General features: G+C 54.8%; 2 protein-coding genes across 2 annotated transcripts in view; one reads left to right on the top strand and one right to left on the bottom strand.

Moving 5' to 3' along the window:
- Positions 1-10956: 10956 nt before the first annotated feature.
- On the bottom strand, positions 10957-96273 carry MRC1 (mannose receptor C-type 1). The gene is made up of 31 exons (XM_054171156.1): positions 96203-96273; positions 90472-90873; positions 87176-87349; positions 80415-80579; positions 77690-77803; positions 69516-69662; positions 64606-64788; positions 59574-59731; positions 57028-57141; positions 55347-55462; positions 54900-55048; positions 52220-52419; positions 51617-51741; positions 49813-49900; positions 46718-46862; positions 46024-46065; positions 45748-45911; positions 43749-43816; positions 41855-41955; positions 39834-39976; positions 37396-37510; positions 36054-36217; positions 32266-32368; positions 29295-29524; positions 27764-27929; positions 25642-25791; positions 19188-19304; positions 15575-15742; positions 14556-14561; positions 11599-11652; positions 10957-11246 (listed from the first exon to the last, which is right to left on the bottom strand). Exons 1-31 carry the CDS (start codon positions 96258-96260, stop codon positions 10996-10998), a joined length of 4380 nt encoding a protein of 1459 aa, XP_054027131.1. The 5' UTR covers positions 96261-96273; the 3' UTR covers positions 10957-10995.
- A 15294-nt stretch (positions 96274-111567) lies between these two features.
- MRPL3 (mitochondrial ribosomal protein L3) overlaps positions 111568-123279 on the top strand; it is a 16674-nt gene continuing 4962 nt past the window's right edge. Inside the window, exons 1-7 of the mRNA XM_054171339.1 lie at positions 111568-111674; positions 113350-113528; positions 115643-115734; positions 117373-117471; positions 120309-120408; positions 121359-121419; positions 123096-123204. Of these exons, the coding sequence (XP_054027314.1) occupies positions 111598-111674; positions 113350-113528; positions 115643-115734; positions 117373-117471; positions 120309-120408; positions 121359-121419; positions 123096-123204 (717 nt within the window). The 5' untranslated portion in view covers positions 111568-111597. The remainder of the gene's footprint in view (positions 111675-113349; positions 113529-115642; positions 115735-117372; positions 117472-120308; positions 120409-121358; positions 121420-123095; positions 123205-123279) is intronic.

Raw genomic sequence — 123279 nt, 5'->3', positions numbered from 1 at the left:
CACACACTGAGCCTGCACACACACACTGAGCCTGCACACACACACACTGAGCCTGCACACACACACTGAGCCTGCACACACACACTGAGCCTGCACACACACACTGAGCCTGCACACACACACACTGAGCCTGCACACACACTGAGCCTGCACACACACTGAGCCTGCACACACACACTGAGCCTGCACACACACACACTGAGCCTGCACACACACACTGAGCCTGCACACACACACTGAGCCTGCACACACACACACTGAGCCTGCACACACACACACTGAGCCTGCACACACACTGAGCCTGCACACACACACACTGAGCCTGCACACACACACACTGAGCCTGCACACACACACTGAGCCTGCACACACACACACTGAGCCTGCACACACACACACTGAGCCTGCACACACACTGAGCCTGCACACACACACACTGAGCCTGCACACACACACTGAGCCTGCACACACACACACTGAGCCTGCACACACACACACTGAGCCTGCACACACACTGAGCCTGCACACACACACTGAGCCTGCACACACACACTGAGCCTGCACACACACACTGAGCCTGCACACACACACTGAGCCTGCACACACACACTGAGCCTGCACACACACACTGAGCCTGCACACACACACTGAGCCTGCACACACACACTGAGCCTGCACACACACACTGAGCCTGCACACACACACTGAGCCTGCACACACACACACTGAGCCTGCACACACACACACTGAGCCTGCACACACACACACTGAGCCTGCACACACACACTGAGCCTGCACACACACACACTGAGCCTGCACACACACACACTGAGCCTGCACACACACACACTGAGCCTGCACACACACTGAGCCTGCACACACACACACTGAGCCTGCACACACACACTGAGCCTGCACACACACACTGAGCCTGCACACACACACTGAGCCTGCACACACACTGAGCCTGCACACACACACTGAGCCTGCACACACACTGAGCCTGCACACACACACTGAGCCTGCACACACACACTGAGCCTGCACACACACACACTGAGCCTGCACACACACACACTGAGCCTGCACACACACTGAGCCTGCACACACACACACTGAGCCTGCACACACACACTGAGCCTGCACACACACACTGAGCCTGCACACACACACTGAGCCTGCACACACACACACTGAGCCTGCACACACACTGAGCCTGCACACACACACTGAGCCTGCACACACACACTGAGCCTGCACAAACACACTGAGCCTGCACACACACACTGAGCCTGCACACACACTGAGCCTGCACACACACTGAGCCTGCACACACACACTGAGCCTGCACACACACACTGAGCCTGCACACACACACCTGAGCCTGCACACACACTGAGCCTGCAACACACACACTGAGCCTGCACACACACACACTGAGCCTGCACACACACACTGAGCCTGCACACACACTGAGCCTGCACACACACACACTGAGCCTGCACACACACACTGAGCCTGCACACACACACTGAGCCTGCACACACACACTGAGCCTGCACACACACACTGAGCCTGCACACACACTGAGCCTGCACACACACACACTGAGCCTGCACACACACTGAGCCTGCACACACACACTGAGCCTGCACACACACACTGAGCCTGCACACACACACTGAGCCTGCACACACACACACTGAGCCTGCACACACACACTGAGCCTGCACACACACACACTGAGCCTGCACACACACACACTGAGCCTGCACACACACACTGAGCCTGCACACACACACTGAGCCTGCACACACACACTGAGCCTGCACACACACACTGAGCCTGCACACACACACACTGAGCCTGCACACACACACACTGAGCCTGCACACACACACACTGAGCCTGCACACACACACTGAGCCTGCACACACACACACTGAGCCTGCACACACACACTGAGCCTGCACACACACACTGAGCCTGCACACACACTGAGCCTGCACACACACTGAGCCTGCACACACACACTGAGCCTGCACACACACACTGAGCCTGCACACACACACACTGAGCCTGCACACACACTGAGCCTGCACACACACACTGAGCCTGCACACACACACACTGAGCCTGCACACACACTGAGCCTGTACACACACTGAGCCTGCACACACACACACTGAGCCTGCACACACACACTGAGCCTGCACACACACACACTGAGCCTGCACACACACACACTGACCCTGCACACACACACTGAGCCTGCACACACACTGAGTCTGCACACACACACACTGAGCCTGCACACACACACACTGAGCCTGCACACACACTGAGCCTGCACACACACACACTGAGCCTGCACACACACACACTGAGCCTGCACACACACACTGAGCCTGCACACACACTGAGACTGCACACACACTGAGCCTGCACACACACACACTGAGCCTGCACACACACTGAGCCTGCACACACACACTGAGCCTGCACACACACACTGAGCCTGCACACACACACACTGAGCCTGCACACACACTGAGCCTGCACACACACACTGAGCCTGCACACACACACACTGAGCCTGCACACACACACACTGAGCCTGCACACACACACACTGAGCCTGCACACACACACTGAGCCTGCACACACACACACTGAGCCTGCACACACACACACTGACCCTGCACACACACACTGAGCCTGCACACACACTGAGTCTGCACACACACACACTGAGCCTGCACACACACACACTGAGCCTGCACACACACTGAGCCTGCACACACACACACTGAGCCTGCACACACACACACTGAGCCTGCACACACACACTGAGCCTGCACACACACTGAGACTGCACACACACTGAGCCTGCACACACACACACTGAGCCTGCACACACACTGAGCCTGCACACACACACTGAGCCTGCACACACACACTGAGCCTGCACACACACACACTGAGCCTGCACACACACCTGAGCCTGCACACACACACTGAGCCTGCACACACACACACTGAGCCTGCACACACACACACTGAGCCTGCACACACACACACTGAGCCTGCACACACACACTGAGCCTGCACACACACACTGAGCCTGCACACACACACACTGAGCCTGCACACACACACTGAGCCTGCACACCACACTGAGCCTGCACACACCACACACTGAGCCTGCAACACACACACTGAGCCTGCACACACACACACTGAGCCTGCACACACACACTGAGCCTGCACACACACACACTGAGCCTGCACACACACTGAGCCTGCACACACACACACTGAGCCTGCACACACACACTGAGCCTGCACACACACACAGAGCCTGCACACACACACTGAGCCTGCACACACACACTGAGCCTGCACACACACACTGAGCCTGCACACACACACTGAGCCTGCACACACACACACTGAGCCTGCACACACACACTGAGCCTGCACACACACACACTGAGCCTGCACACACACACACTGAGCCTGCACACACACACTGAGCCTGCACACACACACTGAGCCTGCACACACACACTGAGCCTGCACACACACACACTGAGCCTGCACACACACACACTGAGCCTGCACACACACACTGAGCCTGCACACACACACACTGAGCCTGCACACACACACACTGAGCCTGCACACACACACTGAGCCTGCACACACACACTGAGCCTGCACACACACACTGAGCCTGCACACACACTGAGCCTGCACACACACACACTGAGCCTGCACACACACACTGAGCCTGCACACACACACTGAGCCTGCACACACACACACTGAGCCTGCACACACACACTGAGCCTGCACACACACTGAGCCTGCACACACACACACTGAGCCTGCACACACACACACTGAGCCTGCACACACACTGAGCCTGCACACACACACACTGAGCCTGCACACACACACTGAGCCTGCACACACACACTGAGCCTGCACACACACACTGAGCCTGCACACACACACTGAGCCTGCACACACACACTGAGCCTGCACACACACTGAGCCTGCACACACACTGAGCCTGCACACACACACACTGAGCCTGCACACACACACTGAGCCTGCACACACACACTGAGCCTGCACACACACACTGAGCCTGCACACACACACTGAGCCTGCACACACACACTGAGCCTGCACACACACACACTGAGCCTGCACACACACTGAGCCTGCACACACACACTGAGCCTGCACACACACACACTGAGCCTGCACACACACACACTGAGCCTGCACACACACACTGAGCCTGCACACACACTGAGCCTGCACACACACACTGAGCCTGCACACACACACACTGAGCCTGCACACACACACACTGAGCCTGCACACACACACTGAGCCTGCACACACACTGAGCCTGCACACACACACACTGAGCCTGCACACACACACTGAGCCTGCACACACACACTGAGCCTGCACACACACTGAGCCTGCACACACACACACTGAGCCTGCACACACACACTGAGCCTGCACACACACACACTGAGCCTGCACACACACACTGAGCCTGCACACACACACTGAGCCTGCAACACACACACTGAGCCTGCACACACACTGAGCCTGCACACACACACTGAGCCTGCACACACACACTGAGCCTGCACACACACTGAGCCTGCACACACACACTGAGCCTGCCACACACACACTGAGCCTGCACACACACTGAGCCTGCACACACACACTGAGCCTGCACACACACTGAGCCTGCACACACACACACTGAGCCTGCACACACACACTGAGCCTGCACACACACACTGAGCCTGCACACACACTGAGCCTGCACACACACACACTGAGCCTGCACACACACTGAGCCTGCACACACACACACTGAGCCTGCACACACACACTGAGCCTGCACACACACACTGAGCCTGCACACACACACACTGAGCCTGCACACACACTGAGCCTGCACACACACACACTGAGCCTGCACACACACTGAGCCTGCACACACACTGAGCCTGCACACACACACTGAGCCTGCACACACACACACTGAGCCTGCACACACACTGAGCCTGCACACACACACACTGAGCCTGCACACACACACTGAGCCTGCACACACACACTGAGCCTGCACACACACACTGAGCCTGCCACACCGAGCTGCACACACACTGAGCCTGCACACACACACTGAGCCTGCACACACACACTGAGCCTGCACACACACACTGAGCCTGCACACACACACACTGAGCCTGCACACACACACTGAGCCTGCACAACACACACTGAGCCTGCACACACACTGAGCCTGCACACACACACTGAGCCTGCACACACACACTGAGCCTGCACACACACACTGAGCCTGCACACACACACTGAGCCTGCACACACACACACTGAGCCTGCACACACACACTGAGCCTGCACACACACACACTGAGCCTGCACACACACACTGAGCCTGCACACACACACTGAGCCTGCACACACACTGAGCCTGCACACACACACTGAGCCTGCACACACACACTGAGCCTGCACACACACACTGAGCCTGCACACACACACTGAGCCTGCACACACACACTGAGCCTGCACACACACACTGAGCCTGCACACACACACACTGAGCCTGCACACACAACACTGAGCCTGCACACACACTGAGCCTGCACACACACACTGAGCCTGCACACCACACACTGAGCCTGCACACACACACTGAGCCTGCACACACACACTGAGCCTGCACACACACACTGAGCCTGCACACACACACACTGAGCCTGCACACACACACTGAGCCTGCACACACACACTGAGCCTGCACACACACACACTGAGCCTGCACACACACACTGAGCCTGCACAACACACACTGAGCCTGCACACACACTGAGCCTGCACACACACACTGAGCCTGCACACACACACTGAGCCTGCACACACACACACTGAGCCTGCACACACACTGAGCCTGCACACACACACTGAGCCTGCACACACACACACTGAGCCTGCACACACACACTGAGCCTGCACACACACACACTGAGCCTGCACACACACTGAGCCTGCACACACACACTGAGCCTGCACACACACACACTGAGCCTGCACACACACACTGAGCCTGCACACACACTGAGCCTGCACACACACACTGAGCCTGCACACACACACACTGAGCCTGCACACACACACACTGAGCCTGCACACACACTGAGCCTGCACACACACACACTGAGCCTGCACACACACACTGAGCCTGCACACACACTGAGCCTGCACACACACACTGAGCCTGCACACACACACTGAGCCTGCACACACACTCAGCTGCCACACACACACTGAGCCTGCACCACACACACTGAGCCTGCACACACACACACTGAGCCGGCACACACACACTGAGCCTGCACACACACACTGAGCCTGCACACACACACACTGAGCCTGCACACACACTGAGCCTGCACACACACACACTGAGCCTGCACACACACACTGAGCCTGCACACACACACTGAGCCTGCACACACACCACTGAGCCTGCACCACACACTGAGCCTGCACACACACACTGAGCCTGCACACACACACTGAGCCTGCACACACACACACTGAGCCTGCACACACACACTGAGCCTGCACACACACACTGAGCCTGCACACACACACTGAGCCTGCACACACACTGAGCCTGCACACACACTGAGCCTGCACACACACACTGAGCCTGCACACACACACACTGAACCTGCACGCACACACTGAGCCTGCACACACACACTGAGCCTGCACACACACACACTGAGCCTGCACACACACACTGAGCCTGCACACACACACACTGAGCCTGCACACACACTGAGCCTGCACACACACACTGAGCCCGCACACACACTGAGCCTGCACACACACTGAGCCTGCACACACACACTGAGCCTGCACACACACACACTGAGCCTGCACACACACACTGAGCCTGCACACACACACACTGAGCCTGCACACACACTGAGCCTGCACACACACTGAGCCTGCACACACACACACTGAGCCTGCACACACACACTGAGCCTGCACACACACTGAGCCTGCACACACACACACTGAGCCTGCACACACACTGAGCCTGCACACACACACTGAGCCTGCACACACACACTGAGCCTGCACACACACACACTGAGCCTGCACACACACTGAGCCTGCACACACACACACTGAGCCTGCACACACACTGAGCCTGCACACACACACACTGAGCCTGCACACACACACACTGAGCCTGCACACACACACACTGAGCCTGCACACACACACACTGAGCCTGCACACACACTGAGCCTGCACACACACACTGAGCCTGCACACACACACTGAGCCTGCACACACACACACTGAGCCTGCACACACACTGAGCCTGCACACACACACTGAGCCTGCACACACACACACTGAGCCTGCACACACACTGAGCCTGCACACACACACTGAGCCTGCACACACACACACTGAGCCTGCACACACACTGAGCCTGCACACACACACTGAGCCTGCACACACACACACTGAGCCTGCACACACACACACTGAGCCTGCACACACACTGAGCCTGCACACACACACTGAGCCTGCACACACACACACTGAGCCTGCACACACACTGAGCCTGCACACACACTGAGCCTGCACACACACACACTGAGCCTGCACACACACACACTGAGCCTGCACACACACTGAGCCTGCACACACACACACTGAGCCTGCACACACACACACTGAGCCTGCACACACACACTGAGCCTGCACACACACACTGAGCCTGCACACACACACACTGAGCCTGCACACACACACACTGAGCCTGCACACACACTGAGCCTGCACACACACACACTGAGCCTGCACACACACACACTGAGCCTGCACACACACTGAGCGGCACACACACTGAGCCTGCACACACACACTGAGCCTGCACACACACACTGAGCCTGCACACACACTGAGCCTGCACACACACACACTGAGCCTGCACACACACACACTGAGCCTGCACACACACACACTGAGCCTGCACACACACACACTGAGCCTGCACACACACACTGAGCCTGCACACACACACACTGAGCCTGCACACACACTGAGCCTGCACACACACTGAGCCTGCACACACACACACTGAGCCTGCACACACACACTGAGCCTGCACACACACACACTGAGCCTGCACACACACACACTGAGCCTGCACACACACACTGAGCCTGCACACACACACACTGAGCCTGCACACACACACTGAGCCTGCACACACACACACTGAGCCTGCACACACACACACTGAGCCTGCACACACACACTGAGCCTGCACACACACACTGAGCCTGCACACACACACACTGAGCCTGCACACACACACTGAGCCTGCACACACACACTGAGCCTGCACACACACACACTGAGCCTGCACACACACACTGAGCCTGCACACACACTGAGCCTGCACACACACACACTGAGCCTGCACACACACACTGAGCCTGCACACACACTGAGCCTGCACACACACACTGAGCCTGCACACACACACTGAGCCTTCACACACACACAGAGCCTGCACACACACACTGAGCCTGCACACACACTGAGCCTGCACACACACTGAGCCTGCACACACACACACTGAGCCTGCACACACACACACTGAGCCTGCACACACACACTGAGCCTGCACACACACACTGAGCCTGCACACACACTGAGCCTGCACACACACTGAGCCTGCACACACACTGAGCCTGCACACACACTGAGCCTGCACACACACTGAGCCTGCACACACACTGAGCCTGCACACACACACTGAGCCTGCACACACACACTGAGCCTGCACACACACTGAGCCTGCACACACACACACTGAGCCTGCACACACACTGAGCCTGCACACACACACTGAGCCTGCACACACACTGAGCCTGCACACACACTGAGCCTGCACACACACACTGAGCCTGCACACACACACTGAGCCTGCACACACACTGAGCCTGCACACACACACTGAGCCTGCACACACACACACTGAGCCTGCACACACACTGAGCCTGCACACACACACTGAGCCTGCACACACACACTGAGCCTGCACACACACTGAGCCTGCACACACACTGAGCCTGCACACACACTGAGCCTGCACACACACACTGAGCCTGCACACACACTGAGCCTGCACACACACTGAGCCTGCACACACACACACTGAGCCTGCCACACACACTGAGCCTGCACACACACACTGAGCCTGCACACACACTGAGCCTGCACACACACTGAGCCTGCACACACACACACTGAGCCTGCACACACACTGAGCCTGCACACACACTGAGCCTGCACACACACACACTGAGCCTGCACACACACACTGAGCCTGCACACACACACTGAGCCTGCACACACACTGAGCCTGCACACACACTGAGCCCGCACACACACTGAGCCTGTACACACACTGAGCCTGCACACACACACTGAGCCTGTACACACACACACTGAGCCTGCACACACACTGAGCCTGCACACACACACACTGAGCCTGCACACACACACTGAGCCTGCACACACACACACTGAGCCTGCACACACACTGAGCCTGCACACACACTGAGCCTGCACACACACACACTGAGCCTGCACACACACTGAGCCTGCACACACACACTGAGCCTGCACACACACACACTGAGCCTGCACACACACTGAGCCTGCACACACACACTGAGCCTGCACACACACTGAGCCTGCACACACACACACTGAGCCTGCACACACACACTGAGCCTGCACACACACTGAGCCTGCACACACACACTGAGGCTGCACACACACTGAGCCTGCACACACACACTGAGCCTGCACACACACACTGAGCCTGCACACACACACACTGAGCCTGCACACACACTGAGCCTGCACACACACACTGAGCCTGCACACATACACACTGAGCCTGCACACACACTGAGCCTGCACACACACTGAGACTGCACACACACTGAGACTGCACACACACACTGAGCCTGCACACACACACTGAGCCTGCACACACACACACTGAGCCTGCACACACACACACTGAGCCTGCACACACACACACTGAGCCTGCACACACACACTGAGCCTGCACACACACACACTGAGCCTGCACACACACACACTGAGCCTGCACACACACACTGAGCCTGCACACACACACACTGAGCCTGCACACACACACACTGAGCCTGCACACACACACTGAGCCTGCACACACACACACTGAGCCTGCACACACACTGAGCCTGCACACACACACTGAGCCTGCACACACACACTGAGCCTGCACACACACTGAGCCTGTACACACACACTGAGCCTGCCTGCTGCAGCAGCTGCACAGCAGAAACCCAGCTTTGGCTTCATTCTGGTTGCATAATTTTATTAAAACAAGGCACAGTTCCTTTCTGGCATTCCAGTTTGCATCCCAGTGTGCATCCCAGTTCACATCCCAGTTTGCATCCCAGTGTGCATCCCAGTTCACATCCCAGTTTGCATCTCAATTCACATCCCAGTTCACATCCCAGTTTGTATTCCAGTTTGATCCCAGTTCACATCCCAGTTTGCATTCCAGTTTGCATCCCAATTCACATCCCAGTGTGCATCCCAGTGTGCATCCCAGTGAGCATCCCAGCTCATATCCCAGTGGACATTCCAGTTCACATCCCAGTTTACATCTCAGTTTGCATCCCAGTTCACATCCCAGTTTGCATCCCACTTCATATCCCAGTTTACATCTCAGTTTGCATCCCAGTTCATATCCCAGTGTGCATTTCAGTTTGCATCCCAGCTCCCATCCCAGCTGACATCCCCCTTCCTCCTCTCCCGTTAGAGGGTGGCATGCTCGTTGCGCTCGATGTTGGACACGAGGTCCTTGGTGTCGCTGGTGCCAGGAGCTGGCTCCCCGTTGAAGTAGAGGTTGTTCTCAAAGCTGTCACTGGAGGGCAGGTGAGCCTTCCTCCTCCTGTAGAAGAGGTAGGCTGCCAGGCTGCTGCCGGCCAGGAGGAAGACGACAACAATGACTACGACTCCCGTTTTACCGTGCTCCAGGGCACGGGACCTCTCGTCCTCTGTCATGGCTGGAAACAAAGACAAAGCCGTCAGGAGGGCACCAGGGGAGCTTGGGCACACAAGCTCTTCAGAAACCATGTCCTGGTTTTGTCAACATGATGAGAGGCAAAGGTAGCAACAGAACATTCATTGATTTCAATATGCTAAGGGACTTAGGGTTGCCTCACACCTGGGCAGGGAACGGTACTCCACCACGGTACTCCACCACAGATTCCACCAGGGAACGACAAGCTCCTAGGAAACATGCCTGGAGCTTGGGTAGAGCAGGAGGTGGCAGAGCCATTGACCAGGTCATGGTTCCTTCTCTCTACCATCTGACCTGGGGCTGGGGTTTCCCTGCTGGAAGGACATCATCCTTACCCTTGGGAGGCATTTCAGTCGGTGGCATCTCGGCTGCCGGCGACGTCTCCACCGCTGCCGTTTCAAACATGGAGAAAGAATTCTGTTATTGCCTTGTTCTGCTATTTAAGGCTGCAGGGTTTATTTCTACCTTTGGAGCAGCAGACTGAAAACCATATCCAGAGGAGTCTATGTTGAGACAACACACCAGAAAACAGTGACAGCCTGTGGGCTTCATCCACGCGGAGGTACCGGCACCTACCAAAGGGCACAGCACACTCCGTGCTGTTCCGGCCTCATATGTAGCATCAGGTGGGAAGGGATGCTCAAAGGGCACCTTGCCCAACCCCACTGCAGTCAGCAGGGACACCTCCAGCTAGAGCAGGATGCTCAGGGCCACAGCAAGGCTGATCTTCAATATCTCCAGGCATGGAGCCTCAACCACCTCCCTGGGCAACCTGTGCCAGTGTTCCAGCACCCTCCTGGTGCAGAACTTGTTCCTCACATCCAATCTCAGTCTGCTCTGCTCTAGTTTGAAGCCATTGCCCCTGGGCCTGTCCCTGCAGGCCTTTGCAAACAGTCTCTCTGCAGCCTTCTTGTAGCTCCCTTCAGGTACTGGAAGGTGGTTATTAGGTCTCCCTGGAGCCCTCTCTTCTTCAGGCTGCACACCCCCAGCTCTCTCAGCCTGTCCTCATAGCAGAGGTACCCAAGCCCTCTGATCATCTTCATGGCATACTCTGGACCTGCTCCAGCAGGTCCATGTCTCTCCTGTGTTGTTATCTACATAAACTAGCAGAAGAGAAGGAACTTCAAAAAGCTGCATGGAGACAGAGCCTGGCATCAGTATAAAAGCAGAAGGAAATGCACCCAGCATCTTCAGGACAGAGATGATCAAGAGTAATTCTCAATGCAATCAGGAATTCTTGCAGCAGTTGTTCTACAGATTGATTGATTGTGGGACAAAGGTCATGGGAGACCTACCCAGGCAATGAAGTCACTCATGAACTCCAGGATATCTGAGCATGTCTCAAAACCAAACTGAACTGCTTGTTGACCAGTTAGATTTTAATATCTGGACCATGAAATCTGACTCTGAAGACCAAGGTCCCCATCCTGATCAATACCTTTATTGATGATCTGGAGGAGGGCATTGAGTCCATCATCAGTAAGTTTGCAGATGACACCAAGCTGGGGGCAGGAGTTGATCTGTTAGAGGTCAGCAGAGCGCTGCAGAGAGACCTTGCCAGGCTGGACAGATGGGCAGAGGCCAAGGGCAGGAGACTGAACACATCCAAGTGCCAGGTTCTGCACATTGGCCACAGCAACCCCAGGCAGTGCTGCAGGCTGGGGTCAGAGTGGCTGAGAGCAGCCAGGCAGAGAGGGACCTCGGGGTGACAGCAGCTGAACAGGAGCCAGCAGTGTGCCCAGGGGGCCAAGAAGGCCAAGGGCAGCCTGGCCTGCATCAGGAAGAGTGTGGCCAGCAGGAGCAGGGAGGTCATTGTGCCCTGTGCTCAGCACTGGTTAGGCCACACCTTGAGTCCTGTGTCCAGTTCTGGGCTCCTCAGTTTAGGAAAGATGTTGAGCTGCTGGAAGGTGTCCAGAGAAGGTCAACAAAGCTGGGGAGGGGTCTGGAGCACAGCCCTGTGAGGAGAGGCTGAGGGAGCTGGGGTTGCTTAGCCTGGAGAAGAGGAGGCTCGGGGCAGACCTTCTTGCTGTCTACAGCTGTCTAAAGGGAGGTTGTAGCCAGGTGGGGGTTGGTCTCTCCTCCCAGGCACCCAGCAGCAGAACAAGAGGACACAGTCTCAAGCTGCACCAGGGGAGGTTTAGGCTTGAGGTGAGGAGAAAGTTCTTCCAGCAAGACAGAATGGCCATTGGGATGTGCTGCCCAGGGAGGTGGTGGAGTCACCATCCCTGGAGGTGTTTAGGAAGAGCCTGGATGAGGCACTTGGTGCCATGGTTGAGTTGATCAGATGGTGCTGGGTGATAGGTTGGACTGGATGATCTCTGAGGTCTTTTCTAACCTGGTTAATTCAATTCAATTCAATTCCATTCAATTCAATTCAATTCTATTCTATTCTATTCTACTCTATTCTATTCTATTTTGCTATCAGGACATAAGGTCAGTCTGTAGAGAAATCTTGACTCAATGCCTCATGTTTCATTCTGGAGCATCTTTTGCATGAGGAAAGGCTGAGAGCCCTGGAACTGTTCAGAGCTGAATAAAAGGTTCCCAGGAGACCTTATCAATGTGTAGAGTATCTGACATGGGAGTGTGAAGTGACAGAGCTCTTCTCAGCGCTGCCCAGTGACAGCCCCAGAGGCAGTGGGCACAAGCTGCAGCACAGGAGGCTCCCTCTGAACCTCAGGAAACACTTTGGTGCTGTGCAGGCCACTGAGGAGTGCCATAGCTGCTAGGCAAGAGGGAAGGGTGGCCTTTGATCCCAACACTTGTGACCTTCATCTGGGACAGTTCTGGATGGAGAATGAAAGTAAAGTGCCTCCTTGCTTGGCAGGCAGAACGTGACAGGACAGGTGAGGGGCCTGCGAGTGGATTGCTGCAGCGTGTCCTGGAGGAGCTGCAGGGATCAGGGCAGGCATCTGAGTGAGGAAGAATAATTCTGCAGGCCAGCAGATTTCTAAACAGGGAGCAGCATTGCTCTGCTCCCCAGGCTGGCAGAGGAAGTGGGCATGGGTCAGACACTGGATGTGTCTCACTCTTCCGAGTAAACATTAGTAAGGGTTTGGATTTTGCAACACATGCTGCAGGAAACAGGAAGAGAGGAGCACTGGGTGTCCTCACAGCCAAATCTGCACACTCAGTTCCTTCAGGAAGGTTCAGCACGTTCACATCATGCTCTTTGCTTTGCTGCTCATTCATCTGCCCTCTCCAGTCAGAGAGAGCAGAGGGGAAAGGGCCACAACTGCTCAGGAATTCACAGCTCAGGAATGCTCCAGCCCTGCTCAGAAGATGCCAGCACCTGGGACTGCCAGGGGGAAATAAGCAAAGGGCAGAGCAGAGGGAAGACCCTGGGGCATAGCTGAGAGCATTCTGCCTGTGCAAGGCACAGCACTGACACACTGCTTACTCAGCCACCCGAGGTACAGCATGCACCAACTCCAGAGTGGCCATCAGGGAGTTAGGAGAGGAGCACAGGTGTTGTTTAAAGCCATCCTGAAGGGACTTGAGCACAAGCCAGACCTTGTACCTCCTGACATGAGAGAGTGCTGGGCTGCAGCAAGAGAAGTGTGGCCAGCAGGGCCAGGGAGGGGATTCTGCCCCTCTGCTCCACTCTGCTGAGACCACAGCTGGAGCTCTGGGGCCAGTTCTGGAGCCTCTGTGCCAGGAAGGCTCTGGAGGTGCTGGAAGGTGTCCAGAGAAGGGCCACAAGGGTGAGCAGAGGGCTGGAGCTGCTCTGCTCTGGAGACAGACTGAGAGAGTTGGGGTTGTGCAGGCTGGAGAGGAGAAGGCTCCCAGAAGACCTAATTGTGGCCTTGCAGGATCTGCAGGGGGCTCCAAGAAAGCTGGGGAGGGACTTCTGAGGGTGTCAGGGAGTGATAGGACTTGGGGGGGGGGAGGGGGAGGGGGGGAATGGAGCAGAACTAGAAGTGGGGAGATTGAGATTGGCTGTGAGGAAGAAGTTGTTGCCCATGAGGGTGGTGAGAGCCTGGCACAGGCTGCCCAGGGAGGTGGTGGAAGCCTCTTGCCTGGAGGTGTTTACAGCCAGGCTGGAGGTGGCTGTGAGCAACCTGCTGTGGTGTGAGGTGTCCCTGGCCATGGCAGGGGGGTTGGAACTGGCTGAGCCTTGAGGTCCCTTCCAGCCCTGCCAGCTCTGTGATTCCTTCTGTTGGCATCCAGATGTGAAACCCTCAGCATTTAGAGCACCCAGCCTCAAGCCCTCCTAAAGCCTGACATGGGAGCTTCCAACAGTTACACAGCTACCAACAGCAGCCCCAAAGAGCTCCACACCCCCAGCCAGCTGCTCAGCACAGCACTTACTTTTGGGCATTTTACAGATATAGCCTCTGTATGAAGAGCAGTATTTGTTATTCCAGAAGCCAGAGTCTGCATACATCTCCACACAGTGCTCACTCTCATGTGGGGAAGGTTCTCCCACGTCCCAGTTGACAAAATCCACCACGGTGTTGTCCAGCCACAGCCATTCTCCTACATTGGAGAAAAAACATTGGGTATGAAAAAACAAGGCCAGGAAAATGCTCAGGGGGTTGGAGCAGCTCTGTTATGAGGACAGGCTGAGGGAGCTGGGGGTGTGCAGCCTGGAGAAGAGAAGGCTCCAGGGAGACCTAAGAGCAGCCTGCCAGGACCTCAAGGGGGCTGCAGAGAGACTGTTTGCAAAGGCCTGCAGGGACAGGACCAGGGGCAATGGCTTCAGACTAGAGCAGAGCAGATTGAGATTGGATGTGAGGAACAAGTTCTGCACCAGGAGGGTGGTGGAACACTGGCACAGGTTGCCCAGGGAGGTGGTTGAGGCTCCATGGCTGGAGATATTCCAGGTGAGGCTGGACAGGGCTCTGGGCAACCTGATCTAGCTGGGGATGTCCCTGCTGAGTGCAGAGGGGTTGGACAGGATCTTTGGAAATCCCTTCCAAGCCAGCCCAGTCTGTGATGCTGGGATTTCCTTATTGATCTCTGCTCCAAATTTATTGGCTGCCTGAGAAATCTACATTGAGCCAGTGCTGGATGCAGGCCCCCAGACTGTTCAGAGCCTGACACATCCTGCTGCCCTGCAGATGGTGTGTGAATGATACAGAAACAGAATCTCCATGGCTGGAAAGGACCTTCAAGTTCATAGCACCACAGAGACACAGAATGTTAAGGGTTAGAAGGGACCTCCAGAGATCATTCAGTCCAACCCCCTGCCAGAGCAGCAGCACCCAGGGCAGGGCACACAGAACACATCCAGGTGGGGATGGAAAGGCTCCAGAGCAGGAGACTCCACAACCTCTCTGGGCAGCCTGCTCCAGGCCTCCAGCACCCTCACACCACAGAATTTTCTCCTCATCTTGAGGTGGAACCTCCTGGGCTCAAGTTTGTCTCCATTGTTCCTTATCTTTTTATTGTGCACCACCTAAAAGAGCTCGGCCCCCTCCCCTTGCCCCCCAGCCCTCAGCTATTGATAGACATTGATCAGAGCCCTCTCAGCCTTCTCCTCTCCAGACTAAACAGCCCCAGGGCTCTCAGTCTTTCTTCACAGCAGAGCTGTCCCAGCCCCTTCATCATCCTCACAGCTCTCTATTGGACTATCTCCAGCAGATCTCTGTCATTCTTCAATTGGGTAGCCCCAAACTGGACACAATACTCCAGGTGTGGTCTCAGCAGGGCAGAGATAGAGGAGAACCTCCCTAGCCCTGCTGGCCACACTTTTCTTGCTGCACCCCAGGATGCCATTGGCCCCTCGAGGGCGCATTGCTGTCCCATGCAGAATTTTTTGTCCACCAGGACTCCAAGGTCTTTCTCTTTGGAGCTGCTTCCAAGCCCAAGCATCATCTAAACCCAGCAGGGCCACTACTACAGCACAGTTCAGAGAAGAGCAACCAGGCTGGAGAGAGGCCTTGAGCACAGCCCTGTGAGGAGAGGCTGAGGGAGCTGGGGTTGTTTAGCCTGCAGAAGAGGAGACTCAGGGGTGACCTTATTGCTCTCTACAGCTACCTGAAGGGAGGTTGTAGCCAGGTGGGGGTTGGTCTCTTCTCCCAGGCACCCAGCACTAGAACAAGAGGACACAGTCTCAAGCTGTGCCAGGGGAGGTTTAGGCTGGAGGTGAGGAGAAAGTTCTTCACTGAGAGAGTTGTTAGCTGTTGGAATGTGCTGCCCAGGGAGGTGGTGGAGTCACTGCCCCTCGAGGTGTTCAAGAGGGGATTGGATGTGGCACTTGGAGCCATGGTTTAGTAGTCAGGGGGTGTTGGGTGACAGCTTGGACTTGGTGATCTCGAAGGTCTTTTCCAACCTTATTGATTCTCTGGCTCTGTGATTCTGTGACAGCCTTGAGCAGCATACTGACAACATCCCTTTCTGGGAAGCTGCTGTGGCTTGTGATGCCACAAAAGGGAAGGAGGTTTCCAGCCCCAGCTGCCCCAGGCGGGCAGTGCTGCGCTCTGCAGCGCAGGGTGCCTGACGTCAAGCCAGGACTCAACTTCCCCCCACCCTTTTCTCAGGAATTGGTAGGGAGGTTTTGCAGGGCTCATTTCAAAGCCCCCCCCTCCCCCCTTCCTTCCCCAAAGTCTTTCAAACCCCAGCTTTACCCTTTCCCCCCTCACTACCCCCCACCCCCACCCCACCCCAGTGTCTCCTCCTTTCCACTGCCTCTCCACACATGATTTTCCTTTTTAAAGCTCTGCCTCAACACCCTTGTGACCACTGTGGCTCAGCTCTGCTGGGGACTTTCTGTCTCTTCCTTCCTGTTCCCTTTTTCCCTTTCTGTCTTTTAATAGTGCTGTTTATTTAGAGTGATTGTGCCCCTTGTGACTCCCTGCTTGAGCACGTTCTTCGGCTCAGCATCACAGCTCTGCTTTGCTTCCTTGGAAGATTTGGGTTGGTTTTGGGGGGGTTTTGTTGTTGCTGCTGCTGTTCTTGGTGGGCTTGGTTTGTTTTGTTGTTTGGGGGGTGAGGGGGGGGGTGTTCAGTCTGGTGGTTGGCTGCTGGGTTTTTCTAAGCAACTCTCACTCTACAACAGTCTTCACTCTCAGTGCAGCCTGAGGCGTGAGGTGGTAGAGAGCAGCCCTGTGGGAAAGGACTTGAGGATGCTGGTGGGGGAGAAGCTGGACAGGAGCAGGATATGGAGCATGCAGCACAGAAGGCCAAGGGCAGCCTGGGCTGCATCCAAAGCAGCTTGGACAGAGACAGAGAGAGGGGATCCTGCCCCTCTGCTCTGGGGAGACCTCACCTGCAGGGCTATGTCCAGCTCTGGAGCACTCAACACAGGATGGACCTGGACCTGATGCAGCAGGTCAAGAGGAGAGCCATGAAGATGATCTGAGGGCACTGAGTACCTCTGCTATGAGGACAGGGTGAGGGAGCTGGGGGTGTTCAGCCTGGAGCAGAGAAGTCTCCAGGGAGACCTAAGAGCAGCCTGCCAGGACCTGAAGGGGGCTACAAGAAGGCTGCAGAGAGGTTTGCAAAGGCCTGCAGGGACAGGACCAGGGGCAATGGCTTCAGACTAGAGCAGAGCAGATTGAGACTGGATGTGAGGAACAAGTTCTGCACCAGGAGGGTGCTGGAACACTGGCACAGGTTGCCCAGGGAGGTGGTTGAGGCTCCATGGCTGTAGATATTCAAGGTGAGGCTGGACAGGGCTCTGAGCAACCTGATCCAGTGCAGGATGTCCCTGCTGAGTGCAGGGGGTTGGACTGGGTGAGCTTTGGAGGTCCCTTCCAACCCAGCCCATTCTGTGATGCTATCAACTTTCTGTGTCTGATCTTTGTCATGTATTAATGGTTAATACTTGATGAGAGCTGCCCAGCTTCCCCATGATGGCAGCAGACAGCCTTTTCTCATGTCACTGCTCATGTATTCATGTGCCATTTTCAACACCCATCTCAGGCAGCTAGTGACAGTAATTCACTGAACAAGAAGATGTTAAGTGCAAAGCAATTACCATCCACATTTCTGTACATTCCTGTCCAAAAAGCTGACACTTTCCCCTCCAGTGGCTCCACAGCACGAGCCAGGAAGTTAGCTTCAGCTGAGTCTTCCACTGATACCAAAGAGGCACCTGGAAGATAAAGAGAGGGAAAAAAATCTCTTAGAGACATAAGTTTGACAGTGGAAAACATCCTCAGGTTCCTGTCAGATGTGAGCCCTGGCTTTGTCCCTGTGCCCAGTTCTAAACAGAGTTGGAGATTCCAAAGAGAAGCTGGCTCTGGATATTATCTTGGGAAGCACTCTAGCACTGTGGCTGATGTATCTGTTAGAGGGTAGGAGAGAGACCTTGCCAGGCTGGACAGATGGGCAGAGGCCAAGGGCAGGAGATTGAACACATCCAAGTGCCAGGTGCTGCACATTGGCCACAGCAACCCCAGGCAGAGCTGCAGGCTGGGGTCAGAATGGTTGAGAGCAGCCAGGCAGAGAGGGACCTGGGATTTTAGTTGTCAGGAGGTGTTGGGTGACAGGTTGGGCTTGATGACCTCTGAGGTCTTTTCCAACCTTGCTGATTCTGTGATCCTCTCCCCTCAGAGTGGGATGCCATCTGAGGATACTTCCATGGATTGAATGAGTCCTCACCCCCCTTTGGTGAGTGTGCCTTGGGTACTCTGGAGTGGGAGGTTTCCCCTTGCTGATGCATGCTTGCACATCTTGGGTCAGCTTTCTGGACAGAACAGTCCTTAAAGCCTAGGGTGAAAGCTGAACTGGCTGTGGAGGACTGAGTGCCCTGCTGACAGCCAGCCTTGCAATGTCAGTGTGCTGGAAGGGGTGCTGAGCAGGACTGGGTACAAGAAACCCACATCTCTGAGTAGCTGTTGCTGTCTGTTGTGTGGCTGTCTCCATCATGCCAGGTCTTGATTAGTTACAGACTGCATCAGGTTGGAAGGGACCCTCGAAGGTCATCTTATCCAACCCCCCTGCAGGCAGCAGGGACACCTCCAACCAAAGCAGACTGTCCAGGGCCACAGCAAGGCTGAGCTTGAATGTCTCCAGGGACAAAGCCTCAACCACCTCCCAGGACAGCCTGTTCCAGTGTCTCTCCACCCTCACTGTGCAGAGCTTCCTCCTGGTGTCCAACCTAACTCTGTCCTGCTCCAGTTTCAAAGCATTGCCTCTCGTCCTATCCCCACAGCCCCTTCTGAACAGTCCCTCCCCAGCCTGTCTCTAGGTCCCCTGCTGCTCTAAGGTCTCCCTGGAGCCTTCTCCTCACCAGGCTCAACAGCCTCAATTCTTCCAGCCTGTTCTTCATAGCAGAGGTGCTCCAGCCCTCTGAGCATCTTCGTGGTCCTCCTGGACCCACTTCATCAGGTCCATGCCTGCCTTGTGCTGCAGACCCCAGAGCTGCAGCCCAGAGCTGGGCACAGCATGACAGGTAAGGTCTCAGCAGAGCAGAGCAGAGCAGAGGGGCAGGATCCCCTCTCTCTTGAGCTGCTACACTCTCCTACATTCTCTTTGTAGCCATGAGGGAAAGCAAGCTCACCCTGGCCATCTGCTGCCCAGCCAGCACAGTGCCCTGTTAGTCACTCACACAACACTGGGCATTGTGCCAGGATTCACTGCAGGGTGCTCTGGCAAAGTCAAGAAGCATGGAGGCAGCAGACAGAAGGAGCTCCAGGACTTCACAGAGCGTGGCATTCAGCACGGGAGGAGGTGAGCTTCAGCTGTCCGGAGCGTGGGGCTGGGGCCCAGCGGGCAGGCAGGGAGCAGGCCTGGGCTTGGCACTCCACTGCTTTGGCTGCTGAACTTCTGACTGTACTTGTTCTCAGGTGAGGAGAGCACAGTGACAGGGAAGGAAAATCTAAGTCACTTGAATCTCTGCCCTGCTGAGACCACAGCTGCAATCCTGTGCCCAGCTCTGGGCTCCCCAGTTCCAGAGAGACAGAGACCTGCTGGGGAGAGTCCAAGGGAGAGCCAGGAGGATGCTTAGGGGACTTGAGCATCTCCCCTGGGAAGAGAGACTGAGAGCCCTGGGGCTGATTAGTCTGGAGAAGAGAAGGCTGAGAGGGATCTGATCAATGCCTATCAATAGCTGAGGGCTGGGGGTCAGGGTGAAGGGGCCAGGCTCTGTAGGTGGTGCACAATAAAAAGATAAAGAACAATGGAGACAAACTTGAACCCAGGAGGTTCCAGCTCAACATGAGGAGAAACTTCTGTGGTGTGAGGGTGCTGGAGGCCTGGAGCAGGCTGCCCAGGGAGGTTGTGGAGTCTCCTGCTCTGCAGACTTTCAGCCCCACCTGGATGTGTTCTGTGTGCCCTGCCCTGGGTGATGCTGCTCTGGCAGGGGGTTGGACTGGATGATCTCTGGAGGTCCCTTCCAACCTCTCACATTCTGTGATTCTAGGAACCACTGCTGGGCTCCTGACAAACTCTGCTGTGGTTCAGAACTCTGCTATGGCTAAAATGCTACTGGAAAACATCCAACTGCAAGCAACCCCCAGAGTGCAAGCAGGGCCAGCAGGAGAGAGGAGAACATGGACCCTTCCTCTTTTTTCACTGCAGTGTTTATGTTTTTCTGTTTGTTCCTTTTTTGCTGACTGGGATCAGATGTTTGGTTGCTGTCACAAAAAGCTTCATTGCACATCCACAGAGGAGCACAGAGAGACAACTGCAGATGGGGAATCCCTTCCATGGCTACTCACAAGTCCATCACAGTGGCATCAGCCCATCAAAGGCCACTCTCTGTGAGCCCAGAGGAGAGAAGAGGCACAACAGAATCACAGAAGGCTAGGGGTTGGAAGGGGCCTCCAGAGATCCTAGAGTTCAATGCCCCTGTGCAGCACAACAGGCCAGTCAGTCTCACCTCTGAGCCTGGAAAGATCATGGAGCAGATCCTCCTGGAGGCACTACTGACTCAGAAGAATAGTGGAGAGGTGATTGGGAACAGTCAGCATGGCTTCACCAAGGGCAAATCCTGCCTGACCAACCTGGTGGCCCTCTCTGAGCAGGTGACAACATCAATAGCTGAGGGGAGAGCAACTGATGTGGTTTGCCTGGCCCTGAGCAAAGCCTTCGACACTGTCCTGCACCACAGCCTGGTCTCCAGGCTGGTGACACAGGGGTGTGATGGGTGACCACCAGATGGGTACAGAACTGGCTTGATGGCTGCACCCAAAGAGTGGCTGTCCATGGATCCATGTCCTAGTGGAGGCCAGGGACAAGCAGAGTCCCTCAGGGATGAGTCCTGGAGCCAGGCTTGTTCAACATCTCTGTGGGTGCCATGGACAGTGGCACTGAGTGCAGCCTCAGCAGGTTTGCTGATGACACCAAGCTGTGTGGTGCTGCTGACAGCTGGAGGGAAGGATCCATCCAGAGGGACCTGGACAGGCTGCAGAGCTGGGCACAAGCCAACCTCAGCAGGTTCAACAAGACCAAGGGCAGGGTCCTGCAGCTGGGTGGAGGCAATCCCAGGCACAAATGCAGGCTGGGCAGGGACTGGCTGGAAAGCAGCCCTGAGGAGAGAGCCTTGGGGGTGCTGGGGGAGGAGAAGCTCAACAGGAGCTCTCAGTGTGCACTTGCAGCCCAGAGAGCCAAGCAGAGCCTGGGCTGCAGCAAGAGAAGTGTGGCCAGCAGGGCCAGGGAGGGGATTCTCCCCCTCTGCTCAGCTCTGCTGAGACCACACCTGGAGTACTGCCTCCAGTTCTGGAGCCCCTATTGCAAGAGGGACCTGGAGGTGCTGGAAGGTGTCCAGAGCAGGGCCAGGAGGATGAGCAGAGGGCTGGAGCTGCTCTCCTGTGAGCACAGACTGAAGGAGTTGGGGCTGTTCAATCTGGAGAAGAGAAGGCTCCCAGGTGACCTCATTGTGGCCTTCCAGTATCTGAAGGGGGCTCCAAAAAGGCTGGGGAGGGACTGCTCAGGATCTCAGGGAGTGATAGGACTAGGGGGAATGGAATGAAGCTGGAGGGAGATTGAGGCTGGAGGGGAGGAGGAAGTTCTTCCCCATGAGAGTGGTGAAGCCCTGGAATGGGTTGTCCAGGGAGGTGGTTGGGGCCCTGTCCCTGGAGGTGTTTAAGCCCAGGCTGGATGAGGCTCTGGCCAGGCTGATCTAGTGTGGGGTGTCCCTGCCCATGGCAGGGGGGTTGGAACTGGATGATCCTTGTGGTCCCTTCCAACCCTGACTGCTACTATGATACTATGATACAACCACTGGGACAGCAGGGGAAGAACCCAAAGGATGGGCTCACAAGATGGGACATGCTACTCAGCCCCCTCCAAGCCTGGCACAGGATATTCTCAGCACTGAAGTCCAGGCATGAAGCCCATTAAGATGAGTGGCCAAAAGAGCACCTTTCAGACAGAGCAGTTCCACCCTAGGGGGCTGGGATCCAGGATGGGATAAAGCAAAGCATTTCCAAACTCATGCCAACAAAAGAAATGAGAAGAGTGGATGGCAAAGGGTCACACTGCAACAACTGCCACAGCCTTAGGGGCTGAGCTTCAGCCAGAGTGCTCTGTTATGGAGACCCCTCTGCAATGAAAAGTAAATGATGAAGTATCTTCAGCCCAGTGCTGGGCAGATGTTGATGTGGAGAACATAGAAGGTTTAAAAAACAAACCAAAGCCTGACCCTTCCCTCTAAACCACTCCTGTCTAGAGTGGCAACAAGGAATCACAGAATGGTTTGGGTTGGAAGGGACCTCCAAAGCTCACCCAGTCCAAGCCCTCTGCACTCAGCAGGGACATCCTCCACTGGATCAGGTTGCCCAGAGCCCTGTCCAGCCTCACCTTGAGTATCCCCAGCCATGGAGCCTCAACCACCTCCCTGGGCAACCTGTGCCAGTGTTCCACCACCCTCCTGGTGCAGAACTTGTTCCTCACATCCAATCTCAATCTCCTCCCATTTCAAACCATTGTCCCTCATCCTATCACTACAGACCTTTGGAAGCAGTCTCTCTGCAGCCTTCTTCTAGCCCCTTTGAGGTACCGGAAGGCTGCTGTTAGGTCAGGAGGACCCAAGAATGAACCTGAGTGCCAGCAGAGAGAGCAAGCTTCAGGTTACTCAGCTCTTGGTGTCTATTTGCCATGGCTTTCACTGGTAGGTTGATCACCAGTGAAGCCCTCAGCAAGCCAGGCAGTGAAGTTTCATATGCTGTAGACACAGAAATGCAGCAGAATGAATCTTACATCACTTTCCCAGAGAAAGGAGTTGCAAGAATGCAAAATCAACAACAACTCCACTTCACCAACTTACCCAGCCTAGAGAGCTGCAAGTGTCACTCCAGTGGCACAGAGCTGCAGTAACCAACAGGCAAAGAAGAGGAGAAATGCAAATAGATTCAATAAGAGTTAGTGGCTGCTGTGCATCAGGATGGCTACCTCCCAGCAGGGCCCAAGGATGAAGTCTTGGTGCAGCAAGAAAAGTGATGCACCTAGGGCTGGGGAGGTTCTGCTGCCCCTCTGCTCTGCCCTGCTGAGACCACAGCTGCAATCCTGTGTCCAGCTCTGGGCTCCCCAGCTCCAGAGAGACAGAGACCTGCTGGGGAGAGTCCAACAGAGAGGATGCTGAAGGGACTGAAACAGCTCTGCTGTGAAGAGAGACTGAGAGCCCTGGGGCTGTTTAGTCTGGAGAGGAGAAGGCTGAGAGGGATCTGATCAATGTCTACCAATAGCTGAGGGCTGGGGGTCAGGATGAAGGGGCCAGGCTCTTTTGGGTGGTGCCCAGGAATCAGACAAGGAACAAGAGGGAACAACATGAGGAGAAACTTCTTTGGTGCTGGAGGCCTGGAGCAGGCTGCCCTGAGAGGTTGTGGAGTCTCCTGCTCTGGAGACTTTACAACCCCAACTGGATGCATTCCTGTGCAGACTACCTTAGGTGATGCTGCTTTGGCAGTGGGGCTTGGAGTGGATGATCTCTGGAGGTCCTTTCCAACCTCTCCTGTACTCTGATCCTGTGATCCCCACTGCAGGCCACACAGCTCCCCCAGTGTGACTCTCCCACACACCATGAGAGACACTGTGTGTGCCACTGCTGGACAGCCCTTTGTGATCTCCTCTTCAGGCCACACAGCTCCCCCAGTGTGACTCTCCCACACTCCATGAGAGACACTGTGTGTGCCACTGCTGGACAGCCCTTTGTGATCTCCTCTTCAGGCCACACAGCTCCCCCAGTGTGACTCTCCCACACTCCATGAGAGACACTGTGTGTGCCACTGGTGGACAGCCCTTTGTGATCTCCTCTTCAGGCCACACAGCTCCCCCAGTGTTTCCCCCACCATGAAAGACTGAGTGCCACTGCTGGCCAGCTATTTTCCACCTCCTCCCACATGAAGGCAGTAAAAGGGATTCAGCTGCCCTGTCCAGCACTCAGACCATCCTTGAGATCACAGAAACACAGAGCAGATGCTCAGCTTTCCACAAGGGCGAAAACCAAGGCAGAAAGAAGTGCTCTTTGACTGAAGGAGGACACTCACCTAGTCTGAGACATTCTAAAGATGCCTGGGCCCAGTTTTTTGTAGATGAAGATTTAATGTAGTAGCAGTGACCTCGGAAGGGGATCCAAGCCAGGCGTCCTGAGTCAGGGCACTTGCCAGGGAGCTGAGGGGGATCAGTGGGAGCCTCAACTGTTTAAGAAGGTTTAAAAAGGAGAAAGCATCAAATGCAAAGAAACAGCTTCTTGTACACTCTGTTGTCATGAAGAGATTAACAGCATGCTGGAAAACTCAGTCAGGATCACCTATCCTGCTTACAACAAGGAAATAATGGGGAAGAGTCCTACATAGAATCAGAGAACTGTCAGGGTTGGAAGGGGCCTCAAGGCTCAGCCAGTTCCAACCCTCTGCCATGGCCAGGGACACCTCACACCACAGCAGGTTGCTCACAGCCACATCCAGCCTGGCTGCAAACACCTTCAGGCAGGAGGCTTCCACCACCTCCCTGGGCAGCCTGTGCCAGGCTCTCACCACCCTCATGGGCAACAACTTCTTCCTCACAGCCAATCTCAATCTCCCCACTTCTAGTTTTGCTCCATCCCCCCCAGTCCTATCCCTCCCTGACACCCTCAAAGTCCCTCCCCAGCCTTCTTGTATCTCTCTTCAGATACTGGAAGGCCACAAGAAGGCTCCCAGAAGCCTTCTCCTCTCCAGCCTGCACAACCCCAACTCTCTCAGGCTGTCTCCACAGCAGAGCAGCTCCAGCCCTCTGCTCCTCCTCCTGGCCCTTCTCTGGACACCTTCCAGCACCTCCAGATCCTTCCTGGCACAGAGGCTCCAGAACTGGCCCCAGAGCTGCAGCTGTGGTCTCAGCAGAGTGGAGCAGAGGGGCAGAATCCCCTCCCTGGCCCTGCTGGCTACATCTATGAACAGAAAATACCCCAGCTGTGGTGTCAAGAAATCCAATTCCCCAAGAATCCAGGAGCACTTTCACCTGAAATGCAGCTCAGCTCTTTCCTCACTAATGTGCTGTCACACCTGGCTGCCTTGTTGGCTTAGGGCCATAGGAACTTGGTCATGGAATGCAGCAGGAGTTTCAGGTGAAAAACAGAAGAGAAGGCAACCTGAAGAACTCCCCCAAAACATTTCCACACCACCTGTTTGTTATTCAGTTCCAAAAGAACAGCCTGGAAAGCTGCTGTAAGTAAGCCTTGGTCATTCAGCATCCCCTCCTCAATGCCATCCCTGTGTGACAGCTGCTGAGTGTTCACTGCTGATGCCACCATCAGCTTTGCTGTTGCCTGCTCACTCGCAGCAGAATAAATAGCAGAGTATAATCCCATGCAATTGTTTTGGTTGGAAAAGACATTTAAGGTCATCAACTCCAACCATTCTGTAACCAAGGCTGCTGCTAACCCATGGCCCTGAGCACCACATCTCTGCCTCTTTGAAACACCTCCAGGGATGAGGATTCGACCACCTCCCTGGGGACAGCCCTTGAGAATCCTTTCAGCAAAGAAATTCCCTTGAATGGCCAACCTAAACCACCCTGGGGCAATTTGAAGCCATTTCCTCTGGTCCCACGACTTGTTACTAGGGAGAAGAGGCCAACCCCCACCTTGCTGCAGCTCCTTTTGGAGTGAGTCTAAGCCTTGCAGAACTTATCTGCCATGATAACTGTGAAGTGATTGCTGTGCACAGGCACAGTGGCAATTGCTGTGTGCTGGTCCTCATCTCCAAAGGCTTTTGAGGACAGGACCAGGGGCAATGGCTTCAAACTAGAGCAGAGCAGATTGAGATTGGATGTGAGGAACAAGCTCTGCACCAGGAGGGTGGTGGAACACTGGCACAGGTTGCCCAGGGAGGTGGCTGAGGCTCCATGGCTGGAGCTATTCAAAGTGAGGCTGGACAGGGCTCTGGGCAGCCTGATCCAGTGGAGGATGCTCCTGCTGAATGGGGGTTGGACCTTTGGAGGTCCCTTCCAAGCCAAACCATCCTATGATGCTATGATTTTACAGCAGCCCCACTCTAGCCAAGTAAATGTGAAAGATTTCAACTCTTGAAGCAGAAGCCAGCATCTGAGCATGCAGCAGCAGAGCAGCCTGCAAGGTGAAGGCTGCAGGGACAAGAACTCCAGCTGCAGTGGGCAGACTCAGGCTCTTACCATCAGCTTTTTTGCAAACAGAGAAGTAGTTTTCCTTGCAGGATGCTGTCTTCCAGGCTCCAGAGACATCTAGATAGACACAGCCTATCTTCTGCCTTGGCTCCCCTTCAGCCCATTTGGTGTACTTCATTCTCCAGTTGTCCACCCATTCGTAGCGCCCCTTGGTCTGAGAACAAAGCACAGCAGCACCAGCCATGGCATGGCTCAGCTTGGCAGGGCCCTCACAGACCATCTGCTCCAACCCCCTGCCACGGGCAGGGATGCCTCTCAGCTACACTCAGCTGCTCAAGGCCTCATCCAGCCTGGCCTTGAACACCTCCAGGCAGGAGGCAGCCACAGCCTCCCTGGGCAGCCAGCTCCAGAGTCTCATCACCCTTGTACTGAAGAACTTCTCCCTCAGCTCCAGTCTAACCCTGCTCAGCCTCAGCTTCAAACCCTTCCCCCTTGGCCTGGCTCCAGACACCCTCAGGAAATGTCCCTCTGCAGCCTTTCTGCAGGATCCCTTCAGGTAGTGGAAGGCAGCTAGAAGGTTCCCCCAGAGTCTTCTCCTCTCCAGGCTGCACAGCCCCAGCTCCCTCAGCCTAGCCCCACAGCAGAGCTGCTCCAGCCCTTGTGGATCATCTTTCTGTCCTCCTCTGGGCTTGCCCCAGGATTACTATGATTTTGTTATGCCTAAGGAGTAGGACAAGGAGGCATTCCTCAGTAGTTTGAAGGCACATGAACACCTGGTGAGCTGCAGGAAGTGTGGATCTTCTCCCAAACACACCACCTGCACAAAGAGATGTGTCAGGATGCTGGCCTCAGATATTGCTGTGCAGCACCTGCAGCTTGTGCAGATATTGTGAGTGCAGTGTCACAGAAAAGGGCAGACAAAGAGAGTAACTGCTGCAATTCAGTGAGAATGACTTCAGAGGATGGATTCCTCTCTGTAAATCTTACAGTACATAAAAGTCTTTAGGACCAAGATATGGGCTCCTCAGCTCAAGAAGGACCTCAGGGAACTGCTTGAGAGAGTCCAGCACAGAGCCACAGAGCTGCTGCAGGCAGTGGAACATCTCCCTGGGAGGCCAGGCTGAGGGAGCTGGGGCTTGGAGCAGAGGAGCCTGAGGGCTGCCCTCATTGCTGGGGATGAAGATGTGCAGGGCTGGAGCCAGGCTCTGCTCAGGGATGGCCAAGGACAGCACAAGGGGCACTGGGGGCAAGCTGGAGCAGAGGAGGTGCCAGGGGAACAGGAGGGAAAACTCTGTCCCTGTGAGGGTGCTGGAGCCTGGAGCAGGCTGCCCAGAGAGGTTGTGGAGTCTCCTGCTCTGGAGCCTTTCCATCCCCCCCTGGATGTGTTCTGTGTGCCCTGCCCTGGGTGCTCCTGCTCTGGCAGGGGGTTGGACTGGATGATCTCTGGAGGTCCCTTCCAGCCCCCAAAGTTGTGATTCTGTGAAGATACAAACTAAGAAGCTGAAGTCAAGAGAGCTGACAGACCCTTGAGCTGTCCATGTTAGCAGCAACTCCTGCTCAGCTGCCTTGATGTTCTTACCAGGTTACTGTTCAGCCCAATCCACACAGGCACTCTGTGCTTCAGCATCTTTAGCCACAGGAATGAGTGGCTGTAAGGGTCTAGGATGCTGGCAAGGTCAAACTGATCCTGTCTGCAGTTCTGTCTTGCATCCTCCCAGCCCATTTTGGTGTGGATGAACAAATAACTGCTGTTGCCATAACGGAGAGTGCTGGATGGCACCGAGCTCGGAGAAGGCTGAAACTCAGCTTCTGCAAAATAGAGGGTGAAAAGGATAACAAACAGAGAGAGTCACTGACTTGTTCCAAAAGGGGGTTGTGAGCTCACTGTGTTGCAAGCAGAATTAAACTAAAAGCCTCTTCTCTTGAGTTCATGCTCCCTGCCTGTGGGTCAGTGTGGAGTAGATGCAGTGTTCTTGAAACCAGCACCAGCAGGAAAAGTCAATCCCAAAGGTGTGGAAAGGAAAAGGGCTGTTCAAAACCTCCCCTGGCAAGAAGGAGCATTCTCTGCAATGCTTCCTACAGGGAGGACCTGGACCTGATGGAGAGGGTCCAGAGGAGGGCCACAAAAAATGCTCAGGGGGTTGGAGCAGCTCTGCTATGAGGACAGGCTGAGGGAGCAGCAGGAGGACCCACTGTAGTTCAAGCATCTTGTGGGGCTTGGGGTGGCCTGCTGAGGGACCTGGGGGTGTGCAGCCTGGAGGAGAGAAGGCTCCAGGGAGACCTAAGAGCAGCCTGCCAGGACCTGAAGGGGCTACAAGAAGGCTGCAGAGAGACTGTTTGCAAAGGCCTGAAGGGACAGGACCAGGGGCAATGGCTTCAGACTAGAGCAGAGCAGATTGAGATTGGATGTGAGGAACAAGTTCTGCACCAGGAGGCTCTGCAGAGGGACTTGGACAGGTTGGATTCATGGCCAAAGTTAACAGGAGGAGCTTCAACAAGGCCAAGGGCCAGGTCCTGCACTTGGGGCACATCAACCCCAAGCAAGGCTGCAGGCTTGGGGCAGTGTGGCTGAAAGCTGCTGGCAGAAAGGGACCTGGGGGTGCTGATGGCCAAGCAGCTGAAGAGGAGCCAGCAGTGTGCCCAGGGGGCCAAGAAAGCCAAAGGCCTCCTGGCTGGGATCAGCAATGCTGTGTCCAGCAGCAGCAGGGAGGGGATTGTCCCCTGGGACTCAGCTCTGGGCAGGCCACAGCTGGAGTATTGTGTCCAGGGTTGGGCAGCTCAATGCCAGAGAGATGTGGAGGTGCTGGAGCCAGGGCAGAGGAGGGCAAGGAAGCTGGGAAGGGCCTGGAGAAGAAATCTTGTGAGGAGTGACTGAAGGAGCTGGGGATGGTTAGTGTGAAAGAGAGGAGGCTGAGGGGAGACCTCCTGGCTGTCTACAGCTCCCTGCAAGGAGGTTGTGGAGAGCTTGGTGCTGGTCTCTTCTCCCAGGTAATGAGTGACAGAACAAGAGGGAATGGCCTCAAGCTGCAGCAGGGCAGGGGTAGACTGGACAGTAGGAAACATTTGTTCCCAGCCAGAGTGGTCAGAGATTGGCAGAGGCTGCCCAGGGAGATGGTGGAGCCCCCAAGCCTGGCTGTGTTTCCAGGTGGTTTGGATGTGGTGCTTGGGGCTATGGTTTAGGGGTGACCCTTGCAGAGCAGGGTCAGTGGTTGGACTTGGTGACCCTGAGGGTCTTTCCCAGCCTGAATGATTCTGTGATTGTGTGATTCCAGCCAGCTCACACTCCAGGCACAGGTCAGCATTTTCCAGACCATGCTGTGAGAGCCAAGGTGTTCAGACAATGACAGGCAACTCATCAGGAGCAAAGATGTCAAGGGTCACACTAAGCACAGAGATACCATCACAAATCCCAGCATCAGAGTTGCTGGGAAGGGTCACCTGAGAGCAGTGACTCTAACTGGGCCTCTGACACATCTGACCCAAACAAACATTTGTGATGTGTCTGTGTTGGAAGTGGGATGGTGTTCAAATCTGTCTTAGTTTAGAGCCAGGCAGAAGCTCCTTCACCTCTTCCAGAAGGGGCAAAAGAGAATCACTCACCCACAGGAGGGGAAGTTTAGCTGGAAAGGCCACTCACAACCACACAGCAGTACAAAGCAGCTCAAACACACAGAATCCATAGGCTGGGCTTAACACAGAGCCACATTAAGCCAAAGCTTCACCCAAACCTCCCTTTAAACCAGGCCAACCAGCCCAGGCCTTCATGCCCCCTCCAGATCCCCCCCAGCCTCTCTATCTTCCATACCACACTATTGTGACACAGCATAAAATTTGGCTTGGCAGCTCCAGGTCCCAATTAGGCAGCTCCAGGTCCCAATTAGACAGCTCCAGGCCCAATTAAGCAGCTCCAGGTCCCAATTAGGCAGCTCCAGGTCCCAATTAGACAGATTCAGGTCCCAATTAGGCAGCTCCAGGTCCCAATTAGACAGATTCAGGTCCCAATTAGGCAGCTCCAGGTCCCAATTAGGCAGCTCCAGGTCCCAATTAGGCAGCTCCAGGCCCAATTAGGCAGCTCCAGGTCCCAATTAGACAGCTCCAGGCCCAATTAGGCAGCTCCAGGTCCCAATTAGACAGCTCCAGGCCCAATTAGGCAGCTCCAAGCCCCAATTAGGCAGCTCCAGGTCCCAATTAGGCAGCTCCAGGCCCAATTAGGCAGCTCCAGGTCCCAATTAGACAGCTCCAAGACCAATTGGCAGCTTTGCCAAGGCTGACACCAGGCCTCCCCCAGCCTGGGTGTCCTCCCAGGGGGAGAGAGGGAGGTGAAAAGGGAAAAAACCTGGAAGTGCAGCCAGGTTTATAGGGATGCAGGGCTCCTGGGAATGAAATACTCCTCCTGGTCCACCTCCTGCACACTCTGGATCTCCTGCAGGTCTGCAGCTTTGTGGTTCTTAAAGGCAACTCAGCCTCCAACCACCACAAAACCTGAACACCCCAGCAGCTCCCTGGAGAGCTGTAAGGTCTGCTGGTGTTTTAACTAAGGAGACAAGTACCTGCATTGATCTGGCAAATGTATCCTCTGCTGCTCCCACAAGTCTCATCAGCCCACTTCCCTGCTTCCTTCACAGGCCTGCTCCTCATGACAACACAATCAGCCTGGAGGCAAAACCAGAGCAGATCAGTTACAAAGAGCTGGCAGAAACAAATAGCAAGACCTTTGTCTTCCTTTGACCTCTCCAGACACAAGTTAGTGCTGCAGTTTGACTCTTGTGCCCTCCTAACATTGAAGGGTGTAAGTGGGGTGGTGTGGAGGTTCTGTTCCCCTTGCACATCACAAGCTTCTTGTCACTCATTGCTCTCTCTTGCACAACATTAGGCTGGAGCAAGCAGACCAGAGAACTGTCAGTGTTTTCATATCTCCAGGAACACAGAAGGAGAGAAGGAAAGCCCCAGCCAACTTAAAGAGAAGTGAAATCAACTGCTGTGGAAAAGACTGGGGGGACTTCACCCCAGAAATAAACCTGAATGAGCACTGCAGCAGTCCTGACACATCAGAGTGCTTGCTGCAAGCTGTGGTACCACAAACAGCACAACCAGAGCTGCTGCTGCCCAAAGGCACACACTGATCTCTCAGTGACATTACAGCTTCTCTGATATGGGCATGGCAGATAGAGAGCTTCTGGTGGCCTGCCAGGATCTGCAGGGGGCTACAAGAAAGCTGGGGAGGGACTTTGGAGGGTGTCAGGGAGGGATAGGACTGGGGGGGATGGAGCAGAACTAGAAGTGGGGAGATTGAGATTGGCTGTGAGGAAGAAGTTGTTGCCCAGGAGGGTGGTGAGAGCCTGGCAGAGGTTGCCCAGGGAGGTGGTGGAAGCCTCCTGCCTGGAGGTGTTTGCAGCCAGGCTGGAGGTGGCTGTGAGCAACCTGCTGTGGTGTGAGGTGTCCCTGGCCATGGCAGGGGGCTCAGAACTGGCTGATCCTTGAGGTCCATTCTAGCCCTGACAATGCTCTGATTCTAGGATTCTATAACCTATGCCAGCATGGTTTAGGGCAGTGAACACCCATGATGTCACTTGGTCACTTATTTGAGAGTGACAGGATGAAAAGCAATGGCTCTGAGCTGGAAGAAGGCAGATTGGGACAGGAGATTAGGAAGAAATTCTTTCCAGGGAGGGTGGTGAGAGACTGGCACAGGTTGCCCAGGGAGGTTGTAGATGCCCCTCACTGGAGGTGTTCAAGGCCAGGCTGGATTAAGCCTTGAGCAACCTGCTGTAGTGTGAGGTGTCCCTGCCCAGGGCAGGGAGGTTGGGACTGGATGATCCTTGAGGTCCCTTCTGGTTCAAACCATGCTGTGAATCTGTCTGGCTTGGCTGTTCAGCAGGAGATGTGCAGAGCAAAGCTTCATTTGTGAGTGAAATGCAGACAGATTGAAGCCTTTCAAAGTGAACAGCTGTAGGATGGTTTCTACCAGCCATGATAACTTATTTTTTGCTATGGTCAAGTCAACTGAAAAGCAACAGGGAAATGTTCAAGATGGGGACCTTGTGAGTGCTCACTGAAGGTTTCACAGGAACTCTTCTGCTTTCCAGGGGGAAAGATATCCCCAGAGGGAACATTTGAAAGATGCTTTCTCTTTTGAACTCTCAATTCTCCTAGGGAAAAAGGGTATCACAAATGCTGGAGCCAGGGCAGAGGAGGGCAAGGAAGCTGGGAAGGGCCTGGAGAAGAAATCTTGTGAGGAGTGACTGAAGGAGCTGGGGATGGTTAGTGTGAAAGAGAGGAGGCTGAGGGGAGACCTCCTGGCTGTCTACAGCTCCCTGAAAGGAGGTTGTGGAGAGCTTGGTGCTGGTCTCTTCTCCCAGGTAATTAGTGACAGAACAAGAGGGAATGGCCTCAAGCTGCAGCAGGGCAGGGTTAGGCTGGACAGTAGGAAACATTTGTTCCCAGCCAGAGTGGTCAGAGATTGGCAGAGGCTGCCCAGGGAGGTGGTGGAGCCCCCAAGCCTGGCTGTGTTTCCAGGTGGTTTGGCTGTGGTGCTTGGGGCTATGGTTTAGGGGTGAGCCTTGCAGAGCAGGGTCAGTGGTTGGACTTGGTGACCCCAGGGGCTTTTGGACAGATGGGCAGAGGCCAAGGGCATGAAATTTAACACATCCAAGTGCCGGGTTCACATTGGCCACAGCAACCCCAGGCAGTGCTACAGGCTGGGGTCAGAGTGGCTGAGAGCAGCCAGGCAGAGAGGGACCTGGGGGTGCTGGTTGATGGTAGGCTGAACATGAGCCTGCAGTGTGCCCAGGCAACCAAGAAGGCCAAGGGCATCCTGGCCTGCATCAGGAACAGTGTGGCCAGCAGGAGCAGGGAGGTCATTCTGCCCCTGTACACTGCACTGGTTAGGCCACACCTCGAGTCCTGTGTCCAGTTCTGGGCTCCTCAGTTTAGGAAGGAGGCTGACTTGCTGGAAGGTGTCCAGAGAAGGGCAACAAAGTTGGTGAGGGGTTTGGAACACAGCCCTGGGAGGAGAGGCTGAGGGAGCTGGGGTTGCTTAGCCTGCAGAAGAGGAGGCTCAGGAGCGACCTTATTGCTGTCTACAACTACCTGAAGGGAGGTTGTAGTCAGGCAGAGGTTGGTCTCTTCTCCCAGGCAAGCAGCACTAGAACAAGAGGACACAGTCTCAGGCTGTGCCAGGGGAGGTTTAGGCTGGAGGTTAGGAGGAAGTTTTACACAGAGAGAGTGATTGCCCATTGGGATGGGCTGCCTGGGGAGGTGGTGGAGTCACCATCCCTGGAGGTGTTCAGGAGGAGACTTGATAGGGTGCTTGGTGCCATGGGTTAGTTGATTAGGTGGTGTTGGATGATAGGTTGGACATGATGATCTTGAAGGTCTCTTCCAACCTGGTTAATTCTATTCTATTCTATTCTATTCTATTCTATTCTATTCTAAAATCAGATTTCTGCATTGCAAAAGCCACTGAAGAGAACTCGAGCTGTTTCTAGCTGTAGCTGCATGGCACAGAAGTATCTGAGGAACTCTGTGAGCTATCAGAGCAGTTTGTATGAGAGAGAAATAAGGGAAGTGCTTTTCTTTTTTCCTCTGTAAAACCTGAATGGTTGGCTTTTTATAGCAGCACATCCTTCCCTCCTGTGTGCCTGGCAGGATGTGCTTCTGTGTTAAAGGTGGCTGCTGGAGGGGAAGGTTTGTAAGTGCCCCTCACGAGCTGTGTGCCCACAGAGAAACCTGCTGGGACTGGGAGGAGCTGCTCTTGCAGTCTGCTTTTGTGGTAAGGAACACCACTGGCCTCTTCTGAGCAAGGAATTCCCCTCTCCTCCTCAGAGCAAGGAATCCCACCGTCCTCTTCCCCACAGGCTGTGAGAGAAGGTGTAATGAACACAGCAGTGTAGCCTCCATGGGCACAGAGAACAGCATTCTGAAGGCAGGCTCCACAGCTCCTGCCAACAGCTAAGGCACCAACTGCCTGAGTGCCCAAAGCATCCTCCCTGCTTGGCTTCCTCTGTGACATGCACAGAAGTGTGAAAGCAGTAACACCAACAAATGCATCAATCATAGAATCACACAGCTGCCAGGGCTGGAAGGGACCTCAAGGCTCAGCCACTTCCAACCCCCCTGCCATGGCCAGGGACACCTCACACTGCAGCAGGTTGCTCACAGCCACCTCCAGCCTGGCTGCAAACACCTCCAGGCAGGAGGCTTCCACCACCTCCCTGGGCAACCTCTGCCAGGCTCTCACCACCCTCATGGGGAACAACTCCTTCCTCACATCCAATCTGAGTCTACCCATGCAAATCTGAACTATGGTTTCAGTGAGCAATTTGTGACTGCTACTTACCTGCCCATCATATAAATTCCCATGACCTGATGGGAAGCCTTTGGCCCAGTTTGTAAAGTAAACTCCTGTTCCATCTGTCCAGAGGAACCTCAGCTCATGGTTTATGTCATTAAGTCCAATCCATGCATCAGTAGCAAAATCTTTCATGTGGAAGGTGAGGAAAGCTGGAGGAGAAAAGGGCAAAGAAGAAGAGGAACAGTTTGGCTGGAGGCTGAGCCATGTCTGCTCTTGCTGAGCCTGGCAACATTACCTATCTCTATCTGCAACACAGAACACCTCACTTTTGACAAGACAAGCAGCTAAGATGAAAATCTTCATCAATGATCTGCAGGAGGGCATTGAGGCACCCTCAGTAGGTTTGCAGGTGACACCAGGCTGGGTGGCTGTGTCCAGCTGCTAGAGGCTGGGGAAACTTCACAGCAGGACCTGGACAAGTGAGAGCCATGGGCCAAGGCTCATTGGAGGAAGTTCAACAAGGCCAAGGGCCTTCATGAAAAGTTCTTCTCCAGCCTTCCTGCAGCTTCCTGTCAAGTATTGGAAGGCAGCTCTATTGTCCTCCCAGAGTCTTCTCCTCCCCAGGCTGAACACCCCCAGCTCCCTCAGCCTGTGCTCACAGCAGAGCTGCTCCAGCCCTTGGATCATCTGTGGCCTCCTCTGGACTCACTCCACAGCTCTGCGTCCTTCTCATGCTGGGGACACCAGAACTGGAGGCAGGATTGGAGGTGAGGTCTCAGCAGAGCAGAGCCCAGGGGCAGAATCCCCTCTGCTGCCCTGCTGCCCACACTGCTCTGGCTGCAGCCCAGCACACAGCTGCCTGCTGGGCTGCATGAGGACACTGCTGGCTCCTGGGGAGCTGCTCAGCACCCAACACCCCCAAGTCTCTTTCTTCAGGGCTGCTCTCAACCCACTCTGCCCCCAACCTGGATTTGTGCCTGTTCCTCTAGTGAGGATGGCAGAGCTCTGTGGTGAGTTGTGGGCCAGTGTCTGATCAATTCAACCTCTGCCCCAAGCTGCCCAAAGGCAGCGAGTTCTGACCTAAAGCTGTTCTGCTGGAGCTAGTAGGAAAGCCATGCAGTGAGTTAATGCCACCTAGTGAGAGTACTTCACTTGCTATGGAACTTGCTGGGTCCAGCCAGCATCATGTGTAAGCAGAGAAAGCCCTGCTTTGGCTGCCAGGACAACACGACTGTGTGTGTCTAAGCAACACTGACAATTGCTAGGTTCAGGAGAGGCTTTGATGGCAAATTTCAAGACATTCAATGTCTTGGAACAAAACCCAGAGGTGCCACAAATGCAGCAAAGGTGAAATGTTGGCTCAGTGCTAGAGGGCTGCACACAGTACCTTGCACTTGCTCATTGGGGATGCTGGCCAGGTTGCCTCCCAGGTTCATGCAGGCTGTGCGTGCAGCGTGCCAGGTGACACGGTCATCCTCTGCAGAGCCAAAGAGTTTGTAGCACTGCAACAGGAACAAATTGCCTCTGTGTTACCTGTACCTCAGTGTCCCTCACAGGTTGAAAAACAATGCTTTAAGCAAAACAGGGTGGAGAAAAGACAGCCAAAGAATGCATTTACCTGAAAAACCCCCACCCAACATTCAGCTAAAAATGAGCTACAAAGGGTCCCTGTTCTATATACAACTGAGGGTCCCAAGGTTTAAATGACCTTTGATGCTGGTCCCTGTTCTATACAGGATTGAAGGTCTCAAGGTTTCAATGAGACTTTGATGCTGGTCCCTGTTCTATACAGGATTGAAGGTCCCAAGGTTTAAATGAGCTTTAATGCTGGTCATAGCTCTATATACAACTGAGGGTCCCAAGGTTTAAATGACCTTTGATGCTGGTCATAGCTCTATATGAAATTGAAGGTCCCAAGGTTTCAATGAGACTTTGATGCTGGTCCCTGTTCTATACAGGATTGAAGCCCAAGGTTTAAATGACCTTTGATGCTGGTCCCTGTTCTATACAGGATTGAAGGTCCCAAGGTTTCAATGAGCTTTTGATGCTGGTCCCTGTTCTATACAGGATTGAAGGTCCCAAGGTTTCAATGAGACTTTGATGCTGGTCCCTGTTCTGTACAGGATTGAAGGTCCCAAGGTTTCATGAGACTTTGATGCTGGTCCCTGTTCTATACAGGATTGAAGGTCCCAAGGTTTCAATGAGACTTTGATGCTGGTCCCTGTTCTATACAGGATTGAAGCCCAAGGTTTAAATGACCTTTGATGCTGGTCCCTGTTCTGCACAGGATTGAAGGTCTCAAGGTTTCAATGAGACTTTGATGCTGGTCCCTGTTCTATACAGGATTGAAGGTCCCAAGGTTTCAATGAGACTTTGATGCTGGTCCCTGTTCTATACAGGATTGAAGGTCCCAAGGTTTCAATGAGACTTTGATGCTGGTCCCTGTTCTATACAGGATTGAAGCCCAAGGTTTAAATGACCTTTGATGCTGGTCCCTGTTCTATACAGGATTGAAGGTCCCAAGGTTTCAATGAGATTTTGATGCTGGTCCCTGTTCTATACAGGATTGAAGGTCCCAAGGTTTCAATGAGACTTTGATGCTGGTCCCTGTTCTGTACAGGATTGAAGGTCCCAAGGTTTCAATGAGACTTTGATGCTGGTCCCTGTTCTATACAGGATTGAAGCCCAAGGTTTAAATGACCTTTGATGCTGGTCCCTGTTCTATACAGGATTGAAGGTCCCAAGGTTTCAATGAGACTTTGATGCTGGTCCCTGTTCTGTACAGGATTGAAGGTCCCAAGGTTTCAATGAGACTTTGATGCTGGTCCCTGTTCTATACAGGATTGAAGCCCAAGGTTTAAATGACCTTTGATGCTGGTCCCTCTTCTATACAGGATTGAAGGTCCCAAGGTTTCAATGAGACTTTGATGCTGGTCCCTGTTCTATACAGGATTGAAGGTCCCAAGGTTTCAATGAGATTTTGATGCTGGTCCCTGTTCTATACAGGATTGAAGGTCCCAAGGTTTCAATGAGACTTTGATGCTGGTCCCTGTTCTATATGGGATTGAAGGTCCCAAGGTTTAAATGACCTTTGATGCTGGTCCCTGTTCTATACAGGATTGAAGGTCCCAAGGTTTCAATGAGACTTTGATGCTGGTCCCTGTTCTATACAGGATTGAAACCCAAGGTTTAAATGACCTTTGATGCTGGTCCCTGTTCTGTACAGGATTGAATGTCACAAGAGAGTGTTTTGCTCAACAAGACATAATCTAGATTTAATCTGAAATGCCTAGAAAATGAGCAAAACCTGACTTTTAGCAGTCAGCTGACAGTGGCAGGTCACAGAATCATGGCAGCATAGAAAGGTCTGGGTTGGAAGGGACCTCCAAGGGTCATCCAGTCCAACCCATACCTGACTGGTCTCAGCCTGCCTGTTTCTTGGTTTGACTGCACCACACAAGCCATGCCAGCAAAGTGAAGGAAGACAGTGTGGCTAAAGCCCACCAAGACCAAAGCACTGGCATTTCAGGAGCTCTGTCTCAACTCTTGAGGAAATGCACATGGAAAGGTTTGTAGAGAGGACTAGAGAATGACTTTTGTCAAGTGCAACTGGCTATGCTCATCTGCCACTTCATGAGAGGCTCAGGAAAGCACCTTTCCTGCAAAAAAGGGGATGGGAAACAGCAAAGCAGGCAGGTGTCAGGCAGCTCTCTGTAAAAAACACCAATGTTTTACTTGATGAAGAAATAATCTTGTGCAATAATCCCCTCGGTGAGCAGTTCCCTGCTGGCTGCTTTGCCCACCAGCCCCCATGCACTCTGGTACCTTATTGTGAAAGGAAAGCCAAGCTGGATGACATCCTCTGGGGCTTGAAGATGTTGTTGGAGCAGCAGTGGAATTGATGGAGCTGTTGTGCCTTTCACATATGTAGGGATTGGGATAACCACAGTTTATGTCATTCCAATACCCTGGATGTAAGATAAATGGGGAACTGCATGACACCACATCCAGAGCTGGCTACATGCAAATCATTTGTACTTGTTCTTACACAAAGTGTCGGTGCAAGACACAATCTAAGCCTCAGGGTCTCTCAGCTCACCATCATCCTATCTCTATCTCTACCTCTACCTCTATCTCTATCTCTATATCTCTATCTCTATATCTCTATCTCTGTATCTCTATCTCTGTATCTCTATCTCTATCATAGAGTCACAGAATTGTCAGGGCTGGAAGGGACCTCAAGGCTCAGCCAGTTCCAACCCCCTGCCATGGCCAGGGACACCTCACACTACAGCAGGTTGCTCACAGCCACCTCCAGCCTGGCTGCAAACACCTCCAGGCAGGAGGCTTCCACCACCTCCCTGGGCAACCTGTGCCAGGCTCTCACCACCCTCATGGGCAACAACTTCTTCCTCACAGCCAATCTCAAACTCCCCACTTCTAGTTCTGCTCCATCCCCCCAGTCCTATCACTCCCTGACACCCTCAAAAGTCCCTCCCCAGCTTTCTTGGAGCCCCCTGCAGATCCTGGAAGGCCACAAGAAGGTCTCCTGGGAGCCTTCTCCTCGCCAGCCTGCACAACCCCAACTCTCTCAGGCTGTCCTTATAGCAGAGCAGCTCCAGGCCTCTGCTCATCCTTTTGGCCCTTCTCTGGACACCTTCCAGCACCTCCAGAGCCTTCCTGGCACAGAGGCTCCAGAACTGGCCCCAGAGCTCCAGCTGTGGTCTCAGCAGAGTGGAGCAGAGGGGCAGAATCCCCTCCCTGGCCCTGCTGGCCACACTTCTCTTGCTGCAGCCCAGGCTCTGCTTGGCTCTCTGGACTGCAAGGTCTCACTGCTGGCTCCTCTTGAGCTTCTCCTGCCCCAGCACCCACAAGGCCTTTTCTTCAGGGCTGCTCTCCAGCCAGTCCCTGCCCAGCCTTTGTTGGTGCTTGGGATTGCCCTGAGCCAGCTGCAGGACCTTGCCCTGGGTCTTGTTAAACCTCATCTATATCTATATCTATATCTATATCTATATCTATATCTATATCTATATCTATATCTATATCTATATCTATATCTATATCTATATCTATATCTATACGTCTATATCTATAATCTGTATTCTATCTAGGAGAAGTGTGTCACTCTGTATACACTGCAGATACAGAATGGGAAAGGCCTGTCTCACAGCTCCTTCCCCAGAGCCCTCTCACAGCTCCTTCCCCAGACCCCTCACACAGCTCCTTCCCCAGACCCCTCTCACAGCTCCTTCCCCAGACCCCTCACACAGCTCCTTCCCCAGACCCCTCACACAGCTCCTTCCCCAGACCCCTCACACAGCTCCTTCCCCAGACCCCTCTCACAGCTCCTTCCCCAGACCCCTCACACAGCTCCTTCCCCAGACCCCTCTCACAGCTCCTTCCCCAGACCCCTCTCACAGCTCCTTCCCCAGACCCCTCTCACAGCTCCTTCCCCAGACCCCTCACACAGCTCCTTCCCCAGACCCCTCTCACAGCTCCTTCCCCAGACCCCTCTCACAGCTCCTTCCCCAGACCCCTCACACAGCTCCTTCCCCAGACCCCTCTCACAGCTCCTTCCCCAGACCCCTCTCACAGCTCCTTCCCCAGACCCCTCTCACAGCTGCTTCCCCAGACCCCTCTCACAGCTCTCCCATGCTAAGCTCAAGGTGGCCATAAGAGCCCAAACCTCTCAAGCTGAGTATAACACTGGGTCTACTTGTATAGCATTCTGCAAAAGCAGAAGGGAGAGGGGGGGAAAGGGGTGCCTGGCAGAAGGAAAAAGCCAATGAAAGTTGTGAAACAACCCCCCAGGGAGTGAAGCTGAGGAGCAGAGCTGTGAGACTCACCTAAATTCTTGTACATGACCACACAGTTCTCGTCGTTGTTCGCGAAGTTGGGTTCGTGGGGTGCCCAGGCCAGGTAACTCACTGGGCTGCCATCCATCCAGCTGGGGAAAGCAAGGCAGGAGAACACTGCTTTAACAGCTGGGGGGGGGTTGAAGTTCCCTCCCCTTTGCCAGAGCAGCTCAGTCAGAAGCAAATGCAGCTGTATTTACAAGCAAGAGCTCCACTCTACAGCGGAGTGCAATGAGTGTGAGCAACATAGGCAGGAGGTACAATATACAGAGGTTGGACAGCACAAGGACCCCCTGGCCAAGGACCAGGGCAAGCTGCCAGCTTCTCCCTCCCTGCCCACCCTTACCCCCCTGTACAAAAGGGACAAGAGAAAGGAGCAGAGAAGTTAGACTTAGCCAAGGCCAGCCAGAGCAGGTTAGATCTCCTGAGCAAAGCAAAGCAGCCAGAGAAGAGAAGAGAGAAGGAAGAATCACTATGGCACAGCTCCTCTTACTCCAGACATTGACCCAAGGAGTTTGTTTAGAACAATCTTTTGTTTTCCTTTTTACACCCAAGAGTGATTTATTCATACTTTTCTACTCCTCTGCTCAAAGTCTGTAACTGAATTTGAAAGGCATTGCCTGAAACCACCACAACAGGCAGGGGGAAGAGCTTCCAGCTTACAGACAGCAGCTCTGCAGTAGGCTTGGCATGGCCACTCACAGTCTAAAGGGGAGGGACAAGAGGTTAGCCCAGTTTGCCTCCCTGCTCAGTGCAAAGATGCAGGGCAAGTGCTGCAGTGGTGTCTGCTCTGCAGCTGAGCACTGTGCTGACACTGCTGCAGCGCACAGGACACTGCTCAGGCACTGGAGGCAGCGTGAAAGCCTGCAGTCCCTCCAGCATCAGAGAAGCCAGGTGCTCACTGTTAGCCCAGCTCACACACAGAATCACAGGCTGTTAGGGGTTGAAAGGGACATCCAGAGACCATCCAGCCCAGCCCCCTGCCAGAGCAGGAGCACCCAGGGCAGGGCACACAGAACACATCCAGGGGGGTTGGAAAGGCTCCAGAGCAGGAGACTCCACAACCTCTCTGGGCAGCCTGCTCCAGGCTCCAGCACCCTCACAGGGACAAAGTTTTCCCTCCTGTTCCCCTGGCACCATCTCTGCTCCAGCTTTCTCCCAGTGCCCCTTGTGCTGTCCTTGGCCATCCCTGAGCAGAGCCTGGCTCCAGCCCTGCACATCTTTATCCCCAGCAATGAGGGCAGCCCTCAGGCTCCTCTGCTCCCAGCTCCAAGCCCCAGCTCCCTCAGCCTGGCCTCCCAGGGAGATGTTCCACTGCCTGCAGCAGCTCTGTGCCTCTGGGATGGACTCTCTCAGGCAGTTCACTGAGGTCCTTCTTGACCTGAGGGGCCCAGGACTGGACACAATATTCCAGATGTGGCCTCAGCAGGGCAGAGTAGAAGGGGAGGAAACCTCTCTGACCTACTCACCACAGCCCTTCTAATGCACCCCAGGATGCCCTTGGACTTCTTGGCCTCAAGGGCACATTGCTGGCTCATGGTCATCCTTCTGCCCACCAGGATCACCAGGTCCCTCTCCTCTGCACTGCTCTCCAACAGCTCAGTCCCTATCCTCTCCTGCTCCATGGGGATGTTCTTTCCCAGATGCCAGACCCTCCCCTTGCCCTTGTTGAATTCCATTCCATTTCTCCCTGCCCAGCTCTCAGCCTGTCCAGGTCTCTGTGAATGGCAGCACAGCCTGAGGGGCTGTCAGCCATGGCTGCTAGCTGCTGGCAGTGGCTCTGTGCCCTCAGCCAGGTAGTTGATGAAGCTGTTGATCAGTTGTGTGCTCTGCTGAGAGCAGATTGCTTCATTTGATGGCACAGTGCAGGTTTGATGGCTCCTACCTTGCTCGTTGGTCAACACTCAGCTGTAAGCCAATGAAGTAGGAGTCCTCTTTGCCATTTTTCAAGATCTAGAACACAAAGGTCAAGCTTGGCTCACATGAGTCTGTTATGGTAAGAAGAAGTGACACACACCAGGCTGACACAGGCTGGGAGCTGCTCAGCTCCCTGCCTACATCAGGCAAGGGAAGGCAGCTCACACCTGACTGTCCACAGTCAGGCTTCATCCATGGCCAAAATATCACTGCAGCCACACCTCACAGTCTGGCAAGTCAGACATCTCTCTTGCACAGACTCTGCAATGAATGCCAGGTAACAAATCACAGAATCATGGAATCATAGAACCAACAAGGTTGGAAAAGACCTCAGAGGTCATCAAGTCCAACCTCTCACCCAACACCTCCTGACAACTCAACCATGGCTCCAAGTGCCACATCCAATCCCCTCTTGAACACCTCCAGTGCTGTTGACTCCACCACCTCCCTGGGCAGCACATCCCAATGGGCAATCTCTCTTGCTGGGAAGAACTTTCTCCTCACCTCCAGCCTAAACCTCCCCTGGCACAGCTTGAGACTGTGTCCTCTTGTTCTGCTGCTGGCTGCCTGGGAGAAGAGACCAACCCCCACCTGGCTACAACCTCCCTTCAGGGAGTTGGAGAGAGCAAGAAGGTCTCCCCTGAGCCTCCTCTTCTCCAGGCTAAGCAACCCCAGCTCCCTCAGCCTCTCCTCACAGGGCTGTGCTCCAGACCCCTCCCCAGCTTTGTTGCCCTTCTCTGGACACCTTCCAGCAGCTCAACCTCCTTCCTAGACTGAGGGGCCCAGACCTGGACACAGGACTCAAGGTGTGGCCTAAGCAGTGCTGAGCACAGGGCACAATGACCTCCCTGCTCCTGCTGGCCACACTCTTCCTGATGCAGGCCAGGATGCCCTTGGCCTTCTTGGCCCCCTGGGCACACTGCTGGCTCATGTTCAGCTGCTGTCAACCACTACCCCCAGGTCCCTTTCTGCCTGGCTGCTCTCAGCCACTCTGACCCCAGCAAGGGGTCCCTGCAAGGGACAAGGCTTCCTGCACTTTGGGTATAATTGATCATAGAATGGCTCAGGTGGGAAAGGACCTCAGAGATCATCTACTCCAACCTCCTGCCATGGGCAGGGACATCTCTAACTCAATTTGTTTGCTGAAGGCCTCATCCAGCCTGGCCTTGAACAACTCCATTGAGGGGACATCCACAACCTGTTCCACAGTCTCCCCATCCTTGTACTGAAGAACTTCTTCCTCAGATCCAGTCTAAACCTACTCTCCCTCACCCTCAAACCATTGATCCAGCCTGTTCAGGCCCCTCTATAAAGCCTTCTTACCCTCCAGAAGATCAACATTTCCATCCAGCTTTCTGTTGCCCATAAACTCAATCCCCTTGTACAGACCATTGATAAAGATATCAAACAGAACTGGCCAGCACTGAGCCCTGGGGAACACCATTTGTGCCTGGCCACCAACTGGATTTGACTCCATTCCCCACCACTGCTTGGGCACAGCCATCAGCCAGTTCCTAAGCCAGGGAATCCTCCCCCCATCTAAGCCATAAGCAGCCAGTTTCTCCAGGAGGATGTGGGGGACAGTGTCAAAGGCTTTACTAAAGTCCAAGTGAACACCTCCACAGCCTTTCCCTCACTCACTAAACGGTTCACCTTCTTGTAGAAGACTAGCTTGGTCAAGCAGGACCTGCCCTTCATGAACCCATGCTGTCTGGGCCTCATCACCTGGTTGTCCTGGACCTCCAGAGGACCTGCTCTGTGACCTTCCCTGGCACCAAGGCCAGACTGACAGGGCTGCAGTTCCCCAGGTCCTCCTTCCAGCCTCCCCTGCAGACAGCCCTCACCTTTGCTCATGCAGCTGCACTTTGACTGTCAGAAAAGCTGCAGGGGGCAGGTGCTTGTGAAGGGCTTTGTGCCCATGCTGCCCTGTCCTGCATGGCTTACTCCAGGCAGGAAGGGTCTCTTACGTATCGCCAGAGGAACTTCCTCTCGCTCTCGCCCTCGATGACAGCCAGGTCCCCAGAGTGCCTCTTGCAGAACTCCCGAGCCTTCTCCATGGGAGCACTCTCTGTGCTGAAGTAATATTGTTTTTCTCCATCTGTCACCCACCCATCCTCAGTGGTCTGGTATTCTGGAAGACAAAAGGTCAGCTGCTCTCTCTGGCCCTCAGGCACAAGACGCTCTCCGCAGCAACCTCGCAGAGCCGCTGCTGGCCACAGGCTCAGCCCAGCAGTGACACTTACTGGGGACAGGAGATTCTGTGGGTTCAGGCTTTACACTTGCCCCTGTAAGGTAAAAGACATAAAACATGATGATGACCCTGCACTCAATGCTGTAAGAGGAAATATGTACTGTGGTTGCTAGGCAAGTCCTGCTACTGACACTGAATTCTGGAGAACACAAGGTTGCTTTGGCTGGAGAAGCCCTTTCGGCTCATCCAGCCCAACCATTCTCTAGATCTGCCAAGGCTGGGGCTAAACCAGGGCCCTCAGCACCACAGCTCTGCCTCTCTGAAACACCTCCAGGAATGGGCATTCAGCCTCCTCCCTGGGCAGCCTGGGAAGAAGTTTCCCTAACACCCAACCTAAACCTCCCCTGGGGCAACCTGAGGCCATTTCCTCTCATCCTGTCACTTGTTACTAAGGAGAAGAGACCAACCCCCACCTGGCTTCAACCTCCTTTCAGGGAGCTGTAGAGAGCAATGAGGTCTCCCCTCTGCCTCCTCTTCCCCAGACTGAGCAGCCCCAGCTCCCTCAGCTGCTCCTCCCCAGCCCTGCTCTCCAGGAATCCTTAGTGCACTCTGCTATTTCACATTACCCAAGGACCCATTCTGCTAAACAGGGTTTGAAAGTTTTCATTTCTTACAGTTCAGGAGGAAAACCAGTAATAATCTGAGAAGCTTGTCTGCTTCTCCCAGCTCCCAGGAGCAAGCAATACCTTTTCTGATCTGGCAAATCCATCCATAGAGATAATCACAGTGCCTGTCATTCCAAAGCATGGTGACGTCTCCATTGACCTCTGCACACAGTTCAATGCCTTGGTAATTGTTGGGCTCTCCCATGCCCCAGTTTTCATACCTCACCTACAACAGAGAAGGCTTTCTGAAGATTCTCTTGGGTAGTCAGAAAATCACAGAGAGGGAGGAGAGAGAATCAAACCACAGACCCAGAACTGGTTCCAACCATCAGTTTGAAAGCTCAGGGAAGGGGAAAGCAGAATCTCCCCATGCAAAGGCTGACATCGCCAACTGGACCGCATCGTAGATAAGAGCTGGTTCTGATCACTGTTATGGGTTTGAGAAGCTGGGATGTCTTAACCATAGAGCCCAGGGGCTGGGTAGGTCCAGGGGTGGACTGGAAAGAGCAATCTTCTGTTATTTCATTCCCAGAATGCCTGCCCCTCCTCTTTACAAACAAAGAGCACAGACTGTTCTGCTCCTTCTCCTCTCCCTGCTCCCTTGGCTTGCAGGGGAGTGGGGCCTGGTGCCAGCAAGCTGGTTTTGAGCTGTGTCATTCAGGCCTGGGTAGGGAGGCATGGGGAGGTACAGGGGGGAGGAGGCATTTAAGGCCTGGGTTTTGGACTGGTTTGAGTAAAGGCTGAGGAAAGCTTTAGGCTTGAGAAGCTGGAGTATGGATCTATGTACTGTGTATGCTCTTGCCCTCTGGTGTACAGTTCTGAAGAGCACTTCCATTTAAATTTCCAATCCTGTGTGGAGAGTTTCCTTCTACCCCTTTTGGGAGGTGTAAGAGAAGAGCTGTCTCCCTACCAGCCCAAGACAATCACACCTGGAAGAATATTGCCAGTTTTGATAGCATCTACATTCTTTGCAATTCATCATCTAGTAACAATGCTGGGGCACTGCATTAAGGATACATCCTGGAGGAGTGAAGCACTAGAGGTGTTGCTGGGAGCCAACACCAGTGCTGCCATTTCCCTCAGAAAACCATCTGGCTTCTGTTCTGATTTCCCTGCCTGCACTCCAAGTTCAGTGCTCTGCATGCTAAGCTTCCACCAGTCTGTTCTGGTCAACCCTGCATGAAACACTCCCACATCTCCAAACCCACTTTTGTTTCTACAGCTTTATGTCTTAGTCTAAAATACAGTCATAGAATCACAGAGTTATAGAATGGCCAGGGTTGGAAGGGACCTCAAGGCTCAGCCAGCTCCAACTCCCTGCCATGGCCAGGGACACCTCACACCACAGCAGGTTGCTCACAGCCACCTCCAGCCTGGCTGCAAACACCTCCAGGCAGGAGGCTTCCACCACCTCCCTGGGCAGCCTGTGCCAGGCTCTCACCACCCTCATGGGCAACAACTTCTTCCTCACAGCCAATCTCAATCTCCCCACTTCTACTTTTGCTCCATTCCCCCCCAAGTCCTATCACTCCCTGACACCCTCAAAAGTCCCTCCCCAGCTTTCTTGGAGCCCCCTGCAGATCCTGGAAGGCCACTAGAAGGTCTCCCTGGAGCCTTCTCTTCTCATAATCAAATTAATTTGGTTTTATCAGGATAGAATAACAGAATTACAGAATTGGTTGGTTGGAGAAGCTCTTTAAGTTTCCCCCATCCAACCATTCTCTGGCTCTGCCAAAGCTGGGGCTAAGCTATCACAGTCTCACAGTCTCACCAAGGTTGGAAGAGACCTCAAGGATCATCAAGTCCAAGCTGTCACCACAGACCTCATGACTAGACCATGGCACCAAGTGCCACATCCAATCCCCTCTTGAACACCTCCAGGGATGGGGACTCCACCACCTCCCTGGGCAGCACATACCTTGGCTAACAACTCCCTCTGTGAAGAACTCTCTCCTCACCTCCAGCCTAAACTTTCCCTGGCACAGCTTGAGACTGTGTCCTCTTGTTCTGGTGCTGGGTGCCTGGGAGAAGAGACCAACCCCCACCTGGCTACAATCACCTTTCAGGTAGTTGTAGAGAGCAATGAGGTCACCTCTGATCCTTCTCTTCTCCAGGCTAAGCAACCCCAGCTCCCTCAGCCTCTCCTCACAGGGCTGTGCTCAAGGCCTCTCCCCAGCCTTGTTGCCCTTCTCTGGACACCTTCAAGTGTCTCAGTGTCCTTCTTAAACTGAGGGGCCCAGAACTGGACACAGGACTCAAGGTGTGGCCTAACCAATGCAGAGCACAGGGCACAATGACTTCCCTGCTCCTGCTGGCCACACTGTTCCTGATGCAGGCCAGGATGCCATTGGCCCTCTTGGCCCCCTGGGCACACTGCTGGCTCATGTTCAGGCAGCTGTCAATCAGCACCCCCAGGTCCCTCTCTGTTTGGCAGCTCTCAGCCACTCTGCCCCCAGCCTGTAGCTCTGCATGGGGTTGCTGTGGCCAAAGTGCAGCCCCTGGCAGTGGGACTTGTTGAATGCCATCCTGTTGGCCTCTGCCCAGCTGTCCAGTCGGTTGAGGACCCTCTGCAGAGCCCTTCTGCCCTCTAACTGACCAACATCTGCTCCTAACTGCACATTTGCTGCTGACTGACTCAACCCCCTCATCCAGATCATCAATGAAGATGTTAAAGAGGATGGGGCCCAGCACTGATCCCTGGGGACGCCACTGGTGCCTGGCTGCCAGCTGGCTGTGGCCCTCAGCACCACAGCTCTGCCTCTTGGAAACACCTCCAGGGATGGACATTCAACCACCTTCCTGGGCAGCCTGTGCCAGGCTTTGGGAACCCTTTCATGGAAGAAATTTCTTCTAATATCCAACTGAAACCTCCTCTGGTGCAAGTTGAGGCCTTTTCCTCTGGTCCTACTGCTCATTCCAAGGGAGATCCTTTCAGTCTACCTTAATTTAATGTTGTTGATTCAGGGCACATTTTCTCATCAATAAGCAGCATCTTTTATCCCCCTAAAGGAAACATAATCAAGCCATGAAATTGCTATTCAGAAGGCTTCCAGAGTGAGCATGGGACAGTAGAAGGTTATGCTTAGTTATCAAATGGCACAGAAACAGATCCAGCACAGGCACATGAGGAGCACAGGGAATTCCAGAGAAGAGCTGGGCAAAGTGCAGTGACTCACTGGGGATCCATCACTCCAGACAAAGCCAGTCTCAGGGTTCAGGTAGTACAAGCCCATCCAGAAACGCTGGTGCAAAAGGCCATTCTTCCTGAAAGAACACCTCAGAACAATCAGTGTCCCACTTAGAGGAAGCTGAAACACAAAACTCATAAAGGGCATGAAAATAGTTTTCATCAGCTATCACCCCCAACACTTCATAAGCTTCCCTGAACAGAATCCTTAGGCTTGTTAGACAGCCACAGTGGAACTACTGACCAAGAAAATGGCCACATCCTGTCCAGCTCCTGAAAAGAAACATCACAAAATGGCTCAGCTTGGAAGGGACCTCACTGATCATCTGCTCCAACCCACCTGCCATGGGCAGGGACACCTCTCAGCTAGACTTCACAGTGTCACAGTATCACTAAGGTTGGAGGAGACCCCAAGGACCATTGAGTCCAACCTGTCCCCACAGACCTCATGGCTAGACCATGGCACCAAGTGCCACATCCAATCCCTTCTTGAACACCTCCAGGGATGGGGACTCCACCACCTCCCTGGGCAGCACATTCCAATGGCTAACAACTCTCTCTGGGAAGAACTTTCTCCTCACCTCCAGCCTAAACCTCCCCTGGCACAGCTTGAGACTGTGTCCTCTTGTTCTGGTGCTGGGTGCCTGGGAGAAGAGACCAACCCCCACCTGGCTACAACCTCCCTGAAGATAGTTGTAGAGAGCAATGAGGTCTCCCCTGAGCTTCCTCTTCTGCAGGCTAAGCAACCCCAGCTCCCTCAGCCTCTCCTCACAGGGCTCTCCCCAGCCTCGTTGCCCTTCTCTGGACACGTTAACTTGGCTGCTCGAAGTCTCATCCAACCTGCCCTTGAACACCCCCAGGCAGGAGGCATTCACAACCTCTCTGAACAACCTGTTCCAGAGTCTCACCACCCTCATACTGAAGAACTTCTCCTTCAGCTCCATTCTAACCCTGCTTTCCCTCAGCTTCAAACCATTCCTGTTGCTAGATGCCCTCATGAAAAGTCCCTCTTCAGCCTTCCTGTAGGATCCCTTCCGGTACTGGAAGGCAGCTCTAAAGTGCCAGCAGCTCTAAGGCCTCCCCAGTCTGAATCTGAAGTGGCCTCTGCTTTCTGATTCATTCACTCCAGTGGCCATCACCATGCTGGCCAGAGTTACACCAGGACAGGTCCCTGTTTGTCCACATGCTCAAGGGACAGCAGCTGGTGCCTGTGGTAGTTTTGGAGTATCCCCAGCTCCACAGTAGATCTTTTCACACCAGATGGCAGATCTTACCTCAGCTAGATATCTCACCAGTCCCATTCCAGCATTAGCTCCTGGGGGGACTGCAGCTCACCACACAAGAAGAATCATGGAATGGTTTGGGGTGGAAGGGACCTCCAAAGCTCATCCAGTCCAACCCCTCTGCAGTCTGCAGGGACATCCTCCACTAGATTAGGCTGCTCAGAGCCTTGTTGACCCTGACCTGGAATACCTCCAGGGATGGGGCCTCCATTACCTCTCTGCAACCTGTTCCACCACCCTCATGGTGCAGAACTTGTTCCTCACATCCCATCTAAATCTGCTCTGCTCTCCTTTCCAACCATCGCCTCCCATCCTATCACTGCAGGCAAACAGTCCCTCTGCCCCCTTCTTGTAGCCCCCTGCTCTACTTTTGTGCTGTGTGCTTGATGCAGGTAATGAATCCAGAGTAGTTCACCACGAAGTACAATCACAAACTTCCCATGAAGTGCCACAGAAAGGTGACCAGGCTGATTGCAGGGGGGCTGAGCAGAGCAGAGCAGAGGCACTCACGTGATGGAGGTCCAGATCACGTACTGGTCTTCTTTGCTGGTGATGGAGGCCAGGTCTCCCCCAATAGCTCGACAGAAGGCCTGAGATTCAAGCCATGTCTTCTTATACTCTCCCCCTGAAAAAGGCTGAGCACAGCATCTCCCAGTCAGACAAAACACACCACAGAGGGGATAAGCTCAGGACTCATCAGCTACTCACAAGCAATTCATTTACAATGAACTCGTTCTGGGAGAGGCACGGAAAGCTGGGCTGTAGGGTTTGTGAGGGCTCACCTCTGTGGAACACAGGCTCAGGGTGGGTGTCTTTGAGCCCAGTGAGCAGGGGTACCTGCTGCTAGACCACAACTAGGAGAAAGGCACTTCTCATCTGAAAGGAACAGGAAGTGCAGTCTAAAAGAGCATGGCTTTAAGATCAGAAGATCAGTCCTGGAGCTCAGACTTGAACGGAATAAACAAAACCAGAAGCACTTGGACAGGAGGGAGCAAGGCCTCTCTAACCTGTACCCAAGCTCATGGAACAGTCAGAGGCAGCTACACTGATTGCTGTTCCACAGGTGTGCAGCAAACAGAACTCCCTCCATGCAGAAAGGAGCAGCAGACTTACTTTGAAACAGAAGCTAAAGCGACGGCTTGAGTCCCAGCCTGCTGGGCACTGCAGGACAGGGGTCGTGGTAGGAGCGGGTGGAGGAGTCACTCCCTCTGCCCACACTTTGCAGAGGAACTTGGCCTTTTCTTCACATCTGATCACCTCCCATAAGCCACCTGCAGTTCCAGTCCTCATGGCAACACAGCCTGGTTTTCTGCCTGGTGGTAAACAGGAGTGCACATAAATAGGAGGGCGGTGATGGTCACCCAGTACTAGTACTGCTGAGGCCACAGCCTGAGTCCTGGGCTCAGGTCTGGTGCCACAGGGTAAGAAAGACATTGAGGGGCTGGAGGGTGTCCAGAGAAGAGCACTGAGGCTGCTGAGGGCTTTGGAGACCAGAGCTGGTGAGGAGCAGCTGAGGGAGCTGGGGTTGTGTAGTGTGCAGAAGAGAAGGCTGAGGGAGAGCTCATTGCTCTCCACAGCTCCCTGAGAGGAGGCTGGGGTGAGGCTGGGGTTGGTCTCTTCTGCCAAGCAAGCAGAGCTAGGATGAGAGGAAATGTGCTGAAGCTGTGCCAGGGGAGGGGTAGGTTGGAGAGGAGGAAAGATTTCTTTGCTGGAAGAGTGGTGAGGGGTTGGGCCAGGCTGCCCAGGGAGGTGGTGGAGTCCCCATGCCTGGGGGTGTTGAAGCTGCAGAGGTGGTGCTGGAGGGTAGAGTTTGGTGATCATGGCAGCTGGGTTGTGGTTGGACTCACTGATCTTAAAGGTCTTTTCCAGCCTTAATGATTGTGTGAATCTGTGATTCTATGAAAAGCAACATTGAGGGGTCAGAGGAAAACTTCACATTCTGTCCTGAGGGAAATTCAATCAGTCAGAAATCCCTCTGCTAGACTAGGACCAGAGCAGGGCCACAGAATTCCTCAGAGGGCTGGAGCACCTCTGCTGTGAGGCCAGGGTGAGAGAGCTGGGGTTGCTCAGCCTGGAGAAGGGGTGAGGTGAGGAGAGGTTTGGAGAGGGAGAGGGGGAGGGGGAGGAGAGGGGAGGGGGAGGAGAGGGGAGGGGGAGGAGAGGGGAGGGGGAGGAGAGGGGAGGAGAGGTCTCTTCTCCAGGCTGAGGATCCCAAATTTTCACATAATTTTCACCATAATTTCAAATTCCAGTAACCTGATCCCAGTTTAAAGTAACTTGATCCCAGATTAAAGTAACTTGGTCTCAGTTTAATGTAACTTGGCCTCAGTTTAAAGCAACTTGGTCTCAGTTTTAAACACCCTAATTTCAATTTCTAGTAACCTGATCCCAGTTTAATGTAACTTGATCCCAGTTTAAAGCAACTTGGTCTCAGTTTAATGTAACTTGTCCTCAGTTTAAAGCAACTTGGTCTCAGTTTAATGTAACTTGTCCTCAGTTTAAAGCAACTTGGTCTCAGTTTAATGTAACTTGTCCTCAGTTTAAAGCAACTTGGTCTCAGTTTAATGTAACTTGTCCTCAGTTTCAAGCAACTTGGTCTCATCTTAAAGTAACCTAATTTCAATTTCTAGTAACCTGATCCCAGTTTAATGTAACTTAATCCCAGTTTAATGTAACTTCTCCTCAGTTTAAAGTAACATGATACCAGATTAAAGTAACTTGGTCTCAGTTTAATGTAACTTGATCCCAGTTTAAAGTAACTTGGTCTCAGCTTAATGTAACTTGTCCTCAGTTTAAAGCAACTTGGTCTCAGCTTAAAGTAACCTAATTTCAATTTCTAGTAACCTGATCCCAGTTTAATGTAACTTAATCCCAGTTTAATGTAACTTCTCCTCAGTTTAAAGTAACTTGATCCCAGATTAAAGTAACTTGGTCTCAGCTTAAAGTAACTTGATCCCAGATTAAAGTAACTTGGTCTCAATTTAATGTAACTTGATCCCAGTTTAAAGTAACTTGGTCTCAGTTTAATGTATCTTGGCCTCAGTTTAAAGCAACTTAGTCTCAGTTTTAAACACCCTAATTTCAGTTTCTAGTAACCTGATCCCAGTTTAAAGTAACTTGATCCTAGATTAAAGTAAATTGATCCCAGATTAAAGTAACTTGGTCTCAGTTTAATGTAACTTGATCCTAGTTTAAAGTAACTTGATCCCATTTTAAAGTAACTTGATCCCATTTTAAAGTAACTTGGCCTCAGTTTAAAGCAACTTGGTCTCAGTTTTAAACACCCTAATTTCAATTTCTAGTAACCTGATCCCAGTTTAAAGTAACTTGATCCCAGTTTAAAGTAACTTGATCCCAGATTAAAGTAACTTGGTCTCAGTTTAATGTAACTTGATCCCAGTTTAAAGCAACTTGGTCTCAGTTTAATGTAACTTGTCCTCAGTTTAAAGCAACTTGGTCTCAGTTTAATGTAACTTGTCCTCAGTTTAAAGCAACTTGGTCTCAGTTTAATGTAACTTGTCCTCAGTTTCAAGCAACTTGGTCTCAGCTTAAAGTAACCTAATTTCAATTTCTAGTAACCTGATCCCAGTTTAAAGTAACTTAATCCCAGTTTAAAGTAACTCGGCCTCAGCTCAGAGTAACTTGGCCTCAGTTTGAAATGCCTTGCCACGCTCCTGCTAACCCCCACTTCAGCAGCAAGCAGGCAGGCAGGGTGAGCAGCAGCCAGCCCGGAGCGCAGTCGGTGCGGAGGCGTTCTGTGCCCCGGCCCCGCGGCAGGCGGCGCGGCTCCCACCTGGCATCTCCGAGTTCCAGTGCGTGAACGAGACGGGCTGGCCGCTGGCCCACTTGAACGTTCCCTTCTCCTCCACATCCGAAAGGCCAATCCAAAAGTATCTCTCTGTCCTCAGCCCCACCAGGCTGGTCAGGTAGGCTTGCTCATACCTGTTCAGAACACAAACCACGGCATTAACACCGCAGGGTCTGGCTGGGAAGCTGTAAGAGGCTGGTTACATTCTCAGGGGGACCCCTGGAGCTTCCTGGCAGCACAGCTTGGAAGGACTTCCTTGGACCAGGCACAGCTGTGCCATGCTCTGTGTGCACACATGGCTGTGCTCCCAGGCAAGACTTCTGTCCAGATGACAGCCTTTATTTTGCTCTTCAGATGATGCTAGATGGCAGTCACAGAAATCAGAGCTGTCAGCTGCTGTGGGGATGCTTGCATGCAGGCAGCCTCACCTACCTGTCTTTGATGGCTGCTAGAGAGGCTCCGTGCCTTCCACAGGTCTGATTTGCTTCAGCAAATGACACAAAGGTGTTGCCAATGAAGTAACAGTAAAAGCCATGCCTCCTCCAGCCCTGCCAAGAGAAACGTGAGACCTCTTCAGAGAGGGGAAGGGGGCAGAGGGGAGAGGGAGGAGGAAGGAGGGAGAGGGAGAAGGAAGAGAAAAGGAAGGGGGGAGAGGGAGGAGGAAGAGAAAAGGAAGGGGGGAGAGGGAGGAGGAAGGGCAGAGAGGGAGAAGGAAGAGCAAAGCAAGGGGGAGAGGGAGAAGGAAGAGAAAAGCAAGGGGGAGAGGGAGAAGGAAGAGAAAAGGAAGGGGAGGAGGGAGAAGGAAGAGAAAAGGAAGGGGGGAGAGGGGGAAGGAAGAGAAAAGGAAGGGGGGAGAGGGGGAAGGAAGAGAAAAGGAAGGGGGGAGAGGGGGAAGGAAGAGAAAAGGAAGGGGGGAGAGGGGGAAGGAAGAGAAAAGGAAGGGGGGAGAGGGGGAAGGAAGAGAAAAGGAAGGGGGGAGAGGGGGAAGGAAGAGAAAAGGAAGGGGGGACAGGGAAGAGGAAGGGGGGAGAGGGAGAAGGCAGGGGAGAAGGAGAAGGAAGGCAGGGGGGAGGGAGAAGGAAGGCAGGAGGAAAGGGAGAAGGAAGGAAGGAGGAAAGGGAGAAGGAAGGCAGGGACAAGGGAGAAGGGAGGAAGGAGGAAAGGGAGAAGGAAGGCAGGGACTAGGGAGAAGGGAGGAAGGAAAAGGGAAAGGGAGAAGGAAGGCAGGGGGAAGGGAGAAGGAAGGAGGAAAAGGGAAAGGCCTGATTCACACCAGTGAGAAGGAAGAAGCCTGCCAAGCCACAGGGCAGATGAAAGCTTTCCAAAATAGGAAGAGTCAGCTGTGAGCAGCCACAAGCCACCCAAACATTTCAGTTTGTCACCTCTGAAAGGCTTCCTGCTATGAGCATGCACCTGGCTCCCTAGGCAAAGAGAACATCCATGAGGATCCCTTTGTCTGCTCCAGCAGTTGGATGCTTGGGAGGTTCCCAGGTACCCTTCTAAAAGCACTGGGAATAAGCACCAAAGGCTTGGGATGAAAGATGATTTCCTCATGGAAGGCAAACCCCCCAAGCAGATTCAAGACCTGACAGCAGGATTTCCCTGCTGAGTGTTCCCAGAGGGCACCACCAAACCAACCCTGGAGCTGGTGGCAGCTCTGGGGCACAATGCACCCTGCTTAGGCACTCAGAACAAACTCCTCAGAGTAGAGAGCGCTGCCAGAGACCCCAGGAAAGCCTTGAGAGTAGGATGCAGGCAAGTGCAGACTCCCTGCTGCGAAAGAAAAGTACAGGCAGAGCTGCAGAGCAGCTGCTGGTACAGGGGAAATGCTCAGGGAGGCTTGAGTGCCTCTGCTGCAGGGGGTACAGCTTGGAGGTTTGGTTTAGGTTCTGGAAAAGGAAAGGGAGCACCAAGGGCCAAGTGCCAGCCAGAGCCTAGATTCAGCCAGGAGTGTCACCTACTCCATCTGCCAGAGACAGGAGCAGGCCATCTGTTCTGATGCTGACCACACAGAAACCATTTCTCCTGCTTCATCTGTCACCTAGGAGGCGTTTTCTCCTCCCAGTCACCCCCAGAGGCCTGTTCAGATCAGGCAGCTCTTTGGGTCACTCACTCTCTGGCAGCCCAGGTCAATAGTTTCCTCTTCTGCAGGAGCTTCTGACAATGGCTTTCTCTTACAGATGTAGCCAGTTTTCTTTTCACAGGAGTGGTCTGCCCAAAATCCATCCTGAGGATGAGAACAGAGCAGCACAGGCAAGGAGGATTTAGTTTGCAAACAAACAAAAAGCTGCTTTATGCTTTGGGGTATTTCATTCATTTTTTGGTTAGCTTTAAAAGAAGCAAAACCTGCATCTAAGTTCAGCACAGAACTCCAACCTCACTCCAACCTCACTCCGACTGGGGTTGGCTCACCATTGATTTTGCCTCATAGATTCAGAGAATGGTTTGGGTGGGAAGGGACCTTCAAGATCATCCAGTTCCAAGCCCCCTGCCATGGGCAGGGACACCTCCCCCCAGCCCAGGTTGCTCAAGGTCTCATCCAACCTGGCCTTGAGCACCTCCAGGGAGGAAGCAGCCACAGCCTCCCTGGGCAACCTGTGCCAGAGTCTCACAGCCCTCACTGCAAAGAATTTCTTCCCCATCTCCAGTCTCAATCTCCCCTCTCCCAGCTCAAAGCCATTGCCCCTTGTCCTATAACTCACAGCCTTTGTCCAAAGTCCCTCCCCAGCTCTCCTAGAGCCCCTTCAGGTACTGGAAAGCTGCTCTAAGGTCTCCCTGGAGCCTTCTCTTCTCCAGGCTGAGGATCCCCAATTTTCACAGCCTAGTAACATTTATCACTGGGATGACTACTTAGCAGAGGAAGCAAAAGACTCTTCTCATCAAGAAGAACTTAAGGGAGAGCACATCTCAACAGCTGCCTTTCCAAAATGTTGAAGTGGGCAAATGGCAGCTCCTTAAATTGCAGCAGTTTTGTCTCCCAGTCATTTGCATCACTGTCCAAAGGGCAGAGGGAAGTGCAGAATCAAAGCAGTGTCATCAAGGAAGAGTCCAAATCAAACCACATCTCACAGACTCACAGAATGGTAAGGGATGGAAGGGACCCTTGAAGCTCACCCAATCCAACTGCCCTGCCAGAGCAGAGTCACCCAGAGCAGGTGACACAGGAACACATCCAGGTGGGTTTTGAATATCTCCATAGAAGGAGACTCCACCATGAGGAGCAAAGGCAATGAAAAGCAGACACAGATCCCAACACAGTGAAGAAGCTGTTAGAAAGAGAAGGCCTTTGGATGGCATTGCTGCACACCTTACTCTTCACTTCTGACTTCCCATCAGTGGCCTATAAAACCTTGTTCACTTGGAGCCTCCAACCACCTGCCTGCCTCTGGGGGCTGCAGCTTCAGCTAAGCTCACACTTGCACCTGTAGCTCTTGTCCATGCTGGAGCAGAAGGACTTACCTACAGCTGCAGCAATTTCTGCCCAGTCCTATCCCTCCCTGACACCCTCAAAAGTCCCTCCCCAGCTTTCTTGGAGCCCCCTGCAGATACTGCAAGGCCACAAGAAGGTCTCCTGGGAGCCTTCTCCTCTCCAGCCTGGACAACCCCAACTCTCTCAGGCTGTCTCCATGGCAGAGCAGCTCCAGCCCTCTGCTCATCCTCGTGGCCCTGCTCTGGACACCTTCCAGCCCCTCCAGAGCCTTTCTGGCACAGAGGCTCCAGAACTGGCCCCAGAGCTGCAGCTGTGGTCTCAGCAGAGTGGAGCAGAGGGGCAGAATCCCCTCCCTGGCCCTGCTGGCCACACTTCTCTTGCTGCAGCCCAGCCTCTGCTTGGCTCTCTGGGCTGCAAGTGCTCACTGCTGGCTCCTGTTGAGCTTCTCCTCCCCCAGCACCCCCAAGGCCTTTTCTCCAGGGCTGCTCTCCAGCCAGTCCCTGCCCAGCCTGTGTTGGTGCCTGGGATTGCCCTGAGCCAGCTGCAGGACCTTGCCCTTGGCCTTGTTGAGCCTCCTGAGTTTGTCCTGGGCCCAGTTCTGCAACCTGTCCAGGTCCCTCTGGATGGATCCCTTCCTTCCAGCTGTCAGCAGCACCACACAGCTTGGTGTCATCAGCAACCCTGCTGAGGCTGCAGATGTTAAACAAGCCTGGTCCGAATAGAATAGAATAGAATAGAATAGAATAGAATAGAATATAATAGAATAGAATAGAATAGAATTAACCAGGTTGGAAAAGACCTTTGATATCATCCAGTCCAACCTATCACCCAGCAGCATCTAATCAACTAAACCATAGCACCAAGTGCTTCATCCAGGCTCTTCCTAATCCCTGAGGGACTCCACTTGTCCCTGGCCTCCACTTGGACATGAACCCAAGGCCATCCAGGCTGGGTTTTATATATATATTCCTATTTACCCTTATCCCTTACCTTTGTGAACTCTCCCTCTTATAGCTACAATCTACCTCTTTTACTTCCAAACAGATCCCAGGCTGTTTCTTTCATGGTTTTCCCTCTCCTTTCCCCTGCCTGATTTCTTGGTTGGTTTGTTTTACCTCACCAGGAAAGGGAGGGGGGAGGAATCTCAGTCTGTTACCACTTGAGCTTTCCAACTCCAGTTAAAGCTCAAAGCAGCAGAGGGAATGAAGGCAGTAGCTGCAGGCCTTTACCTTTCCCTTCATAACAACACAGTCCTCTTGCCTGTTGCTGGCATGGGTGGGCTCCCCCCGCAGCCACTTGGTGTAGGTGACAGGCGTGCTGTCGCTCCATTCGAAGTACATCTGCACCTTCAGGTCGTTCAGCCCAAGCCACAGCTCCTCAGCAGCCTCTGAAACAAACCATTAGCACAGGGGGTAACAGCTCTGTTAGGCCCAAGTCAGCTCCTACCTCCCTGCAAAAGAAAATGATTCATTCTCCGGCGGCTGGAAACGCTGGCACGAGAAATTCAGGCTCCTGGCTCAGTCCCTGCAGGTTAGCAATAGAATAGGGTTAGAATTTGGCCATTGGGATGTGCTGCCCAGGGAGGTGGTGGAGTCACCAGCCCTGGAGGTGTTTAGGAAGAGCCTGGATGAGGCACTTGGTGCCATGGTTTAGTTGATTAGATGGTGCTGGGAGATAGGTTGGACTGGATGATCTCTGAGGTCTTTTCCAACCTGGTCAATTCAATTCAATTCAATTCAATTCAATTCAATTCAATTCTATTCTATTCTATTCTATTCTACTCTACTCTACTCTACTCTACTCTATTCTATTCTATTTTGCTATCAGGACATAAGGTCAGTCTGTAGAGAAATCTTGACTCAATGCCTCATGTTTCATTCTGGAGCATCTTTTGCATGAGGAAAGGCTGAGAGCCCTGCAACTGTTCAGAGCTGAATAAAAGGTTCCCAGGAGACCTTATCAATGTGTAAGAGGATCTGACATGGGAGTGTGAAGTGACAGAGCTCTTCTCAGCGCTGCCCAGTGACAGCCCCAGAGGCAGTGGGCACAAGCTGCAGCACAGGAGGCTCCCTCTGAACTTCAGGAAACACTTTGGTGCTGTGCAGGCCACTGAGCAGTGCCATAGCTGTTAGGCAAGAGGGAAGGGTGGCCTTTGATCCCAACACTTGTGACCTTTTCCAACCTGGTTGATTCTATTCTATTCTATTCTATTCTATTCTATTCTATTCTATTCTATTCTATTCTATTCTATTCTATTCCATCCCATCCCATCCCATCCCATCCCATCCCATCCCATCCCATCCCATCCCATTCCATTCTAAATGGAATTAACCAGGTTGGAAAAGACCTTTGAGTTGTTAAGGCCAGGCTGGATGTGGCTGTGAGCAACCTGCTGCAGTGTGAGGTGTCCCTGCCCATGGCAGTGGGGCTGGAACTGGCTGAGCCTTGAGGTCCCTTCCAACCCTGACAGCTCTGTGATTCTATGATTCCATGAAGAGGGCAGAGTGCAGCCAGCAGGGAACAGCACTCACTGCAGTGGCAATGGACTAAGAGCCTTTAGCCTGGTATAAACCAGCCCAAAGACTCTTTGTTAAAGGAGGGTGCAAGACAGACAGGTTCATCCTTTTTCTCCAGCTCAAAACTCCTGTAACAAGCTATGAATAAACACCTCCATAAAATGCTACCTCCCCTTTTCCTCCTGCCTTTAGTATGGTCCAGAAGGAAGTGCCCTCTTGTGTAATCATAGAATTGCATGGCCAGCAGATGGAGAGAGGAGACTGAGCCACATTACTTTGCTCTGGTGAGGCCTCACCTGGAGTACTGCAACCAGCTTTGGAGCCCTGAATACAGGAAGGACATGGACCTGATGAAAATGCTCAGGGGGTTGAAGCTGCTGCTATGAGGACAGGCTGAGGGAGCTGGGGGTGTTCAGCCTAGAGAAGAGAAGGCTCCAGGGAGACCTAAGAGCAGCCTGGCAGGACCTGAAGGGGCTACAAGAAGGCTGCAGAGAGACTGTTTGCAAAGGCCTGCAGGGACAGGGCCAGGGGCAATGGCTTCAGACTAGAGCAGAGCAGATTGAGATTGGATGTGAGGAACAAGTTCTGCATCAGGAGGCTGCTGGAACACTGGCACAGGTTGCCCAGGGAGGTGGTTGAGGCTCCATGCCTGGAGATATTCCAGGTCATGCTGGACAAGGCCATTTCCTCTGGTTTTATAACTTGTTAGTAAGAAGAGACCAACCCCCACCTGGCTCCAACCTCCTTTCAGGTAGCTGTAAAGAGCAATGAGGTCTCCCCTCAGGCTCCTTTTCTCCAGACTAAACAACCCCAGCCACTCAGCCACTCTTCACTGGACCCATTGGCCTGTTCTCCATCTCACTGTGCCCCTCCTTCCTTTGCTTCACCAGGAGCCAGTAAACTGCTTGGCACAAAGACAAACTCTCTTGGTTTCTCTGCAGCACTCAGTGCAGCAGAGCTGTGATGCAGGCAGGATTTTCTAGGCACTGCAGTAGGTGAGGCTCTCATCTCAGTGCTGAGCAAGAGCAATCTGCCACTGCTGTCAGTTACCTTAAAAGGCCTTTTCAGTTGTTCCAGTTTTCCTCCTCTGAAGATCATGCTTTCAAAACAGCCTGTTGCAGTGAGTGTGCCACATGCCAGCAGCATGGTTTCCCTCAGGACACAGACAGTGCAGTGCAGTCTGCTCAGGAAAGGTCTTTGGAGAAGCATTAAACCATGGAATATTCGACTTTCAAGGAGCAAGGTGAAGATACAACTAATCCCCCTTAGAGCCTAACTCAATCAGAGAATCAATAAGGTTGGAAAAGACCTCAGAGATCATCAAGTCCAACCTCTCACCCAACACCTCCTGACAACTCAACCATGGCTCCAAGTGCCACATCCAATCCCTTCTTGAACACCTCCAGGGATGGGGACTCCACCACCTCCCTGGGCAGCACATTCCTTGGCTAACAACTCTCTCAGTGAAGAACTTTCTCCTCACCTCCAGCCTAAACCTCCCCTGGCACAGCTGGAGACTGTGTCCTCTTGTTCTGCTGCTGGCTGCCTGGGAGAAGAGACCAACCCCCACCTGGCTACAACCTCCCTTCAGGTAGTTGTGGAGAGCAATGAGGTCTCCCCTGAGCCTCCTCCTCTCCAGGCTAAGCAACCCCAGCTCCCTCAGCCTCTCCTCACAGGGCTGTGCTCCAGACCCCTCCCCAGCCTTGTTGCCCTTCTCTGGACACCTTCCAGCAGCTCAACATCTTTCCTAACCTGAGGAGCCCAGAGCTGGACACAGGATTCAAGGTGTGGCCTAAGCAGTGCTGAGCACAGGGCACAATGACTTCCCTGCTCCTGCTGGCCACACTGCTCCTGATGCAGGCCAGGATGCCCTTGGCCTTCTTGGCCACCTGGGCACACTGCTGGCTCATATTCAGCTGCTGTCAACCACTACCCCCAGGTCCCTTTCTGCCTGGCTGCTCTCAGCCACTCTGACCCCAGCCTGTAGCACTGCCTGGGGTTGCTGTGGCCAATGTGCAGCACTTGGCACTTGGATGTGTTCAGTCTCATGCCCTTGGACTTTGTCCAGCCTGGCAAGGTCCCTCTGCAGAGCTCTCCTACCCTCTAACAGATCAACTTCTGCCCCCAGCTTGGTGCCATCTGCACATTTACTGATGATGGACTCAATGCCCTCATCCAGATCATCAATAAAGATATTGAAGAGGCTGGGGCCCAGCACTGATCCCTGGGGCACACCACTGGTGCCTGGCTGCCAGCTGGCTGTGGCACCATTCACCACCACTCTCTGGGCTCAGCCTCCAGCCAGTTCCTAACCCAGCTCAGAGAGCTGCTGTCCCAGCCAGGGGCTGACAGCTTGGCCAGGAGTTTGCTGGGGGGGATGGTGTCAAAGGCCTTGCTGCAGTCCAGGCAGACTCCATCCACAGCCTGCCCCACAGCCACCAGGCAGGCACCTGGGCATGGAAGGAGATCAGGTTGGTCAGGCAGGACCTGCCCTTCCTAAACCCATGCTGGCTGGGCCTGAGCCCTTGGCCATCCTCTAAGTGCTGTGTGACTGCACTCAGGATGACTGTTCCATAATCCTGCCTGGCACTGAGCTCAGGCTTTAAAGTACTGGTCAGTACTTTAAAGATGCATGGATGTGGTGCTGAGGGACATGGTTTGGTGGCAGTGGCAGAGCAGCAGTGGTGGGGTTGTGAGCTCTGGGTGAGTGGGTGGACTTGATGATCTCAAGGGGCTCTTCCAGCCTCAACAGTTCTATGGTTCTGTGAGTCCATGAATGCTCACTCAGAAACCCAGCACTTTAGTACCTGATCTCAGCTGGGACACACTGGGAAAGAGAAGTGTCATGGTCTGAGGCTGGGTGCCTTTATGTAATCACAGAGTGCAGGCCTCCAGAGGCTGCATAGGTCCAGGAGGTGGACCAGTGAGTGTAGCTTTAGTTAGTTCATTCCCAGAGTGCCTGCAGCTCCTGTTTGCAAGGGGACAGCACCAGCTGTTCCTCCCCCATTTTCCCTTTCCCTCTCTCCTCTCCTTCCCAATGCTGCTCCCTTCTCTGTGCAATGCAGGGGAGTGAGCCTTGAGCAGCCTTGGCAGGGGCCTGGAGCTGGTGAGCCAAATGTTAGCTGTGTCACAGGGGTGCAGTAATGGGGGGGAGTAGAGAGGCATGTGGGGGTGAGGGGCTGGCATTTGAGGCCTGCAGGTTTGGCCTAATGGGGAGAGGGTTTGAAAAGGTTCTTTTGGCTTAAAGAGGTTGCTGTAAGCCCAGGCTGAAGGACTGGGCTGAGGCTGAATGCAATTTCTGTGTCTAGTTGTGAGCAGCACTTCCATTCTGCTTCCAACTCTGTCCAGTCCCACGGGAGAGCCTCTGTATTTTGCTTCCTTTGGGGGGCAGGTAAAAGAGTTGCAGGAGCAGGCTAACAGTTATAAGACAAGAAGGAGCAGGCTGACTTGGGTAATATGGACAGGCCAGGAGCCAGATCTTCCCCAACTGTTCCCCAGATGTTGCTTCCCCTCACCTGTGCTTGCAGACCAAAAGTCCAAGGCCTTCCAGGCTCTGGAAAGGTGGGCAACTGTTTTAATCTGCATAAAAGGGAGACAGAAGCAGCCTCCTGCAGCCCAGGATCAGGAGAATTTTGCTGTTGTTGGTTTGGATGTTTAAGAACCTCCCTGCTGCTGTGAGACACAGACCCAACTCCTTTGCTGCTGTGAACCTGCACATGGCATGGGGAAAGAGCACAGTACTCACGGTAGCCAAGCTGAGAGAGAACAAAGCTGTACTCCTCCACGTTGTGGATGCTGGCCAGGTCCCCATCCTCTTTCCTGCAGGCTGTTAATGCATCTTTCCATATTTTGGGGTCCCTGTTTATCCTGTAGCAGTGACCAGCATAGGCCATCCATTGATCAGGACATCTGATAGGGACATCAGTCTCTGGAAAGAAAAGTGACAGTGAAGGACTTGCAGAATTCTGCTCTGAACTCAAGACTGAAAGTCACAGCAGGAAAGGTTTAACCAACCAGCTCATGATGGATGTGCTTCAGGAGGAACAGCAGAGCTGAAAATGCCTGCAGAGGGAAGGAGCTGAGTGCATGGTTAGAAGTTGAAACCTCCAGACCACAGGAGGAAGCTCCTCACAATGAGAGTGGTGAAATACTGGCACAGGCTGCCCAGGGATGGGGTCGAGGCTTTGTCCCTGGAGACATTGAAGCTCAGCCTGGCTGTGTCCCTGAGCAGCCTGCCCTAGCTGGAGCTGGCCCTGCTGCTGCAGGGGGGTTGGACAAGATACCCTTTGAGGGTCCCTTCCAACCCACTGCAGTCTGTGACTCTGAACAGAGAGCAAACACTTCTGCAGGCTGTGAGCTTGGCTTGCTGGGGTCTGTTGGATGTCTCAGAGAGCACTAGCAGAATTCTGCCTCATGGCTGAGGCATTCAGAGCTCTCTATCTCACACCCATCCTCTGTGGTCTGATAAGAGAGAGCTCACACAGCAGTCCCAGCAGCCACACAAAGAGGATTTATTTCCTCTCATTGAAAGTTTGCAGAAACATTTGGAACAATACTTGCAGAGCAGTTCCCATTGTTGGGTTGGGATGAACCCAGGCAGCCAGCCTTGCCTTAGGAAAAGAAGTTGAAAGCTAAGCAAGTTCTGCAGGTGGAAGCAGCAGGCTCCTGTTAACCACCAAATCACAGAATCACAGAGTTGTCAGGGCTGGAAGGATCAGCCTCAAGGCTCAGCCAGTTCCAACCCCCCTGCCATGGCCAGGGACACCTCACACCACAGCAGGTTGCTCACAGCCACCTCCAGCCTGGCTGCAAACACCTGCAGGCAGGAGGCTTCCACCACCTCCCTGGGCAACCTGTGCCAGGCTCTCACCACCCTCACACTGAAGAACTTCTTCCTCAGCTCCAGTCTAACGCTGCTCTGCCTCAGCTTCAAACCATTCCCCCTTGGCCTGGCTCTGGACACCCTCTGCAGCCTTCCTGTAGGTTCCTAGATTCATAGAATGTTTTAGGTTGGAAGGGACTTAGGGACCTAGTCCCAACCCCTCTGCCATGGGCAGGGACACCTCCCACCAGCCCTCATTGATCATGGCCTCATCCAGCCTGGCCTTGAACACCCCCAGGGAGGAGGCAGCCACAGCCTCCCTGGGCAGCCTGCTCCTGTGTCTCACCACCCTCACTGTATCCAGTCTCAATCTGCCCTCCTCAAGCTTCAATCCAACCCCTCTCACTCAGTCACTCCAAGCCCCTGTGAAAGGTTCCCTGTAGGATCCCTTCAGGTCCTGGCAGGCAGCTAGAAGGTTCCCCTGGAGCCTTCTCTTCTCCAGGCTGAACACCCCCAGCTCCCTCAGCCTGTGCTCACAGCAGAGCTGCTCCAGCCCTTGGAGCATCTCCATGGCCCTTCTCTGGAGCAACTCCAGCAGCTCTGTGTCCTTCTTCTGCTGGGGACACCAGCAGTGGATGCAGGGTTGGAGGTATGAAGGTTTGGTTAATTTATTTCTTGACATAGAAGCCCTGGCCAGGAAAATATCATCTGCCCTGAGTTTTCCCTTACAGCCCTGGAAGCTGAGGGCACTTAACACCTGGCAGGATCACATACTTCTTCCTTTATGACTTCCCCCCAGGAGACATTCTGGACAGCACTCCATGAAGTGCATCCCTGCCAGCCCCTGCTCCATCTCTCACCACATTTTGTCAGCAATTTCTGCACAGCAGAAACATTTTGTCTCATTTCTGTTCCTCCTCCACACTCCTGGTAAACAGGGGGGCAGGGAGGCAGATTCTAAAGCCTAATGCAGAAGAAAGAAATCACAAATAGATGCCAAAAAAACCCCTGGAACTGAATCTAAGGAAGATAACAGAGAGTGCTGAACTGCTGGGGTATGGACAGGGGGCTTGGAACTAGATGATGGAGGGAAGGATCCATCCAGAGGGACCTGCACAGGCTGCAGAGCTGGGCCCAGGACAACCTCAGGAGGTTCAACAAGACCAAGGGCAAGGTCCTGCAGCTGGCTCAGGGCAATCCCAGGCACCAACACAGGCTGGGCAGGGACTGGCTGGAGAGCAGCCCTGAAGAAAAGGCCTTGGGGGTGCTGGGGGAGGAGAAGCTCAACAGGAGCCAGCAGTGAGCACTTGCAGCCCAGAGAGCCAAGCAGAGGCTGGGCTGCAGCGAGAGAAGTGTGGCCAGCAGGGCCAGGGAGGGGATTCTGCCCCTCTGCTCCACTCTGCTGAGACCACAGCTGGAGCTCTGGGGCCAGTTCTGGAGCTTCTGTGCCAGGAAGGATCTGGAGGGGCTGGAAGGTGTCCAGAGAAGGGCCACGAGGAGGAGCAGAGGGCTGGAGCTGCTCTGCTCTGGAGACAGCCTGAGAGAGTTGGGGTTGTGCAGGCTGGAGAGGAGAAGGCTCCCAGGAGACCTTCTGGTGGCCTTCCAGGATCTGCAGGGGGCTCCAAGAAAGCTGGGGAGGGACTTTTGAGGGTGTCAGGGAGGGATAGGACTGGGGGGAATGGAGCAGAACTAGAAGTGGGGAGATTGAGATTGGCTGTGAGGAAGAAGTTGTTGCCCATGAGGGTGGTGAGAGCCTGGCACAGGTTGCCCAAGGGAGGTGGTGGCAGCCTCCTGCCTGGAGGTGTTTGCAGCCAGGCTGGAGGTGGCTGTGAGCAACCTGCTGTGGTGTGAGGTGTCCCTGGCCATGGCAGGGGGGTTGGAGCTGGCTGAGCCTTGAGGTCCCTTCCAACCCTGGACAGTTCTGTGGTCCCATGGCCTTCAAGAATCTATGACTGATGTGTGAAAACTAAAATTGGAGCAGTAGCCAAGTGATCAGCCTAAGACAACAGAACCACAGAATATCACTTGTTGGACGAGACCTCCAGGCTCAGCCAGTCCAACCCCCACCCAGCACTGCAGGCTCAGCACCAAACCATGGCCCTAAGCATCAGCTCCACACACTGCTTCAACACCTCCAGGGATGGGGACTCCAGCACTGCCCTGGGCACAACATTCCAAGGCCTCAGAACCCTTCCAGGCAAGAAAGATTTCCTAGCATCCAGCCTGAACCTCCCCTGGGGCAGCTTGCAACCATTTCCTTGCCACCAAGAAGATGCTGCCCCCTCCTCACTCCAACCCCCAGACATTGAACTAATTGCTCAGCAGCAGCAAACAAATACTAACAGAACTTGAGGAAAATCAAAATAACTCTAGGACAACCTGAGGAAATAATTCAAATGCACACTGAATCCAGAGCCACAGAAGGTTAGGGCTTGGAAGGGACCTCCAGAGATCATCCAGTCCAAGCCCCCTGCCAGAGCAGCATCACCCAGGGCAGGGCACACAGAACACATCCAGGTGGGGTTGGAAAGGCTCCAGAGCAGGAGACTCCACAACCTCTCTGGGCAGCCTGCCCCAGGCTCCAGCACCCTCACAGAGACAAAGTTTTCCCTCCTGTTCCCCTGGCACCTCCTCTGCTCCAGCTTGCTCCCAGTGCCCCTTGTGCTGTGCTTGGCCATCCCTGAGCAGAGCCTGGCTCCAGCCCTGCACATCTTTATCCCCAGCAATGAGGGCAGCCCTCAGGCTCCTCTGCTCCAAGCCCCAGCTCCCTCAGCCTGGCCTCCCAGGGAGATGTTCCACTGCCTGCAGCAGCTCTGTGCCTCTGTGCTGGACTCTCTCAAGCAGTTCCCTGAGGTCTTTCTTGAGCTGAGGGGCCCATATCCTATCATAGGACATCCCTGAGCAGAGCCTGGCTCCGTCCCCCTGACCCTGAAGCCCTTCTCAGCTATGGCAAGAGATGTGCCTGGTTTCACTACTGAAGTTTTAAGTTCATTAAATCCAGCAGCAAACATTGGTTTCAATATTTAATGAAGGAGAGTGGGCACAGGACTCCAGGCTTCTCACCAGAGGGGAGCAGAGTGGCAGAATCCCTTCCTTCAAGCTGCTGCCCAGGCTGCTGGGGATCAGCCCAGCACAGGGCTGGTTTCTGTGCTCTGAGTTGCACTTTGCCAGCTCATGTTGAGCTTCTCCTCACCCAGCACCCCCAAGCCCTTCTCCTCAGCACTGCTCTCCAGTAATTCTCTGCTCAGCCTGGATTTGTGCTTGGGATTTCCCACAGGACCTAGCATTTGGCTTTGCTGAACCTCCCGAAGCTGTCACTGACCCAGCTCTGCAGCCTCTCCAGGTCCCTCTGGGTGGATCCCTTCCCTCCTGCATGTCAAACCACACCACACAGCTTGGAGCCATCAGCAGACTTGCTGAGGGTGCCACAACCCCACTGCCCATGTAGCTGACAAAGATGGTCCCAGTGCTGAGCCCTGACCAAGCACTCCTCACTGGTCTCCACTTAGGCATTCTGTATCATTTTGTAACCCTTTAAAGCATTTCCCTTCTGTTTTATGGACAAAATCTGACAGTTTGGCTTGGGATTTGCCAGGAGAACTCCAGCATTCCTGCAGTGCAGGACTCAGCTCCACTGCAGCAGGCTCACTGCAGGTGAAGCTGGGAGGCCAGCACACAAAAGGGGTCCAGGCTGCTCACCTCGGGATCTTGGCCAAGGCACAGCCTGCAGAGCCCTTTGCTGGCTTCTGCCACATGCACTAAGCAACAGCCATCAGAAATGCAGATGGAAGAGTGGTCCTGAGCCATCACTTGAGGGTTAGGACCTAACCCACCTGAGGGAACGATGAAGGAGTGCAGGGTGGTGTTCCCCCGCTTGCAGACGTAGCCAAGCTTCTGGCTGCACTCCCGAGTCTCCCACTTGGCACCTTTGCCAGGGTTCAGTGCCCCACAGACTTTGCCAGGCTCTGGAGAAGGGTGGCCTGGAGAAAAGAAACAACCAAAAAAACCATCAACAAAGTCTGAAGGCAGCGTGGTCACCCCCCAGCCACTCTCCCACTCCAGTCACAGAAGGTTTGGCAGGAATAGAGTAGAATAGAATAGAATAGAGTAGAGTAGAATAGAATAGAATAGAATAGAATAGAGTAGAGTAGAATAGAATAGAATAGAGTAGAGTAGAGTAGAGTAGAATAGAATAGAATAGAATACAATACAATACAATACAATAGAATGGAATAGAGTAGAGTAGAATAGAATAGAGTAGAGTAGAGTAGAGTAGAGTAGAGTAGAATAGAATAGAATAGAGTAGAGTAGAATAGAATAGAATAGAATAGAATAAATCAGGTTGGAAGAGACCTTCAAGATCATTGTGTCCAACCTATCATCCAACACCACCCAACCAACTAACCCATGGCACCAAGCACCCTGTCAAGCCTCGCCCTGAACACCTCCAGGGATGGTGACTCCACCACCTCCCCAGGCAGCCCATCCCAATGGGCAATCACTCTCTCTGTGTAGAACTTCTTCCTAACATCCAGCCTGAACCTCCCCTGGGGCAGCCTGAGACTGTGACCTCTTGTTCTGGTGCTGGGTGCCTGGGAGAAGAGACCAACCTCTGCCTGTCCACAACCTCCCTTCAGGTAGTTGTAGAGAGCAATAAGGTCACCCCTGAGTCTCCTCCTCTCCAGGCTAAGCAACCCCAGCTCCCTCAGCCTCTCCTCACAGGGCTGTGCTCCAAGCCCCTCCCCAGCCTTGTTGCCCTTCTCTGGACTCGTTCCAGCAAGTCAACCTCCTTCCTAAACTGAGGGGCCCAGAACTGGACACAGGACTCAAGGTGTGGCCTAACCAGTGCTGAGCACAGGGCACAATGACCTCCCTGCTCCTGCTGGCCACACTCTTCCTGATGCAGACCAGGATGCCATTGGCCCTCCTGGCTGCCTGGGCACACTGCTGGCTCATGTTCAGCCTACATCAACCAGCACCCCCAGGTCCCTCTCTGCCTGGCTGCTCTCAGCCACTCTGACCCCAGCCTGTAGCTCTGCCTGGGGTTGCTGTGGCCAACGTGCAGCCCCTGGCACTTGGATGTGTTCAATCTCCTGCCCTTGGCCTCTGCCCATCTGCCCAGCCTGTCCAGGTCCCTCTGCAGAGCCTCTCTGCCCTCCAGCAGATCAACTCCTGCCCCCAGCTTGGTGTCATCTGCAAATTTACTGCTGATGGACTCAATGCCCTCATCCAGATCATCAATGAAGATGTTAAAGAGCACAGGGCCCAGCACTGATTCTTGGGGCACACCACTGGTGCCTGGCTGCCAGCTGGCTGTGGCACCATTCACCACCACTCTCTGGGCTCAGCCTCCAGCCAGTTCCTAACCCATCGCAGTGTGCTCCCATCCAAGCCAGGGGCTGACAGCTTGGCCAGGAGTTTGCTGTGGGGGATGGTGTCAAAGGCCTTGCTGCAGTCCAGGCAGACTCCATCCACAGCCTGCCCCACACCCACCAGGCAGTCACCTGGGCATGGAAGGAGCTCAGGTTGGTCAGGCAGGACCTGCCCTTCCTAAACCCATGCTGGCTGGGCCTGAGCCCTTGGCCATCCTGTAAGTGCTGTGTGACTGCACTCAGGATGACTGTTCCATAACCTTGCCTGGCACTGAGGTCAGGCTGACAGGCCTGGAATTCCCTGGCTCATCCATCCAGCCCTGCTTGTGGATGGGCACCACCTTGGCAGCTTCCAGTCCTCTGGGACCTCTCCAGTGAGCCAGGACTGCTGAAAAATGATGGAGAGAGGCTTGGCAGCTCATCTGCTGGATCCCAGGGTGCTGAGGAGCTGGCAGATGTGCTGGCCAAGGACCTCAGAGATCATCTACTCAAACTCCCAGCCATGGGCAGGGACACCTCACAACCAGACTCAGTTTCTCAAGGTCTCATCCAACCTGGCCTTGAACACCTCCAGAGCCTCCCTGGGCAGACATTCCAGAGCCTCACCACCCTCCTACTGAAGAACTTTGTCCTCAGCTCCGGTCTAACCCTGCTCTGCCTCAGCTTCAAACCATTCCCCCTTGGCCTGGCTCCAGACACCCTCAGGGAAAGTCTCTCTGCAGCCTTCCTGTAGGATCCCTTCAGCTATTGGAAGGCAGCTCTGAGGTCCCCCTGGAGTCTTCTCTTCCCCACACTGAACACCCCCAGCTCCCTCAGCCTGTGCTCACAGCAGAGGACAATTGCCTCTGCTCCTGGCCCTTGCCACCAAGGAGCAGAGGCTGTCCCCTCCTCACTGCAACCTCCCTGCAGGGAGCTGCAGAGAGCAAGGAGGTCTCCCTCAGCCTCCTCTTCTACAGCCTCAACACCCCCAGCTCCCTCAGCCCCTCCTCTAGCCCAGGGGCTCCAGGCCCTTCTCCAGCCTGCCTGCCCTGCTCTGCACAGGCTCCAGCCCCTCAGTGTCCTTCCTGCAGGGAGGGCCCAGAGCTGAACACAGCCCTCCAGGGGTGGCCTCCCCAGTGCTGAGCACAGGGGGATGATCCCCTCCCCGGCCCTGCTGCCCACCCTGCTTCTGCCCCAGGCCAGGATGCCTTTGGCTTTCTTGGCCCCCTGGGCACTGCTGCCTCATGCTCAGTGACTGCCACCCAACACACCCAGGTCCCTCTCCCAGCTGCAGCTTTCCAGCCACACATCCCCAGGTCTGGAGCTCCCCAGGGGGTTGCTGTGACCCAGGTGCAGGACCTGGCCCCTGGCCTTGTTGAACTTCCTCCAGTGAGCCTTGGCCCATGGCTCTCACCTGCCCAGGTCCTGCTGTGAAGCTTCCCCAGCCTCTAGCAGCTGGACACAGCCACCCAGCCTGCTGTCATCTGCAGCCTCACTGAGGGAGCCTCAGTGCCCTCCTCCAGATCATTGACAAAGACACTGAAGAGGACAGGTCCCAGTGCTGAGCCCTGGGGGACACCACTGGTGACTGAGCACCAGCCAGACTTAGCTCCGTTCCTAATCACTCTTTGGGCCTGGCCATCACTATGATCTCATGACTGTAGACTACAGCTGGACTTACATTTGCACTTGTGTTCTGTCTTCCCCACACAGGAGAAGAAGAGATACTGACACACACACACACAGAGAAAAAACAAACCTGGATTGTTTCAATGCCAAAGAGAGTTCAACTGTTGGCAGTTAGCTCACTCGAGTGTCCACCCTGCACAATGTTATTGTTGATGACTTAGGGACCTTTGGTTTCTGCCATTTATTTAGGGCTGATGTGATGGAAGAATGGGAAGTTTCCAGAATCCTTTAAGCTACACTAGTGGGAGAAGAGACAGCTCTTCAACACCCAGGGTGATGGGAACGTGCTGGGGGTACACTGAGGAAGGTAAACTCATGAAGGAGACAACACAGGCACAAAATGTGTTCTGTGGACTTAAGACTGTTAACTTGGAATGAAATTAAAGGACATAGAATCACAGAATTGTCAGGGTTGGAAGGGACCTCAAGGCTCAGCCAGTTCCAACCCCCTGCCATGGGCAGGGACACCTCACACCACAGCAGGTTGCTCACAGCCACCTCCAGCCTGGCTGCAAACACCTCCAGGCAGGAGGCTTCCACCACCTCCCTGGGCAGCCTGTGCCAGGCTCTCACCACCCTCATGGGGAACAACTTCTTCCTCACAGCCAATCTCAGTCTCCCCATTTCTAGTTTTGCTCCATCCCCCCCAGTCCTATCACTCCCTGACACCCTCAAAAGTCCCTCCCCAGCTTTCTTGTGGCTGTGGGGCAGGCTCTGGATGGAGTCTACCTGGACTGCAGCAAGGCCTTTGACACCATCCCACACAGCAAACTCCTGGCCAAGCTGTCAGCCCCTGGCTTGGATGGGAGCACACTGCGATGGGTTAGGAACTGGCTGGAGGCTGAGCCCAGAGAGTGGTGGTGAATGGTGCCACAGCCAGCTGGCAGCCAGGCACCAGTGGTGTGCCCCAAGAATCAGTGCTGGGCCCTGTGCTCTTTAACATCTTCATTGATGATCTGGATGAGGGCATTGAGTCCATCAGCAGTAAATTTGCAGATGACACCAAGCTGGGGGCAGGAGTTGATCTGCTGGAGGGCAGAGAGGCTCTGCAGAGGGACCTGGACAGGCTGGGCAGATGGGCAGAGGCCAAGGGCAGGAGATTGAACACATCCAAGTGCCAGGGGCTGCACGTTGGCCACAACAACCCCAGGCAGTGCTACAGGCTGGGGTCAGAGTGGCTGAGAGCAGCCAGGCAGAGAGGGACCTGGGGGTAGTGGTTGACAGCAGCTGAATATGAGCCAGCAGTGTGCCCAGGTGGCCAAGAAGGCCAAGGGCATCCTGGCCTGCATCAGGAACAGTGTGGCCAGCAGGAGCAGGGAGGTCATTCTGCCCCTGTACACTGCACTGGTTAGCCCACACCTTGAGTCCTGTGTCCAGTTCTGGGCCCCTCAGTTTAGGAAGGAGGTTGAGATGCCGGAAGGTGTCCAGAGAAGGGCAACAAAGCTGGGGAGGGATTTGGAACACAGCCCTGTGAGGAGAGGCTGAGGGAGCTGGGGTTGCTTAGCCTGGAGAAGAGGAGGCTCAGGGGAGACCTTCTTGCTCTCTACAACTACCTGAAGGGAGGTTGTAGCCAGGTGGGGGTTAGTCTCTTCTGCCAGGCACCCAGCACCAGAACAAGAGGACACAGTCTCAGGCTGCACCAGGGGAGGTTCAGGCTGGAGGTTAGGAAGAAGTTCTACACAGAGAGAGTGATTGCCTATTGGAATGGGCTGCCTGGGGAGGTGGTGGAGTCACCATCACTGGAGGTGTTCAGGAGGAGACTTGATAGGGTGCTTGGTGCCATGGGTTAGTTGATTAGGTGGTGTTGGATTAGTTGATAGGTTGGACTTGATGATCTTGACAGTCTCTTCCAACCTGGTTCATTCTAGTCTAGTCTAGTCTAGTCTAGTCTATTCTCTAAGGAGTTACAGATACATGGAACCCATTTTGGTTCCACTAAAGCCCATCTAATCCTTTAGAGGACACTGAGAGTCATCTCCATTTTGCCATGAACAGCTTCCCAGCTTCCCCCTGCTGCTTGGGCTCCACCTCACACTCAGTTCCCTCCCCCCCCCTTCCTTGCACACAGGTCCTCAGCACCACACTTGGATGACAGACCTATAAATAGCTTCACAGCAGCTTGCAGTCAGAGCCATCTGTTTGCCTGGTGTGCTCACTCCACTGCAGAGCTATTGGTAAAGGAGCTCAAGTTGCTCTTCAGAGCTTACCCACTGAAGAGCTTTGTCTGCCTAAAATGTGCTCCTGCTCTTATCTGCACAAGGAAGCCCCTGGGTGATGCCATGGGGCTACTGTAAGGTCCTGCACTGGGTTCACAACAACTCCCTGCAGCAATCCTGGCTGGGGGCAGAGGGCTGGAAGAGTGGCTGGGACCAGCAGAGAAAGACCAGAAGGTGTTGGTCAACAGACAGCTGAAGATGAGTGTGCCCAGGGGGTCAAGAAGGCCACCAGCATCCTGGCCTGGATCAGCAATGGTGTGGCCAGCAGGGCCAGGGAAGTGACTGTCCCCATGGGCACAGCACTGGTGAGGCCACACCTTGAGTACTGAGCTCATTTTGGGGGTGCTCAGTCCGAGGTGGACATTGAGGTACTGCAGTGTGTCCAGGGAAGGGCAATGAAGCTGGTGAGGAGTCTGGAGAGCAGGGCTGGGGAGGAGCAGCTGAGGGAGCTGGGGGTGTTTAGTGTGGAGGAGGCTGAGGGGAGACCTTATTGCTCTCTACAGCTCCCTGAAAGGAGGTTGGAGCCAGGTGAGGGTTGGTGTCTTCTCCTTAGTAACAAGTGATGGGATGAGTGGAAATGGCCTCAAGTTGCCACAGGGGAGGTTTAGGTTGGACATTTGAAGAAACTTCTTCCCTGAAAGGGTTCTCAAAGCCTGGCACAGGCTGCCCAGGGAGAAGGTTGAATGCCCACCCCTGGAGGCATTTCAAAGAGGCAGAGCTGTGGTGCTGAGGGCCATGGTTCAGCCCCAGCCTTGGCAGAGTTAGAGCATGGTCAGATTCAAAGCCCTTAAAGGTCTTTCCTGACCAAAACAATTCCATGACTCTAAGGTACAGAAGAGCATTTACACAGCAAACCTTCTGATATCTACTCTAAATTACTCTCCAAAAGCCTCCTGAGCAGGCAGTGGAAGGCAGCGTGGGTCCTGCAAAGAGATCTCTTGAAAGAGGCCCTCTGAACAGTAAAGGAGAAGAGCTGCTGTGCTGCCCCAGGCTACAGAAGGCAGAGAACTGCCCTTAAGCTATGGCATGGGAGTTCAGCACCGCAGCTGCAGGTGTGAGGATGCTCCAAGGCAGAGTAGCTCAGCATCTTCAGCTTGAGAGGCTTGACTGCCACAGGTAGCCACATCCCAGCTGCAAATGAAAACCTCACCTTTAAGAAATAACCAAAACAAACTGCAAAGGAATTTCTCAGAGAGGAAGAAGCAGAAGAGGCCTCACTACAGACTGGGCTCAGAAAAGCTCAGCAAGGAGCACACCTGGAGCTGCAGGCTTGTTCTGCATTCACAACACACAGAGAGTAAACAGACCAGCTGCATCCAAAGCTGTGTGACCAGCAGGGAAGGGAGGGGATTCAGCCTCTACTCCAACACAAGAGCCCCCAACACAAGAAGGACATGGACCTGCTTGATCAGGTCCAGGATATGATCTGAAGGCTGGAGCACCTCTGCTGTGAAGACAGGCTGAGAGAGTTGGGGCTGTTCAGCTTGGAGAAGAGAAGGCTCCAGGGAGACCTTAGAGCAGCCTTCCAGTACTTGAAGTGGGTACAGGAGAGCTAAAGAAAGGACTTTGGAGGGAGGCATGGAGTGACAGGACAAGGGGCAATGGCTTTGAGCTGTAAGAAGATTCATTTAGATTAGACATGAGGAGGAATTCCTCCCCATGGTGGGGATGAGGCAGTGGAACAGGTCCAAGCCTGGAAGTGTTGAAAGTCAGCCTGGACAGGGTCTTGAGCAGCCTGGTCAGGTTGGAGGTGTCCCTGTCTGTGGTAGGGGGGTTGGAACTGGAGGATCTAAACCACATGACCTGAGCCCAACCCTTCCTAGGACTCTGACTCTACAGCTCTGAAAACTTTGCTGTGGATTTTGAGGCTCCCAGCTGTCACTTCAGCCCGGTGGGCAGCCCTGGCACAAAGCCTGTGCCTCACAGCATTGAATCAAAGAATCAAAGAATGGTTTGTGTTGGAAGGGACCTCCAGAGGTCATCTAGTCCAACCCCTGCAGTGACCAGGGACATCCTCCAGTAGATCAGGTTGCTCAGAGCCTTGTCAAAACTAGCCTTGCTTATGTTCAGGGTTGGGGCCTCAGCCACCTCCCTGGGCAATCCGTTCCAATGCTTCACCACCCACATGGTAAAGAAGTTGTTCCTAACATTCAATCCAAATCAACTCTTCTCTAATCTCAAACCATTGCCCCTCATCCCATCACTAAAGGCCCTTGTCAACAGGCTCTCTCCAGTCTTCTTATAGCCCCCCCTCAGGTACTGGAAGACCACTATTAGGTCTCTCCAGAGCTTTCTCATCTCCAGGCTGAGCAACCCCAGCTCCCTCAGCCTGTCCTCCTAGCACAAGTGTTGCAGCCTCCTGATCATGTTTGTGGCACTCCTCTGGACCGGCTCCATCTGGTCCACATCCTTCCTGTGTTGAGGGCTCCAGAGCTGGATACAGTACTCCAGCTGAGGTCCCACCAGAGCAGAATAAAGTGGCAGAGTCACCTCCCTTGATCTGCTGGCCACACATCTTTTGATGCAGCCCAGGATGTGATTGGTCTTCTGGGCTGCAAGCACACACTGCTGACTCATGTCAGCTTCCCATCTACCAGCACCTCCAAATCCTTTTCTGCAGGGCTGCTCTCAATTTCATAGTCACTGATAGTCACTGCCAGAGCCTTCCAGCATCACAACAAGCTCAGCAGCTGCAGAAGCACAGAAAAGAAACACATCACACAGGTGTGTACCTGAGACATTGCCCCTTACCTGGCAGCCAGTTCAGGTATCGAAAGGGAGCTCCCCCAACCCACTGCCAGCCGCTGTTGAAGTTCAAACTGTTGAGTCCAAACCAGAGGGCAGAGCTCAGCCTGCCAGTCAGACCTAGGGAGAGAGACAGGGAGAGGCTGAAAGGCCACGGCCAGAGCAAACCCTTCTCAGAGCCTGAGGGCTGCTGCATTCCAGCTGCAACAGCTGCTGCTGCTCCTCTCCAAGTTCAGGTGGCTGTGTGTCACAGAATTGTCAGTGCTGGAGGGGACCTCAAGGACCAGGATGCTGCTGGCTCCAGCCAGCCATTGGAGGTGTTTAGGAGGAGACTTGATAGGGTGCTTGGAGCCATGGTTTAGTTGATTAGGTGAGTTGGATAATAGGTTGGATGCGATGATCTTGAAGGTCTCTTCCAACCTGGTTTATTCTAGTCTAGTCTAGTCTAGTCTAGTCTACTCTATTCTATTCTATTCTGTTTTACCTCTGGCTCACTGAGCAGTGTTCAGCAGGGAGGTTCTCTGAGCAGATTGTTGCATTGCTTAATAGCTCCTGACAACTCAACCACGGCTCCAAGTGCCACATCCAATCCCCTCTTGAACACCTCCAGGGATGAGGACTCCACCACCTCCCTGGGCAGCACATCCCAATGGCCAATCTCTCTTGCTGGGAAGAACTTTCTCCTCACCTCCAGCCTAAACCTCCCCTGGCACAGCTTGAGACTGTGTCCTCTTGTTCTGGTGCTGGTTGCCTGGGAGAAGAGACCAACCCCCACCTGGCTACAACCTCCCTTCAGGGAGTTGAAGAGAGCAAGAAGGTCTCCCCTGAGCCTCCTCTTCTCCAGGCTAAGCAACCCCAGCTCCCTCAGCCTCTCCTCCCAGGGCTGTGCTCCAGACCCCTCCCCAGCTTTGTTGCCCTTCTCTGGAGACCTTCCAGCAGCTCAACATCTTTCCTAACCTGAGGAGCCCAGAACTGGACACAGGACTCAAGGTGTGGCCTCAGCAGTGCTGAGCACAGGGCACAATGACTTCCCTGCTAGGAACACTGGCACAGGTTGCCCAGGGAGGTGGTTGAGGCTCCATGCCTGGAGATATTCCAGGTGACAGGGCTCTGGGCAACCTGATCTAGCTGGGGATGTCCCTGCTGAGTGCAGGGAAGTTGGACTGGATGAGCTTTGGAGGTCCCTTCCAATCCAATTCAAACCATTCTATGATTCTGTGAATATTAAATTCATTACATCACAACCATAATGAAAATAATTACTAAAATAATGTGTTAAATGATCTTTCCCCCCCTTGGAACTGTTACAACATTAAATTGCTGTAAGTGCCCACGGGGTCACCAACCCCAGGCTCTGAAAGGCAAGGTGCCTGCTTTCCTGCTCTGCCTTTCCTCTTCCCACACAACTACCAAGTCTTAGTTTCAAATGTACAAAATCCTGGAAAGCAGTTGGAGACATGGCAGGGAGGGGACCTCCAAAGCTCACCCAGCCCAACCCCCTGCCAGAGCAGGAGCACCCAGGGCAGCTCACACAGGAACACATCCAGGCAGCTCTTGAACATCTCCAGAGAGGGAGACTCCACAACCCCCCTGGGCAGCCTGCTCCAGGGCTCTAGAACCCTCACAGTGACAGAATTCCCACTCCTGTTTCCATGGAGCTTCCTCTGCCTCAGCTTCCACCACTGCCCCTTGTGCAGCACCCAGCAGAGCCTGGCTCCAGCCCCTGGGCACTCCCCCTGCACATCTTGAGCAACAGCAAGGAGCTCACCCTCAGGCTGCTCCTCTCCAAGCTCCAGAGCCCTCAGCTCCCTCAGGCTCTCCTCATGAGGAAGATCTTCCACTGCCTGCAGCAGCTCTGTGCCTCTGTGCTGGACTCTCTCAAGCAGTTCCCTGAGGTCCTTCTTGAGCTGAGGAGCCCAGAACTGGACACAAGATTCCAGCTGTGGCCTCACCAGGGCACCCACTCTGACCTACTCCCCACAGCCCCTCTAATGCCCCCCAGGATGCCCTTGGCCTTCTTGGCCAGCAGAGCAGATTGCTGGCTCATGGTCAACCTCCCATCCCCCAGGACCCCCAGGTCCTTTTCCCCTTCCCTGCTCTCCACCAGCTCAGTCCCCAAACTCTCTTGGTCCATGGGGCTGCCTCGTCCCCTTCTCCCTCCCTCTCTCCCTTCCCACCTGGCTTCCTTTCCTTGCTTGGCACAGGAGCTGGGCTTGGAGCAGCCTGGCTGGGGCCTGGAGCTCACAAGTGAATTTCTAGCTGTGCCATTTTTGGCTAAGGCCTGGTGGGAGGGGGCAGGAAGTTATGGGGGGGAGGGAGCATTTGAGGGCTGGATTTTCAGCCTGATTTGGTGGAGAGTGGGACAGCTTAGGCTTAGTGGGCTTCTGTCTTAAGCCCAGCCTCTGGATTTTGTGTATTTGACATGTCTTGCACTGCAGTATGGAGCATGAATAGCAGTTCCATTCAGACTTCTGATAACATCCTGCATTTCCACCCAGTCCTGTGTGGAGGTTTCCTTACCTGCTTTGAAAGAAGAGTACAGAGCCTGTCCTGCTCCCTTTCTACCCAAGACACCATTTTCTTCCCAGGTGAATCATTGCAGGTAACAACTCCAACCCAGTGAGACCCAGACCTGCACAAACATCCACTGTACAGGTGGGAGGTGCTGTGGAAGAGTCACTGCTACAGCAATGCACTGCTGAAGGAAAACCTGATGGAGAACATCACCTACCTGCCAGGTATGTTTGCTCATGCAGCTCTGTGATGCTTAGCAACTCTGCCTTCTGCTGTTGACAGCTTTTTCTTGCCTGGTGCCACTGCAGGGCTGCATCAGAGTTTATCTGGTACTGGACATTGGTTAAAGGATCTGTATTCCACAGGGCATCCATGCTGTTAACTGCAGGGAGGAGAAGAAATGATGTAACTGGTCCTGAAGATGGAGCCAGGTAAAATAGAGGCTGAATTATGAAGCACAAATACACAAACACTGCTAGAGAACACTGGCTGGAAAGGAGCCCTGAGGCTCTCTGAAGAGTTGGTAAATCCAGGGTGCAGCTAAGCCATGAGAGCCATGTTGGGCAGAACACAGACAGCAAACAAGGTCACCATTGTCTCTGGAACATCAAAGCTGCTGCTCAGGCAGACAATGAGTGGCTCAAACAGTGGTAAAAGAGTTGATTTGGCACATGGAATCACAGAATGCATTGGGTTGGAAGGCAACTCCAAAGCTCCTCCAGTCCAACCCCCTGCACTCAGCAGGGACATCCCCAGCTAGATCAGGTTGCCCACAGCCCTGTCCAGCCTCACCTTGAGTATCTCCAGGGATGGAGCCTCAACCACCTCCCTGGGCAACCTGTGCCGGTGTTCCACCACCCTCCTCTAGTAAAGAACTTCTTCCTAATGCCCAATCCAAACTGACCCTTCTCTAGTTTCAAAAAGCATAAAGAGATGAGCTAATTCTCAGGCTGAGGGCAAACAAAGGCTGCACTGAGTGCACAATTTGTCCACTACTCTGTGCTTCCCATGAAGTGTTTGAAATAGCTCAGTGCAGCAGATGAAGCTCTGAACACTTTGTGGATTCCTTGCATGGCCACTGGTAGCTTGGAGTAAAAGCCAAAGCTTCGCAGCTCTTGCTCTCAATGGGACTGGAAATTCAAGCAGTGGTTTTGTTGGTATTTCACCTCACAGTATCACAGCCTCACAGCATCACCAAGGTTGGAAGAGACCTCAAAGATCATCGAGTCCAAGCTGTCACCACAGACCTCATGACTAGACCATGGCACCAAGTGCCACATCCAATCCCCTCTTGAACACCTCCAGGGATGGGGACTCCACCACCTCCCTGGGCAGCACATCCCAATGGCCAACAACTCTCTCTGGGAAGAACTTTCTCCTCACCTCCAGCCTAAACATCCCCTGCTACAGCTTGAGACTGTGTCCTCTTGTTCTGCTGCTGGGTGCCTGGGAGAAGGGACCAACCCCCACCTGGCTACAACCTCCCTGAAGGTAGTTGTAGAGGGCAATGAAGTCACCCCTGAGCCTCCTCTTCTGCAGGCTAAGCAACCCCAGCTCCCTCAGCCTCTCCTCCCAGGGCTGTGCTCCAGACCCCTCCCCAGCCTTGTTGCCCTTCTCTGGACACCTTCAAGTCTCTCAATGTCCTTCTTAAACTGAGGGGCCCAGAACTGGACACAGGACTCAAGGTGTGGCCTAACCAGTGCTGAGCACAGGGCACAATGACCTCCCTGCCCCTGCTGGCCACTGCTTCCAGAACTTTGTAGTGAAGCAGCCCCCTGGGAGCCCAGGGGTACCTCCAGCTGACCACTTTCCTGAGCAAAGAGCCCCCAGTTTCTGTATTGCTTTTGGATGCTGTGTAAAGAGGCCATGGAAATACTCTGCATTGGTGACAGGAGCCAAGAGTGTGCACTTGGCAGCACAGCAGGCAAAGCACATTCTGGGCTGCAGCCAAAGCAGCACTGCCAGCAGATCCAGAGAGGGGATCCTGCCCCTCTGCTCTGCTCTAGGGAGACCTCACCTGCAGGGCTGTGTCCAGCTCTGGAGCCCTCAACACAGGAAGGACCTGGAGCTGATGGAGAGGGTCCAGAGGAAGCCATGAAAATGCTCAGGGGGTTGGAGCTGCTGCTATGAGCACAGGCTGAGGGAGCTGGGGGTGTGCAGCCTGGAGAAGAGAAGGCTCCAGGGAGACCTAATAACCACCTTCCAGTACCTGAAGGGGGTTACAAGAAGGCTGCAGAGAGACTGTTTGCAAAGGCCTGCAGGGACAGGACCAGGGGCAATGGCTTCAAACTAGAGCAGAGCAGATTGAGATTGGATGTGAGGAGCAAGTTCTGCACCAGGAGGGTGCTGGAACTCTGGAACAGGCTGCCACAAAAGCCTAATGCACTAATGTAGATTTGCCCAGTACTTAACAGACCAGGCTAAGGCTGTTGAACTATTTCCTCCCTCTCTGCAGGTTTTGGTTCCTGCCTGCTCAGCTGCCAGTTTGATGTCTTCCCAGGGATGCCAGCTCTGTCAGCTCTCAAGGAAGAGGCCTGGGTGCACTTTTGGCCATCTAAATACAGCTACAGGCACACCTCATGACTCACTCTGCTGATGGTCTTGCACTGTGCAACCTGTTCTCTCCCCCAGCACCTGCTGTCACACTGCAGTGCTCCAACAGGCAGTGTGAGCTGTGAGGATCCAGTATTTACAGGGCTGCTAAAAGCTCTGTGAGGCAGCAACAGTTTCCTCCTGTGGGACTGAAGCTTCTGCTCTCACTGGATCTTCCTGGAGCATCATAGAACCACAGCATGACAGGAGCACAGAATGGTTTGGATGGGAAGGGACCTCAAAGATCCTGCTGGCTAAGTTGAAGGGATACTGATTTGCTGGGTGGACTGTGTGGTGGGTAAGGAATAAGCTGGAGGGTCACATCCAGGGGGTGGTGCTCAATGGCTTCATGTCCAGATGGAGAGCAGTGACAGTGGTGTCCATCAGGGGGCTGGGACCTGTGCTGGTTAATGTTTTCAGCAATGACACAGTGGGGTGGAGGCAGCATCGGCAGTGTGCAGATGGCACCAGGCTGAGTGCTGCTGTTGATGTGCCAGAGGGACAGGATGGCATCCAGAGGGACCTGGACAGGCTGCAGAGGTGAACCCAGGTGAACCTCGTGAGGTTCAACCAGAGCAAGGGCAGGGCTCTGCACCTGGGCCAGAACAATCCTCACTGCCAATACAGACTGGGGGAGGAGTGATAGAAAGCAGCCCTGAGGAGAAGGACTTCGGGGTGCTGGTGAGGGAGAAGATGGACAGGAGCAGGCAGGGTGAGACTGCAGCACAGGAGGCCAAGGGCAGCCTGGGCTGCATCCAAAGACATATGGCCAGCAGATCCAGAGAGGTGATTCTGCCACTTTGCTCTGCTCTGGGGAGACCTCACCTCAGGGCTGTGTCCAGCTCTGGAGCCCTGAAAACAGGGAGGACATAGACCTGATGGAGCAGGTCCAGAGGAGCCACAGGCAAGGACACTTCTCATTAGACCAGGCTGCCCTATCCAGCCTGGCTTTCAATGCTGCCAGGCTCAGAGCCTCCACAGCTTCCCTGGGCAGCCTGTTCCAGGGCCTCAGCACCCTCACAGGACAGAATTTCCTCCTAATGTCTCATCTAAATGCAAGTCCTTTCTGTGTGAAGCCACTGCCCCTCACCCTGTCACTGCATAGCTTTATAAGTGAGGTTTCAATGCCACAATGAGAGGTTGAGCTGCTGGAAGGTGTCCAGAGAAGGGCAACAGAGCTGGGGAGGGGTCTGGAGCACAGCCCTGTGAGGAGAGGCTGAGGGAGCTGGGGTTGCTTAGCCTGCAGAAGAGGAGGCTCAGGGGAGACCTTCTTGCTCTCCAACTCCCTGAAGGGAGGTTGCAGCCAGGTGGGGGTTGGTCTCTTCTCCCAGGCAGCCAGCACCAGAACAAGAGGACACAGCCTGAAGCTGTGCCAGGGGAGGTTTAGGCTGGAGGTGAGGAGAAAGTTCTTCCCAGCAAGACAGACTGGCCATTGGGATGTGCTGCCCAGGGAGGTGGTGGAGTCACCTTCACTGGAGGTGTTTAGGAAGAGCCTGGCTGAGGCACTTGGAGCCATGGTTTGGTTGATCAGATGGTGCTGGGTGATAGGTTGGACTTGAGGATCTCAAAGTTCTCTTCCAACCTGGTCAATTCCATTCTATTCTATTCTATACCTTCACTGGTCAGATATCTCCAGTTCCACTGAGTACAGTTAACTGCTTTAAGGACAGCCTTGCCCCCTCTTCACATGGGTGAATATCTGAGCCACTTTTCCTCCCAGCATATTGGAAGAGCCTGGTTTAACCCTCCTCACTTGACTGCATGTCCAGGCTGCAGTAGGAGCAGCTGGAAGAGTTTGCACTGCATGTTCTCCTATCTCCACCTTTGCTCCCCCAGACAGTTAAACAAAGAAGAATCACTTCAATCTCACTACATACACTTCAACACACACAGACTTAGGCATTCCACCTGTAAAAGTGTTGCTGGTGATTTCAGGTAGGGGTAGAACTAGGGGGGATGGAGCAAAACTAGAAGTGGGGAGATTGAGATTGGCTGTGAGGAAGAAGTTGTTGCCCAGGAGGGTGGTGAGAGCCTGGCACAGGTTGCCCAGGGAGGTGGTGGAAGCCTCCTGCCTGGAGGTGTTTGCAGCCAGGCTGGATGTGGCTGTGAGCAACCTGCTGTAGAGTGAGGTGTCCCTGGCCATGGCAGGGGGGTTGGAGCTGGCTGAGCCTTGAGGTCCCTTCCAGCCCTGACAATTCTGTGATGCTCTGATTCTATGTTTATTAAGTGACCACTCTCTCCTACAGTGCATTCTGCAGCAGCTTCTACTAACAACACAGCCTGTCCCTCTTTAAAAGGCATGCCCCAAACTGAAGTCTTTTATAGGCAGCAGTGAAGAGTCAGGAAGGAAACATGCAGGCAATCAGCAGAAAGCAGCCTCTGCCAACAGGAGTCACAGCCAGCTGGATGGATTTCCTTGAATTATGCCCAAGAGTTAAACAAACTTTTAATGATGCCTCCCAGTTACTGCACTCAAAGCATGCCAGGCAGGGAGCAGCCTTCAGCTGACTTTCATGTCTGGGGTTAATGGGTTTGGTGTTCCCAACATCATGCTGGCAAAGAGAGAAAGGACAAACCAAGATAAACCAACAGCCCAACCACCAGCAAGCCCCAGCCAAAGCCAACCAACCAGCCAGGCACACAGACCCCCACAACCTTGCACAACAAGCAGAAAACCCACCCCCCACAAGACCCAACAACCCCCAAACCAACCAAACCAAACCAAACCAAACCAAACCCTGCCTCTTTGTTTGCCTGCAGGAATGAATGCAGCCTTCATGGAACTCAGGCAGGAGCACCAAGGCCTCGTTAGCAAACCATGTAAGGTGACAGATTCACATGGGGTTGGAAGGGACCCTCAAAAGTCATCCTGCCCAACCCCCTGCAGGCAGCAGGGATGCTGCCAGCCAGAGCAGGCTGCCCAGGGCCACAGCAAGGCTGATCCTGAATGCCTCCAGGGATGGAGCCTCAACCACCTCCCTGGGCAGCCTGTTCCAGTGTCTCCCCAGCTTCATTGTGCAGAACTTCCTCCTGATATCCAACCTAACTCTGCCCTGCTCCAGTTTCAAACCATTGCCTCTTGTCCTATCCCCACAGCCCCTTCTGAAGAGTCCCTCCCCAGCCTGCCTGGAGGTCCCTTTCAATATCAAAATGCACTTCTCCAGAGCCTTCTCTTCTCCAGCATGGAAAACCCACAGCAGAGGCTCCCCAGCCATATGAGCATCTTTGGGGCCTCCTCTGGACCCTCCTCACCAGGTCCAGGTCTCTCTTATGTTGAGGGTCCCAGAGCTGGACACAGCCCTGCAGGTGAGGTCTCCCCAGAGCAGAGCAGAGGGGCAGGATCCTCTCTCTCCAGCTCTGGCCAAGCTGCTTTGGATGCAGCCCAGGCTGCCCTTGGCCTCCTGTGCTGCCAGGCTTGGGAAATATTGGGATTTAGTAAAAAGTCCTTGGGAGCTCCTTACTCTGCTCTGCTGAGACCCCACCTCCAACACCACATCCAGCTCTGGTGCCCCCAGCAGATGGGCACAGAGCTGCTGGAGCAGGCCCAGAGGAGGACAGCAAGGATGATCCAAGGGCTGGAGCAGCTCAGCTGTCAGCACAGGCTGAGGGAGCTGGGGGTGTTCAGCCTGGAGAGAAGAAGGCTCCAGGGGGACCTCAGAGCTGCCTGCCAGGACCTGAAGGGATCCTACAGCAAGGCTGCAGAGAGACTTTTCCTGAGGGTGTCTGGAGCCAGGCCAAGGGGGAATGGTTTGAAGCTGAGGCAGAGCAGGGTTAGACTGGAGCTGAGGAAGAAGTTCTTCAGTAGGAGGGTGGTGAGGCTGTGGAACAGGTTGCCCAAAGAAGCTGAGGCTGCCTCCTCCCTGGAGGTGTTCAAGGCCAGATAGGATGAGGCCTTGAGCAGCCAAGCCTAGTTGAGAGGTGTCCCTGCCATGGCAGGGAGGCTGCAGTAGAGGATCTCTGAGGTCCCTTCCAACCTGAGCCATTCTATGAGGTTCCAAACCCAACTCACTCTGCAAAGCAGCCTTGATGTTCAGCTAAGCTCTATCCCAGCTGCCAGTTCTGCTGCCCAGATCTCTGCCATGGCCCTTTGCATTTCCTATTGTAATCACTTTCCATCCAATCAGCTTCCTAAGGAAGTCAATGGTGTAACACCAGATTCCAGCAGATGACTCACTCCCTCTCACCTGGATGCAGCTGCTCAGGCTTTTTCCATGCTGAGCCCTGCATTTGCATATGCAAGTGGTTTCTAAAAGAGGAGCAGGCTGGAGATAGCAAAATGTACCATTTCAAGCTGTATCTTGCACAGGAAAGCACCTGGTAAGGAGATCAGTTTGTCCAGGCAGCTGAGTAACAGCACAGCAGAATCAGGAGCGGACCAAAACTTACATTTCAAGGGGCAGAATCCATACATCTTGTCCACATCGAAGTTTGAAGTGGTTCCACACCAGAACCAGCCATCAGATCTGCCAGCATCTGTGCAGTCAGCATACCACTGGTCACCAAACTTGAAAGGGAAGACACAAGGGGCCCCGTTGGCATTTCCTTTCACTGTGTAGGTATCTAAGAAGACACAAGCATTTCAAAAGGCAGGAGCAGCAGTAAGCACAGGGTCTAGAACAGGACACAGATCAGCTGCCAGCGTAGTGTACAGCCTGCACCAGAAATGGGACACTGAGCATTCTACCCTCTAAGCTCATGCCCACAACAGGACAGGTTTATATTCATAGGATAGGATCATAGAATCAATAAGGTTGGAAAAGCCCTCAGAGGTGATCAAGTCCAACCCACCACCTAGCACCTCATGACTAACTAAACCATGGATTTAAGTGCCACATCCAATCCTTTTTTGAACACCTCCAGGGACAGTGACTCCACCACCTCCCTGGGCAGCACATCCCAATGGCCAATTACTCTTTCTGGGGAGAACTTTCTCCTCACCTTGAACCTAATCTTCCCCTGGCACAGCTTGAGACTGTGTCCTCTTGTTCTGTTGCTGGTTGCCTGGGAGAAGAGACCAACCCCCACCTGGCTACAACCTCCTTTCAGGTAGTTGTAGAGAGCAATAAGGTCTCCCCTGAGCCTCCTCCTCTATTGCTACAGGAGAGCACTGACCAGATCTGACTAAGCTGGGACAGCAACATTCCTCTGCTACTTTTTACTGCATAACAATTAAGAGTACAAAATCCACACAGTTAAGCACAAACAGCTGCTGCTGCTTCTTTCAGCAACCCATTGAGCTGCTGACCTTCTTAGACAGGGAAGAGCATGGAAGGACAGGGGCCTGATGGAGAGGGGCCAGAGGAGGCCACAACAATGCTCAGGGGGTTGGAGCAGCTCTGTTACAAGGACAGGCTGAGGGAGCTGGGGGTGTTCAGCCTGGAGAGGAGAAGGCTCCAAGGAGACCTAAGAGCAGCCTGCCAGGACCTGAAGGGGGCCTACAGGAAGGCTGGAGAGAGGCTGTTCCCAAACACCTGCAGGGACAGGACCAGGGGCAATGGCTTCAGACTAGAGCAGAGCAGATTGAGATTGGATGTGAGGAACAAGTTCTGCACCAGGATGCTGCTGGAACACTGGAACAGGTTGCCCAGGGAGGTGGCTGGGGCTCCATCCCTGGAGAGTCTGGACAGGGCTCTGGGCAGCCTGATCCAGTGGAGGATGTCCCTGCTGAGTGCAGAGGGGTTGGGCTGGGTAAGCTGTGGAGGTCCCTTCCAGCTCAGGCTATTCTCTGATTCTGTGTACATGGAAACTAGGAAGATGCACACCCCAGAGTGACTCCAATATCCCAGGCTCAGATAAAATTGCCCCTGGCATCTGAAGATCATTTCTGCTTCATGAGAAACCTGACTCTGTGAAAGTGATCAAAGCAACTACAGAAACTGCTCAAGTAACTGGAGCAGTCTTCTGTGCGTGCACACAGAATGGGGGAGCACTGATGGGAAGACACAGAGAGGAGCACCACCTGCCAGAGACTACTGGAGAAGTGGCACACCAAGGTCACTGTCTCACAGAGCTTCTAGCAAGCCAAGGAAGCAGGAATGGCTTCCCCCCTGCCTCCTTTCACCTGATCTGCTCCTCCAGGGTTCTTTTACTCTGGCCAAGGACAAGTTATGTCACCAGCCACTGTGTAAAGCACACAAAAAGCATCCCTCCCTCCCTCTGGGACCATTTCTGCTTATCCCAGAACACTAACTGGGGAGCCAGAGGTACTCCCAGGGAGTTCCCATCATGATGTTTGTGTGTATGAGACAACTCCCTTCAAACTGAACTGTGTTAAACAGACAAAATAACTGTTTAGGAAGAGCCTGGATGGGGCCCTTGGTGCCATGGTTTAGTTGATCAGATGGTGCTGGGTGATAGGTTGGACTTGATCTTGAAGGTGTTTTCCAACCTGGTTAATCTATTCTATTCTATTCTGTTCTGTTCTATTCTATTCTATTCTATTCTATTCTATTCTATTCTATTCTATTCTATTCTATTCTATTCCATTCCATTCTATTCCATTCCATTCTATTCCATTCTATTCCATTCCATTCTATTCCATTCCATTCTATTCCATTCCATTCTATTCCATTCCATTCCATTCTAATTCCATTCCATTCTATTCCATTCCATTCCATTCTAATTCCATTCCATTCCAATTCCATTCCATTCCATTCTAATTCCATTCCATTCCAATTCCATTCCATTCCAGCCTAGTCTATAGTCTAGTCTAGTCTAGTCTAGTCTAGTCTATCTTCCTTCTTGTCTAACACTTCACTGCCAACTGGGAGACTTACTTCAAACATCCAGGAAGGCATCTTCAACATGCTGGAGGTGAAGACATCAAGAGTTAACTATTGCCTCACAGCAGAGTTACTATTTAGAATCACAGAGCTGAGAGGGCTGGAAGGGACCTCAAGGCTCAGCCAGCTCCAACCCTCCTGCCATGGCCAGGGACATCTCACACTGCAGCAGGTTGCTCACAGCCACCTCCAGCCTGGCCTCCAAAACCTCCAGGTTTACTCCCCAAGGAAAAGAGGCAAACATATCAGCTACAGCCTGCACACTTCCACTGCACCTTTCTGCACACATGGGAATAGGAACAGCTGTCATTAACTGTTGTGTTTTGAGCAGCTGTAAGAACATGTAACTATATATATTAGTAGTCATGAGGTCTTGGGTGACAGGTTGGACTTGATGATCCTTGAGGTCTTTTCCAACCTTGTTGATTCTATGATTCTATATCACAGGCCCACAGGGTGTTAGGGGTTGGAAGGGACCTCTGGAGAGCTTCCAGTCCAACCCCCCTGCCAGAGCAGGAGCAGAGAATCCAGCACAGGTCACACAGGGATATATTAATGACTATATGAATACTTTAATGACTATATTGATAACTATATGAGTATATTAAGGGCTCTATGACTGTATCAATGCCTAGCTAGAACAGCCAGAGCCCCTTTCATTCCCCCTGACGATACACACCATGACCACGCTTGGTGAATTGTCTACCAGAACTCCGAAAGTCTGGGCAAAAAAGACCCCCTCACAAAACACAAAACCCAGACTGAGGGCTTGCTGACCTCAGCAGCAGTCACACTCATCACTCATGAATGAGATGAAGGCAGTTCTGTGCTTCTCCACACCGCGAGCAGGCAGGCAGAGAAGCGAGCTGGCAACGCGGACATGAACGCACAGCACGTTACCTTGGTAGCCTCGAGAGCACAGATCGTCCGTGGTGCCGTAGACCTTCCACCTGCTCCACAAGCCAGATCCCTTGTACAGCATGATGTTCCTCTCCTGCCTGTTTCCATAGTTGAAAAACAGATCTTCCCCTTGGATGGCAAAGAGAGTCTCATTCCTGCATTCCCAGCGCTGGAGCTCGCTGGCCGGGTCGCAGGGGTACAGGGTGATGGGCACCCAGTCTTTCTTCGAAGGCACTCCCAAGCACAGTTTGAGTGCTACACTCATCAGCTGGTGAGCTGAGACCCACCTGAACTTCTGTGCCTCATTTTCCTGCACACAGGGGGCAGTTGTCACCGAGTTAGAGCTCTGAGCCAGCACACAGCGCTTGTGGTCTTCGTTGTAGATTAAGAAGATGCTAGGGTCTGCAAGGCAAAGAACACTGCAATCACTTGGCCTGAAGCAGGCTGAGGAGACTAAATGAAAGATGAACCTGCACAATACTCTTGGGGTCCAAATCTCAGCACCTGCTCAGCACAGTGCAGTGCTCCTGTGACCCCCACCTGCCAATGTCACTGCGGAATGCAAGTGGTTGAGACGTGAGGAGGTTCCAACTGTTTTGTTGCAGTGCAATCAGCTACACAGCAAAGTGCAAGGCAGCAGGAGTGCAGATCACAGCACCACAGGACATTAGAGGTTGGAAGGGACCTCCAGAGATCATCTAGTCCAACCCCCACTGCCAAAGCAGCATCACCTAAGGCAGTCTGCACAGGAAGGCATCCAAATGGGGTTGGAAAGTCTCCAGAGCAGGAGACTCCACAGCCTCTCTGGGCAGCCTGCTCCAGGCCTCCAGCACCCTCACACCAAAGAAGTTTTTCCTCATGCTGAGCTGAAACCTTCTCTGTTCCAGTTTGTCTCCTTTGTTCCTTGGCTTATTGCTGTGTACCACCCAAATGAGCTTGGCTCCCTCCACCTGACCCCCAGCCCTCGGCTCTTGATAGACATTGATCAGATCCCTCTCAGCCTTCTCTTCTCCAGACTAAATAGCCCCAGGGCTCTCAGTCTCTTTTCACAGGGGAGATGCTCAAGTCCCCTAAGCATCCTCACAGCTCTCTGTTGGACTCTCTCCAGCAGGTCTCTGTCCCTCTTGAACTGGGGAGCCCAGAGCTGGACACAGGATTGCAGCTGTGGTCTCAGCAGGGCAGAGCAGAGGGGCAGCAGAACCTCCCCAGCCCTGCTGGCAAGCACACTGAAAACCCTGCAAGCATTGCTTCATAGTTCTGGGCCACTGCTCTCCTAGAAGCTTGCAAAGCTCACACCTCTCAGACTTGGAGTGCAACATTTCTCAGCCCCAAGACTGAGAATTTCTCCTCTCTGATCCTTCTGGGATAACATTTTAGGACAGTGACTTACAAGTTCTCTCAGATTTTAGGTCACAATGTTAAAGGATGAATAAGGTCTGAAAGCTCTGTTGCAGGTGGGCTCCAAACCAGGCCAGGGAAGCACTAACTCCTGGGACTCAGTGGACTGAAGCTGCTGAACAGAGTGTTTCTTTGCACTCCAACAAATCAAACAAATGCTACAGGAGATAAATGCTTCAGCTTAATGACAGAAACCTTTCCTCTCTCTGCTGAGCCTCCAGTCTGGAAATGATCACATTTTCTGCAGGAGAACAATCTGGGAACAAATAATCTCAGAGAAAGAGCTGACCTAGACTGATCACATCTATGGTGCTGTTTCCTTCTCCTGTCCTTTGGCTTTCAGCTCACTGGGGTGGGGGGGGGAGTGTGAAACTGATGAGCACTGGGTACAGAAATCGCTGCCTTTTGCCAACCTGCTTTGCTCACAGACAATACAAGGAAATGTATAATTATCACTGCTGCTGATAGCTTTTTTTCATCCTGCTTTTCCAGGAGCATTTAGCACTGTGTTATTGTAAACTGATATATGCAATGCTTGCAACTCTCCTCTTCCTGAAACCCAAAGGCTTGGGGTAAGAGGTGTCAGACACGTTCACATCTGGGCAAAACACTGCCTGAGCTCTCAAACTGCTAGAGTTGTGTTTGTGCCCAAAGGAGAAGCAGAGAATCACAGAACTGGCAGGGCTGGAAGGGACCTCAAGGCTCAGCCAGTCCCAACCCCCCTGCCATGGCCAGGGACACCTCACACCGCAGCAGGTTGCTCACAGCCACCTCCAGCCTGGCTGCAAACACCTCCAGGCAGGAGGCTTCCACCACCTCCCTGGGCAACCTGTGCCAGGCTCTCACCATCCTCATGGGCAACAACTTCTTCCTCACAGCCAATCTCAATCTACCCATTTCTAGTTTGCTCCATCCCCCCCAGTCCTATCCCTCTCTGACAGCCTCAGAAGTCCCTCCCCAGCTTTCTTGGAGCCCCCTGCAGATCCTGGAAGGCCGCAAGAAGGTCTCCTGGGAGCCTTCTCCTCTCCAGCCTGCACAACCCCAACTCTCTCAGGCTGTCTCCAGAGCAGAGCAGCTCCAGCCCTCTGCTCATCCTCCTGGCCCTTCTCTGGACACCTTCCAGCACCTCCAGAGCCTTCCTGGCACAGAGGCTCCAGCTCTGGCCCCAGAGCTCCAGCTGTGGTCTCAGCAGAGTGGAGCAGAGGGGCAGAATCCCCTCCCTGGCCCTGCTGGCCACACTTCTCTTGCTGCAGCCCAGGCTCTGCTTGGCTCTCTGGGCTGCAAGGTCTCACTGCTGGCTCCTGTTGAGCTTCTCCTGCCCCAGCACCCCCAAGGCCTTTTCTTCAGGGCTGCTCTCAATACCATTCCTTATTTTATGCAGTTAAGCAGTGTTGAAGAGAGGATGTTATGCACATGAGGTAGTCCAAAGTCAAAAGCCTGGATTGCTGCACCCAAGCCTGAATGGGTGCAGGGTTTTATGTTCAGAAACAAGGTTAGAAAGCTGAACAAAAAGGTCTGGCCAGTGAAACAAAGAAACAAAAATAATCTTTAAACCTAGGAAAAGATATCTTTGGCCCCCTGCTATTCTGACTGCACCTTTAGGGAGTGTAAATGCAACACAGCTGCTTCCAAAAGGGCCTGCAAGCCTCTGATGGGGTAAGAGAGAGGTGAGCAGCTAAAGGGCAACACAGCCCAGCAGGCACTGCAAATAAGTTGGCATCAAAACAGGAGAGAGCCAGAGGGAGCAGGATGCAGGAGCAACCGTGGCAGAGACTGCAGCTGCAGGACTTCCTTCCCCTCAGAGCTGCTCCTGCCTCAGTGCCCTCACAGCAGGCTCACAGCAGGCTCCTGTGCTGCACTGCTCTCCAGCTTCACTGCTGTGTTTGCCCTGCCTGCTGGGACATGAAAGGGGATTCCCACACAACACACTTGTGGAAGTTACCACTCCAGGAGACTATCAAACAAGCCAGGTCCCTGTGCCCTGGCAGCTCCTCTCTATGAACACTCGATGCCACCCCTGCCAGCATGATTGGTACCTGTGGGATGAGTTGAGCAGAGCTATTGCCCTGACCATTAACTGTGCAGCGCTGTGCTGCAGCAACGCTGGCACCACAGCTCCTGGGGTAGTCGCAGGCTGTGCCTGGAAAAGTTTCCACAGGTCTTGAACAGTATCACAGTATCACAGTATCACAGTAACTAAGGTTGGAAGAGACCCCAAGGATCATCAAGTCCAACCTGTTCCAACAGACCTCACAACTAGACCATGGCACCAAGTGCCACGTCCAATCTCCCCTTGAACACCTCCAGGGATGAGGACTCCACCACCTCCCTGGGCAGCACATTCCAGTGATGAATGACTCGCTCAGTGAAGAACTTTTTCCTCACCTCGAGTCTAAACCTCCCCTGGCACAGCTTGAGACTGTGTCCCCTTGTTCTGGTGCTGGTTGCCTGGGAGAAGAGACCAACCCCCTCCTGTCTACAACCTCCTTTCAGGTAGTTGTAGAGGGCAATGAGGTCGCCTCTGATCCTTCTCTTCTCCAGGCTAAGCAACCCCAGCTCCCTCAGCCTCTCCTCACAGGGCTGTGCTCAAGGCCTCTCCCCAGCCTTGTTGCCCTTCTCTGGACACGTTCAAGTGTCTCGATGTCCTTCCTAAACTGAGGGGCCCAGAACTGGACACAGTAAACAGAAAGCAGTAGACTGTAAATAAATCACCACTGGATGTAACAAAGGGCAATAATGATCAGCTCTGAAGAATGCCATTGGATAGATAACAAACACAAGGCTGGGAAGGTAAAGTAGGGGTAGGGAGGGGGAGCAGGGAAGGGGAAGCTATTATTAGCCCCCTGGCTTGTGCTGTTTGTGCATGGTAAATACCTGTAAGTGTTGTATATTCTGTATACAGTTCATTGTAGACTGTAGTCTGCTTGTGAATTCAGCTGCACTTGCTCCCAGCTGAGCTGCTCTGGCACTTTTATGCTGGGGGGAATTTTCAACCCAGCACAGCTCCTGTGCCAGTGCACCATTCCTCACCACAGAGGAGCTGCAGGTGGTGCACTGAGAGGCTCACCACAGCCTGGCCGTGAGCACCACGGGCTCAGCAGTTTGAATCACATCCACTCCTAACAAACTAGTTCATACTTTGAAGAGTACTCCTGGAGAGAGGCTCTTTAAAATGCAGAGGAGAGGAGCATCCAAGCCACTGGAACTAGCTGACCCCACTGCTATAACCCATCCAGGCAGATCTCCAGCATCATTGCCCTCAACACTCCTAAACAGATCCTAACAGAGTATTTCTCACAGGCTTTCCTTTTTCTCACCCACCACACTCTGCCTTTTTGCCTGCCTCTGGCCCCAGTTTGTATCTGCAGCGTTGAGCCATTTGCTGTAAAATCTCCCTGGCCAAGTGTCTTTTGCCCAGCAGAGGTTTCCAGCACGCCAAGGCAGCTTCACACTCTGCAGCGCTTGCAAACTCTCACAGACACTGCCAGTGTAAACCAAGCAGTAACTCACGAAGCCAGTGAAGTGCCACCAGGGCTAGACACCAATGGAGGACACCAGACGAGCACCCCACAAGCCAGACACAAGAGAGGGGACACCACTGAGGCAGCAAGCAGGGAGGGTGACTGTCTTCAGGCAGAGAGAGCCTGTAATGAGCGCTGCTAATCACACCGAGCGAGAAAGCTTGCCCAGCAGGGTTACGAAGCTGTGCTTCAGCAGACCTCAAACTGGAGGCTGGAGATGCTGAGAGGCTTCCAGGAAAGGCAGAGAGAAATCTTCCCTGCAAAAGAGCAGTGCTGTGGCAAACACGGCAGCGCTCAGGGCAAGGGGCTGCCAGCTGCAGCTCTCACCAGGGAACAGCTTTTTTGTGCTCTCACAGCTCTAATCCATGCCAACACCTCAGCTGCTGGAACGGCCCCCCCAGAAGCCATCACCTGCAAGCAGGTCCCCAGGCCCACGGAAGAGCAGTGGGTGCCAAACCCCTCTGCCCCTCTGCAGCCTGTGGTGGTGAGGAGGCAGCTGAGGGGCAGCTGATGTGAAACCCATCAGGACCGAGTCCTTGGAGCGGCAGGGAAACCGAGGCACCACCGGTGCCAGCTCTGCTTGGCACCCACAACGCCACCGGCACAGAGAGGCTGCTTTGTGGGGCAGCTTCGCCCCCCGGGCACAGCAGGCTGCGGGCAGGCAGCCGGGGCTGAGGCACCTCCGGCAGCACCGAAGGGGTTAAGGCAGCCACGGGCACCCTGCGTGGACGCTCCCCACCCCACGCCTCGGGGCAGGATGCTCGCCGCAGCTCTTCTCCCGTCCCGTCCCGCAGGGCCCCGCGGGCACTCACCGGGCAGCGGCAGCACCCGGGGCAGCAGCGCCAGCAGCAGCAGCAGGGCAGCAGCCATGGCCCGGCGCGGAGCAGGGAGGGTCCCGCCGGGCAGCTCCGGCACTTGTGCGGGGCTGGCGGCTCGGGGAGAGCTCTGCGCTGGGAATGATAAGGAAATATCCTGTCACATGGGGCGCTTCGGAATAACAGGAATTCGCTCTTCAAACTTTGCTTTCCTAAGCCGATTTTCTGCTCCCCCCGCCTCGGCGGAGGGAAGAGCCTCCCTCTCGGCACACGCAGGTGATAGAGCTGCGATAGCTGAGGGCAGGGCCGGTGCGGTGCCGCCGTGCTGCCGAGGGCTGCGTCCTCCGGCAGCCCTGCCCGTGGCTCCCCGGTCTGCTCCCCGAGCGAAGTGGCCACGGCCGCGCCGGGAGTGCAGGGCAGCCTCTGTGCCCTCCGCAGCCAAGCCCCAGCTACAGCGGCTGCCTTCTGCTGGCAGCCAGGGCGCGGGAGTAGCAGGGACCTACTTTTGGGACAGCAGGATTTGGGTTGCTCCCCCACCCCCCGTCACCCATCACTCCTCCCCCGGGTGCCAGCAGGTTGCTCCAACCAGCGCCAGGGAGGGGAGCGCAGGGAGGCGGCCGGGGCTGGAGCCGGGGCTGGAGCCGGGGCTGGAGCCGGGGCTGGAGCCGGGGCTGGAGCCGGGGCTGGAGCCGGGGCTGGAGCCGGGGCCGGGGCCGGGACCGGGGCTGGAGCCGCAGCCGGGGCCGGGGCTGGGGCCGGAGCCGTGGCGGGAAGAGCCGGAGGGGACGCATCGGCTCCAAGGAGGCATTTTGTGAGCTCCAATAGATTAAACTCAACCCATTTATTTCTCTGTTCTCCTGGCTGCCGTGGCTGTGGCTGCTGCTGCAGGACTCAAATCCTGCTGTGATTAAAAGCAGAACCTGCCTGGATGTGTTCCTGCCCTGGGTGACGGGGGTTTGGATTGGATGATCTCTCAAGGTCCCTTCCAGCCCTTAACATTCTGGGATTCTGCCTCCTGAGCTGAGTTTTCAGGAGCTGGAGCACCTAGGGGGCATTAAGGAATCTTTCAGTAAAGCTGCCTTTAAAGCACAGCCTGCCTTGACGTTTGAGACCTCCCCATGTGCTTGTCTGGGGCAGTAGGATGCTCTTCCTTAAAGGCTGTGATCAATACGTGCTCTGAAGGGTCCCAGGGGGATTGGGAGCCTTGCTGCTCTGCTACATAGAGTGGCTTTTGTGCCGTGTGGGACTGACTGAGCACTGAGGTCCATGACTGTGGCTGTGCCAAGCATCAAACGTCCCAGGTGCTGCAGAGCAGCTCTGCCTGCACTGCTGTGCACTCAGAAATCTCTGCTTTGAAGATCTTAGCCTCCTTTCTGGAAGTTGTGGATGGAAAAGGAGAGCACATCCAGGGAAAGTGGCTGGCCCTTTGAGAGTCCTACCACAAACTGTATCTGCTGATCTTTGGAGACAGGCTGTTTGCAAAGGCCTGCAGGGACAGGACCAGGGGCAATGGCTTCAGACTAGAGCAGAGCAGATTGAGATTGGATGTAAGGAACAAGCTCTGCACCAGGAGGGTGGTGGAACACTGGCACAGGTTGCCCAGGGAGGTGGCTGAGGCTCCATGGCTGGAGATATTCCAGGTGAGGCTGGACAGGGCTCTGGGCAACCTGATCTAGTGGAGGATGTCCCTGCTGAGTGCAGAGAGGTTGGGCTGGATGAGCTTTGGAGGTCCCTTCCAGCCCAGCCCATTCTGTGATTCTAGGATCTGACCAACTCTAAGGGGAAGATTTTCTCTCTTGTGAGATAAAAGGATTCAGCAAAGTCTCAGGCTGCAGTGCTTTGTAGGCAAAGCAGTACCAGAAGCCCAAGCTGCTACCTACTGACAAGACACCTGCCCCAGACAGACATCAGTTTGCAGCTCACTCCCTGGGTACTGAGCCAGCTGCCACTGACACTTGGAACAGAAGGGCCTGAATGAGGTCAGACCCCCTCTGCTCCTGGCACATCCAACTGGTAAAACACCCTGCAATCCTGACCCTGACAGTCAACAGGAAGGTGGAAATTGCAGTCCAGATGAAATCACACCCAGACCTGAAACATCATCTGCTTGTTTTGTTTGTGTCCAAGCCAAACAACTGGAGTCTTGTCCATTCTCTCACATTGCCATCCAGGATGGGGTTTGATGTTTCTCAGGTGCCACTGAGCAGTTTTCTCTGCATTTCTGATGTCTGAGTGGTCAGATACAATCCACACACACTCCAGAATGAGACCTGCATCATTTGTATCCTCACCATTCTCACAGCACCTATCCTGCAGTGATCAGAGAATGCTAGAACCATTTCAGCTGGAAAAGCCCTTTGAGCTCATCCACTCCAGTCCAGACCATCCTCTTTAACTCTACCAATGCTGGTGCTAAGCCATGGCCCTCAGCACCACAGCTCTGCCTCTTGGAAACACCTCCAGAAATCTGGCATCCTCTTACAGTGCTTGAAAACCCTCTCAGGGAAGACATTTCTTCTAATGTCCAACCTAAACCTCCCCTGGGGCTACTTGGGACCATTTCCTCTCATCCTGTCAAGGAGTGGAGACCAACCCCCACCTGGCCCCAACCTCCTTCCAGGGAGCTGTAGAGAGCAATGAGGTCTCCCTTCAGCCTCCTCTTCTCCACACTAAACACCCCCAGCTCCCTCAGCTGCTCCTCCCCAGCCCTGTTCTCCAGACCCTTCCCCAGCTCTGTTGCCCTTCTCTGAACCTGCTCCAGGACCTCAATGTCCTTCTTGCAGTGAGGGCCCCAAAACTGAACCTGGTACTCAAGGTGTGGGATTCCCAGTGCTGGGTAGAGAGTGGGCAACCAGTTCCCAGGTTCTGCTAGTCACACTATTCCTGATCCAGCCCTTCCTGCCCACCTGAGCACACTGCCTGCTATTCATTAAGCAGCTCTCTAAAGGAGAAGCTAATCAGATTTTTTTGCAGTAGGAATTGGCACAGTTGATTTGTTCAGATCCCTCTTCAATAGTGCAGTGTCAGCTGTTTGGGACAGAAATACTCCAACATCCTCTCTAGCCAATATTGGCTGTTTGGAATGGAGCACAGCTAATGGCACTGAAGGCACCGAGAGCTGCAGCCACATTGCTGATTGAATGCTCACACCTCCTGTCCTGCCTAAGGAACTGCTGAAGAGCGTCCTGCCTGGAAACTTGTTTCACTGTTTCCACCAAGGGCAAGGTCCTGCAGCTGGCTCAGGGCAATCCCAGGCACCAACACAGGCTGGGCAGGGACTGGCTGGAGAGCAGCCCTGAAGAAAAGGCCTTGGGGGTGCTGGGGGAGGAGAAGCTCAACAGGAGCCAGCAGGGAGACCTTGCAGCCCAGAGAGCCAAGCAGAGGCTGGGCTGCAGCAAGAGAAGTGTGGCCAGCAGGGCCAGGGAGGGGATTCTGCCCCTCTGCTCCACTCTGCTGAGACCACAGCTGGAGCTCTGGGGCCAGTTCTGGAGCCTCTGTGCCAGGAAGAACCTGGAGGTGCTGGAAGGTGTCCAGAGAAGGGCCATGAGGAGGAGCAGAGGGCTGGAGCTGCTCTCCTATGAGGACAGGCTGAGAGAGCTGGGGTTGTGCAGGCTGGAGAGGAGAAGGCTCCCAGGACACCTTCTGGTGGCCTTCCAGGATCTGCAGGGGGCTCCAAGAAAGCTGGGGAGGGACTTTGGAGGGTGTCAGGGAGGGATAGGACTGGGGGGATGGAGCAAAACTAGAAGTGGGGAGATTGAGATTGGCTGTGAGGAAGAAGTTGTTCCCCATGAGGGTGGTGAGAGCCTGGCACAGGCTGCCCAGGGAGGTGGTGGAAGCCTCCTGCCTGGAGGTGTTTGCAGCCAGGCTGGAGGTGGCTGTGAGCAACCTGCTGTGGTGTGAGGTGTCCCTGGCCATGGCAGGGGGGTTGGAACTGGCTGAGCCTTGAGGTCCCTTCCAGCCCTGCCAGCTCTGTGATTCAGTGGGACCTTTAATTGTCCCTCCCAACCCACCCTATGATTCCATGACTTTATTTGATAATAGAGACCTTTGAATGGTGGCAGGGCAGGGCTGCATCAGCCTCAGTGCATGAGGGAAATGAGGGTGTTTGGTCTTCAGAAGAGGAGGCTGAGGGGAGACCTCCTCACCCTCTACAAGTCCCTGTGAGGAGGTTGGAGCCAGGTGGGGTTGTTCTCTTCTCACATCCAAAAAGTGCCAGGTTGCCCAGGGATGTTTTTGAAGCCTGACCTCTGGAGACACTCAAGGGCAAACTTGGTGGGGCCCTGAGCAACCTGACCTAGGTGGAGATGTCCCTGCAGGGACAGACATGATGATCTTCAGGAGTCCCTTCCAACACGATGCATTCTGTGACAGGACAAGAGGAGACTGCCTCAGGTTGTGCCAGAGAGGTTCAGGTTGGGTACTGGGGAAGTGTTCTTCCCAGCAAGGGTTCTCAGGCACTGGCACAGGCTGCCCAGGGAGGAGGTGGAGTCATCATCCCTGGAGGTGCTCAGGACATGTGCTGAGGGACGTGGTGTAGTGGTAGCAGCTGAGCACAGGGGTGGAATTGTGAGCTCTAGGCAAGAGGTTGGACTGGATGATCTCAAAGGGCTCTTCCAACCCCAACTATTCTGACTCTGTGGTTCTGCTGTTTGTCCAAAGCCCTTCCTGCACTGGGATGCAGCTCACCAAGGCTGGCTGAGCAGTGGCTGTCGGGCTGGGGAAGTCATTAGCCCACAGCAGGTGGCACTGGAGCTGGGCACCCACAGAGCCACAGCTGCTTCCCACGGTGTGCTTCAGACCTGCACAGCACCTCCTGTGGCTGCAGTGTCCCCCAGGAGCACTGCTAGCCCCGAGGAGCACACAGCTCTCCAGGAAGGGCCTCACCCAGTTCCCCTCTTTCACTTTATCCCTGCCCTCCCTTCCTCACTCTTAAAATGAGATAGCCACTACCTCCCCCCACTCAGCAGAGGAGCAAACACAGCCTGGTGCCTGCTGAGCGTGGAACATGGTGACATTCCAGAGCCAGAACTCGGCTGAGGCAGCCTCAGAGCTGTTCCTCTCTCCAGCCCTGCTCCAGTGCAATAAAAACTGTGCAGGTCCTGGAGGTCGTGGACTGAAGAGGTGGGGGGGAGGGTGACAGGGGAGGGAAGCTGCTACTACCTGGTGTAGGAGAGAAGCTCTGATGGAAGAAACAGCCCTGCAGAGGATGAGGAGGGGCTGGGATGATGCTGAGTGCTGCTGCAGAGAAGCTCGTGCTGAAACAGGAGGCTGGGACTGGTGTAAAAGGCAGCTTGGGGCTTAATCCCTACCTGGATCTGAGGAGGCTGCTGGAGAGGCAGTAAGGAGGCTGCTCACTTTTGCCTCCATCTGCTCACCCCCAGCTGCAATTTAGGGAAGTGCTGCTCCATGAGATAAACACAGAGCCACCTCCTCTGGAGGCAGGGGCTCCTGCACTAGGTCTTGGTGGAAGAAAGACGAAGACAGAAATGTAAACCTTGCTCTTTCCCTTGCAGAGTTTTGAGAACATCTGACAGGAGACTCTAAGGCTGTAAATCACAGTCTCAGGGAAGCTCACCAGCCTTGCCCTGACTTGGAGACAGCCTGAGAGAGTTGGGGTTGTGCAGGCTGGAGAGGAGAAGGCTCCCAGGAGACGTTCTGGTGGCCTTCCAGGATCTGCAGAGGGCTCCAAGAAAGCTGGGGAGGGACTTTTGAGGGTGTCAGGGAGGGATAGGACTGGGGGGGATGGAGCAAAACTAGAAGTGGGGAGATTGAGATTGGCTGTGAGGAAGAAGTTGTTGCCCATGAGGGTGGTGAGAGCCTGGCACAGGTTGCCCAGGGAGGTGGTGGAAGCCTCCTGCCTGGAGGTGTTTGCAGCCAGGCTGGAGGTGGCTGTGAGCAACCTGCTGTGGTGTGAGGTGTCCCTGGCCATGGCAAGGGTTGGAACTGGCTGAGCCTTGAGGTCCCTTCTAAGCCTGAGAATTCTGTGATTCTGTGACTTCTGAGAAGTCTGACAACAGCTCCATAGATTCAGACTGCATTGTGTTGGAAGGGAACCTCCAAGGGCATCTTGTCCAACTCCCCTGCAGTCAGCAGGGACACCTCCAACCAAAGCAGACTGCCCAGGGCCACAGCAAGGCTGAGCTTGAATGTCTCCAGGGGCAGAGCTTCAACCACATCCCTGGGCAGCCTGTACTAAGTGAAGCTATTAAGCAATGCAGAAACCTGCTCAGCACCTGAAGAGCTGCCCAGAGAACTCATCTGCTGAAAACTGCCCAGTGAGCCAGTGGTGAAATGACTGACTGGAGCCAGCAGCATCCTGGTGTCAGCTCAGCTCACAGCTCAGCTCTCCACTGGTAGTGTTTGCAGCAGAAATGCCCAGGCATGAGGCAGCCAAGAGACTGGATCCCCTTTTCCTTCCCTTCTGGGAAGGGTTAGGAGGAGCCAGAGACTCTCAGCCTGCCTCAGAGCCAAGCAGAACCCCTTGCACAGGTCAGGAAAGCAGCCAGCAGCACTGCTGCTGAGCCAGCTGCTTCCCATTAGAGCAACCATTTCAAACCCTGGGGCTCCAGCAAGCTGCCTGGTGGCACTGCCACAGACAAGACAGGCACTTCCTGGGGAATATCTATGGCTATTGGCTTTGGAACATCTGAAAGGGGAGCAGTGCTGATTCCCAGGAACCACACCAAAGGGGTTTGAATGCAGGGAATCAGCACCCCAGTGATGTGCAACCAGGACTAGAATCCAGAGCCCCTGGTAGTTAAGCTCAGCTCTGCTGGCAGGTGGTGCAGTCACTGCATGCTTTGCTGCACCACTGCAAGGCCTGCTGAGCCAGCATGCTGTGTAGGTCAGCCAGGGCTTGTAAAGTAGATAAGGTGGTGATGCTCCTCGTGGTGAAAGTGGTTTGCAGAGGCAACAGTAAAGTGCAGTCATGGAAGCAGGGCTCAGCAGGCAGCCAAACTCCAAAGTGGTTCTGAAAACCTCACGCAAGACAAACACCAGGAGGCAGCAGCCAGTCTGGGCCCAAGGCAAAACAGGGCCTGCTCCACAGACACCTCAGAGTGCCACGCCACTTGCTGGGGGCACCATCGCCTCTGCACCAGCAGTGGGGCTCAGCCCTCTGAGGTGAAGAGGTTATTGGCTTATTGAGTATGACTTTTGAATTATGCAAATGAATATGTAATTAATGATAACTAATGGATGAATCACCATTGCTTATACCGATTCTAGTGCGTGACTGTGAGGTACAGCCCGCGGCTGGGCTGGGCTGGGCTGGGCTGTGCAGTTTGAACCCAATTGGAACGCTCAACGGAATCAATGTCTATTGCAGGCACACAGGGTGCAATTCCGGCGCTTGTCCACCAGGCGGCGACTCGACAAGATGCCGCTGCTGGAACTACAGAGAGAGACTTGCAACGTGGCAGAGGCAGCTCCAGCAGAGGCTTCGGCTAGGCGCAGGCGTTAAACGGAACGCTAGGGGGCGCTGCACAGGTGAAAGAGAGCGCATGTCTTGGGTTTGGCTTGGGTTTGGCTTGGGTATCAGCAACAGTGTGGCCAGCAGGAGCAGGGAGGTCATTGTGCCCTGTGCTCAGCACTGCTTAGGCCACACCTTGAGTCCTGTGTCCAGTTCTGGGCTCCTCAGTTTAAGAAGGACATTGAGAGACTTGAAGGTGTCCAGAGAAGGGCAACAAAGCTGGGGAGGGGTCTGGAGCACAGCCCTGTGAGGAGAGGCTGAGGGAGCTGGGGTTGCTTAGCCTGGAGAAGAGGAGGCTCAGGGGAGACCTTCTTGCTCTCTACAACTACCTGAAGGGAGGTTGTAGCCAGGTGGGGGTTGGGCTCTTCTCCCAGGCAGCCAGCACCAGAACAAGAGGACACAGTCTCCAGCTGTGCCAGGGGAGGTTTAGGCTGGAGGTGAGGTAAAAGTTCTTCCAGCACGAGAGATTGGCCACTGGGATGTGCTGCCCAGGGAGGTGGTGGAGGCCCCATCCCTGGAGGTGTTTAAGAAAAGACTGGGTGAGGCACTTGGCACCATGGTCTAATGGGGCTGGGTGACAGGTTGGACTTGATGATCTTGGAGGTCTCTTCTGACCTGGCTGATTCTGTGAGAGGTCCTCCTATCCAAATCCCTGACAACAGGAGGTGGATGTTGGTGTCTTATCTGAAGTAACAAGTGATAGAACAATAAGAAATGGCCTCAAGTTGTGCCAGGGGACCTGAAGGGGCTACAAGAAGGCTGCAGAGAGACTGTTTGCAAAGGCCTGCAGGGACAGGACCAGGGGCAATGGCTTCAGACTAGAGCAGAGCAGATTGAGATTGGATGTGAGGAGCAAGTTCTGCACCAGGAGGGTGGTGGAACACTGGCACAGGTTGCCCAGGGAGGTGGTTGAGGCTCCATGGCTGGAGATATTCCAGGTGAGGCTGGACAGGGCTCTGGCAACCTGATCCAGTGGAGGATGTCCCTGCTGAGTGCAGAGGGGTTGGACTGGATGAGCTTTGGAGGTTCCTTTCGGCCCAGACCATTGTATGACTCTCTGCCCCCTTCCCTAGCAGCCTCTCTGCCTTCCATACCCCAAAGGTTTGTGACACAGCACAAGTTCAGCTCCGCAGCTCCAGGCAGAATTGACAGCATCACCAATGCCAGCCAGGCCTCACTGCCCCACCAGGGAGGTAAGAACCCAGCTGCCTCCCCAGGAGGAGAGAGGAAGGGGAAAGGGGGAAGAAAATAACTTTGCAGCCAGCTTGATAGGGATGCAGGGTTTGTGGGAAGAGACACAAAGTTGTGGTGGCTTAATGCCCATTCTGAAACCAAAACCAAAGCAGGGGGAGGGCTTGTGAGTGCTTTGCCCTCCCTGCAGGGCATTTGCCCCCTGGGAAGCTGAGTCTGTTCCACTCTCCCCTCCCTGCCCAGCTAGGGTATAAAAAGCAGGACATTGCAGCTACTGCCTCTCCTTTTGGCTCCTGCCTCTCCTGGATGAGAGCTACTGCAGCTGCCCTCCTGCTCCTCTGCCACGTGGCCAGGCCTGATCCTTCTCCCTGCTGCCTCTGTGCCTCTTCAGAGAGAGACTGCTTTTGTACTCTTCTTCTTTGTCCCACTCCCATCCATCCTTGTTCCTTGCCCTTGTGAGCCTTACCTGTTCTTGTTACATATATATATAGTTTAAAGACAGCTCTTCACCTCTCGACTTCCAGGCCGACTCCAAATCATTGCTTGGTGGATTTGCTCCTTCCTTTTCTCCCCTCTCTGTTGGGAGAGAGGAGGGGGGAGCAGGGGAGAGATTCTCAGCCTTGCCCCCACCTTAACTCTTAATCTCTTAACTCCCAGTTAGGGCTTAAACCACCACAAAAGTTTAAAGTTTAGTCTTTCTGGCCACTCCAGCCCCTGCATCTCTGTGGCTTTCCTAAAGCCAACTAGCCTCCAACCACCACAGTTAAAGAGATTGTTGAGCTCTTTCAAGCAGGCCACAGCTGATTTTGCCAGCTGTGGTGGGTTGAAATTCCCCCTCCACCTCCAGCCTGGGGAGGAGAGGCTGAGAGCCCTGGGGCTGTTCAGTCTGGAGAGGAGAAGGCTGAGAGGGATCTGATCAATGTCTATCAATAGCTGAGGGCTGGGGGTCAGGAAGGAAGGCACAGGGACAGCCTCTGCTCACTGTGCCCTGGGATAGGACAAGAGGCAATGGATGGAAACTGCAGCACAGGAGGTTCCACCTCAGCATGAGGAAGAACTTCTTGACTGTGAGGGTCCCAGAGCCCTGGAGCAGGCTGCCCAGAGAGGTTGTGGAGTCTCCTGCTCTGGAGCCTTTGCAGCCCTGTCTGGATGTGTTCCTGTGTGCCCTGTGCTGGATTCTGTGGTCCTGCTCTGGCAGGGGGTTGGACTGGAAGCTCTCCAGAGGTCCTTTCCAACCCCTGACACCCTGTGAGCCTGAAAATCAAAGCACTGTCATTCATCTTTGCTTACAGCCTGCTAGGGACACTGTTTGCCATAGCATCTGGCAGAAAGTCTTTGATGTTTTGCAGGAAACTATTTTGATGGGGAAAGTTTGTATTGATGTCTCAAATTAGCATTTGAAATGGAAGTGTCATGGGGGGGAAACTGTGCATGAGGTGGCAGTGAAAGCAGAACATTTCAAATGGGAACAGTGACTCTGGGAGGTTCAGGACAGGCTGGTTTGCTGGGCAGGGCTCTCCCTTCCTTGGGCAGTCCTTCTGCCAGGAGCAGCATTTGGGGGGTTCTGCCATGTGCCATCTCCACCACCCCACAGCAGAAACTTCTGAGTATTCCAAAGGGCTTCTGTCAGGTACAGTGCTGTGAGAGGCCTTGGATTCACAGAAGGGCTTGGGTTGCATTGGAAGGCACCTTCAAGATCATCCAGTTCCAACCCCCCTGCCATGGGCAGGGACACCTCCCACCAGCACAGGCTGCTCAAGGCCTCCTCCAGCCTGGTCTTGAACACCTCTAGGGAGGAGGCAGCCACAGCCTCCCTGGGCAGCCTATGCTAGAGTCTCCCCAGCCTCACTGCAAAGAATTTCCCCCTAATCCCCAGTCTAAATCTGCCCTCCTCAAGCTCAAAGCCACTGCTCCTTGTCCTATCACTCCAAACCCTTGTAAAAAGTCCCTCCCCAGCTCTCCTGGAAGGCTGTTCTAAGGTCTCCCTGGAGCCTTCTCTTCTCCAGGCTGAACAGCCCCAACTCTCTCAGCCTGTCCCCACAGGGGAGGTTCTGCAGCCCTCTGATCATCTTCATGACCTCCTCTGGACCCTCTCCAGCAGCTCCAGGTCCTTCTTGTGTGCTGGAGGCCCCAGAGCTGGAGGCAGTGCTGCAGGTGGGCTCTGAGCAGAGCAGAGCAGAGGGGCAGAATCCCCTCCCTGTGCTGCCGCTCTCCCTGCTCTGGCTGCAGCCCATCCACGCCGCCAGGGCTAGCTGCACTTAAGCCCAGAGATCACCTCCACCATCAAGGCCAGAAATGAGCCTTCTGCAGCACTCAGGTGAATGCAGGAGGTGCTCACAGCTTGCTCCTGAGGGCACCCCAGGGCCTGTGCCATGTGCTGCTCCAGCCGGTGCGCAGGCAGAGCCAGCAGGGCAGCCTGCCAGGCAGCCAGCACGGGGACAGGGCAGGGACTGTGCCCTCCTTTCATTTCCTACTGACATTGTCTCCTTATCTCAGATCTCTGCAGAGCACTGGGCTGGAAATCCTGAACTTCAACTCTCTGCATTTTCTGAGCACAGCCTGCTCCTGCAGCCCACAAGGTGCTGTTAGCTGCTGCTCCCTAACACACAGGCACTGCAGCTCTGTGCTGCAGGCAGGGCTCTTGTGGGCTATTCTTCTTGGGAGCCCTGGCATCTCTTCCTGCCTGTGGGCTGTGACCAGCAGGGAGCTGAGGTATCAGTTTTACAGGAAACCAAGTCAGCAAATGTCACACAGGCTGCAGAGCAGGATGCAGTGAGCCACGTTCCACACACACACCCCCCGCTGCTTCCTCTGCGCCCCTGGAGCTGGCAGCACAGTGGTGAGCACCAAAGGGAGGTAAAGGGAAGAGAGAAAGCTGCAGTGCTTCATCAGTCATGACAGCAGGTCCTCCCTAAAATGTAGGGAAATCATAGAATCACAGAATGGCAGGGACTGGAAGAGACCTCCAGAGATCATCCAGTCCAACCCCCTGCCAGAGCAGCATCACCCAGGGCAGGGCACACAGAACACATCCAGGTGGGGATGGAAAGGCTCCAGAGCAGGAGACTCCACAGCCTCTCTGGGCAGCCTGCTCCAGGCTCCAGCAGCCTCACACCACAGAAGTTTCTCCACATCTTGAGGTGGAACCTCCTGGGTTCCACCCTGTACCTGTTGTTCCTTCTCCTATCCCTGGGCACCACCAAACAGAGCCTGGCTCCTTCACCCTGACCCCCAGCCCTCAGCTATTGATAGACATTGATCAGATCTCTCTCAGCCTTCTCTTCTCCAGACTAAACAGCCCCAGGGCTCTCAGTCTCTCTTCACAGCAGAGGTTCAAGTCCCTTCATCATCACAGTATCACAGTCTCACAGAATCACCAAGGTTGGAAGAGACCTCAAAGATCATCAAGTCCAAGCTGTCACCACAGACCTCACAACTAGACCATGGCACCAAGTGCCACATCCAATCCCCTCTTGAACACCTCCAGGGATGGGGACTCCACCACCTCCCTGGGCAGCACATTCCAATGGGCAATCGCTCTCTCTGTGTAGAACTTCCTCCTAACCTCCAGCCTAAACCTCCCCTGGCACAGCTTGAGACTGTGTCCTCTTGTTCAAGTGCTGGGTGCCTGGGAGAAAAGACCAACCCCCACCTGGCTACAACCTCCCTTCAGGGACTTGTAGAGAGCAATGAGGTCTCCCCTGAGCCTCCTCTTCTCCAGGCTAAGCAACCCCAGCTCCCTCAGCCTCTCCTCACAGGGCTGTGCTCCAGACCCCTCCCCAGCTTTGTTGCCCTTCTCTGGACACCTTCAAGTCTCTCAATGTCCTTCCTAAACTGAGGGGCCCAGAACTGGACACAGGACTCAAGGTGTGGCCTCACCAATGCAGACCACAGGGCACAATGACCTCCCTGCTGCTGGCCACACTCTTCCTGATGCAGGCCAGGATGCCCTTGGCCTTCTTGGCCCCCTGGGCACACTGCTGGCTCATGTTCAGGCAGCTGTCAATCAGCACCCCCAGGTCCCTCTCTGTTTGGCAGCTCTCAGCCACTCTGCCCCCAGCCTGTAGCACTGCCTGGGGTTGCTGTGGCCAAAGTGCAGCCCCTGGCACTTGGACTTGTTGAATGCCATCCTGTTGGCCTCTGCCCATCTGTCCAGTCGGTCGAGGTCCCTCTGCAGAGCCTTCCTGCCCTCTGACTGACCAACATCTGCTCCCAGCTTGGTGTCAGCTGCAAACTTGCTGATGACTGACTCAATGCCCTCATCCAGATCATCAGTGAAGATGTTAAAGAGGCTGGGGCCCAGCACTGATCCCTGGGGGCATCCCAGGCCCCCACTTATCCCAGCCCAGGGCAAGGCAGTGGAAGGTACACTGGAACTAAATCCAAGACAGCACTCAAGATGGGCACCTCTGAGGCATCCTGAAGCACTTGGGGAGCAAAATTTGGAGGCAAATGTGCCACACCAAGCTTCCAGTGTGGAGGTGAGCAGCTGTGGAACCTGGAGTAAGGCCCTCAGTGGAAAGCAGGTTCCAAAGTCAGTTTCATAAATCAGAGTATGACAGAATGGCTCAGGAAGGGACCTCAGAGATCATCTACTCCAACCTCCCCACCATGGCAGTGGTCCTGTCCCCAGTGTGTGAAGCCCTCAGTGAGTCTGCAGATGACAGCAGGCTGGGTGGCTGTGTCCAGCTGCTAGAGGCTGGGGAAGCTTCACAGCAGGACCTGGGCAGGTGAGAGCCATGGGCCAAGGCTCACTGGAGGAAGTTCAACAAGGCCAAGGGCCAGGTCCTGCACCTGGCTCACAGCAACCCCATGGGGAGCTCCAGACCTGGGGATGTGTGGCTGGAAAGCTGCAGCTGGGAGAGGGCCCTGGGGGTGTTGGGTGGCAGTCACTGAGCATGAGGCAGCAGTGCCCAGGGGGCCAAGAAAGCCAAAGGCATCCTGGCCTGGGGCAGAAGCAGGGTGGGCAGCAGGGCCAGGGAGGGGATCATCCCCCTGTGCTCAGCACTGGGGAGGCCACCCCTGGAGGGCTGTGTTCAGCTCTGGGCCCTCCCTGCAGGAAGGACACTGAGGGGCTGGAGCCTGTGCAGAGCAGGGCAGGCAGGCTGGAGAAGGGCCTGGAGCCCCTGGGCTAGAGGAGGGGCTGAGGCAGCTGGGGGGGTTGAGGCTGGAGAAGAGGAGGCTGAGGGAGACCTCCTTGCTCTCTGCAGCTCCCTGCAGGGAGGTTGCAGTCAGGAGGGGACAGCCTCTGCTCCTTGGTGGCAAGGGCCAGGAGCAGAGGCAATGGTTGCAAGCTGCCCCAGGGGAGGTTCAGGCTGGCTGCTAGGAAATCTTTCTTGCCTGGAAGGGTTCTGAGGCCTTGGAATGTTGTGCCCAGGGCAGTGCTGGAGTCCCCATCCCTGGAGGTGTTGAAGCAGTGTGTGGAGCTGGTGCTTAGGGCCATGGTTTGGTGCTGAGCCTGCAGTGCTGGGTGGGGGTTGGGCTGGCTGAGCCTGGAGGTCTCTTCCAGGTGGATGTGTTGTGTGATTGACTGCAGCTCTGCAGAGAGAGGCAAACCAGTGCCCTGCGAGCTCCACGAGCAGTGGTTTGTGCAGAGTACAAGTAACCAAGGAGCAGGGTGCCTGGGACAACATCACCTAAGTCTTTGTGTGGATGGTGCCTCCGTTTGCACAGCTCCTGGCAATAAGGAGCTCCTCGGTGCCCCTCAGCTTCTGCTGCTGGGGGCGTGGGGCTTGGTGCCACACTCTCCACGGGTCATGGGGAGGACACTTTGGTGTTTTGGTCTTTGTTCAACCCTTTTCCTGCTCGGTAGGACGAGGCAGTAGCTAAAATGGTTGACATAAGTTTCCTGCACTTAGGCACCGCTCTTGATTCCTTGACTCTTAGCTCTGTTTCTGGTCACTGGATCCTCGGCGCTCATCCCATCCCCCTTCCGGGTAGTGGCCTTCCGTTCTCCTGCCCCTGGTCCCAGGCTCCCTGATGACAAACTCATTCACACCACTGCCCTGCGCCTCCCCCTGGCCGCCGGGGACGCTCCGGGAGGCGCCAGGGGCCGGCGGGGCGCGGCGGAGCTGCCGCAGGGGCCGGGGCCGGGGCCGGGGCTTTGTGTTCCCTTCTCCGCGGGCCGGAACCTTCCTCCTGCGGCAGCACCGAAGGGTAGGAGACTCGGCCCGGCGGGCACGGAGCGGTTTGAGCGCCGCACGGGCGGGCACGGAGCGGTTTGAGCGCCGCACGGGCGGGCACGGAGCGGTTTGAGCGCCGCACCGGCGAGCACGGAGCGGTTTGAGCGGGGCACCGGCGGGCACGGAGCGGTTTGAGCGCCGCACGGGAGGGCACGGAGCGGTTTGAGCGCCGCACCGGCGAGCACGGAGCGGTTTGAGCGGCGGACCGGCGGGCACGGAGCGGTTTGAGCGCCGCACGGGCGGGCACGGAGCGGTTTGAGCGGCGGACCGGAGGGCACGGAGCGGTTTGAGCGGGGCACCGGCGGGCACGGAGCGGTTTGAGCGGGGCACGGGAGGGCACGGAGCGGTTTGAGCGGGGCACCGGCGCGCACGGAGCGGTTTGAGCGCCGCACGGGCGGGCACGGAGCGGTTTGAGCGCCGCACCGGCGGGCACGGAGCGGTTTGAGCGGCGGACCGGAGGGCACGGAGCGGTTTGAGCGCCGCACGGGCGGGCACGGAGCGGTTTGAGCGGCGGACCGGAGGTCAGGGAAGGCGCCGGAAGCGACGGCATGGCGGCGTGGGGGCTGCTGGCGCGGCTGGGCGCCCGGCTGCGGGCCGTGGCTGCCGTTCCTCCTCCCGGCAACAGGTAGCTGAACGGCACGGAGCGGCGGGGCGGCGGCGGCCTTGGTCCCTGTCGTAGCCTGGCGATGAGACTCACCCTGGCCGCTCCCCTCCCTACCCTCCCCCCGCCCCCGATCCCTTCCCCTCGACCCCGATCCCTTCCCCTCGACCCCGGTCCCTTCCCCTCGACCCCGATCCCTTCCCCTCGACCCCGGTCCCGTCCCGCCGCGGCCTGTCCGGTCTCGGCCGTTCGGGGAGCTCTCTGGGCAGTCTGGCAGCAGCTGGGGCATTTGGATGTGCAGAGCTGGTAGGAGCCAGGCTGACGGCAGGGACACTCGAGCCCCGGCGATAGCCCCAGCCGGCAGGGCGGTTGGGGTAGGAGCTGTATCTGCAGCAGAGCATCTGTGACTCTCAGCCAGCACAGGAGGCTGGCAGCCGCCGGGGCTTGCCCTTGTGGCTGGCCTCCTGAATTCCCTGATCAGTGTGAAATCAGAGGCCTGAGAAGCAGTCAAGCTTCCCTTAACAGGTGATTGCAGCTCAGTTAAACAGCTGTGGCTGGTCAGCAGTGCACCTGAAGCTACAGAGTTAGTCAGGAGGGCAGCTCAGGCAGTCTCAGCCTGCAGCACAGGAGGCCAAGGGCAGCCTGGGCTGCATCCAAAGCAGTGTGGCCAGAGATGGAGAGAGAGGATCCTGACCCTCTGCTGTGCTCTGGGGAGACCTCACCTGCAGGGCTGTGTCCAGCTCTGGAGCTTTCAGTACAGGGAGGGCATGGAGCTGATGGAGGAGGTCAGCAGGATTGGATCAGGGGGTTGGAGCAGCTGTCCTATGAGGATAGGCTGAGGGAGCTGGGGGTGTGCAGCCTGGAGAAGAGAAGGCTCCAGGAACACCATAGAGCAGCCTGCCAGGACCTGAAGGGGGCTGCAAGAAGGCTGCAGAGAGGTTTGCAAAGGCCTGCAGGGACAGGACCAGGGGAATGGCTTCAGACCAGAGCAGAGCAGATTGAGATTGGATGTGAGGAACAAGTTCTGCACCAGGAGGGTGGTGGAACACTGGCACAGGTTGCCCAGGGAGGTGGTTGAGGCTTCATGCCTGGAGCTATTCCAGGTGAGGCTGGACAGGGCTCTGGGCAACCTGATCTAGCTGGGGATGTCCCTGCTGAGTGCAGGGGGTTGGCCTGGGTGAGCTTTGGAGGTCCCTTCCAGCCCAGCCCAGTCTGTGATGCTGTGAGCTGAGCCTTTTTCAGCCTGGTGATCCAGCCAGGGGGTTGCCCATCTGCTGGCTCTCCCAGCTGTGCCATAGCACCCCAGCTTGGCTAGAAGGCTGCCAACAGGAGATGGTGATGAAAGCCTCCCTGAAGCTGAATCAACCAACCTCCTCCCCTGCCTCTGAGTGGGATTTGTCATGGAAGGGGGGGTGGTTGGGTTTGTGGTCATGTGTGTGCCTGCCCCCATCTTGGCATGCTTTAGAGTTACACAAAGCAAAGGGGGGATGGAAGTTAGGGGAGAGCTTAATGAATGTGCTGAGCTGGATAGAGGATGATGAAGTGGTGCTGGTGAGGAGCAGCTGGCATGCTGGGGGTTGGGTAGCTTGGCAGTACCATTCTGGGGCTGTGCAGTGGCATGCAGTGTGTGTTCCCTGCACACAAGAGGCACTCTGAGCTCATGAGGCACTTCTGGAACACTTCTTCCCATGGCTGAAAGGGAGAAGCTGAGCCTTGCAGTCAGGCACATTAACAGCTCCACGTGGTGGCATGAGCACCTCTCTGAAGAGAATCTCCAGTTCCTGAAGGAGGCCACTGCAGAGGAGTACACAGCCCAGACAGCCAGCAAGCTGTGTCCTCTGAAGGATGAGCCTTGGCCCCTGAACGAGTGGAAACCAGGTGAGAAACTCCTCTGAGGTCCCAGCCCCAGGCTGAAGGTGCTCTGCCTGCAGGCAGGAGCAGCAGGGCTCTCTTGTGTTTGCCTCTGTGCTTTGCTCACTCAGCCAGCACAGCTCCTAGCAAACAAGCAAATGGCAGCCACTGGCTCTCTAAAAAGCCTGTGAGCTCTCTCCAGCTGTTCAGCCCAGGGCAGCACCTGGCCAGTGCCTCTGCAGCACAAGATAACCAGCTGAGGATAATCACACAGCCCCTGGGTGGCAAATGTGTGAACCTGGAAAGGTTGCTGTGCTCTGTGGCCAGGAGGCCCAGTGCCATTGTGGGGTGGATTAGAAGGGCTGTGGTGAGGCTCACAGCTCACAGGGTGTCAGGGGTTGGAAGGGACCTCTGGAGAGCTTCCAGTCCAACCCCCTGCCAGAGCAGGAGCAGAGAATCCAGCACAGGTCACACAGAACACATCCAGACAGGGCTGCAAAGGCTCCAGAGAAGGAGACTCCACAACCTCTCTGGGCAGCCTGCTCCAGGCCTCTGGGACCCTCACAGTCAAGAAGTTCTTCCTCATGCTGAGGTGGAACCTCCTGTGCTGCAGTTTCCATCCATTGCCCCTTGGCCTATCCCAGGGCACAGTGAGCAGAGGCTGTCCCTGTGCCTTCCTTCCTGACCCCCAGCCCTCAGCTATTGATAGACATTGATCAGATCCCTCTCAGCCTTCTCCTCTCCAGACTGAACAGCCCCAGGGCTCTCAGTCTCTCCTCCCCAGGCAGTGCTGCAGTCCCTGCAGCATCCTTGCAGCCCTGCCTTGGACTCTCTCCAGCAGATCCCTGTCCCTCCCTCCTCCCCCTCTACTCTGCCCTGCTGAGGCCACATCTGGAATCTTGTGTCCAGTTCTGGGCCCCTCAGCTCAAGAAGGACCTCAGGGAACTGCTTGAGAGAGTCCATCCCAGAGGCACAGAGCTGCTGCAGGCAGTGGAAGATCTTCCTCATGAGGAGAGCCTGAGGGAGCTGAGGGCTCTGTAGCTTGGAGAGGAGCAGCCTGAGGGTGAGCTCCTTGCTGTTGCTCAAGATGTGCAGGGGGAGTGCCCAGAGGCTGGAGCCAGGCTCTGCTGGGTGCTGCCCAGTGCCAGCACCAGGGGCAGTGGTGGAAGCTGAGGCAGAGGAAGTGCCATGGAAACAGGAGGAAGAATTCTGTCACTATGAGGGTGCTGGAGCCCTGGAGCAGGCTGCCCAGGGGGGTTGTGGAGTCTCCTGCTTTGGAGGTATTCAAACCCTCCTGGATGTGTTCCTGTGTGAGCTGCCCTGGGTGCTCCTGCTCTGGCAGGGGGTTGGGCTGGGTGAGCTCTGGAGGTCCCTTCCAGCCCCTCACATTCTGTGCTCTGTGAAATACTGCTGAGCTCTGAAGCTGAACTGCAGTCTGTCCTACCTCCCACTGCCAGGCAGTGATGCATGGATCACAGGAATCTCCAGCTGGAGGGACCCATGAGGTTCATCACTCCCCCTCCCTGCTCTGGGCAGCAGCCAGGTGCTCCCTGAGCTCTGGGAGGGCTGATGCAGTGATGACTCTCCTGGCAGCCTGTCCCAGGTGCCAGCCACCCTTTCCCTGGCTGCAGAGTCTTGCAGAGTAAAACACCTCAGGAGGCTCCCAGCAGTGAGAGCAGACTGCAGAGTCTGCAGCTCCATGGCATGATCCTTGGGTGTGCCAGTGGGAAGGGGACAGAGTCTTTTCCAACCTTGAAGGCCTTTCTTCTTGCTTTCAGTGTTGTGTTTTCCAGCACAGGGACTGTCAGAAGCCAGGCTCCACAGGCTGCCTCTGCTGGGCAGCCACAGTGACTCAAACCCTGCCAGGAGTGGGGCTGGGGAGGAACCCACTGCACTGAACTCTGCAGCAGTTAGCTTGGCACCAGCAGAACTCAGCTGTCTGTCTGTTTGCCTTAAAACCAGCCAAACCCAGCGAAGCTTTGGCTCTTCTGCACTTCAGCAGGAGCTGTTCTGTGTGCAGGTGCAGCCAGAGAAGCCCCAGACCCAGCAAGGCATTGGCTTTTCTGAGCTGATTGCTTCCCTGAACCTCCTCAGGACCTGGTGTGTGTGGAGCTGCATCCCTGCTCTGTTTCCATCCCCAGGTTCCATCAGAGTTGGTGTTGTTGCAGTCAAGCTGGGGATGATGCCATTGTGGACCAAGTCAGGGGAGAGGCATGCTGTCACAATGCTTAAGGTGAGGAAAGCCATCCTGAGTTTGAGCCTCCTGTGCTGTGTGGAGGCCAAAGTGAAGCTTGGCACCTCTGCAGAGTGGGAAGGTCCTGATGCAGGGACAGGTCCCTTCCAGCCCTGCAGGGAGCACCATGTCTGCTCTGCTTCCAGCCTGAGCCTAGCAGTGGTGTGCCTGCTGCCAGCACAGCTGTGCATGGTGTGACTGGGGAGGGAAGGTGGGAGCACAATGGAGAGCTGGGATTCACTTCCCCACTTCCCTGTGGGGTGGGGGTTTGCCACCTGCAAGCACTTTGGGGTTAGTTTCACCTTGGCTGCTGAGCCTTTGCAGCTCTGGAGCTGCTGCTTCATATTCTCTGCCAGCTGCCTCTGCAGCTGAGCTGTTGGCTGAGCTGTTGCTGCCATGTGATGAAGCAGTGTTGGGGAGGACATCAGGTTTGCAGGGAGAAGGAGCAGGAATGGAAATGTGAGGCAGTACAGAATCAGAATCACAAAGAACATCAGGCTGGGAGAGACCTCCAGGCTCAGCCAGCCCAACCCCCACCCAGCACTGCAGGCTCAGCACCAAACCATGGCCCTGAGCACCAGCTCCACACACTGCTTCAACACCTCCAGGGATGGGGACTCCAGCACTGCCCTGGGCACAACATTCCAAGGCCTCAGAACCCTTCCAGGCAAGAAAGATTTCCTAGCAGCCAGCCTGAACCTCCCCTGGGGCAGCTTGGAGCCACTGCCTCTGCTCCTGTGGCTTGCCAGCACACTTTGGTGCTGCCCACTTTGGTGCTGCACACAGCAGGGTTTTGCAGATCCAGCAGACAGAAGCTGCCTCTGGAGTTCAGCTGATGTTCAGAGCATTTGTGAAAACACAGGTAGCTTTTGGTTTTGTTTCTCAGGCCTCTAACTGACTGCAGAAAGAGTGTCTGTGGCTGCCACCCTGCCTCCTGCTCACAGGCTGCACCTCCTGCTGTGCAGAAATGGCAACAGAGGCTGCCTTTGTTCCACTTGTTTTGATAGTCAGAGAGTCACAGACTGGGCTGGGCTGGAAGGGACCTCCAAAGCTCATCCAGTCCAAGCCCCTGCACTCAGCAGGGACATCCCCAGCTAGATCAGGTTGCCCAGAGCCCTCTCCAGCCTCACCTGGAATATCTCCAGGGTTGGAGCCTCAACCACCTCCCTGGGCAACCTGTGCCAGTGTTCCACCACCCTCCTGGTGCAGAACTTGTTCCTCACATCCAATCTCAATCTGCTCTGCTCTAGTCTGAAGCCATTCCCCTGGTCCTGTCCCTGCAGGCCTTTGCAGTCTCTCTGCAGCCTTCTTGCAGCCCCTTCAGGTCCTGGCAGGCTGCTCTATGGTGTCCCTGGAGCCTTCTCTCCTCCAGGCTGCACACCCCCAGCTCCCTCAGCCTGTCCTTGCAGCAGAGCTGCTCCAACCCCCTGAGCATTTTGGTGGCCTCCTCTGGCCTCACCCTGTGGTCTCAAAGCACACATCTCACAGAACCTTTCAGGTTGGAAGAGCTTCTTGGAATCATCAAATGCAGCCACTGACCCTGCTCTGCAAATCTCACCCCTGGAACACCCCCTGAGCACCACACCTGAAGCACCTTTGAGTTGTTAGCCTGAAGGCAGTGCTGTTTCTTTCCCTCAGGTGCAGGAGTGCCACGTGCTGAGATATGTGCCTAAAGAAGAGGCAGGTGGGAAGAGACCTCTGCTGCTGGTTGGGGGCAAGAATGCTTCTCCTTTTCATGTGAGTGCAGCCCTGGGGGGGGGTGCTTGGGCAGTTGGTGCTGTGGTGATCACCCAGGGCAAAAGGAGGCTCTCCAGAAGCCTCCTGTCAGAGAGGTGTGCTTGGGAGCTGCCCCTTGTCACATCCACCCCTGCTGGGGCTGAGTCTTGCCTGAGAGAGCAGCAGGAGCATTCTGCAGGTGTTGCCTCTTGATTCTCCTGGGCAGCTGTGGGGTTAGGGAGTTGCTGTGATCTGCAGGGTCCCATCTTGAGTGAAGGGCCCCTGGGAGAGTAGAAGCAGAATGGCAGAACACATCTGGCTGGAAGAGACCTCCAAGCTCATCCTTGACCCAGCACTGCAGGCTCAGCACCAAACCATGGCCCTAAGCACCAGCTCCACACACTGCTTCAACACCTCCAGGGATGGGGACTCCAGCACTGCCCTGGGCACAACATTCCAAGGCCTCAGAACCCTTCCAGGCAAGAAAGATTTCCTAGCAGCCAGCCTGAACCTCCCCTGGGGCAGCTTGCAGCCATTGCCTCTGCTCCTGGCCCTTGCCACCAAGGAGCAGAGGCTGTCCCCTCCTCACTGCAACCTCCCTGCAGGGAGCTGCAGAGAGCAAGGAGGTCTCCCTCAGCCTCCTCTTCTCCAGCCTCAACACCCCCAGCTGCCTCAGCCCCTCCTCTAGCCCAGGGGCTCCAGGCCCTTCTCCAGCCTGCCTGCCCTGCTCTGCACAGGCTCCAGCCCCTCAGTGTCCTTCCTGCAGGGAGGGCCCAGAGCTGAGCACAGCCCTCCAGGGGTGGCCTCCCCAGTGCTGAGCACTCTCTGGGCCCAGGCAGTTCCTGCCCCAGGGAAGCCTGCCCCCAGCCAGGCCATGAGCAGCCAGTTTCCCCAGGAGGATGCTGGGGGGCAGGGCCAAGCACATGAATCCTAACCTTAGTTATTCTGCTTTTGCCCAGAGGTGCAGGATCTTCCCCCAGGGCAAGTGAAGCAGCTCTGGAAGCTGATTTCTCTGCTTGTGTTCAGTCAATAAGTTACATTCATGGTGCTGTGGAACTAAGTCATTCAGAGCTCTGAGAAAGAGAAAATGCTTTTGACTCACTGCAAAACTCAGAGTCAGGAGGAAGAGGCAGTTGTTTGCTGCTCCTTCTGAGTGATTGGTTTCCCTTTGCTGACCTCAGTAACCTGCAGGGATCATTGAACCCTTGGAGATGGAAGGGCCTTTAAAGATCATCTAGGTCCAACCACCCTTTTGGGGGCAAGGAATGCAAAGGCTTGTGGAAACCTAATACCAGGAAAGCCTCAGAGCCAGATGGTCTACATAGAGTCAGAGACTGGGGTGGGTGGGAAGGGATCTTGAAGCTCATCCAGTTCCAGACCAGCTAATGAAAAAGCCAGCAGCAGGCTCCTGGGGGACACCTTCTGCTCAGGGTCCTTCTCCATATCACTGTCAAAGGAGGTCATGTTCTGTCCTAAACTCCTTTGGCTGTAGACTCCCAGAATGGGTTGGGTTCTTCACTGATGATCTGGATGAGGGCATTGAGTCAGTCAGCAGCAAGTTTGCAGCTGACACCAAGCTGGGAGCAGATGTTGGTCAGTGAGAGGGCAGAAGGGCTCTGCAGAGGGACCTCGACCCACTGGACAGCTGGGCAGAGGCCAACAGGATGGCATTCAACAAGTCCAAGTGCCAGGGGCTGCACTTTGGCCACAGCAACCCCAGGCAGAGCTACAGGCTGGGGTCAGAGTGGCTGAGAGCTGCCAAACAGAGAGGGACCTGGGGGTGCTGATTGACAGCTGCCTGAACATGAGCCAGCAGTGTGCCCAGGGGGCCAAGAAGGCCAAGGGCATCCTGGCCTGCATCAGGAAGAGTGTGGCCAGCAGGAGCAGGGAAGTCATTGTGCCCTGTGCTCTGCATTGGTTAGGCCACACCTTGAGTCCTGTCCCCAGTTCTGGGCCCCTCAGGTTAGGAAGGACATTGAGAGACTTGAAGGTGTCCAGAGAAGGGCAACAAGGCTGGGGAGGGGTCTGGAGCACAGCCCTGTGAGGAGAGGCTGAGGGAGCTGGGGTTGCTTAGCCTGGAGAAGAGGAGGCTCAGGGGAGACCTCATTGCCCTCTACAACAACCTGAAGGGAGGTTGTAGCCAGGTGGGGGTTGGTCTCTTCTCCCAGGCAGACAGCAGAACAAGAGGACACAGTCTCAAGCTGTGCCAGGGGAGGTTTAGGCTGGAGGTGAGGAGAAAGTTCTTCCCAGAGAGAGTTGTTGGCCATTGGGATGTGCTGCCCAGAGAGGTGGTGGAGTCCCCATCCCTGGAGGTGTTCAAGAGGGGATTGGATGTGGCACTTGGTGCCAAGGTCTAGCCATGAGGTCTGTGGTGACAGGTTGGACTCAGTGACCCTTGGGGTCTCTTCCAGCCTTGGTGATTCTGTGAGACTGTGGGTTGGAAGGGACCTTTAAGAGCTACCCTTTGCAACCCCCTGCCATGGGCAGGGACACCTCCCACAGCACAGGCTGCTCGAGGCCTCATCCAGCCTGGCCTTGAACACCTCCAGGGAGGAGGCAGCCACAGCCTCCCTGGGCAGCCTGTGCCAGAGTCTCCCCAGCCTCCCTGGAAAGGATTCCTCCCTGCTCTCCAGGCTCAGTCTCATGATGTGCTGTGGCTGTGGGGCAGCTCTGAAGGTAAGAGTTTGAAACCCACTTCCCAGGGAGCTGAAGTGCCAGGCCGCAGGTAGAGGTGAAGTGCCACACACCTTGCTTCTGCAGCTGGGGCTGGTGGTCTGGGACCCCCTCAGCTCTGGGGGCCCTGTGATCCTTAGGCCATTTCAGCTGACTTCCTTGTGCCTGGCTGCTGCTTGTTGCAGAGAGCAGAGGCTGGCCTGGCGCTGTTCCGGGAGGCCGGCGTGCCCCGCAAGCAGAAGGTGACCACCTTCAGCGTGACAGAGGATGCCATCCTTAAACCAGGTACTGCCTCTGAGCTGCTCAGCACCACACCCACAGCACAGGGCTGCTGCTTGGACACCTCAGCCAAGTTAGGCTCTCTGCTTCAGTTGTGGTTTGTGTGCAAGAGAGACAGAGTCACAGAGTGTTAGGGGCTGGGAGGGACCTCCGGAGGTCACCCAGCCCAGCCCCCTGCCCAAGCAGCAGCACCCAGGGCAGGGCACACAGAACACAGCCAGGGGGTTGGAAAGGCTCCAGAGCAGGAGACTCCACAACCTCTCTGGGCAGCCTGCTCCAGGCTCCAGCAGCCTCACAGGGACAAAGTTTTCCCTCGTGTTCCCCTGGCACCTCCTCTGCTCCAGCTTGCCCCCAGTGCCCCTTGTGCTGCCCTTGGCCATCCCTGAGCAGAGCCTGGCTCCAGCCCTGCACATCTTTATCCCCAGCCATGAGGGCAGCCCTCAGGCTCCTCTGCTCCAAGCCCCAGCTCCCTCAGCCTGGCCTCACAGGGAGATGTTCCACTGCCTGCAGCAGCTCTGTGCCTCTGTGCTGGACTCTCTCAAGCAGTTCCCTGAGGTCCTTCTTGAGCTGAGGGGCCCAGAACTGGACACAACCTTCCCGCTTGTGAGGTGCTTGTAGCTGCAAGTGGAGCTTGTTCTGCTTCCTTGCCCAGCTTGTTTACTGAGCCTTCACTCAGTGAACACTTTGGGCTTTGTCTCTTTTGCTGTCTCAAGTGCAGCACATCTGAGTGCAGCCCCAGGCTTCCCCTCCTGCTCCCCTGAGGCAGGGCCGGGAACCCAGCAGCCTGCTTAAGCAGTAACTGCCAGCGTCTGGTTTAGCCAGTGGGGTTTGTAAAGGGGAGCAGGGCTGAGGTGGATGACAGCAGAGGCAGGGCTGGGGGGTGCTGGGGGGTGCTGGGGCTCTGCAGCACTCAGCTGCAGCACTCAGCTGGCCTGCTCTCTGCCCTTCCCTTGCAGGGACTCCTCTGTACGCCGCTCACTTCCGCCCGGGGCAGTTCGTGGACGTCACAGCCAAAACGTAGGTGCCTGCTGCTCAGCTCTCAGCAGCCTGCTGGCCCCTGCTGCCTTCACCTTCCCTCCCTCTGCTCTCACACTCGTGGCTCACAGAAGCTGAAATGCAATTGTAAGGGCAGTGCAGGAAATAGAGGTCCCCTTGGCTGCTTGGCAGAAAGCTCCGAGGTGCCTTTCACTGCTGAGGCTTGCTGAGGGTGTTCCCAGAGCCACAGTGCTGGGGGCTGGGAGGGACCCCCAGAGTGCTGGGGGCTGGGAGGGACCCCCAGAGTGCTGGGGGCTGGGAGGGACCCCCAGAGTGCTGGGGGCTGGGAGGGACCCCCAGAGCTCACCCAGCCCAACCCCCTGCCAGAGCAGGAGCACCTGGAGCAGGGCACGCAGGAACACATCCAGGCAGGTCTTGAATATCTCCAGAGAGGAGACTCCACAACCCCCTGGGCAGCCTGCTCCAGGGCTCTGTCACCCTCACAGTGACAGAATTCTTCCTCCTGTGTCCATGGCACTTCCTCTGCCTCAGCTTCCACCACTGCCCCTTGTGCTGGCATTGGGCAGCACCCAGCAGAGCCTGGCTCCAGCCTCTGGGCACTCCCCCTGCACATCTTGAGCAACAGCAAGGAGCTCACCCTCAGGCTCCTCCTCTCCAAGCCACAGAGCCCTCAGCTCCCTCAGGCTCTCCTCATGAGGAAGATCTTCCACTGCCTGCAGCAGCTCTGTGCCTCTGTGCTGGACTCTCTCAGGCAGTTCCCTGAGGTCCTTCCTGAACTGAGGAGCCCAGAACTGGACACAAGATTCCAGCTGTGGCCTCAGCAGGGCAGAGCAGAGGGGGAGGAGAACCTCTCTGACCCTTCTAATGCCCCCCAGGATGCCCTTGGCCTTCTTGGCCTCAAGTGCACGTTGCTGGCCCATGGTCAACCTCCCATCCACCAGGACCCCTAAGTCCTTTTGACCTGGGGCTGTTTCTTCTGCAGAAGAGGCACAGGGAGACCTCCTTGCTGCCTGCAGCTCTGGAGGCTGCACACAGCCTGGCATGGCCTTGCCTGGGAGGTGCCTGAGAGCTGAGCACTGCCCATCTTGTTTCAGGGCAGTGTCACAGCAGCTTTGTGGTGCTGTGTGGTGCTTTCTGTGTGATGCAGACCCCCCCAGGTGGCCTTGCTGGAGCCATTCTCCCTGTGGCACACTTGGCAAGGTGTGATGTTGCTCACAGGGCTCTGTACCCCTGTGCAGCCCCTGTGGCTACACCTGACTGCACTCCCCAGGGCACCCTGGGGAGAAAAGGAGGTGGGGGAGTTGAAGTTAGTGCTTTGCTGTACCACAGCTCCTCCTGGGCTGCTGGGGGCTGGCACATTGCTCCTGCTGCTCGGTTCTGTTCCTCTGGGCCGTGTCTCAGCTGGGGTTTGGGTGGGGGGTTGGCTGTTCTGTGGTCTGCTTGTGAAAGCTTCACCACAGGCTGGGGACCAGCTGCAGCAGGGAGCATTTTCTGTCGGTCTTTGCCCCTTTCCCCCTGCTGTGGTGCTCTGGGGACAGCTGTTGAGCCTTGAGCAGGGTCCCTCCGCGGGGGGCAGGGCAGCTGCTGCCGGCTGCTCCTCCAGCACCACAGCTGGGAAGGCCAGGAGCCTGACTGCAGTGATGGCTGAGCAGCAGCAGCCTGAGTGCCCCAGGGTTGCTTTGTGCTCCTCCCTGCAGGATTGGCAAGGGCTTCCAGGGTGTGATGAAGAGGTGGGGCTTCAAAGGGCAGCCTGCGAGCCACGGGCAGACCAAGACCCACCGGCGGCCGGGAGCCATCTCCACCAACGTGAGCACCCCCCCCAGCCCCCTGCCAGGGCTCCCTGCCCAGGGGCCATGCACAGGAGCCAGCCCTTGCCTGCTG

Source organism: Dryobates pubescens, chromosome 21 (assembly GCF_014839835.1).
Source record: "Dryobates pubescens isolate bDryPub1 chromosome 21, bDryPub1.pri, whole genome shotgun sequence".
In the NCBI taxonomy this organism is placed as follows: domain Eukaryota; kingdom Metazoa; phylum Chordata; class Aves; order Piciformes; family Picidae; genus Dryobates; species Dryobates pubescens.
This window is presented reverse-complemented; position numbering and strand designations above follow the sequence as displayed.

What these genes read in the sequence shown, in the direction of transcription:
- MRC1 (XM_054171156.1), bottom strand. Translation starts at nt 96,260, where the DNA reads ATGGCTGCTGCCCTGCTGCTGCTGCTGGCGCTGCTGCCCCGGGTGCTG. An exon ending in TCTGGAGTGATGGATCCCCA is followed by an intron (nt 46,863 to 49,812) that starts GTGAGTCACTGC and finishes TCTCTGTTGTAG; the next exon opens with GTGAGGTATGAAAACTGGGG. An exon ending in TTTAGAATGTCTCAGACTAG is followed by an intron (nt 19,305 to 25,641) that starts GTGAGTGTCCTC and finishes TTTATCTTCCAG; the next exon opens with GTGCCTCTTTGGTATCAGTG.